This window comes from Hyperoodon ampullatus, assembly GCF_949752795.1.
Source record: "Hyperoodon ampullatus genome assembly, chromosome: 19".
Classification (NCBI taxonomy): Eukaryota; Metazoa; Chordata; class Mammalia; order Artiodactyla; family Ziphiidae; genus Hyperoodon; species Hyperoodon ampullatus.
Window position 1 is genome coordinate 5,834,525 of NC_136932.1, and position 141,237 is coordinate 5,975,761.

The 141,237-nt window shown below is 48.9% G+C and overlaps 3 protein-coding genes, 1 long non-coding RNA gene and 1 pseudogene across 7 annotated transcripts; 2 read left to right on the forward strand and 3 right to left on the reverse strand.

Moving 5' to 3' along the window:
• Nucleotides 1-12,645: 12,645 nt before the first annotated feature.
• Nucleotides 12,646-38,552, reverse strand: TOP2A (DNA topoisomerase II alpha; the record flags this gene model as incomplete). 3 transcript variants are annotated; one of them, XM_079724492.1, is made up of 35 exons in its annotated part: nucleotides 12,646-12,774; nucleotides 13,443-13,642; nucleotides 14,082-14,222; nucleotides 14,624-14,667; nucleotides 14,787-14,910; nucleotides 15,152-15,304; nucleotides 18,765-18,855; nucleotides 19,177-19,359; nucleotides 20,111-20,194; nucleotides 20,319-20,483; nucleotides 20,587-20,678; nucleotides 22,580-22,775; nucleotides 22,954-23,154; nucleotides 23,279-23,413; nucleotides 23,606-23,837; nucleotides 25,590-25,738; nucleotides 26,962-27,083; nucleotides 27,174-27,288; nucleotides 27,697-27,789; nucleotides 28,043-28,152; nucleotides 28,244-28,349; nucleotides 28,494-28,604; nucleotides 29,250-29,375; nucleotides 29,677-29,834; nucleotides 31,073-31,211; nucleotides 32,570-32,707; nucleotides 32,817-32,918; nucleotides 33,108-33,281; nucleotides 33,625-33,837; nucleotides 34,103-34,200; nucleotides 34,393-34,538; nucleotides 35,921-35,984; nucleotides 36,397-36,487; nucleotides 36,704-36,859; nucleotides 38,532-38,552. In XM_079724492.1, 35 exons carry the CDS (start codon nucleotides 38,550-38,552, stop codon nucleotides 12,646-12,648), a joined length of 4,602 nt encoding a protein of 1,533 aa, XP_079580618.1. The 3 variants fall into 3 exon arrangements, with proteins under 3 accessions (XP_079580618.1, XP_079580619.1, XP_079580620.1); XM_079724493.1 differs by having other exon boundaries at nucleotides 14,615-14,667; XM_079724494.1 differs by lacking the exon at nucleotides 14,082-14,222.
• Nucleotides 38,553-52,780: 14,228 nt separating this feature from the next.
• IGFBP4 (insulin like growth factor binding protein 4) lies at nucleotides 52,781-65,038 on the forward strand. Its single transcript, XM_079724557.1, has 4 exons — nucleotides 52,781-53,325; nucleotides 60,548-60,705; nucleotides 61,471-61,605; nucleotides 63,860-65,038. The coding sequence occupies exons 1-4, from the start codon at nucleotides 52,977-52,979 to the stop codon at nucleotides 63,992-63,994; spliced, it is 777 nt and encodes a 258-aa protein (XP_079580683.1). The 5' UTR covers nucleotides 52,781-52,976; the 3' UTR covers nucleotides 63,995-65,038.
• Nucleotides 65,039-76,485: 11,447 nt separating this feature from the next.
• TNS4 (tensin 4) lies at nucleotides 76,486-97,884 on the reverse strand. Its single transcript, XM_079724515.1, has 13 exons — nucleotides 97,846-97,884; nucleotides 93,515-94,043; nucleotides 87,295-87,697; nucleotides 85,731-86,152; nucleotides 84,120-84,218; nucleotides 83,669-83,794; nucleotides 82,488-82,580; nucleotides 82,318-82,395; nucleotides 80,902-80,973; nucleotides 79,873-80,041; nucleotides 79,005-79,073; nucleotides 78,738-78,764; nucleotides 76,486-78,262 (listed from the first exon to the last, which is right to left on the reverse strand). The coding sequence occupies exons 2-13, from the start codon at nucleotides 93,951-93,953 to the stop codon at nucleotides 78,121-78,123; spliced, it is 2,139 nt and encodes a 712-aa protein (XP_079580641.1). The 5' UTR covers nucleotides 93,954-94,043; nucleotides 97,846-97,884; the 3' UTR covers nucleotides 76,486-78,120.
• Nucleotides 97,885-106,001: 8,117 nt separating this feature from the next.
• Nucleotides 106,002-106,878, reverse strand: LOC307067176 (methylsterol monooxygenase 1-like; annotated as a pseudogene). Its single transcript has one exon. The product of its transcript is annotated as a methylsterol monooxygenase 1-like (transcript).
• Nucleotides 106,879-118,947: 12,069 nt separating this feature from the next.
• Nucleotides 118,948-120,102, forward strand: LOC307067190. Its single transcript, XR_013811411.1, has 3 exons — nucleotides 118,948-119,089; nucleotides 119,775-119,946; nucleotides 120,053-120,102. It is a non-coding gene; the product is annotated as an uncharacterized lncRNA (long non-coding RNA).
• Nucleotides 120,103-141,237: the final 21,135 nt, after the last annotated feature.

Consider the following 141,237-nt stretch of genomic DNA (forward strand, 5'->3'; position numbering starts at 1 on the left):
TCCAGGTCGGTGGGAAAGGGCCTTGGAGATCAGCCCGCCCTCCGCACCCCCACGGCCTCTGACTGCATTTGTAGAAGCGGAAACCCAGCAGCGCCCTCATGTGCTCAAGGATGCTTTCTGTGGGCAAGAGTGGTGCCCCAAACCCAGCTCTCCGTCGGACCCAATTCGGTACCCCTGGGAGAAGTGGAGCCAGCAGACCCAGAAGAACCCACCTCCTTCCTTCTCCGCCCATTTTCCTGCCCTTTTTACTGCAGTGAACTACTCTCAGAATTGGGGAGCAGACGCAAAGGTAACCCCCACTTCCATAACTCTACCCAATGTCCTAGGCGTCCCCTGCCATCTGAGCCCAGTGTGGCAGGAATGCTGGCCCACCTTCTCCCATCTCCTCCCTGGTGTCCCTCTGTTTCCAGCCTCCCATATCTCCCGAGGCCCCTCCAACTCCCCCCACCCCTCACAGGTCCCACAGGCCCCTGATGCCCCCAGACTCTCACCCGTACGTAACCACTCGCCCTGTAGCTGACGCTGGGATGTTACAGCCGAGTAAAGGACCTTCTTGGGAGGTGGCTGGGACCTGTTCCTCCTGGTCCCTCTTTCATTTTCCCTTTCGGATTTTGCCGGGATGGATGACAAGACAGGATGGCTGAGAGGGGCTAGCTCTCCCCTTCTCTTAAAGGGACAGGGTGACCCTGTTGGCTGGCTCCACCCCTGAGAACAGACCCAGGGCCACACCCCTTGCTGGGCTCTGCCAACCTCCCTTTCCATCCCTTCACCCGCCCCCACCCCACGACTGCGTCCCCAACTGGAAATGAGGGAAGGGGTTAACCAGAGCTGCCTCTCTCTCCCTTTTTTTAAAATAAATGTATTTATTTTTGGCTGCATTGGGCCTTCGTTGCTGCGCGCAGGCTTTCTGTAGTTGCGGTGAGCTGGGGCTACTCTTGGTTGTGGTGCGCGGGCTTCTCATTGCGGTGGCTTCTCTTGTTGCCGAGCACGGGCTCTAGGCGGGCGGGCTTCAGTAGTTGTGGCTCACGGGCTCTAGAGCGCAGGCTCAGTAGTTGTGGCACATGGGTTTAGTTGTTCCGTGGCATGTGGGATCTTCCCGGACCAGGGCTCAAACCTGTGTCCCCTGTATTGGCAGGTGGATTCTTAACCACTGTGCCAGCAGGGAAGCCCCAGAGCTCCCTCTTTTATTGAGGGAAGCCTATCGCCAATAAATTCCCCCAAACTGGAAGGCCTAGGTCCACTATCAAGTGACTGTCCCCTCTGAAGGCCGTCTTCAGGGCTGGAGCGAGGTTTGCCGCTGGTGTTGGAGGCACTGGTATTTTATTTATTTATTTATTTATGGCTGTGTTGGGTCTTCGTTTCTGTGCGAGGGCTTTCTCTAGCTGTGGCAAGTGGGGGCCACTCTTCATTGCGGTGCGCGGGCCTCTCACTATCGCGGCCTCTGTTGTTGCGGAGCACAGGCTCCAGACACGCAGGCTCAGTGGTAGTGGCTCACGGGCCCAGTTGCTCCACGGCATGTGGGATCCTCCCAGACCAGGGCCCGAACCCGTGTCCCCTGCATTGGCAGGCAGATTCTCAACCACTGAGCCACCAGGGAAGCCCGGAGGCGCTGGTATTTTAAGAGGCAGCAGACACCTGGTAACTCTCCTTCTAGCTCTGCCACTGCTAACCTCGGACCAGTCACTCAGCTTTTCTGGGCCAGAATCTCCTGGCTTGTCAGCTGGGGAGCCTGGGCCGGCTGACCTCCAAGTTCCCTTCCGGCTCTGCGTCTTAATGCTAAGGTCCCAGCCACGTTACAGAGAACAAAAAAGCCCGAGCCCGGAAGAAATTCCCTTTTGGAAGAACCTTGAAGTATCGAGAGTATCTGGCTTTAGGACTTAAATAAAAGCTTTTGCTTCCTTCCTGCTTTTCTGTAATTTCCAGATTTACTGTAATGAGCGTGTCATTTCATAATGCAAAAAATAAATAGAAAGCAAGACTTCTTTTCCCCCATAAGGCTCTGAACTGAGTCACCTACTGCTCTAGGTGGCAGGAGAAGCTGTCCCATAGGGGAGGAGAGTTAGGATGACCGATGGTGACCTGAGCGGCCGGGGAGGGGACACTCCCAGGTTGAGCACTTGTTTGTTCCCCCTGCCTTTTCAGGAGCCTGCCCAACCCACACCATTCCCCTCGTCGACCTGTGCAGCTGCTCCGGGCCAGGCCCTGCGCCCCACTCATCGCGCGAGTTAGCTCGCTTGAGCCCTCCTGGTAAGCCGGCAGCAGGGCTGAGACTCAGAGCGCTAAGCCACTTGGTACACTCACGCGGCAAGAAAGAGCAGCTCCTGGCCGCATGCCCAGCCTCACTGGTTCGGAGCCCGTGTTCTTAAGCACATCGTGGAACTGTCCCCTTTCCAGCCTGGCTGGGCTTCCCAGGTGGTGTCCCAGGGCCTGACAGTCCCCAGGGTTTTTGTGTGGGGCTGGTGGGGGCCATGCCAGGACTCCTCTTCGGTGATACCTTCTCTCCTCTCCAGCTATGGGGGCCGCTGGGGACCCCTGGCACGATTTCAAGAAGGGATGGGAAAGGTATCCTTCACCGACGCTGGCTCAGGGGCCTGGCCCAGCCTGGAAAAACCCTAGGTTAATGCTTGGGAGTGCTGGGGTTCCCTTGGGACTGGGCCTGGGTGGGGAGACACTGGCCTGGACCAAGTCCAGAGGAAAGCACATGCTGGGGCCCATTCCAAAAACAGGATGTGGTGTTGAGGGCACTGCTGACCTCCCCATTCCCAGCCTCCACCTGCTTCTGGCTAAAGCTGCTCCCTGCCCCCTGCCCCCCGGCCATGGGGGCTCAGGGACATACCTCATCTCCCCTGGAATGGTCCCTGCCCTGGACGCATGGCCACTGCTGGGTCAGGCCACCAGCCCAGCCTGGAAAAATCCTCATCAGACCAGACCCACCTGCCCGCGGAGAGTGGAAAGTGGCAGAGGTGGTGGGCTGGGCTGGGGGGGTGGGGGACATGGAGCCCATGGTCACCCTGTGCTGTCCCCAGTCCCTGATACCACAGGGCCAGACACAGGAGACTCTACAATCTCCGGGGCCCATCCTTCCCAGATAGCGCCGTCCAGCCTGGGAGGAGGTGTTGCTGATGTTGCCCAGAGCTGGCGGCACGTGGCCCTGTTCTTGGCCAAGTGTGAGGTCTGGGGCTGGGCTCAGAGCCTGTCCTGCCCTGGTCCACGTTTGGTCTCTGTCCCAGACACCTCACCCTGACCCGTCAGGCTGTGGAGCCACTTCCCGTGCATGTCCTTCCCACATGAACACACACATGCAGGCACACACATGTTGGCACCTGGTAAATTAATACTCGTGACGTCATCAACACAGGGCTGTACTTTCTCTCCCCTGTGTCCCTCTAACATTTAAAAAAGTCTTTCTATAAATGCTGCCTTTTAGTGAGGCCTTTCCTTGCTGCCCTAACTGGAATTTAACCCCTGACTTCCTATCCCCTTTCTCAGCTTTATTTCCTTTGCACTGACCACTTCATAACATACTTTATATTTTTCTTAGTTATCCTGTGTAGCATCCATCTCCTCCGTTAGCGTGTAAGCTCCATGAGGGCAGGGATTTTTGGTGCTTTATACACTATCCTGCCCCCAACACCTAGAACAGTTCCTGGCACTTAGTAGAAGATCAGTAAATATGTGTGGGGCGACAGAATGAATGAAATGGGGTGAGAGGATTGCGGGGGGTGCGGAGCTCCTCCGTCCCGAGAAGATGAGGACGCTGCCGGGCCGCTGGACACTCTGGTCTCTTCCAGCGCTTTGATCACTTAAATGGCCAAGGGTCTTTGGAAATCTTGCTGTGCATTGGACCAGTAAAAGTAATTGCAGATCTGAAGGCAGCTTGGAGTTGGCTTGTGTTTACTGATTCCTTTTTGTTTTTCAGAGCAACTTGACTGCCTGCTCTCGAGATGTCATTATCAGGAGTTGTATCTGCCCAGCCTTACACACATCAGCTGGCGGGCTGCAGAGCCTGTGAACTTTTTCTATCTGGGGGTTGTAAAGACAGAAAAGTAAAGACTACAAGGCTCTCCAGAAGATGATTTAATGGAAATCGTCATCTCCTCTTTAGTCATTCCAAGAGCATCCACTTTGATGTGGTTGAGAAATATCGTGAAGGTGATTCTGTGTTCAACTCTAACCACAGCTCAGCGGCTTGGCAAACTGCCTCCTCATTTTCCACAGGTAAATTGTGAAAATGAGAGTGCCTATCAGTAGGTCAGGTGGAGGCTGCATGGAGGCTTTCTTGTACCCAGAAGCGAACTTGTGCCCACCAATTTTTAGCATTTTAATTCCTTACAACTGAAGGGGTCAGCAAAACTCAACATTCTCCTCATTTATTATTTTTAAATTAAATATTCTTGACATTGTTGCAACACATATTCTACTTGTAGGAAGCACGTTGTTTCATAAAACTGTTCTACAGTGCTGTCATTTATTGCCGCGTGACCATGTGTGCACACGTTACCCTTAAGTATAAGGCAGTGTAGTGACACCAATGTTCCCTAGGTGTGAGTGTGTCTACTATCCCTAGTTCATTCATAAACATGGCCGGGAATAAGAAATACACACTGCAAGAATCAACTTATCCCAAGGGAGTTCAGTGCCTTCAATGGCAAATAATAGGCCAGTGAGGAGCTGCTCTTTGTTAGTTTTAACTGTTCCAGCAGACACAGCATATTCAAGATTGATCTCTTCTCGTTGTGATGCACATGACTGTATTCTATTACTATCTTTAGGGCCAGACTGGAAAAGTCAGTCTTTCTAATGAAAGAGGATCAGAGGATCTTCATGTGATTTTCTTTTTTCTTTTTTTTGCGGTACGCGGGCCTCTCACTGTTGCGGCCCCAGCCTCTCCGCGGCATGTGGGATCTTCCCGGACTGGGGCACGAACCTGTGTCCCCTGCATCGGCAGGCAGACTCTCAACCACTGCGCCACCAGGGAAGCCCTGATCTTTCTTTTTTTTTTTTGCTTTTGCTTTTATTTAAAAAAAGTTTTAATTGATGTATAGTTGATTTACAATATTGTGTAAGTTTCCGGTGTACAGCAAAGTGATTCACATATATATACATATATATATATATATATATATATTTCTTTCTAAAAATTCTCTTCCATCATGGGTTATTACAAGATATTGAATATAGTTCCTTGTGCTTACAGTAAATCCTTGTTGTTTGTCTAGTTTATATATGGTAGTGTGTATCTGTTAATTCTATACTCCTAATTTATCCCTCCCCCCTCCTCTTTGGTAACCCCTCCCCTTTGTTTTCTATGTGTGTGAGTCTGTTTCTGTTTTGTAAATAAGTTCATTTGTACTGTTTTTTAGATTATACGTATAAGTGATATCATATAATATTTGTCTTTCTCCATCTGACTTACTTCACTTAGTATGATAATCTCTAGGTCCATCCATGTTGCTGAAAATGGCATTATTTCATTCTTTTTTATGGCTAAGTAGTATTCCATTGTGTGTATATACCACATCTTCTTTATCCATTCATCTGTCGAAGGACACTTAGGTTGTTTCCACGTCTTGGCTATTGTAAATACTCCTGCAATGAACACTGTGGTGCTTGTATCTTTTCTGGATACACGCCCAGGAGTGGGATTGCTGGATCATATGGTAACTCCATTTTTAGTTTTTTAAGATACCTCCATACTGTTCTCCATAGTGGCTGTACCAATTTACATTCCCACCAACAGTGTAGGAGGATTTCCTTTTCTCCACACCCTCTCCAGCATTTATTATTTGTAGACTTTTTTTTTTAAGGTTCTTTTCCTATGTAGGTCATTACAGAGCATTGAGTAGAGTTCCCTGTGCTGCACAGCAGGTTATTATTTGTCATCTATTTTATATAGTCGTGTGTATATGTCAGGCCCAATCTCCCAGTCTATCCCTCCCCCACCTCCTCCTTATCCCCTGGTAACCATAAGTTTGTTTTCTACATCTGAAACTCTACTTCTGTTCTGTAAATAAGTTCATTTGTTCCCTTTTTTTAGATTCCACATATAAGTGATATCATATGATATTTGTCTTTCTGTGTTTGACTTAACCCAGTATGACAATCTCTAGGTCCATCCATGTTGCTGCAAATGGCATTATTTTGTTCTTTTTTATTGATGAGTAATATTCCATTGTATATATGTGCCACATCTTCTTTATCCATTCTTCTGTTGATGGACATTTAGGTTGCTTCCATGACCTGGCTATCGTAAATAGCGCTGCTATGAACATTGGGGTGCATGTATATTTTTGAATTATGGTTTTCTCCGGGTATATGCCCAGGAGTGGGATTGCTGGATCACATGGTAGTCCTAGTTTTAGTTTTTTAAGAAACCTCCATAATGTTCTCCATAGTGGCTGCACCAATTTATATTCCCACCAACAGTGTAGGAGGGTTCCCTTTTCTCCACACTCTCTCCAGCATTTATTATTTGTAGACTTTTTTTTTTTTAAGCAGTTGTTAACATTTACTGAATCTTCTACCAGGTGGCTTCAAGCTACTAGGACACATGCCCCACCCACACCCTTAATCTTCTCAACTCTTCTGCTGAAGAATTTGACCTTCACGATGCAGGCTGCTTTGGGAGCTTTCCCTTCCTCAGAGCCTTGTATTGATAGTAGCCTGATTGCACCACATCAATGATAGGAGCAGCTCGTCTTGTTCTTGACAACATTTACCTGTCTGCTCACTGACCAAGGTTCCACAGTTTATCACAGTTGAGATCTGGGCAGAAGCTCTGGCTCCTCTTTAAGTGGTAATGCCAGATAACAACTTTCCTAAAGTATCCTGGGTGATATTTGTGGAAGTTGATCCTGTGGTGATGCATGCCACCAGCATTACCGTGGCCTCCTGGGTGCTCCTGGTGTTTGCTGTTGCAGCTGTGGCTGTATCTCATGTGGCCCTAAGTTTCCAGGTCTCCCTCAGTCTGGATGGCCGTAGACTTTTGTTTTGTTTTGTTTTTTTTTGTTTTTGCGGTACGCGGGCCTCTCACTGCCGTGGCCTCTCCTGTTGCGGAGCACAGGCTCCGGACGCACAGGCTCAGCGGCCATGGCTCACGGGCCCAGCCGCTCTGCGGCATGTGGGATCTTCCCAGACTGGGGCACGAACCCGTGTTCCCTGCATCGGCAGGTGGACTCTCAACCACTGCACCACCAGGGAAGCTCGGCTGTAGACTTTTTGATGATGGCCATTCTGACCTGTGTGATACCTCATTGTAGTTTTTTTTTTTTTCTTGTGGTGCGCGGGCCTCTCACTGTTGTGGCTTCTCCCGTTGCGGAGCACAGGCTCCGGACGCGCAGGCTCAGCGGCCATGGCTCACGGGCCCAGCCGCTCTGCGGCATGTGGGATCTTCCCAGACCAGGGCACGAACCCATGTCCCCTGCATCGGCAGGCGGACTCTCAACCACTGCGCCACCAGGGAAGCCCTTTTGTTTGTTTTTTTAAAAATAAATTTTATTTATTTATTTTTGGTTGTGTTGGGTCTTCGTTGCTGCACACGGGCTTTCTCTAGTTGCGGCGAGCGGGGGCTACTCTTCGTTGTGGTGCGTGGGCTTCTTATTGCGGTGGCTTCTCTTGTTGCGGAGCACGGGCTCTAGGAGAGCAGGCTTCAGTAGTTGTGGCACGCGGGCTCAGTAGTTGTGGCTCATGGGCTCTAGAGCGCAGGCTCAGTAGTTGTGGTGCACGGGCTTAGTTGCTCCATAGCATGTGGGGTCTTCCCGGACCAGGGACTGAACCTGTGTCCCCTGCATTGACAGGTGGATTCTTAACTACTGTGCCACCAGGGAAGTCCCTCATTGTAGTTTTGACCTGGATTTCTTTACAGGTCCATGTGATCTTCTCTGCAGCATTCAGAACCAAGGCTGCCGCATCCACTATCCTAGGTCATCCTGGGTTCTTTAGGTACCAAAATGGACTTTGGAGTTTGTATAGTCAGGGTTCTCCAGAAAAACAGAACTAATAGGAGGTGTGTGTATATATATATATATATATATATATATATATATTTGTTATAGGAATTAGCTCACAGTTTTGGAGGCTGGAAAGTCCCACGATCTGCTATCTGTAAGCTGGAGAATTGGGAAAGCTGGGGGTGTAATTCAGTTTGAGTCTGAAGGCCTGAGAACCAGGAGCACCGATGTCCAAGGGCAGGAGAAGATAGATGCCTCAGCTTACAGTGAATTCACCCTCCCTCCCCCTTTTTGTTCTATTCAGGTCCTCAATGGATTGGATGATCCCACCCGCATTGGTGGGAATCATCTTAACTCAGTCTACTGAGTTACATGCTAATCTTTTCCAGAGACACCTTCACAGACACACTCAGAAGTAATATTTTACCAGCTATCTGGGCATGCCTTAACCCAGTCAAGTTGACACATACAATTAACCATCACAGAGTTTTTCAATACAGCCTGCAGACAGCTTGCTCATATTTGCAAGGATGCAGCCCATGAGTGAAAAACACCTGAGGGCAACTCCTGGAGTGGTACGAGTTCAGCATCATGTTAGAACTGGAACCCATATATTACTTTTATAACCAGAAAAAAAATTAAAAGTTATTTTCATTTTGAAAGAAAACATGTAACATCACTGTTTTTGAAAACTATAGGAAGATACAAAGAAAACAAAAATCACCCAAATCTCATTATCCAGAGAAAAGCAACTGACATTTTGCTGCAACTTGCAATAAGGCCTTTCAATGCATATTGCATTCTCGAACTTTAGTGTGCATCAGGATTAGCTGGAGTGCTTGTTAAAACAAGTGCTTTTAAGTCAGTAGTTCCAGGGTGGGCCCGATAATAAGAATTTCTAACCGCCTCTCTGGTCTTGCTGCCACAGTCAGTCCAGGGGCCACATGCAGAGAAGCACTGGTCCAGAGTTTACACCTCTGCTGTTCCAAGCAGGGTCTCCAATCAGTAGTATTTGTTTTTTTTAATTTATTTTATTAATTTATTTTTGGCTGCATTGGGTCCCCGTCACTGCACGCGGGCCCTCTCTAGTTGTGGCGAGCGGGAGCTTCTCTTCGCTGCGGTGCGCGGGCTTCTCATTGCCGTGGCTTCTCTTGTTGCGGAGCATGGGTGCTAGGCGCATGGGCTTCAGTACCTGTGGTGCGCAGGCTCAGTAGTTGTGGCGCACGGGCCCAGCCGCTCCGCGGCACGTGGGATCCTCCCGGGCCAGGGCTCGAACCCATGTCCCCGGCCTTAACAGGCGGACTCTCAACCACTGTGCCACCAGGGAAGCCCCAGTCAGTAGTATTGACATCACTTGGGAACTTGTTAGTAATACAATTTCAGGCCCCACCCCAGACCTACTGAATCAGAATCTGTGGTTTAACAAGATCCCTAAGGGATTTGAAACACAGGTTCGAGAAGCACTGGTTTATATTTGAGCCTCATACTGTCTGAAAGATGGCTTTTCCTCCCTACTTTATTGTGATCTAATTTACACAGTAAAAAGCACCATTTTATAATTGAGTTTTGACAAATTATATGAGTTTGGTATCTTTTCCCCCCTCTTCCTAACAGAATGAGAACTTTCCTGTGCTACCAAATATTTTGGGAAAACATGACTTTTAATTGACTCTATAATACATGGTAAGTAAGGATGTGCCAGTTTAATTAGTTCTTCTATTGTGGGACATCTATGCTGTTCCCGGTTTTTCACAAGTGTAAATGATGCTTCAATGAACTCTTTTGGACACAAATGTTTCATTTTTCAGACAATAATTTTCCAAACGTGTTATTACTGAGGCAGGCAAGAACAAACATCCATTACTGTAGGGAAAAAAAGTTAATGAATTAAAAAATTTGCTATGTGGGGATTCCCTGGTGGTCCAGTGGTTAGGACTCTGCACTCTCACTGCCGAGGGCCTGGGTTCAATCACTGGTTGGAGAACTAAGATCCCGTAAGCCGCGAGGCACAGCCAAAAAACAAACGCAGATTTGCTATGTGTTTGGGTTTCAGGAAAAATGGCCAGAAATCATTAAAAAAAATTCCACTGCAGGAGGAAGAGAGGGATGCAATGTATCCAAAACAAAAAGGCTTCTTAGAAAACTTATTGTATCACTTATCAACTAATTTTTGAATCCCTTATTTTCTCAATAGCCATTCTTTAGTAATTTATAGTTGATGTAATATGTATTTATCTAAGCAATGTTGCATATGTGTAAGGAATAACTACATTCTATAAAGGGTTTAAATGTGTATAACCACGAAGTTTATTAGCACTAAAATTTTTATCTCCTAGAATGTCAGTGGCTTAAGGAATGAAGAGGCAAGGACTGAATTCACTTGGAGTCTTTTCAGTTACCAAGTGCATTACTGCTCAGGAGAGAACTTCTAGTTTTGAGAGGGAAACATTTCTGATTTTTTCCTTTCCAAAGAAGGTTTATATGCTTTTGTCCCACCATTTATTTTGTAAACAAATGCATACATACCCGACAGAGATTTCACCTTTGACTTGTAACCTGCTTTCTTCACTCAGCAATGTCCTAAATACCTTTTCATGTCAATAAATAATATGCATGATCATTCTTAATGAGCATCTGGTATTCCTCATTGTACCATAATTTGTTTAAACTAATTGTTTTGCCAGATGTCTCTTGTTGGACATTTAGTTTACTTTCAATTTTATTATTACAGAAACTTTAATAGGCATATTTGTATGTGGCTTTTTTTTTGCAATAATTACAGATTTACATGTAGTTGTGAGAAATAATACGAGATCCCTTGTACACTTTGCCTACTTTCCCCCAATGGTAGCATTTTGTAAAATTATGTTGTAACCAGGATACTGATATCTTTTGTTACTTGAACTTGCATTTGTGTGTATTTACATAGCTTTTTGCACATGTCCAATTCTCCTGAACTAAATTTCTTAAAGTGAGAATTGCTGGGACAAAGAGTGACTTTTTCGTCCAGGTTCTAGTGAAAGGGCTCATTTTCCATATCTTTGTCAACACCACCCTTGGGGATATGTTTAGGATATCCCTCTGTAACTCAGGACTACTTTTCTTCTAGTACTTCTTTAGTTTCCTTTTTGATATTCAGTCTATTTGAGGGACTTCCCTGGCAGAGTGGTTAAGACTCCAATGCTCCCAATGCAGGGGGCACGGGTTCTATCCCTGGTTGGGGAACTAAGATCCCACGTGCCACATGGTGTCACCAAAATTAAAAAAAAAAGTCTATTTGAACTTAACTTTCTGGTAAGATGGGAGGAAGGGGTTAGATTTTTCTAAATTTTTTTCCCCTATATGATTAGCCAGTTGCCCCAATATAACTTATTGATATCATCAAGCAGTTGACTAGTTTATCAAAATATTGTTAAAGTAGGGAATCATTTAAAAAAAAAGTTTATATTTAAAGTTATTTATTGATGTAGGGCCAATGCCTTTTGAGTGTGGAAGAGATGAATTTAGCACCCACGTTTAAAAATCTCAGGAATAAACCTGGTTGGCCCCAGTTAGGTCATGGTGCCTCTCTCTCAGAACTATCACTATGGTCAGGAGCAGGCACATCAGAAAATGATCAGAATAGTTCTCAAAACTATTTTACAGTGAATAGTGAAGAAGGATATATTTTAGACTAAGGAATAGAGTGTAGTGCAGGGGGAAAAAATGGGCAAGAATCACGGGTTGTAATGTCTACAACATTTTATTAAAGCATAAAATTGTTGGAATTAAGCTAAATAGAAAAACATAGTAAATATTTACAAAAAACACTGATAACACCACTCAACTTACACACATATAACGAATGCAGGAAGGTCTTAAAAAGTTTACAAGTTGAAGATTATGGAGATTTCCTCAAACTGGATGTAACAGCTCGCTGCTGAGTATGGCATCAATACAATATATAAGATCTTTGAGAGAATGCTGTCCCTGACTCTTCTGCAATCTAGTGCCTCCTAGAAATTTGTTCCTTGGGAGATTCAGACTCACAGGCAGCCAGAGGGGACAAGTCAAGCGTTGAGATAATCTCAACTTAGGGTCTAATTTTCTTCATCCGATTGACTGTGTTGAGGTTATATAGACACAGCCACGGTGTTTTTCTTCAGCTTATTCAAAAAGATATGAAGAATATGAACAATTTTTCACTGCTTAAAAATTCAGCACATAAAAGGCTGAGCGAGGAGTATTTGGTACTGGAACTACATAAAGTTCTATCTGATGGAAAATTATCTATGAAACTAAGATAAAACAGAAATTAATCATGCTGTATCTCATATTCACAGAAAGTAGGCAGAGTAGAAACTTTTATGTCAAAGTGCTCCAATTTTAACTTAATGAGTGGTCAAACTACATTATGCTGAAGTGACCACGCAACTCTCTAGAGCCCAGAAGAACCTAAAATCAGATTTAAAAGGCAAAGGAAAACAGACTCAGTACATATATAAAGCAGAGAAAACAACAATCCCATGAGATGGTCACTACTTAGACAGTATTATATAAAGATAAGGGACACTTGGGCTCTACTTTATTTTGATGGTTCTGAATTAAAACTACCTTCCCCAAACTAAATTCAAAGGGGAGGAAACAGAGATTCACGTAACTTTAAAACCAGTCTTGGGCTCAATAAGACAATTACTTAAAATAATCACCTCACATTTTAAAACAGATCATCTTCATCTGATTCTTCGAGGTACTTTATAGGTTTCTTTGTCCGTCCAGATTTTGCCCGAGAAGCCACAGCTGAGTCTAAGTCCAGATGGAAGTCATCACTATCCCCCTTGGGTTTCTAAAAGAGAAGAGCCCAAGTAGTTTGTACAATGTCAACCTGACAGCAGAATTTCGATGCAAAAAATATATCAACAGACTACAACTCAAGGAGTTTTCCACCTTCTAATGAGTACTAAGAAACTGGGACTTCCCTGGTGGCACAGGGAATCCGCCTGCCAATGCAGCGGCCACAGGTTCGAGCCCTGGTCCGGGAAGATCCCACTTGCCGCAGAGCAACAAAGTCCGTGCACCGCAACTACTGAGCCTACGCTCTAGAGCCTGAAAGCCACGACTACTGAGCCCACGTGCCATAACTACTGAAGCCTGCATACCTAGAGCCCGTGCTCCAAAAGAGAACCACAATGAGAAGCCTGCATACTACAACGAAGAGTAGGCCCTGCTTGCGGCAACTAGAGAAAGCCCACGTGCAGCAATGAAGACCCAAAGCAGCCAAAAATAAATAAATAAATTTAAAAAAAAAAGAAAGAAATAGACCGAAGGCAACTCTCTCACTGACTAATTAGTGGCATATTTAACTTTTTTTTACAACTAAACTACATAGGGTAAAAGGCTAACGGACTATGGGATTTAAATTTATTTCCTTAGAAATGTGCCAAATTATTAGGAGCAAAGCTTGGTTATGTGCTTCAAACTACCTACAGCAAAAGGCCTGACTAGGGTAAATACCTTGCTTGCGACTGCCTTAGACATCATTTCCTCAAAATTAGAGTCGGAATCGTCAGAAGTGGACGGCTTCCTTTTGCGCTGACTCTTGGTTTTGGGGGGATTAGGCTTTTTAGAGACATCAGAATCCAAGTCTGGATCCTTTTTGGTTCCTTTTGGTGCAGCCCTTTTTTTGGCCCCTGTAGTAGAGGTGGAAGGCTGACCTGCAAGTGAACACAGGAATTTGTCAGGGCCACTCTTAGCTGAATTGTTCCCACAGTGAACCTTCTTTAGCAACCTGTTGACTGCTTATATTTAACATAGGAAAAGACAACCTAACAGAGATGAAATGCATTAGAGAATCAAAGTATTCTTAAGCATGATTTTTCTGTAGGTATATGCTTCATGTTAAACATTTGCAACTGTTTCTAACTCCCATCCCTGTCATAGAAATGAGCTAACACCTGGCATTTTGAGAAACATGCTATTTTTAAACCTTTTAACTAGCAATTTTGATTATGAAGATCTAAAGATTTGTTTTCATTTGGTAAAGGCTTAATTTCAATATCTACAGTAAATTTGGGGAATAAAACATTGAAGCTGACTTGTGGCAGCCAGTAGTTAATCCCAATATTAACCCACATCTCAAAGACGGAGGCTCACTTTTTGCTGCCGTCTTCTTCACTGTCACATTCTTTTTAGGAACAGGGTTTATGGTTTTAGTTGCAGCTGGGAAATCAGCAGCAGGAGAGGTTGGAGGAGGTGGTGCATCATCCTTGGCATCACCAGCGTTAAGGTCCGTCACTTCAAATGGAAAGGAAAATAGTACATATAAGCAATACCTGAAAGTCTGTTTACTGCTTTTGTCCCTGCTCTGAATGTCTATTTAAACACAAAGTCTGTGACTTTCCTGGAATATTTGAAACACACTTTTATAACTCTGTTCTAATTTCTGAGTTCTTCATGAGCAAACAGTATTTTTTTGTACCTCTAGCACCTGGCAAGCAAATGATTACTTTTAGTATATTAAATGTAGAACCTATGTATGTGCAAAACTAAACCTAATGAACAATATCAATGTAATGCTAACAAGAGCCCACATTTACTTTCAAAGACAGGACTTGGATAATGTAGGCCGGGTTAGAAGCCGGGTGGACCTGAGTGCTCTAGTAAAGCAGACATCTCACTATTTGTACTTAACATACCTGATGTGGCACTTTTCTCTGGCTTCAGTTCTTTGTTAGTATGTCTAGAATAATAATAATAAAAAAATCCTGATGACCAATTCTAAATGTGTCAAACCACAAAGAATATATCATCAACTATTAAAACAACCACGATAAAATCCCTATTAGAGAGGATACTTACTTTGGGGAAGTTTTGGTCCTAGGTGGACTAGCATTTGATGGGACAAAATCTTCATCTTGAGTGTTTTCATCAGAATCTGAGAAATCTTCATCTGAATCCAAATCCATTGTGAATTTGGTTTTTGCTGTTAAAAATATACATATACAAAGGATCAAAGAGGATAATAGGAGAAATATTTAATCCACAGATTAATATAACATTTCCTGAAGATATAAGCTTCAGTTTAATCTTCTAAAAGATGTTTTAGTTTCTCCAAAATGTAATTACTGCTCTAAGATATAACAATTTCTGGGATTATGTGCCTTGAAATAGATTGCCCATTCAAATCTTTCAGAACATGCAGCATGTTCTTCACTCTTCCTTACTTGCTGCTCTCCGTGGCTCTTTTTCTCGGGGAGGGATATCAAAATTACTTTCGTTACTGCTCATATCTGATTCCGAATCAGACCAGGGGTTTCTCTTTTTGGCTTTCTTGACTGGTTTAAATGGCAATGTAGTTTGTTTCTTTGTCTTGGTACCTGGAAGGGAGATAGGAATTAACCATGTTTACATATTCTTTGACTCACTTTTCTCCATCTATCATCCATCCATCCTTCAAATATTTATTGAACCTCTGTGCCAGTACTGGGAATAGAATGGTGAACAGAAAAGGACATAGTCCCCCTTTCTGTGGAGCTTATAGTTTGGTTATCTAATCCCATATATAATAATAATCCCACATGGTATATATGTTTACATAGGGCATGTAGTATGTATGCATATGTATATAAATAAGAGGCTTTTGCAAGAAAGAGATGCTTGAGTTAACTAGTTGAAGGGAGGTGGATGACAAAACATTCCAGTTTAGGAAATAACATGTACAAAGCCCTGTGAGAAAACATAGTGCACTTAGGAAACTGAAAGAAATCCATTATGGCTGGAAAACAGAAGTCAGAGGGAGAGTGGCTGGTCTTCTTAAAAAATCTTTGGCTGCACCCCGTGGCATGTGGGACCTTAGTTCTCCGACCGACCAGGGATCAAACCTGCGCCGCCTGCATCGGAGGGCGGAGTCTAACTACTGGACCACTGGGGAAGTCCCAAGAGAGTGGCTGGTCTTGTTAAGGATTTTGTTTTAAACAGGGAACCAATATGACCAGATTTGCATTTTAGAGAGTTCTCTCAGGGGCTTCCCTGGTGGCGCAGTGGTTGAGAGTCTGCCTGCCGATGCAGGGGATGCGGGTTCGTGCCCCGGTCCGGGAAGATCCCACATGCCGTGGAGCGGCTGGGCCCGTGAGCCATGGCTGCTGAGCCTGCGCGCCCGGAGCCTGTGCTCCGCAACGGGAGAGGCCACAACAGTGAGAGGCCCGCGTACCGCAAAAAAAAAAAAAAAATAATAATAATAAAGAGTTCTCTCAGACTGTAGTGTGGAGATGGGAAAGGCACAAGAAGAGATGCAAGATCAACAGAAGGTTACTGCTGAAGTCAAGGCAAGGGAAACAACTCAAAGGGAACAGAATGGCTAGGCCCAAACCTTGAAGAGCATTTAATGGCTGAGTTAAGGAGGTTTAAAGTCACTAAGTCTTGTTAATTCTTTTCCTCAAATGTCTCTCATACCAATCCTTTGCTATTTATTTCCCTCATCTAGGCCCAAAGATAAGGACAGACTCCTTACTGACCTGACTTAGTCCTTTCTTCATACACCTACCTATTTCATATCTCCTAGTTGAATCTAATCTTATCCACCCTCCTCCAACAACCTGGTTTTCTAACTCTCCATAATCTGGTTTAACTATTTTCTACTATTTTCCACTCTGTTAAGGGGCCTTCTCATTGTCCCATGCATATTATATGTCCATTTGCCTTCTCCCAGTCTAGAATACCTAAATCTTACCCAATCTTTAAGACTCTAACCCAAGTTTTACCTCTTTCACAAAGCCTCTACAATCTGCATGTACCCACACTGATCTCACCTTTCTCTAAATCCCTACAATGGCTAGTATGTACTGCTTTACCTTTCTTTCCTGATAAACCTCTTGAGGGTAAGTGCCATGCTTCCCCACTTCTTGTGACCTCACAAGATTTGAGATAGTGATGGGAAACGTGAATGCTCAAAATACTTATCTGATTCACTGGTTTATATGCTAATTGATTGTTAGGTAGGTTTAAAGTTAAATATGTGCTGCATTATAAGGCCAATATATAATTTTCCACAACACAGCACAGACAACATACTTTTATTACTTCTTTTTAATACTAAGATGTTTCCATTTGTTTTATTCATCTTTGTATTCCCCACAGAACTGAACGTTATCTATCAAAAGTAGATACTGAAGGATAGACATATACATCAATCAATGGAATAGAGTTAAGAATCCATAAATAAACCTTAATATTTACGGTCAATAGATTTTTGGCAAGGGTGAAGACAATTCAACAGGAAAGAAGGTTTTTCAATATATGGTGCTGGGTCAACTGGATATCCACATGCAAAAGAATGAAGTTGGACCCCTTTCTTATGCCATATACAAATTAATTCAAAATTACCTAAATGTAAGAGCTAAAACTAAAAACTCTTAGAAGAAAATAAGGGGTAAATCTTTTCTTTCCTTATGCCATATACAACTTAATTCAAAATTACCTAAATGTAAGAGCTAAAACTAAAAACTCTCAGAAGAAAACAAGGGGTAAATCTTTTCTTTTCTTCTTTTTCGCCATGCCTCACAGCTTGTGGGATCTTAGTTCCCCAACTAGGATTGAACGCGAGCCCATAGCAATGAAAGCATGGAGTCCTAACCACTAGACTGCCAGGGAATACCCTAGGGGTAAATCTTAATGACCTTGGATTTGGCAAAAGATTAGATATGACACCAAAAACGTGAGCAACAAAAGAAAAAAAAAAGATAAATTAGACTGAATCAAAATTAAAAACTTGTGCTTCAAAGGACACCATCAAGAAAATGAAAAGATAATCCACAGGCTGGCAAAAAGTATTTGAGAATCATATATCTGATAACGGTCTGGCATCTGGAATATAAAGAACTCTTACAAGTAACTCAACAATAAAAAGATAAATAACCCAATTAAAAAATGGGCAAAGGATCTGAATAGACATTTTGCCAAAGAAATATAAAAGCCCCAAAGTGGAAACAATCCAAATATCTAGCAGTTGATGAACAAATAAATATAATGTGGTATATTCATACAATGAAAAACTATTTGGCAACAAAATAGAATGAAGTATTGATACATGTTACTACATGGATGATCCTTGAAAACATTATGCTAAGTGAAGAAGCCAGCCACAGAAGAACATATTATATGATTCCATTCATATGAAATGTCCAGAATAGGCAAATCTAGATACAGAAAGTAAACTGGTGGTTGCTTAGAAGGAGGGGGAGTTGGGAGAAAATGGGGGGGCTGACCACTAATTGGGTACAGTGTTTCTTTCCAGGACAAGAAACTGTTCTAAAACTGAGTATACTAAAACCACTGAATGGTACACTTTAAATAAGTGAATTTGGTATGTGAATATCTCAATGAAGAAGTTAGAAAAAAGTAGATATTCAGTAAAGGCATAATCAAATGGTTAACAGAATTGTTACTTCTATTTAATTTACTGAGTGAGTGTTAAGTATATCCCAGGCATGGTGTTGAACTCTAGGGATAAAACAACATGACTAAGATATGGTGACTGTCCTCAAGAAGCTTTACATACGAATATATTACATATATTAAAACCTCATAACTGGCTAGAAAGTGAAATCTAATAAACTGAACATTTTCTTTAGATCCCAACAAAGTATTTCATTACAGAATGATCTCTTCTAAAATAAATCAGATCCCAAGGACAATGTTAAGGAAGTTCAAGTATACTTCAGACATAGCCCTTCTTCACGTACCTCAATAAGAACTCTTGAACGTCTATATGGAACGTACTAGGTAATGAACATAATTTAGTCTCAACTCTATATGATTTTCCTTAAAATGTTTTAATACCTGGTTCTCTTTTCTGCTTCTTTTCTAATCTCTGTTTTAGGCCTTCTATTTCCATCCCATTCTCCTGAGGGCTTCCTTCAGTATTTTCATTCTAAAAGATAGCAAGACAAAAATGGTTAAGTTCTGCTCATTTATTATTTGGAATAGTATAAGGTCAAATATACAAATATACGTCTGGTCAAAGAGTGATTTTCTTTTTCTTTGTATTTTGGCTAAGAGCTCTGAATAAAGAAGGGTATGGGTATGACTTTTTCAAGATACTTAAACATTAAAAAAATCAGGCTCATAAGAAAGGAAAGTTATGATTAGTTGACAAATTCCTGACTACGGGACTAGAAGTTTTATGACTAGTTCAATTTTAAGTGGAAAAATATTTAAAGTGTTTTATGTATAATGCTTTCAAGAGTATTACCTTAATTTTTTTTTTAATTTTCTTTTCTGCCTCTGCTTTCATCTCTATGGTCACTTGGGGGATGACTCTTCGTCCACATGGAGAAGGCAAAACTTCTGCCTTTTGTGTTTTTTTCCCCTTTGCTTTCCCACCTTTCCCAGGAAGTCCTATTTGTTCATCTTGTTTCTCCTTTGCTTCAACAGCCTACAAAAGGTTGATATAAGAAAGCAAGTTTATAAGCTAACAAAGACATTACAGCCTCGATGCCACTTTATAGGGACAGAATAAAAGGCAACGGTTAAACTGATTTCAATTTGTTACATCTTAACATAAATTTGTGATAAGCTGTTCTATCAAGTATACCACCAACATTAAGGCACACTTTATAAACTCAATTAAGAAATAAGAAAGGATGTGATTCCAGTAATGTACATTTATCCAATCAACTGATTACAAGTTGGACATCCAAACTGAAGTACAATATTATAAATCTACATGTTAGGCCTTTTATCTTAATTTATGAAATACTTTTTCTTATGTTAATACTGGAGAACAAACCACACTAGCAATTTTGGTAACAGGATCTCCTGAAACTACTGATTAGCTAGCCCTGAAGGAAACTGTTTTTGTCCTTTCAGGCTTACTTGAGGGACTGGGCTGGTTTTCTTCCACGTTTGAATTCTCTTTATCTTCTCAGTTCCAATAGGTCAAAAATCAACTCCTGCCCTTTCCCCTCTTTGTCCAAAAACTTTTAGGTATTATGTTTCTTGGCACCATTTACTTTATTCTAACTAGTTTCTAACAATCTGTTATTTTGTGTTATCTTGTAATGTATCTCCATGCCTCCTATGTGCTTTCTATTGCCAATTGTGAAATTTCTTGACAAAGAGGTACATTGCTAGAATACATTATTTCATTAATAAAAATTCTAACACAGGCATTATAAACTACACACCTCCAGCTCTTCAATAAAAGCAGCCAAGTCTTCTTTCCACAAATCTGATGGACTCTTTCTCTTTAATGTTTCTAGCTCTTGCTCCTTCATAAGATAGTCAGAAAATTAAGTTAATTTATGTGCATACACAGCATTTTCCCAAAGCACACAATTTACTTTCACCATTAGAATACAACCAAGCAACAGGTACTATCCATCCACAACTCACTTTTTCATTTCTTAGTCTGCACAGTTCATCTTTCTTTTCCTTGGTTAGATACCAAAGAGGCATATCAAGAAGGTAGTTGAAGGTTGGTCCAGAATCTGTTACAGAGTCACTCTTTTCAGTTTCCTTTTCATTGTCACTCTCTTCATTTTCTTCTTCATCTGGAACCTAAAGGAGAAATTAAAATGTAGCTTTAATAGGAAATGTGAAACATAGACGTTAGACTACACATAGACTTTAATAATACGGAAAATGCTAACCAAGAAATTACCTTTTGCTGGGCTTCTTTCCAAGCCTTCACAGGATCCGAATCATAACCTCTTTGAATCAGAACTTTAATTAATTCTTTCTTAGGCTTGTTTTCTGTTTAAACAAATGTGAACAGATAGTAGTTTTGAGCAATATTTTAGGTAAGGGATAAGGTTTTACCATATTAAGTGAAAAGATTAAAACTGGAGATTAAACTGTCTTCTTGCATAAATTTGTACATCCTGGTGGATGGTCAAGTCTGCTCCCTAAACCACTGACAAATGTAAATTACCACAAGGGGGCAGTCAAATCATATATGAGGTAGTGACTTAATCATAACTTGAATAACAGAAGACAATCAAAACCTTTATTTCTGATAAATATTGACCTCAATTATCTTCCCTGGTCTTTTATTTTTAAAATTTATGTATGTATGTATTTATTTATTTATTTTTGGCTGTGTTGGGTCTTCACTGCTGCTCACGGGCTTTCTCTAGTTGTGGTGAGCCGGGGCTACTCTTTTTTTTTTTGCGGTACGCGGGCCTCTCACTGTTGTGGCCTCTCCCGTTGTGGAGCACAGGCTCTGGACGCGCAGGCTCAGCGGCCATGGCTCACAGGCCCAGCCGCTCCACGAACCCGTGTCCCCTGCATCTCCAGGCGGACTCTCAACCACTGCGCCACCAGGGAAGCCCCGGGGCTACTCTTCGTTGCGGTGCGCGGGCTTCCCATTGCGGTGGCTTCTCTTGTTGCGGAGCACGGGCTCTAGGCACGTGGGCTTCAGTAGTTGTGGCACTCAGGCTCAGTAGTTGTGGCTTGCGAGCTCTAGAGCGCAGGCTCAGTAGTTGTGGTGCATGGGCTTAGTTGCTCCGTGGCATGTGGGATCTTCCTGGACCAGGGCTTGAAACCATGTCCCCTGCATTGGCAGGAGGATTCTTAACCACTGTGCCACCAGGGGAGTCTCCTCCCTGGCCTTTTAATTTCAACACCCGAGTGGGCAAGTTTTTAGTGCCACCCATTCAGACATTGATTTCTCTTGATTATAGTCCCCTATAATGCATTTGTTCCCTTTTTTCTATAACACCCCTCTCCCAATGTTTACTGCAGTCAATTAGTTAGACTTTGAGGGACACTGAGAGTTACTAGCTATAATAGAGTGAGGTTTCGAGTACCACCTTTCATCAATTAACTTGATATAGGTCACACTTTTAGGCCCTCTATATTTACTCCTCAAGAAGACTGGATATAGCCTCTAGTATTTCCTAAATTCCAGTCAACTAAATACTATCTTTACTTTTTATTTTTCTTTGAGTCATATCCAATATTACTTATTTTAGCTTTGTCTTAAGCAATAATATCCGTGAAATTAGGGGACTGATATGCCATTGTTATTGTATTTTAAAATATCCATGAAAATGAACATGTAACTACTAAGTTAAACATTTTCATGTACCATCGGAAAATGATCCTGTGATCACTGGTAACTTGTATTGTCATGTTTTGGGACTTGCTACTACAACCCATAGTTACCTGGCTTTTCTAGTTTACTCTGGCCAGAGCTGAGCCATTTCTTTTAACCTTCCAGCTTTAGTCAAAACTGTTTTCTTCCTGGTTACTTAAACTCTGATTTAGTTGCTTCTAGAATGTCTTAAAAAAATTCCCTTAGACATGACTTTCAGTCTTGAGTATACCATTTACTTATAATATAAGCCACTTAAAATCCTCCTTCCTTTTTTTGTTTTTCTATCAGACTTATCTCTGCTCTTTATCAGTTTACACAGGGACCTCTTCTAGCTCTCTGTTCTCTTCCTGTCTCACGATGCTCAATCTAGGAAAAGCTATCTCTTTTAAACTATAAATGCTTATTTAGGTATTTGAAAGAAATACTTGTACGTGTAACCAGTAGAAATAAACGGATTTTGCCCGCCCTCCCCATCATCCCTCTCACCAAAAATGTTTAAAGGAAGTGAGGCACGATAGTAATTTTAGTACAGGAAGTTATTGTTCCAAAAACATACCAATGATTATTTTGCCATCTATTTTCTCTAAGATAAAGCGAGCCTGATTATTCAGTTTAGCAGATTCAGCGCCAAGCATTCCTAGAAGCCATTCTTTTCTTAATCCATAATATTTAAGCCTGAGTTCAAAGAAGTCTCTTAGAATATCCAACACTGTGTCATATTTCTTTAAACAGCCTACGTGGTCAAAAAGCACCTAGAAAAGAAAAACAAGATTGGAGTCAACAACAGATAAATTGGCTAAACTTTAATGGTTTTAGAGAAATGACTTTATTCTTTGAAACTGTAAAAGTAGCCTAAGATATCCTTTTAAAATTGATATTAATCTTTGATATAAATGGATACATACAAATTTCTTATGAAACAAGACATACCATAGAGTTGCATGTGAGACTAGTTTGGAGTTTGAAGACTTTGTGTAGCCCAACTCTCTCTGTCTCTGCCAGTTTTTCTTCAGTCATCTTCACAACAAACTTCACAGTGGTGTCTGTGTGGTATTCCCTATAATCTGTTATCAGAGGGGGTGTCTTCTCAGTGCCATTCAACATGGGTTCTAGAACCTGTTCTTTATATGTCTAAAGAAAGAAATAATCCTTTTGTAAGTTTCTCAAACATAGGCTCCTGAATATTCAACAAACATCAGTATAAAAAATGTTTCCCTGATCACAAAAATCAAAAAAGAAATCCATAATTACTTACCTGGGTCCATGTTCTGATGGGAAGCTCTGAGATTTCAATGGTTGTAGAATTAAGAATAGCCACTTCACCACTAATCACATATTGATTTGAAGCCAGCTCTTCAATAGTACCCCTGAAGTTCTTGTAACTTGGAAGCTAAATTAGTATTTTAAAAAAGAATATTTTCTAAATGTGATACTAAAACAAATCCCAACAGTATTAAACAATAAATCTAACTAACATTAAACATGAAATAAAATTTCTATTTGTGTCCTCTTTAACCACATCATCTGCTGAATTGAAACCAGAGGAAAACTAATAAGGTTCCTAGTACCACAGAATAGTTACCATTGGCAAAGGTTCTTCTCCATCCATCAAACGTCTGATGTTATTCACAACTTCACGAACATCAAAGTTGGGGATTTTGCAGGACCACCCAGTACCAATTCCTTCAGCGCCATTTACCAGCACCATGGGTATAATAGGAATGTACCATTCAGGCTCAACACGTTGGTTGTCATCATATAAAAACTTTAACGTGTGATCATCTTTTGGTGGAAATAACAACCGAGCCAAAGGGCTAAAGAAAACAAAGAACGTTATTTTAGAAAAATATTGGCTTTGACACAACTTTCATGGAAAGAACATATGTTATCTCAGATATATACATGAAAATTACTTTGGCTTTACTTGCTGACTAATATTCATTTACCAATATTATTTATTGAGTACTTTCTACATGCCAGGCACTGCAGATACAAAGTCTCAGTCTTCAAGGAACTCAGTACAGGGAGATATTCTAGTACAGGCGTTTTGTCAGGCGGTACGGTAAATGCTAAATAGAAAAATAAAGTAGCTAAGATTGAGGGGATGCTAAGGAATGGTAAGCACTTTCTGATAGGATAACATTTGAGCAGAGAAGAAACTGAGAGAAAGAGTACTGCAAGCAGAGGGACCAGTAAGTCAGAGGCCCTGAAGGCATGTTTGACTATAGGCAAAGAGGCCAGGTGTGTTTGAAGCAGAGATAGTAGGAGATGGAATCAAAAGACATGGGGAGTGGGAGCACATATCATATAGGGTCTGGTTTGCTAAAACAGGGCTTTAGTTTTTCTCTGAATGAAGAAGTTGGAAGGTTCTGAACCAGAGTAACCTATTTAAAAAAATCAATTGGCTGCCAAAAGAAAGAAGAATGGTAAACTATAATAGTCTGTATGAATATAATGAATGGGGTGGCTTAGTATTTTTCCAATGTGGAGCCCACAGGGATCAAGTGTGGAGAAAAGGAGTCAAAGGTAACTCCAAATTTTGAGCCTGAGAATTAGAAGGATGGCTTTCCATTTACTGAGACAGAGACTAAGGATATGGTTTTGAACTTACGTTTGAGATACTTATTAGACATCCAGGTGGTAAATGTTGAGAGGGGACATGAAATTTAGAGGATAGGGCTAGAGCTATGAGACTGGATGTACGAGGTACCATCCATGGATGGGAAGGCAGTATAGTTAGTGGAAAGAGGTCTGATGAAGGAGCCCTAGGGCAGGCCAGTATTTGGAGGTTGGGAAGATGAGAAGGACCCAGTGAAGACTAATAGGGAGGAGAACCAACAGTCTGGTGTCTTGGAGGACAAATAATGAAAGAAGACTTTCAAGGATGGAGTGATTACCGTACCCTATGCTGTTGAAAAGTTGAATAAGATGACAGGTGAAAACTGACCACTCATAATGTACTTTCCATAGACTTGTAAAGGAAGTAAAATTTCAACTTGTGGTATTTAAGAAGAATCAAGTTCTTCTTTACTCCGGCTCAAACTCTACAGGGTTTCCCAACCTCGGCACTACTGCCATCTTTGTTCTTTGCCGTGGGGGTGCCACCCTGTGCATTACAGAGTGTTTAGCAATATCCCTGGCCTCTGCTCACTAGATGCCAGTGGCATGGCTCCCTAGTCATGACAATCAAAAATGTCTCCAGACATTGCCACATGTCCCCTGAAGGGTAAAATCTACCCTGGTTGAGAACCACAGCTCTATATGGAGAAAGAGAAGAAAATAAAAGAAATGGGAGTAAAAACATTTATAGTTTGAAAAGGAAACAGTACTTCTAAGGGATACAAAGGCTAAGCTATCAAGCTGAAATAGAATTTTGACTTTCTACTCATTGCAAAGAGTAGCATAGTTAAACTTTAAAGACCTAGTTTTAAACAATTAATAATCCAAGCATCTGCATCAAAAATCTATTTTCCGATTAACTGGATTTTTCTATTTTTGGTCAACTAAATCTCACAATACTTCAAAATTGGAAAAGGCAATTCACAAAAAATCGGAAGCATACCCACCTGAGCATTGTGAAGATGTATCGAGGACTAGCAGAATCCTTGCCACCATGCAGCCTGGTACCAAACTGACCAATGGGCTGCAAGAGGTTCAGATTATTGCTACCCACAAAGTTCTGAGCCAAATTGATAATGGTCATCATTAGTGACATCTGTGGGTGGGGGGAAAAGATTCATTAGTCTAATCTGTAGTCTCTCAATAATAACATGTTTGTTATGAGTGTGTTTCACTATAATCCTGTAAGGTTTTATGAAGTGTAGATATTTATTGGCTTTTCCCAGATAAATACATGGCAGAAGTAGTACCTTAAACCTAAGAATTCTGGCTCCAAGTTCAGGGATCTTGCCTTCCAGTAATTTCTATCAAGTCCTACTCAACCTTGAAGGTATAGCTCCTCTATTCACCCTCAGCAGAATGAAATATTTCCTCTTTTGTGTTAAACACTTTGCTCATTTCTATTCTAGCATGTATCACTCTATTCTAAAGGTGTGTGTGTGTGTGTGTGTGTGTGTGAGAGAGAGAGAGAGAGAGAGAGAGAGAGAGGGAGAGAATCCTCTGGTTAAACTGTGATTATACCTTAAAGGTAGAGAACATGTATGATTTATCTTTGTATACTTGGTACATGCTAAGCATTCAACAAATGTTTATTATGTGAACACTTATTGAGTACCTGCTATATTTTGATTGAAGCAACAAGCAAGACAATCATTACCTTTAAAGTTCTAGAAACTTATAGGCAATCTAATTCTTTAAAACTGTTTTACATAATAAATGCAAAAAAAGCAATTTTAATTACAAAATAAAAAATGAACAGGTGTATGTTTGTATTGATATAAAGTCAAACAATTTAGACATAGATGAAAAATTGGAATGTTGCCCTTTCCAATTCCCAGCGATAACCAAAGTTAACAATTTGGAGTATATCCTTCCTTTAAGTATTATTCTGCCTCTTTTTTCTTTTCCTTCACCTGACAATAGAACATGGACATTCTTCAATGTTAGTACATATAGATTTACTTGTTATATCACTGATTCCATGCATAGATGTGTCATAATTTATAATACTTTTCCAATTGATGGACACTTTCCAAGTCTAAATTTTGGCACAACAAAGTTATAGCGAACATCACTAAATCTCTTTGAACATAGATCCTTGCATATCTTTTGATCTATTATAGTATCCTTACAGGAACATTATTTTTATAAATAGCTTTGTTAGGTCAAAAAATAAGCAATTTTATAGTTTGATATATTTCACCACATTGTTCTCTACTATGGATGTATAGCTTATACTTTCATCAACTGTTTGGAGAATGGCTTTGCAGATATTTCTGCTACAATGGTTTCTGGAAACATTATAGATTATGTGTTTACCTCACCATGATGATAAGAGGACATCTCAGCTACTGACCCAGCTAACTGGGCAACCTTCACCTCTCGCTTGTCATTCCTTTTGAAACATGTAAACAAAACCTTTCTCTGACCTGGTTTCAAACCTTTAAAATGAAAGAAGTGCAAATATTAATATCCTCAAATTAACCATTTCTGGGCATTGATTTCCATCTTATGATAAAAATAGAACTCACCATCCACCATAGATGGGATAGACCTCTCATTATCAGAATTTGAGAACAGGATAAGTTCCTTGTTTATGAAGTCATTGTATGTCAGATATGTGGTAGTTTGCCCATATAAGTAATCCTGAGGAACCAAAGAGAGTATTACATGATCTAGTTTAAAATAAAAAATATCACTGGTCTTAACAATGCTTAATACAAAAATAAAACAAAGACACATGTTAGCATTATCACTTCTATGATAATTGTTAAGTCCCTCAAAAGCAAAGAATTATGAAGTATTTTATATGTTTTAAAGACAAAACGAATTTAATTGCTGCACAATCAGGAAAAAAGTGTATTGACTCTGTAGTTTCTTTCAGGTCCAATACATTTATGCAGCAGTCTAAATAAGAATAAGGATATTTATAAATAGTTATCCGTTAACTTTTTAACCGAGGTACTTATTATTCAGTAACTTTAATTTGCTATAATGTCAATTCTAAAGGTAATAAGTAGTACATTTTATGGGATATATTTAACATTTTTTTACCTCAGGAAGGCCAAGTAACTTTCGTTGCCTTCTATCTTCCATGAAATGAGTTAACCATTCCTTTCGATCATCTATCTGTTTTTTGCTAAAGGCCTACAAATTAGAAGATGAAAAAGATGTCACTGGCACTAATAGGTTCCAAAATATTTCTTCTATAAAAAATTAACAAATAAACAACAAAAACTCAGTTTCTAAAATACCTGGCTCCTTTCTTTGGGATATGCTTACTAAAAACAATCTATTTTATAAAACATTTTATTATATGAAAATTTAAATGTTTGAATTGACTAGTTGAAGCATTGATTTCTAAAACTAGAAGGTATGTATGAAATACACTCAAACTCACCAGGCTGATTGCAGCATCATCTTCAGGACCCGAATATTTGAATTGGATACGATGTCTTTTCATATCTGCAAAGTACTCTTTAGCTTCTTTTGAGGTGCTGGTGCCCAAACCTACAAAACCAAGAACACCAAGTTACTCCATATAATATTGTACAATGGTATATAACAAAATGAGAAGTTCTATGTGAGTTTCATTACAAACCTTTGTAATACTTGACTTTCCATTTTTTATGATTTGGCGTAGAACTCTTCCATTCTTCAAACTCAGGAAGGCTATAGAATGCCATTTCTTGCTTGTTTTTAGACACCTGAGGTAAAAAACACATTGCTGTGGCTTTCCACACTTCTGAGTCCCCTGCATATCATCATGCATCACTGGAGTTATATGTGTATCCAGGGTTGAGGAGTAGGCCTTTAAAATATCCATTATGGCATCTTAGAAATTAGTATACCTTTACAATGGGAGTGATAAATTCCTCCAGAAAACGATGTCGCAGAAGAGAGGGCCAGTTATGATGGATAAAATTAATCAGCAAGCCTTTGATATGGGAACCATCTTGGTCCTAGAAATATTTGAAAAGCCAAAACACAAAAGAATTGTTTAGAAACTAAAAAGATTATGATTGACTTACTGGTAATTTCTCAAATTTTTTTCTATGGGGATTAAAAAAAAGGCTATTCAAATTCAGACTCACTTAACTTATATATGTAATATACATAAAATACAAACATAATATATCTTATTAGATGTGGATTAAAAATAATGAACAAAGCTCCAAGTTAAGTAATTTCCTTTCATGGCAGAAAAGCAATGCAACTATAAGATGTGTTTAATTTAGGTTAACAATCTATAATATTTGCTATCGGGCTTCCCTGGTGGTACAGTGGTTAAGAATCTGCCTGCCAATGCGGGGGACACGGGTTTGAGCCCTGGTTCCGGAAGATCCCACATGCCGCGGAGCAACTAAGCCCGTGCGCCACAACTACTGAGCCCGTGTGCCGCAACTACTGAAGCCCACGTGCCTAGAGCCCGTGCTCCACAACAAGAGAAGCCAACGCAATGAGAAGCCTGTGCACTGCAATGAAGAATAGCCCCTGCTTGCTGCAACTAAGAGAAAGCCAGCGCACAGCAACGAAGACTCAACACAGCCAAAAATAAATAAATAAATAAAATTTAAAAATTTAAAATATTTGGTAACAAATCTGACCTGATCTGTCATAATCATTATCTTCCCATAACGCAGAGTCTTCAATGAATCTTCATCTTCATAGTTTTTCTTGTACTGAAGACCCACAATCTTGATTATACTGTTAATTTCAGCATTTTCCATTATCTGAAATGGATGTATAGCCAAAAAAGTACTATTTTGTTTATAAACTTTAAAAGAACAAAGAATTACAACAGTATATGTTGCTTGGGTTTTCTTGAACTCCAGTATTTTGAGTTATTAGCCTATACTTCAGTAAGTCAGAAAGATCTGTTAAGATATGCTACAGTGTACCCAATTTCCTAAAGTAACAAAAAAATATCCAAGATATATTTCAAAATGCCCAATAAAGGAATGAAATACAAGCATGAAGTCCTGCATTATAAAACTAGATTTAGATTCTGAAGATAGTTTTTATATATTCTACCTGTTTATGAGAAGCTTCTCGAACATTAAGCATTTTTCCTCTAAGAGGGAAAACCCCGTACTTGTCTCTCCCAACCACACCAAGGCCTGAAACAGCCAAAGTTTTAGCTGAGTCTCCCTCTGTCAGGATAAGTGTACACTCAGTGGAGTTTCGGCCTCCTAAAATAAACAAATTAATATTAGCATATTTAGTTCAACCTCAAATATACTTAACTCAGACATGTGATAAAACACAATTTACAATTCATAACAAGTTGGCTGAGGAGTCAAATGGAGCTAAGTAATTGGATACATAGTTTAGCTTAAGTTTGTAAGTTAATAGTCTTAGTTTCTTAGACTAATTTCTCATGACAATTATACTGTTGCTAAACATTCATTTAATCATATTACATTTAGTATATTTGTTGCTGATGAGGTTTAAGACATGCTACCCCCAAACATGGCACCTTGGCATACTGAATATCTTAAGCTGAGGGAGTTTTGAGAAAATGGTAGAAGCAGAAATATCTCTCTGACCTCCCTGCTAAACTTCGCCCCTGAAGCATGTCGTAAGACCCTCATGAGGAGATGCCCTCTTTATACCTGGAGGAAAGGAATATTCTAATCCAAGATTGAGGGTCACCAAGAAGAATCTGAATGAAAAGGCCTTGCTAAGTTTCCCCAAGTTTACTATACTTAGCTCATAACCATTGTCCTATCATATCTTTCCACAACTTTCCATTCTTCATCAAAGCTAGCATAAAGGGCTTCCCTGGTGGCGCAGTGGTTGAGAGTCCGCCTGCCAATGCAGGGGACACGGGTTCGTGCCCCGGTCCGGGAGGATCCCGCATGCCGCGGAGCGGCTGGGCCCGTGAGCCATGGCCGTTGAGCCTGCGCGTCCGGAGCCTGTGCTCCGCAACGGGAGAGGCCACAACAGTGAGAGGCCCGCGTACCGCAAAAAAAAAAAAAAAAAAAAGCTAGCATAAAACCACTTAGGTTTAACCATTTCTTTGGGTCTGCATTTCCTTACAATTTTCTGGTGTCACAAAAAACCATATTAAATAAATTCACATGCTTTTTTCCTATTAATCTGTCTTTGTCAGTTTAATTTTCAGAGATAGCCAGGGACCTAAGAAGGTTGAGAAGACTTTTTTCTCCTCTACATTAGGTAATAGATTACTGTATAAATATTCTTGTTTTATACTCCCAAATAATCATCTCAACACTAATTTTAACAGCTAAAAATGGAAATGACCCAAGTGTTCAATAACAGGGAACTGGTTGATTTTTTAACAAAGTATAAATATTCCATTGAATATTAAGTGTCAAGGGAAAAATATCTACAGTATGCTGTTAATGAATAAAACAAATAACTGAACTACAAGATTTAAAGTTTGGAAACATTATTAAATGTGTACCTGCATCATTGGCATCATCAAGTTTGGGAATTCCTTTGATTCTATTATGTTTTACAGCTGAACACTTCTTGTTTAACTGGACTTGGGCCTTAAATTTCACCCAGTTTAGTACGCTTTCTACAATACCACAGCCAGTTGCCTGAAAATGAGAGGATTCATGTTAGGGAAGAAGAGTTCTGTCAGAAGTCTAGAGTACAAATGAGCTCACACAAAAATAAAAAGAATTCAGAAATGAAAAGAGGTAGAAAAGTAATGTCTGGATAGAGGGTGGCACATCTTCCTGCCTCAGGTTACCACTACTGAGGGAGCTGGTTCCTTTGGGTTCATTCATTCAATAAATATTTACTGACTACATACTTATATTGTGCCAGGCACTGAGCTGCATGTGGAGATCTATTGGTTAAAACAAATTAGACATGGTCCTTGCCCTCAAGGAGTTTAGTTTACAACAAGGAAGACAGAAATAAAATGAGAAATTACAAGTGTGGCGGGTGTTACAGATAAGTGAAAAGCATGTTACATATAGTAATGTATGTCCAGTGTTATATGGGAACAAACTTAGGGAAAGAAGTAGAAAGTAAAGGCTTTCCTGAGGAAATGACATTTAAGACCTAAAGTAGTTGGGGACTTCCCTTTGGTCCAGTGGCTAAGACTCTGCGCTCCCAATGCAGGGGCCTTGGGTTCGATCTCTGGTCAGGGAACTAGATCCTGCATACATGCTGCATCTAGAGTCTGCATGCCGCACCTAAGAAGTCCGCATGCTGCAACTAAAGATTCTGCATGCTGCAACTAAAGATCCCACATACCACAATGAAGATCCCACGTGCCACAACTAAGACCCAGTACAGCCTAAATAAATTAAAAAAAAAAAAAAAAAAAAAGACTTAAAATAGCCAAGTGTAAAGCATTTCAGGCAGAGTAATCCTCTGCCAGAAATGTGAAAAAGCTCTAAGGAGGGGAAGAGTACTCTGCTTTGGAGTAATTTAAAGCCAGTAGAAGTGAAGCTTAGATAATGTAGGAAAAGTGGTACTGAGATGAGGTTGGAAATGGCAGGGTCTTGCAGGCCAAATTAAGGAATTTGAATTTAGATTTATGCAACCTAGTGGTTAGTTGGGGCCTTTGACTAAAACAGGAAATAGTTTTGTTTTCTGGGGGTGGGGGAGTTCCTCGTATGGCGATCAGTTAGTACGGAGAGAACTAATTCAGTTTTGGATGTGTCCACTGAGAGCAACTTTAGGCATTCAATGCTTGGTAAGTAGTTAGATGGGTTAAATTCAGAAGTGATCTAAATTGGTGACATGTAATGGGTAAATATAGATGGTGTATAGATGGTAATTAAGGGCTTGGTAAGACCTGGTAAGAGGTAAGAGTTGTTCTTTTATTTCCTTTTCAGAGTGAGAAGACATGTGGGAGGAAGCTTTATTTCTGCAGGGCTGAGAAGGGCAATGGAAAATAAAGGAAGGTGCTTCTATTTTTTATTTCCCTCCAAGTACTCACAGCTTTGATGAATTTTTCAGTCAATTGGCATGTTGATCCAAAGCTCTTGACTTGTAAAGTCATGTTCTCTTTTGTCTGGGAGTCGAAGGTTGGGTTTTCAATTAAGGCATTCACAAAAATCCACATGTGATTTTTTACCTGCAGTAAAAGTTGATAATAAATCACTAAAAACTTACTCATGCTTTATTTATAGCCTTTCTCTTCTTTCTTGACTTTAGAAAAAGAACACTGTGTTAAAGTATCATACCTGATGTGCTTTCACTGCAACACCACCCTTGTTCTTTTTCTTCACAACATCAACAAGTTTAGTCACAATCTGATCAGCTACATAATCAACATGTCTGCCACCCTAATGAGGAAAAATACCAAACTGTAAATTCATTACCCTCAAAATTATAATAATAAAACATTTAAAAAAATCTAATTTAGCTTCCTTTATGCCAAGGTAGCCAAATATTCAAGTTCATTTTATACATTTAAAACAATAATACTTATATATAAAGGTAAATCATGATTAATAATTCAAAAATAAAATTACCTTGGAAGTAGCAATGCTGTTGACAAAGCTGATTTGCTGAAAGCCTTTTTCACTCATTGTTAAACACACTTCCCACCTGGGGTTTACTTGTTCATGGATAATTTTCAGTGGATTGCCAGTTTCATCTACCTTATCCTTCAGATACATATCTACATAGCTACGGAATCCTTTTATCTAAACAGGAATTAAAAATAATAGTATTAAAAATTTATTTAAAGTAAATTAAATAGTAGATCGTAAAGATTTTTCAAAACGAATGAAATGGTGTTCACTGATGGGCATAAGAAGATGGTCATTAAAAGACACAAAAGGATTTATTTAGGAGATTCTTTGAGAAAGACTTTAGTGAACTTAAAATGGGTTAACTGATTTTAAAAAATGTAGCATAACATTTTCTTTACAGGAACGTATTTGAGAAGTGGTTAAGAAAAATATATGGGATGGAAAAAAAAATCAGCATTGCCTTTGACAATGATCACAATAGTCCCGCCTTGCCCACACCCAGGAAAGTACTTACTGGAAGCTTATTTCCATTGAGAAAGACCTTGACATCTTTAGTGGATCCAGCAATATCATATGCTCTTCTAACCATCAGTGCAACAATATCTTTGTCTAGGCTTTGCATTTTAAACTTAGACAAATCAGGGTGGAAGGTAATACATGTATAATCTTCTGCACTAAAGGGCTTGAGTTCCATCTCACCAGCTCTCCCCATGTTATCCATCCATGTCTATGGAAATAAAGAATAGAGGAGAGAGAAAAAATTCAAGTAATCTCACAAACTAGAGATTGTTTAGTTAGTTGTTTAGACTTGCAAACTTACAAGTCCTAAAAAACCCTCCCAAACAAACAAAAGCCAAAAAACCCCCCAACCCCCCAATATGTTTATAACTTCCCATGATGTAATAGCTTATAAATTATGTTAAACCATTAATACCAATATAAATTGCTATAGTACAATTTATAATCAAGGCACAAGATACCTATTTACTTGCCTGTTTGAACATTTTCTTGTATTCTCTACTGGCTGTTTCCACAGTAAATTTGGTACTGAATATGTTACACAATTTGGCTCCATAGCCATTTCGACCACCTGGGCAAATAAATGTGAAACACTATTTAATTGTTCTTATCTCATTAACAGCTTTACTTCTTAATCACTGGCCATGTTATTCAATTACAGAGATTTATTTCCATGCTTTTAACCTTTATGCCACAGACAGTCATTTAAAAGATGTATTTTTTTTTCAGCAACAAATGTTTTTTATTTTCCTCAATACTCTACCCGTTACTTTCTTTTCTTCATCATCATAGTTACTGGAGGTTAGGAGCTGTCCAAAGATGAGAGCTGGGACATACATCTTCTCAACTTTGTGTTCAACAACAGGAATACCTTTTCCATTATTCCATATACTAATTAAATTATTCTCCCTAAGAAAAGAAGAGTGAAAATTTTTTTTATAAAACAGATGTTAAACTAGTGCTTAATATTTTTTAATATTTAAATATTATCTCTAAAATACATGAGTTCACAAGTCTCAATGTCTTTGACTCTTTTTCATATATACCTTTTGAACTTCAGCATGCTTAGTTCCTAACACTCCTGAAATAGGAGCCAAAAGAAAAAAAAAATCAGTCCTTTTCCAACACCTGGGCAGACACTGATAATATTGAAAAAATAGGAAATTTTAAAATGTTAGGATAAACAAAGGGAAATGATTTATGCCCAATGGAAAGAAAAGGACAAAATTTGGAAACAATATTATTATATCACTTTTAAGGGGATCATCTGTACTGTCCCAGCACCCTTAACTTCCCCACCCAACAAAGTACATTGCAAAACAAATATGAAAGGGCATTATTAATTGTAAACTTCCCTGCTCGCCAATGAAATGCTAAAAATTTATTTGGACTTACTTATCTCTTAGTTATTTTAATTCTCAGAAGATAATATATTTTAGTTATAACCGGAAACAAACTGTGGTTCTTATTGCAAATAGTACTGAGTATTATCTACACAGAAGACTAATTAAATCTAGCTTAACTTTTTTTTTTTTTTTTTTTTTGGCTGTTCGCAGGCCTCTCGCTGTTGTGGTCTCTCCCGTTGCGGAGCACAGGCTCCCGACGCGCAGGCTCAGCGGCCATGGCTCACAGGCCCAGCCGCTCCGCGGCATGTGGAATCTTCCCAGACCGGGGCACGAACCCGTGTCCCCTGCATCAGCAGGCGGACTCTCAACCACTGCGCCACCAGGGTAGCTTAACATTTTTTAAAAGACTATGATATCAAGTGCTTAGGAGCATTTGAGTACATCATTAACACATTTCCCAAAAAGAGCCTAAAGTATAGTTTATGTTATAACTCATCAGGCTAATAACAAGGGGAAGCAACACCCTGACTACCCACAAAGGGGGACATTTATATGCAGAAATGTTAGATCAAATTATGCTCTATCACCACCTGCTGGTTTACTATTTGAATAGCATCATGAGAAAAAGTTACAGCTATAGACTCCAGAATACTTAGAGTAGTTAGTGGAGATGCTTACTAAAATATTTAGGGATGAAGTGTCATAATGTCTGTAATTTATTTTGAAATGATTCAGAAAAAATACAGATGGAGCAAATATGGCAAAGTGTTGATAACTGTTGGATCTAGGTTGTAGGTATCATAGATTGTTCATTTTAGTCTTCTACCTTTCTGCACTTTTGCAAACTCCCATTTAAGAAAAAGCCAACTTTGCTATAAATCAAAGTAAATGCAACTAACAGTAACAATGAGCTATAAAAAACAAAAGACTAAACAAGAGACTTACGGGTCAATTGTGACTCTAATACAAGACATTTTTGGGTCCCTTTGTTTGTTGTCTGCAGCATTGACTGAAAGAAGATAAAATACATATTGGTAAAAAATTATTTTAAAAAACATCCTTTAACTCTAAGACATAAAAAGAAAAAAATCTCAAGCAGCACAGGAATAACAGTAATGAGGTATTCATTTAGCAATTTTTATTCATAGGCCTGTTTCTAGGAAAGAAGTCAACTTCCTAGATTCCAGTAGACTGCTTCACCTTTGCCAACTGTTGTTTGAAAGGATAGGATTTCTGGCTACAGAGGGTTTGCCAGGAATGATACTTCTTAGGAAGGATCTGACCAGTGGATCTTTGTATTAAAGAATATACTCACCTGCATATAGCTGATTCACTTTGTTATACAGCAGAAACTAACACAACATTGTTAAGCAATTATATTCCAATAAAGATGTTTAAAAAAAAAAAAAGAATACACTCACCTAGAATCTCATCAAAGATTTTGTACAAACCAGGAACAAAAGTGACTTCCCTATAGTTAATGCCAATACCTTCGTCGTAAACCCACATTTGCTGGAAATAAGGCAAAGAAATATGGTTACTTTGACCATATATTTATTCTATTTTACCATCATGATGACTGTAAAGTCTTCTGGATTAGTAGGACAATATACATGATAGATTAGGCCAGTTCCAGTGACACTCCAAGTACATGAAGTACAGAAAATTAACCTGGAAAAGTACACATTTTAACTACTTAGTCGCTGCATTTAATGAGCTTGGTTTTACCTGGGTCACTGATTCCACAGAGCCGATGTAGGTGTCTGGGCGGAGCAGAATATGTTCCAGTTGTGTCTTCTTTTGATAGATTCTTTCAATAGACAGTCTTTTCTTAGCATCTTCATTTTTCTTTGTTTTGTTGACTTGCATATTGTCATTTACAGGCTGGCAATTTTTAAAAAATTGAAGAGAAGGTATTTTGAGTCACAGGTTTATCAGAAACCATGAACAAAACACCTATCATAGTGATCTGCTTACACACACTATAACAAATCACAACCTTTTAGTAGTTATCAGTGGAGTCGACATCGTTTTGTACAAACACGGCAGTTTAAGTTACTGCAGCCAGGTTCCCAGGTGTCCTTTATTTTTATTTTTTTTATTAGTTTCTGCTTTATAACAAAGTGAATCAGTCATACATATACATCTGTTCCCACATCCCCTCCCTCATGCATCTCCCTCCCTCCCACCCTCCCCATCCCACCCCTCCAGGCGGTCACAAAGCACCGAGCTGATCTCCCTGTGCTCTGCGGCTGCTTCCCACTATCTATCTACCTTACGTTTGGTAGTGTATATATGTCCATGCCTCTCTTTCCCTTTGTCACAGCTTACCCTTCCCCTTCCCCATATCCTCAAGTCCATTCTCAAGTAGGTCTGTGTCTTTATTCCCGTTTTACCCCTAGGTTCTTCATGACATTTTTTTTTTTTTTAAATTCCATATATATGTGTTAGCATACGGTATTTGTCTTTCTCTTTCTGACTTACTTCACTCTGTATGACAGACTCTAGGTCTATCCACCTCATTACAAATAGCTCAGTTTCGTTTCTTTTTATGGCTGAGTAATATTCCATTGTATATATGTGCCACATCTTCTTTATCCATTCATCCGATGATGGACACTTAGGTTGTTTCCAGCTCCGGGCTATTGTGAATAGAGCTGCAATGAACATTTTGGTACATGTCTCTTTTTGAATTATGGTTTTCTCAGGGTATATGCCTAGTAGTGGGATTGCTGGGTCATATGGTAGTTCTATTTGTAGTTTTTTAAGGAACCTCCATACTGTTCTCCATAGTGGCTGTACCAATTCACATTCCCACCAGCCCCAGGTGTCCTTTAAATTGACATATTATTTTGCCAAGTGTATCTGACATGGAAATATTTTTACGTGTTAGACGCATGGAAGTATTTTTACGTGTTAGACGCATGGAAATATTTTTACGTGTTAGACGCCATCAATAGCATACACCCCCTTCTTTCGCCTACTCCACACATAGTTACTGAGTGCCTACTAGGTCCCAGGCAAATAATAGATTCTAATTCAGCAGCAGCAGCAGCAGTCTGGGAGGCTATGGATCCCATCCTTTGGGCACGTTAAGGTTTTGAACACAGGAGGGATGTATTTTGAGCACCTCGGGGCTGCCGGCTGCACAGTGGGAACCCTGTGCCTTGCTCTGCACTTTCCAAGCTCAGGGGCGTTCAATCCCATTTTCAGCCCAGGTAGAAGAGGAGAGCATCTGTCTGTGCCGCTTAAAGCCCCACGCGGACCATGATCCCACCGATCTACTCCAGGACTAAGTGAATTCCTAGACACAGTAAAACACAACGGCACACCTTAGAAGCCAGGTTAGCCGATAATACTTCACTATTAGCACGAGAAAGGGGTTTCAGCATCTTCGCGATCACGCCGAGCCCAGGGGACCCGGATCGACGCGGAACACCGGCGCCCGGTCAGCCTCTGCCGGACCACAGCCCAGGCGCCTCCCTCTCTCACAGGCAGCCGAAGGGATGCCGGGCCACGTTGAGGCCCCGCGACGCGACCCTTCCGCGAGCCGTACCTGCAGTGGAGACATCTCCATGGTGACGGTCGTGAAGGTGCTCGAGAACCCAGCAAGCGACTAAGCCGGCGCAACCTTTGAGACAACCACGGAGCGAGCCGCTTCTCCACAGACGTTCGGCGGTTAGGAGAGCGCTTCCACTCCGGTTTGAACGTTCCGCTAGCCCGCCCAAACCAGGTAAGCCAATCCCTGAGGCGCTCTCACTGGCACCGATTCGAAAAACCAATCAGAGCTGGCGTTTTATATTCACCAATGAATGACTGAGCTGGCCGGGAGCCCGTTCGAATGAACCAATTAGACAAGGGAAGCGGGACTAGAGGACATTCGAAAGGCACCACTCGGAATCGTAGCGGGGCGACGGACAGGGAATCTAGCCAATGATGGGGGCTAGCTTGTTCTCCGGGTGTAACTCTGAGGAGATGCGCTGTGGAAGTGGGAGGGGGTTTTCTGAGGTCCGAGCTGGGGTAAAAAGAGGAAAGGAGAGGGTATGTATATACCTCAGGAGCTGCTAACGTCTTTCAGACCACTGAAATCTAAAAACCGTTTTCCATCCTGAGGTGTTTTTTTTTTTTTTTTTTTTTTTAAGCGAGAAGAACGGGAGTCCTAGCTCCGTTTCCTGAGGAAACTGAGAGCCGGCTTTCTGGACAGACACCCCGTGATTTGGTTCAGTTCAGCGAACAGGCTCTGGCGTCTGCCTCAAACTCCGTCCCCCCACCCCCCAAATTTATTTATTTATTTATTTATTTATTTGGCTGCGTTGGGTCTTCATTGCTACGCGTGGGCTTTCTCTGGTTGCAGCGAGCGGGGGCCACTCTTCGTTGCAGTGCGCAGGCTACTCACTGCGGTGGCTTCTCTTGTTGCAGAGCACGAGCTCTAGGCGCGCGGGCTTCAGTAGTTGTGGCACCCGGGCTCAGTAGTTGTGGCGCACGGGCTTAGTTGCTCCGCGGCATGCGGGATCGTCCCGGACCAGGGCTCGAACCCATGTTCCCTGCATTGGCAGGCAGATTCTTAACCACTGCGCCACTAGGAAAGTCCCCCAAATTTATTTTTAAAGAAACAAAAGCCGTATAGTTGGTGGGTTTTCGTATAATAGAAGGGCATAGAGAGGCCACACAGAAGAGAGAGCAGCATTCCAGGCCCCCGGGGAAGAGCGGCGACGGGCTGCGACTGGTCAATCAAAGGGTATAATTTAGAGTCACCACCTCAGGAGTTGAGGATGGTTTAGGGGCCATTCTAAGACCATAACTTTTCCCTCAGACGGCCAGCAGGATGCCCTCGTACTTGTTACTTTTGCTCTCCTCGGTTTTAAATTCCCTGAGCCCTGCAGTCCAGATTTGACGAGGAAATGCCAAAGACCGAAGTGTTTACTCTGACGTCTAAATGTTTGAATGGGTTTCTTCTGTGCTCCTCAATCCACAAGGTTAAAATGACCAAAAAAAAAAAAAGTCGTTGCCCTTACAAGATGCTAGAAAAAATAACTGCACAATCAGAGTGACTACGAATCCCATCAGGACCACCTCCTTCCAAGCATTATTCCCCGAGTTTCAGTCCCGACTCGGCAATTTGCCAGTCGTGTGGTCTTGATGGAGGCAGGCTTCTCGGTGTTTTCTTTTCCTCCTCTCAAAAAAGAGAAGAAAAATAACTGTTACCTCAGAGTGGTATGAGGATTACAGGACATAAACATAAGGTGTTTAGAATAGTAAACTAACGGTATCAGAATCAGGAAGCAGGGATTTTCATTAGGTTGGCGTGACAATTTGTGGATTTAATCCTTCTTTTTTTTCCTTCGAAGAGAAATCAGGTCAACCAATTGTTAAATCACTGCAGAGTATCCAATGCCCACTCTGCTGGCAAAGCCCCAGGGAGGGCCAGTGAGGAGGGGGTGTGTTGTGACAGGAAGTCAAGGATGCTGGAAGTGGCCCACGGACTAGGGTAATCGGAAAAGCCAAAGGAATGGAGCTTTGGCATTGCTCTGGTCCCTGTCCTCTTGGTCTCCGGGCCTCCAGTAGTTTCTGAGTGTTTTCAGCTCCACCCTGCTGAACACCTGCTCTGTACTGATACAGAAAGGCAGCCTCAAGGCACAGGACCACCAGGGTCTCAGAGCAGTTGTAGGGAAGCCCATCCACATCCAGTAGCTTCTGCCTATCTGGAAGGCTGAGCAGGTCCTGGGCTCCGGGGCCAGCCTGTCACTCTCTGCAGCTTCCCCAAGACAGAGGGTGACCCTGACAGAGACCAGCCATGCCTTCTACCTCTTGGAACACAGAGGCCCCAGGTAGTAAGGGTAGGTGGGCATCCTCCCCCAAGGATGGCAATCCAGCCTCTGCCTCTTGGCCTCCACCTTGTAGCTCATCCCAGCCTGCAATTCCCTGCAAGACCCATCTGGGGATGAGGCGATGGGAATTTAATAAGCAGCTCCAGCCCTGTTTTCTGGTACCCAGCTTTAAATATCCCTGCAGTTTAGCCTGATCCTGACTGTGTGGGTGTTTGTTCCAAAGGCCCTGAAGCAGACCTGGGGAGTCAAAAGGAATTTGGAGTCATACATGCCTGAGTCAGAAATCTCCCTGAGCCTCAATTTCCCCATGTCATTATCCTTTAATCAGAGGTACAGAGGGCTACATGAGAGATGGAAGCACCTAAGACAACCTTCCAGTCCTCCAGCCCAGGATGGTCTTGTGGTGGGGTGGGGCAGCGGGGGGTGGGCTTCTCTTCGGGACACAAGCTATTTCTCTTTCAGCCCCCTCCTCCTTTCCAGAGCCTATCACAGAGGGTCCTGCAGGACTTGAGGCGGGAGAGGGTAAAGAAGGGAGTCTGGGACAGGTGGCCTGGGAGGCATCGTCCACACAGAGAGAGTTCTAGGTGCCTGCTGGCCTCTAGTCCTGGGAGGCAAGAAGGGATTGGGGGTCAGTTCCAGGGAGAGAGGGGGCTGCCATCACCCTCATCCTCCCCCGACCCCTCCTTCCCCCAATTCCGCAGGGGCCCAAACTAGATACTCTGGACCTTGCCCCCATCTTTACACCCACCTGTAGGGGCGAAGCTGAGTAGCTGAGTCAGATTCCTGATTTGCTGGGTGTATGACCTTGGGCGAGTCACTCAGGCTCACTGTACCTCCACCTCTTCATCTAAAATGGGGATGATGAGAGTACCTCCTCACAGGGTGGGGTAACACATGCAAAGCCCTTAGTGCATTGCTTGGCAAATTAGTAAGTGCTCAAAACATGTTAGCAGTTATTAGCTCTACTTTTCAAGAACTTCCTCCCAAATCCTGGTCTGTTTCAACAAGTCCATTCTTCCAAACCAGTTCAAAATTTCCCTCTTCCAAGGAGTCTCCAGAGAATCTTCTCAGGCCATCTTTTTTTTACTGAGGCTCCCTTAAGACCTTTGGAGTACATTTGCATATGCGGATGAGTTCCTTTCATAAGTATTTCCTCTGGGTGTTGTGCGTTTCCTGTCTCTCCACTCAGTGGGGGAGGGGTCTCCATCCTCCCGCTGGGAACTCCCCTTGGAAGGGCAGTGTTTCTTTCCTCTAGAATGAAGTTGATCTAGGTGTACTGATATGGAAATATCACTAAGATATATTGTTAAGTTTTAGAAAGTGAGGTATAGAATAGTGTGTAAGGCATAATCCCATTTGGGTAAATGTTTATGTATGCACTGAAAGACATCTGGAAGGAATTGTAAACATATGGAGGCAAAGGAAAACTTTTCATGTTTTCCCTTCTATCCTATGTGAAAAATTTAAAATTATAGACATAGTATTTTTATAATGTGACAAGTTAGCTTAAATAAACAAAATTTAAAAGATTTCCCTCAGTAATCATGGGTCTGGGTAATTCTCTGTTTCATTACCTTTTGCCATGTGGCTTTCTAAGTGTTTGTTTTCCTCCATGCCCTACACCCTTCTCACTGCTGTCCCTTTTCCCCACCTCAGTGAAGGCATGGCATACCTGACTATACAAGTTTGTGTGAGAATGTGAGCTTCGTAGATAGAGAGGTTTTCAATATACGGGGGGAACTTGCAGTTGATTGAACACAGTGGTGAAGACTCTGCAGAAAAACTCAATCTTTGGACCAAATTGAGGGACAGTGTGTGGTGGTGGGAAGTCCTAGCTCAGCTGTGTCGTCACTAGTTGCGTGACCTTGGGCACATCTCCTCTCTCTAGGTCTCAGTTTCCCCACCTGTCAACTGAAGCCTATGCCTTCCTCAGTCTTAGAGAGGTGATGGTGAGGATGGGGAGGTTGGTTAGAGGAGGTGAGGCCCAGGTTCTCCAACCCAGAGAAGCTCCATTTTCGTCTTTTTTTTTTTTTTAATTTTATTGAAGTATAGTTGATTTCCATTTTCATCTTCTGTGTCCTGTGTAAGATTCTGTGCAAGATTTCATTTGAAAATGATGATCCACTCCTTACATTAAAAAACCAAACGAACAAAAATGAACAAACAAAAACCCTGGGCAAATGATGTTTAAGGGGGGGAGCCCTTCTTGTTTTAACACTGTGTGATTGCAAATATAACTTTTTGTGCATTGAGTTGGTTTAAATCAGGGTATGTCTGCATCTTTGTCTTCCCTTCCCCCGCCAGTGCCCAGCCTGGGGCTGCACCAGAGCTCAAGCCCACTGGAGTTTACATTTCTATAAATTGTGCTATAAATTATTTATCAGATTCAAGCCTAGTATTATTTAAACACTTACGTTTTACTCGTTTAACAGAGTGATTTTTCAAAAAGCCTAATCAAGTGGGAAAATGTAATATAGTCCCTGTCTGGAGTAGCCTCTGCTTGGAATGATGTCTGTGATGGTTAATTTTCTGTGTCACTTGGCTAGGCTAGGGTATCCGGGTGTTTGGTCAAACTCTAGTCTAGATATTGCGGTGAAGGTATTTTGTAGATGTAATTAGCATCATCTACAATCAGTTGACCTTAAATAAAAGGATTAACCCTTTATAATTCCAGTGGGCCTCATCTGATCAGTTGAAGGCCTTAAGAGCAGAAAACTGAGGTTTCCCAGAAAGAATTCTGCCTCAAGACTGTAACATAGAAATCCTGCAAGAGTCTCCAGCCTGCCGGTCTGCCCTACAGATTGCAGACTTGTCAACCCCCATAATCGGAGCCAGTTCCTTAGAATAAATCAGATATATGTAAATTTCTGAGTGCCGGTTATGTACTAGATACTATAATAAGCACTTTACATAATTTCCCCCCCGATCTTTACAGAAACCTTTTAAACTGAGAAAACTGAGGCTTGGAGGGGTTAGGTGGTTTCCTCAAGATTGTGAATTTCTTACTTACCTTTCAAGACTTAGATCCAAAGTCTCCTCTCTTGAAGCTCTTCCTAACCACTCTGGCTCCTCTCTGTTTTCTTGGCATCCAGGGCATTTCTCTCTGTTACGCAGCACTGACCATGGTGTGTTTACCTGCAGGTCTCCGTGTTCAGACCACAGGCCCTTCTGAAGGCAGGGATTGCCTGCGTCTTTGGAATCCTCAGCACCTTGTACGATGCCCATTATTCCCCAGGAGGCTCTCCGCTAACGGTACTCTCAGTACTATCATTGTCCACCTGGGGGCAGCATACCAGCAGCAAAACCCCTGTTTCAGGAGCGCAGGTCTCTGGAGGGCTGGCCTGGCAAAGTCAAACACTAAAGGGAAGGGAAATGCCTCTGCTTGCGCCCCCTACTGGAAGCTAGGGCCCACTGTACCAACAGTTTGCTCCATCCTCCGGGGATTCCGTGGAAAGCTCAGTATCTATTACTGATGTTGGCTGGGCTGCCGTTGGGGACACTGGGACTGTCCTGGAGCGTCTGGGCCTGGACTCCCTCCCCAGTGAGGGAGTTGCAGGAAAGAAAACCCAGAAGAGGCAGAAGGGGTCACCTGCAAGTGTCCCAGGAGAGACTTTTCCTGAGTAAGTCTGCATCCCCATGAGGTGAAAAGGGGAGGAGGAAGAATTCTCCACTAGGGCGAATGAATCCTACTCCTAAGTGGAAAGTGGATAAAGAGTCAGCAGGCCCAGCAATCTCATTCCCAAGCCCTCCTCCTCCTACGGTTCTCTCAGATATTCTGTTCTTCCCAGATCCCTTTTTTTTTTTTTGGCCTCGCCACTCAGCTTGCAGGATCTTAGTTCCCTGACCAGGGATGGAACCTGGGCACCTCTAAGGATGGGGTGAGGTGGGGGTGTGCATAGGTGTGGTGCTCCTCTATCCACATGCCTCACGTGCGCTCAGCAGAGAGGTGGGACTCAGGTTAGGTCTCTCCTCTGGAAGCAGAGGCAGGGCAGTCCCACGGGGTCTCTGTAGACACCCTCCTACCTCTTTTTCTTGGGGCTACCCGAATGCAGAAGGTGTGTGTTGGGGGGTAGTGATGGGGGTACTGGCAGTAGGGAGGAGGGCGTCCACTGACGCCACTTGGAAAGAGGTGGAGCAGATGAAGGAATGAGGGGAACGGCAGGGTATTGCAAAGGACAAATTTTGAGCAAACAAATGAGAGGAGAGAGGATGAAGGGAGCATCTGGAATCATTTATTCTGAGGGGAAAAAAATACTTTCACAGGCTTCACTGACATATGAGAAGCGAGATGTCCAAGATCACACAATTCCCAGACTATTGGTGTTCTACTACATACACTGCCTCCTCAAAGCCAATCAATCTCTAACAGTGGATGGTGAGAGCTGAAAGGCAGATTTGAGAACATTGCTTCAGGGAGGAAGAGGGAATAAGAGAGAAAGAGGGGACAGCAGCCATGAAGGAGGGGTCCTCTGTCCTGTCCTCTCAGGGAGATCCATCTGAGCATAGATGACATTTCCAGATGGGCCTGGGGCTCCAGGAGGCCCCTCCAAGCCTATGGGACAAACCTAGTGCATCCATGGAGCCTCCCTCTGCTTTCTGGCCCTGTACTGGGAAGGCGGGTAGGACACAGGATGAGATGAGCTCTTCCGTCCTGGGGAAAGACCCCCAAAGGGAGAGAGATAGGTGGGAGAGAGGGGAGGTGGGGTAGAGGGTCAGGGAACCAGCAGTAGATATGCCTGAGCATCTATTATGTGCCAGTCTAAGCCCACACAGGGATGCGTCGGACACAGTGTCTTACATGTAAGCAGCATTTGTTATGGGAAAGGCTGTAGGGAAGGATGGAGGTGAGGTGCTAAAGAAAAGGAGGGAGGGAGAAAGTAAAGAAACAGGGGAAAGAGGAGGAGAGAAAGGCCCAGTTGTCGACGTCCAGTAACTCCCATTCTACTTATGGCAATAGGGCAGCTAGAAAAATGATGGCTAAAACTCAGCGATAAGTGAGCAGTCCCCAGAAAGAAGTTAAAAAGAGTGTTGAGGGAGTTGCAGGCGGGCTCGGGATAGAGGAGACTGGGGGCCAAGGTGAGTGGACCTGGCTGACTTGTCTGGCCTGGAGGAAACTCTTGCCCAAAGGGTCCCTACCGGTCCCTGACCTCCATGGGAGCCCATGTGGGCCTGGCAGCCTTGGACAGCCAGGGCTGCCCTGCGGTTCCTGGGAGCCCACCAGTCCCAGTCCCTAGGTATCCAGGGTGGTCCTGGGGGTCTTCATGGCCAGGGTATCCCTGATGTCCTGGGGGTTCTGGAAACCACTGGCAGCCAGGGGGACCAGGAGACCTAATTCCATCCTATATGTGGAAGGAGAGGCAGGAGGGGTGGAGGTGAACCACAGAAGGGGAGTGTATGTATTTGGGGTGAGGGACTTTTGTAGGGGAAGGCAATGGGGCCAAGCCAGGAGCCCTGATGGGAGTAGAAGGTTATCAGAGGGTTAGAAATTTTGGTCCCAACCCTGACCTCGGAGGAGAGAAGGGCCAGAGACTGAGTTCAATCACCAATGGCCAATGATTTACTCAATCATGCTCATGTAATGAAGCCTCCATAAAAACCCAAAAGGTTGGGATTTGGAGAGCTCCTGCATCAGCGAACACTCAGAGTGCTAAGAGAGTGGCTGGGTAGGAGAAGCTCCACCCACCTTTCCCCATATCTTGCCCTATGTCTCTCTTCTATCTGGCTGTTCCTGAGTTATATCCTTTTACAATAAACCAGTAATCTAGTAAGTAAAATGTTTCTCTGAGTTCTGTGAGGTGCCCCAACAAATTAATCGAACCCAAGGCGGGGGGTCATTGGAACTTCTTATATATAGCTGGTCAGTCAGAAGCCCAGGTGACAACCTGAGCTTGCGATTGGCATCTGAAGGTGGTGGTGGTGGGGCGGTATTGTAGGACTGAGCCCTTAACCTGTGGGATCTGATGCCATCTCCAGGTAGACAGTGAGAATTGAGTTAAATTGTAGGACACCAAGCTAGTGTTGTAGAATGTCTTGATGGTGTTGGAAAACCCACACATCAGAATAGGTGTCAGAATTGCAGGGGGCATTAGGGTGGGACCCTGAAAGGGAGGAGTAGGATGGGGTGTGGTGCTGTGTACCTCTACCCGCAGCCATCTGTCTCTCTGGCCATCGCACCTCTTTGGGCTCCAGGCCCTTCCCTCCCTCTCCTAATGCATACTTGCTTATCTGTTTGCAGGTGGGGGGAGCCTGAGTAGAGGCTGAATGTCAGTGTGATTTGACAAAACATTGAGCTACTAATTTGTAACTTGTGTTCTGGGATATACGTCCTTTCACTTATATGGATAGCCTCATTTGATACTCCTGATAGCCCTACACAGTGAATTAGGGACTGGCATCCCCATTTTACAAATGAGGAAACTGAGGACCATCATGGTGAAGAGACAAGCCCACAGTGCACGGTTAATCAGGGCACAGCTGGGATCTGAACCCCTAGCTCTGACTGCAAGAGCTCTCTGACCTGTAGCTTGTGCACCCCAACCCGAGGGCAAAGCTCATCTCCATTACTGGCTGTCTGGTTTTCCCCTAGCTTTGGGCCCAGCTTCTGCTGCTCTTTAGATCATCATGACTGGGTGGGGGTGAGGAACAGACTGCACAGGTATTGAGGATTACTGGCTCCAAATATCAAGCCTCTGGGAACAGTGAGGGCTGAGGGGTGAGAGTGGGAGGAACACAGGCTTTAGGAGAGAAGAGGATGGGGGTCATGTGAAAGAGGGGATGTGGCGGGGGTGCCAGGTGGAGCTCTATCATCCCCCAAAAGGATTTAAATCACGTTTAGTTCCATGAGACCTTAATCCAGTCTTTTGACTACCTGGAGCCCCATCTATAAAGTGGGTTTATAGGGTTACCATGGTGATCAATCATCATCATGGCTAATACGTATCTGTGCCGGGCACTGCGCTGACTGCTTTACATAGATAGTCTCTGTAGGTTCTCGCACAGCTCTCTATCAGGCTGGGCTGGCGTTATTCCTCTTTTACAACAGAGAGCATTTAAGGATAAGAGGGAGGATGTCATTTGGCTAAAGTCACAGGGCTAGGAAATGGCAAATCCAGAATTCAGTGCAGGCGCTTTGGTTTCAGGCTCTTCACCTCACTAACCTGGCTGGTTAACACTCATTGGACACTTAATAAGGAGCAGGCATCATTGTAAGCATTTTACACAGATTCATTCATTTAATCATTATAGCCGCCCTATATAACATGATGGGTGATTAATATGAAAGATGAGGGCACCCAGGCACAGAGAGATGTGCTAACTTATTCTAAATCTACTGCCAGAAATCCAGTCCAGGCAGGATGACTTGAGAGCTAGGGCTCTTTAAAAAAATAAACAAAAAATTTTTTCTTGGGGCTTCCCTGGTGGCGCAGTGGTTGAGAGTCCGCCTGCCGATGCAGGGGACGCAGGTTCGTGCCCCGGACCGGGAGGATCCCGCATGCCGTGGAGCGGTTGGGCCCGTGAGCCATGGCCGCTGAGCCTGCGCGTCCGGAGCCTGTGCTCCGCAACGGGAGAGGCCACAACAGTGAGAGGCCCGCGTACCGCAAACAAAACAAAACAAAACAAAACAAAACAAAAAACCCCCCAAAAAACCCCATAAGGGTTAATCATACAGACCCTGGAGCCAGACCGCCTGGGTTCACATCCCTGATCTTCCACTTACTTGTTGTGTGACCTTGAGTAAGTTACATACCTCTCTGTGCCTCACTTTCCCGCTTAAAAAGGGGATAATGATAGTGACTACTTCATGAGGTTGTTGTGAAGGGGACATAGTGAAGCACTTAGAACGTGTCCAGTGTATGGTCCATGCTCATTAAATGTTACCCTTCATTATTATGTACATTTTGCCTGCTCCATCCTATGAGATGCTCCCTGGGGCAAGCCCATCAGATCGGGGGTTCCCTGAGGACAGGACAGTGTCTTTCCCTTGGGAATAGAGCTCTTTTTCTTATTGATTATCTAAGAAGCCCAGCTGGAGCCCAGTAGACATTTGATACTGAGCTAACAAGGGAGCTAGTGAGACTCTTTCTAAGCAACAAGCCAGTGAGGCTGTGGGGTGGAAGAGGCTGAAGGGAGCGAGGCTTTTCACCCCTCCATTAGGAGCATCTTCCTGGCCCCCCTAGGTGTCCAGGAGGTGAGGGACAGACAGGGATGCTGAGGGGGAGGAAGAGTTTCTTTTACCTGTACAGCCCTGGGCTGGGGAAGACCACAGAGAAGGAGAACCAGGTTTCTGCCTCTGGGGGGCTCCCTGTCGTCAAATAGGCAGCAGTCAGGTGGAGAAAACCAACACGCAGCATCTGCTTCTCATTCCTCGGGTTCCAAAGCCCTTTCTCTTCCATTATCTCACTTTTTCTTGCAATCGTCCTGTGGGGCAAGCCCAGTTATTAGCTCTCTCTCTCTCTCTCTCTCTCTCTCTCTCTCTCATTTATTTATTTATTTATTTATTTATTTATTTATTTAGCGGTACGCGGGCCTCTCACTGTTGTGGCCTCTCCCGTTGCGGAGCACAGGCTCCGGACGCGCAGGCTCAGCAGCCATGGCTCACGGGCCTAGCTGCTCCGCGGCATGTGGGATCCTCCCGGACCGGGGCATGAACCCGTGTCCCCTGCATCGGCAGGTGGACTCTCAACCACTGTGCCATCAGGGAAGCCCTCTCTCTCTCTTTTAACAGAGGATGGAAATGACCCTTCAAGACATTAAGTGTGTGTCCAAAGTCACAAAACTCTTTTTTTTTTAAATTGAAGTATAGTTAATTTACAATGTTATGTTAGTTTCTAGTGTAACAAAGCTCTTAAGTGGCTGTGCTGCAACTCGAACCCAGGTCCAGTGACTCCAAATCCCATGCCCTTTATATATAGCCTCTCCCAGACACCAGCAGGCCAGAGGAGGAGGAGATACTAAACCCAGTCCACTGGGAACTTCTGGTCTGGTGGGGGACACACAGATCCTGCCACCGGGGGATCTCCAGCCACGTGGAGAAGTTAGTTTCCACCAGGGAGGGACAGGAGGGAGCAAACATTTGGTGCCTACTGTTTGCTGGGTACTGCACGGGCCACTCTTTCTTTCTCTCTCTTCCCTCCCCACCCGTCTTTCTTTCTTACCATTTTCCAGGTAAGGACAGGAATAAAGACACAGACGTAGAGAATGGACTTGAGGACACAGGGAGCGGGAAGGGTAAGCTGGGACGAAGTGAGACAGTGACATGGACTTATATATACTACCAAATGTAAGATAGATAGCTAGTGGGAAGCAGCCGTGTAGCACAGGGAGATCAGCTCAGTGCTTTGTGACCACCTACAGGGGTGGGATAGGGAGGGTGGGAGGGAGATGCCAGAGGGAGGAGACATAGGGATATATGTATATGTAAAGCTGATTCACTTTGTTATAAAGCAGAAACTAACACACCATTGTAAAGCAATTATACTCCAATAAAGATGTTAAAAAAAAGAAGAAAAAAAAAGTGAAGCTCAGTGAAGCTCAGAGAGTAACTTGTTTCAGGTTCCCCGGTGACCTTGGTGGCAAAACTGGGATAGAATCCAGGTTAGCCTGATGCTACCTGTGTTTGCTCCTCTAGCATGGAAGACCGTTGGCTCAAGGGTCACCTCCTCCATGAAGTCTTTCCACGCCCTGGATGTCGAACTGACCATTTGTGCCTCTGGCCCACCCTGCCCCCTATAAACACCTCCAGGGCACCTGCACTTATTTTATTCATATGTCTGTCTAGGCAGTAAGCTCCCTGAGGGCGGACAGTTGTCTCGGCCGTGTCTGGATCCCCTGGATGTAGCACAAAGCCTGCACACAACAGGTGCTCAGTAAAGGTGGGTTGCATGAATGGTGGGGAGGCCTCCTCGTGTTCATTTTCCTGCCTCCCAGGAATTATCCTAGATGGTGATGGGGGTGAGCCCGAGGATGGATTGGGGGGGCTGCTGGGGTAGGAGTTTGGGCGTCTGTCTCACCTGGAAACCTGTCCAGATTTCCTGCACTCACCCGCATTCATGCTTCATCGCCAGCTCTGCCCTCCTTCCTCCATGTCCCAGTACCTTTATCCCTCCCAGGTCTGCGGTCTAGAAGACAAGTCTGGCATTGGGATCAGAACTATTCTTCCTGGTCCCATTTTATTCTCACAAGAGCTTCAAGAGCTAGGCTAGGTGGAGATGACCTACCTCCATTGCAGTTAGGGACATTCGAGCTCCAAGGGCTGGTGTCCAAGTTCACACCGTAAGTTTGTGGCAGAACTGGGTCCAGTGATGGCGAAGGATGGGGAGAGGGCTGGGGGCAGTTTTCTGAATCAGGGACAGGCCAGGCTTCCCCCAGGGACTTGAGGATCCTGGTTCTCTTTACCCTTCTCCAAGGCAGATGGGGGCAGAAGAGACCCCAGTAGTCCGTGAGATGGCGCGGAGAGAATCCCAGAATCTTGTCCTCGGCCGTGACTCTCCAGCCCGTCTGCAGTCCTTATGGCTGCCAGTAGGTGCCGTCAGTTTGCAACTTTTGGTTCTGCCCCCGCAGGTCCAGCTTCTAGCCCCTCTTTCTCCTCTCAACCTGGACAGTCTGTACTTGCAGAAAGTAGGAGAGGGCCCAATCCCTGTGAGATTGAAAAACCCCTGCCCTGGGAGAGGAAGCGGGAAGAGGGTCTCTGATCTGCACGTCAGCTTGGCTGCCCTGCAGCTTTCTAGGCCAAGCCAAAAAAATCCACAGTAGGTCACCAGGTATGCCTGGACAGGCGCCCTTACCCTGAAATCAGCTCCAGGATAGCAGAAAGTTTTGTGGGGGAGGATGGGTAAACCCTGGGGGGACCTGAGAGACCACCTAGGAGAGGAGTCCCTTCTCCACATGCTACTCTAGAACCCCTCCCAATCCCAGCAAGGCTGAGGCAAAGGGTAGGGGATATAGGCACCAACAGGATCTCACAGAGGGCCTAGCCACCCCTGACACTAGCCCAAATAGCACTGCTGGGTGAATTAGAAAAAGGCACCCCTTTCTCAAAACCCTTGAGTGCCATCTGCTGGAAAACAGTCACAACAGCTATACAAGTCTACAATGACTACCAGAGAAATGGCGCCCCCTGGAGTTGTGCAATGCGCAATTTGCACTTGAGAGTGGCAGTCTCCTCAGCTTATATCCCTCTGGGAGTGGGTCTGGGCAGTAGAAGCAAACACCCAGGAAGGAGCAAGCGTCTTGGCACCTCCCTCTCCGGGTGCGAGTTCTGTGGATGCCATCCTGTGTAAGGCAGAGGGGACAGGGGCCCAAATGAACCCTGGGGAGATTGGGGGCAGGGGCAGGTTGGAAGGGGCAAGTGGGGAGAGAGCCTATCAACCTCTTCGGGCCATTAGGCCCTTCTGGGCCGCCTTTCCCCTCCTCACCAGACTTGGGCTCCAGCGGCTGAGACTGGAAGCACTGGAGTGGGGTGGGAAGGACTCTGGCCAGGGAGACTGAATCCCCGGAGCTGGGAGTCCGGGCTAGGAGGTCGCCGCGCTCTCAGTGCGGGGGGACTGCGGGGCCATCTCAGTGGGGTCCGGGGAGAATCGTCCAAGGTCGGGGGAGGGGGCCACGGAGCCGCCCCTTCGCTTTCGTTCGCCCTTCGCTGCCCTCCCGGGCTCCGGTTCAGAAGCGCTCTCGGCGCCTGCCGTGGCTTCCAAACTGCGCCGCTTTCTCCTGCGGCAGAAAAGGACTTTCAGATGTAGTAGCGGCGGCGGCGGCAGCAGCGACAGCAGCGACGACTTAGGACAGCGCCCCCTCCCCCTAACCGCCGCCTCTCCTTCTCCCTCTCCCTGGGCCCCCCCGTCCCCTCCCCCCCATTCCTCCCCTCCCCCCCATTTCCCCCCCCCCCCGGGAAGGCGCTGGGGGTGTGGCCAGGGGCCGGTATAAAGTCCGGGGGAGCCGGTCCCGGGCAGCAGCTCAGCCCCCTGCCCCCTACAGCCAGCCGCCTGGGCCGGGCCGAGGATGCGGCGCAGCGCCAGGCTCGCTCCCCTCCGGCCCGCTTGCTAACTTCCTCGGCTTCGTCCTTGTCCGCCAGCGGAGCCGCCCCGTGTCGCCGCGCCCTCTGGGTCGGGTCCTCCAGGCGCGCCGGGCGCTGCCTCTGTGTCCCCCGCTGTCCGCCCGTGCCCCGTCCTCGCCCGGTCATGCTGCCCCTGTGCCTCGTGGCCGCGCTGCTGCTGGCCGCCGGGCCCGGGCCGAGCCTGGGCGACGAAGCCATCCACTGCCCGCCCTGCTCCGAGGAGAAGCTGGCGCGCTGCCGCCCCCCCGTGGGCTGCGAGGAGCTGGTGCGAGAGCCGGGCTGCGGCTGTTGCGCCACTTGCGCCCTGGGCAAGGGGATGCCCTGCGGGGTGTATACCCCCCGCTGCGGCTCCGGCCTGCGCTGCTACCCGCCCCGGGGCGTGGAGAAGCCCCTGCACACGCTGGTGCACGGGCAAGGCGTGTGTATGGAACTGGCAGAGATCGAGGCTATCCAGGAAAGCCTGCAGCCCTCTGGTAAGGTGCCCCATCCCTTGCACGCCCTCCCTGGGGTCCTCCCCTCCCAGAAGCCCCTTCCCCATTCGGGCTGACCCGAAAGACTCTTGAAAATCCCCTGTGAGCTGAGCAGAAGGCAGGTATGTGGCCGGGCCCGAATGGCACGGGACAGGGTCAGCCAAGGAAACTGCTCTCAAGTCCCTAGCAGCCTGTTGCCACCATCAAAGAGGACTCTGTCCCACCCCTCCATCTCAAGGGTGCCTATTTGGGAAGAGACGTCTCAATGGTGGTCCTGGCTGCTGGAGCAAGAGTGGAAAATTAAGTGACCTGGTCCAGCCCACAGCCTGCAAGTGAGCAGTCTAGGGCCAGATACCTGGAGGATGGGGTTGGTGGCAGTGGAGGCTTTCTGTTCCTGATCCAGGGACCTCCCCTCACCCTGGACACAAGTGGAGGCCCCAGGGGTCTGAGAAGCCAGGGCTCGGGCTTTTGACATTGAGGTGGGGTGGAGTGGGACATGTAAATTAGAGTGGCTTTGGTGGTGAGGGGCATCAGAGTGGCCCTTCCTCAAAGCCCCAGGCCGGCTCACCTAGCTTTTTGAGAGGTATTGGGAAGACAGGGGTCTCTCTGGCAGGCCTGGGCACCTCCTCCTGCCCTGGTACACAGGCACCCTGCTCCTTTCTCCTGGCAGGTGCCATTTGAGGTGGCAGAAGAGAAGCAAGTCTTGGCTCCCAGCCCAGAGCTGCAGAAACCTAACGGGACAGGCAGTAGAGAGGGGAGGGGTGGGGTGGGGGGAGAGAGAGAGAGAGAAAGGGAGAGAGAGGTTTAGAAGGTCTCTTGCCCTAAACTCATTCTTACACTTCCTTTCTATTTCTCAGTGAGACTTTCAGTTTCTCCCTTGTAGTCTTTCTGTCTCTCTCCTTCTTTCTCTTATTCTTTTGTTCTTCCCTGCTGTGTCTCTCAACCTCTAGTTTCACTAACAACATTCTCAGATTCTCCTTTCCGCAATATCTCCTGCCCGTTATCAGTTTCTTTCTCTTTATCCTATTCCTTTTCCTGTTTTTGTTGCCCTGCTTTGCTCACTTTCATCTCAGGCTCTTTCCGTTGCTCATTCCCTTGACTCTGTCACCGTTTCTCTTTCTGTCTTTGTTCCTGTCTTTCTCTGTTGCTTTCAGAATCTCTCTGTCTGCCTTTCTCTACCTCTGCCTCTGTTTCTTGTTCCCTCTCCGACTCTGTTTTGCTCTCCCTGTGCCTCTGTCTGTTTCTGTCTCTTTTCCTGGTGCTTGAAGCTTCCATTGTTGCAGTCCGGATGCTGGGACTCCGGCCCCAAGCTTCCTGCCCTGGGTCCCAGACCGCTCCACTTCCTCAATCCTCTGCAGCTTGTTAGCCAGAGGAGAGCAGGATGCAGGGAAAACAGGAAGGAGGTGGACCCCAGGGGTCTGGGCCTCGGGCCTCTCTGCCCCTCCTGCCCCTGGGCAGCGAGAGATAGGTCAGCAGAAAACATTCTAGGAAAATGCCACCCTGGCACCCGGCACATCTGGGAAGCGGGGGTGGGGGGGGTTCTGGGGGTGTCAGTCGCTGATCCTGGGGCAGAGATGCCAGTGCTAGTGGGAGAGGAGGGGTACTGGTACAGGACCAGACTGGGAGTGAGGGCTGAGCCCTTGGGCTCCCCGGGTATAACGGGTTCCTTTTGCTTCGTATCTCCACCCTCTGCCGGCCAGCGGGTATCTGGCACCAGATTAGGATGGCTGGTGAGCTCCTCCTCTGTCACCAGCTTGAACGTGGGACAGAAGAGCCCTCAGTGGGTCTCGGGAGCCCCTTCTTCCCTGGCTGGGTAGGAACACCCCATCCTGAAGTGGAAGAAACTGTTCCCCTAGGAGCTTTGGGGAGGCATGCCGTGAGCAGTTTGTGAGTGTCCTGTGAACATCGTGTACACCAGCCTCGAAAGGCAGCTTTAGGCCCCTTTTGGATTACAGGGCCCAAGGTCTCCTTGCCTTGGCTTCCACCCTTGCAGTGCAGGCAGATATCGGGAGAGGGAAAGGGGAGGTCTGGGGGGGCCCTGGGGAAACTAGGTACCTACTCAGCAAGCTGTGTCCATGCCCTCTTACCTCCCAGTCATCCCAGAAGTACCCCTGCCACGGCCCGGCCACACTGCACTGCGTGAAAGGCGCCCCCTAGAGTTGTGCCGTAGCCCTGCAGGGTGTCTGGTGAGACCAGGCGGCCAGGGCTCGGCCCCTCTCCCTGCTGTCCTCCTGAGCCTTCCACTGTCGATAGGCTACTGTCCCTCCTGCGTCCCAAAGCTTGGGTCTTCTTTTTTTTTTTGCTGTACGCGGGCCTCTCACTGTTGTGGCCTCTCCTGTTGCGGAGCACAGGCTCCGGATGCGCAGGCTCAGCGGCCATGGCTCACGGGCCCAGCCGCTCCGCAGCATGTGGGATCTTCCCAGACCGGGGCACGAACCCGCGTCCTCTGCATCGGCAGGCGGACTCTCAACCACTGCGCCACCAGGGAAGCCCAAGGGCCTTCTTGCCTGGGGAATAGTTTGGCAGAGAGGTCAATCAGGCTCTTCTTCCTGCCTTTTCCTCTTGGGGCTGAGCTTCAGCAGGTGACTGGGGAGGGCAGTCACTCAGCGTGCCCCCTCCCTTGGCCTGCTATGGTCCAGAGGCCCACTCTTTGCTCCTGGGGCAGGTCTCCCCCATCCCTCTCCCGGCTACCCCCCTCCCCCGTGCCCTCTGCTGTGACCCCCTGTCCCAGCTTTCCAAGCCAGAAAAAGTTGTGGATTAACACAGCTCAGGCCACCAGAGGGTGGGGGCGGGGTGGGACACGTGTGTCAGAAGTCCACAATCCTGATTCAGTGTACTGACCCTCGACTTGTGGAATCTGGGGGAGTGGACAGTGGGAAGATTAGCGTTTGGACTGGGGAGATCCTAAACTGTGCTCTGGGTCCCTCTGGGACAGGGTTAGGGAACATGCAGGCTGGGTTAATTTTTAGTCAACACAGCAAATATTGTCCCCCCTACTTCAGTACTGGGAATCCAGTCATGTCCTGGGAACAGGGCCTTCCCAGAAATTCTGTGCCTTGGGGGAGGGGGGGAGGGGGGAAGGGGGAGCCTGGCTGCTTAACATTTTTTCTTTAGTTTTGGCAAAGCCAGAATTATCAGTGCCTCGGGTATCAGGAGTCTTTCCATTTAAAGACATAGGAGCTGCAGAGATAAGTTCTTCTCCTTTCCTCTAGCCAGACTGCTTCATTTCCTCATCTGTAAAAAGGGGGACAGTGGGACCTATCTTGCAGGGTTGGGGCATCTGGCATGGAGTAAGGGAGCAGTGATGAGGATGGTGATGAAGAGGAAACCGAATGGATTTAAGTTGAAGCTTAACTTCTCCTCTGATGCTGGGGCTTTGGGGGACAGTAGGGCAAGTGAGCAAAGCTGGGGGGACATGCAGAGGAGTGGAGGGGGTAGGGTGGAAGGGCCAGCTGTACTTCTCTGACTCTTTAGTCCGAGGCCCGCAGCGTGGCACAAGGGTGAGGGAGACACCCCTTGAGCCAGACCTCAAAGAAAGGCCTGGTACCCAGCATGGGTGGTCTTGGCTTCTCCAGCCAGAATGCAGGCGAAGAAGGAAAAGGCCTTTGTCGTAGGGCGGGTGGGTGACCCTCCAGACTGTGTCTGGTTGGCTGGGCCCACCTACCTCACAGCCTCACCCTGGGCGTCTTGAGGGGAGTGGGGGCTGGAGTTGAAGGGAAATCATGAGGATGAAATCAGGCAGCAGGAAAGAGGAAATCTTCTAGCTTTGACCATGAACTTTGCAGCCATCGGTGCCAAAGCTGTGAAACCTCTTCTTTCTCTGGGTGCCCGCCCTTCCTCTGTGGCTGGAGCAAAGACCAAGGTTTCCCCTGTGGCTGGATGTCGTTGGCTTAGCTCCAGCGGGGCAAGAGGAGGTGACCTGGCCTACCTCGGAAGCCCCGCCTCCCAAACAAGCCTTTCGGATGTCGGGAGGTGCGACCTTTGGTGGGGGGCGGGCAGGTTTGACTCGGCTCCCGCCCAGAGGGGAACCCACCAAGATTGCGGTTTTTCCAGAGGGCACCACCTGGGTGTGGAGCACGAGAAAGATGGACATCCTGCATGAGCAGGGAAGTAGCAAGAATTTAGCCACTTTTAGACATGGGAAGGTGAACGTTTCTTTAGAGACTCAAGGCTATGACCCTCACCCTCTCAAGCCTAGTGCCCAGGGTGGATCCTGGGGTGGGGTCTCAGTCTGCCAGTTAGACAAGCCTGGGCAAGAAGAAGTTACAGATTAAGTGGAAAGTCAACAACCGGGGTACAGTCAGTGTGCTCTGGCCAGGGCAGGGTCAGGGCGCCTGGGTGCATGTGGGTGTGCACGCGTGGACCCGTGTGTGTCTGGACACGTGATTGTTTGTGTATGTTTGTGATCCTTGAGTCCCAGCCTGTCTGTGTCTGAGCTGGCAGATAGGGACATAGTCTTTGTACCCCTGCCCCTGAGAGAGGCAGCACGGAGCCACTCTCCCTGCCTGCCGTGTTCTACTCTTAAGCTGAGACACAAGCTGCGGCTAAGTGTGCTGGGTGGTGGAGAAACCAAGGTGGGGGAGGCCAGGCAGGCTGCCTGCCGATAATGCCCCATGTGACGGGAGCCCTGCGGATACAAGAACATGAGCTATGTTTCCAAGCTCGCCCTATGCCCTGCGCGTCCCCGGGGTTCAGTGAGGGGACCCAGTTGTCCTCCTTCATGGCACTTCCTAAATTAAGGGATAATCATTCCAAATATCCTTTAATAATCCCCCGTGTAGCACAGGGAGATCAGCTCGGTGCTTTGTGTCCACCTAGAGGGGTGGGATAGGGAGGGTGGGAGGGAGACGCAATAGGGAGGAGATATGGCGATATATGTTTATGTACAACTGATTCACTTTGTTATAGAGCAGAAACTAACACACCATTGTAAAGCAATTATACTCCAATAAAGATGTTAAAAAGAAAAAATCACTCCCCCGAGTGTTTTTGTGAACTTGACTCATAGAAACACAATGTTGGAAAGTAGTCGAATTTCTACGGCAGATCTCTCCAGGTCCTTGAGACCTCTGCCACCCTGACGTGCCACGCCTCCAGGGCAGAACTCTACCTCCTGAGGCAGCCCCGTGCATTAGAAAACTCTTCCTAGGGAACCTAAGAACATCTGGCCACTTACCAAGAGGGACAAGTGTCACTGTGCACAGCCGTGCTTTCCTTTATGGTCATGAAAAGAAAGCAAACTCGAAGAACGACAAAACCTTTCCGGTTGAAGGGGGCCCTCAAGGTAGTGTCATGGGTTGTGTCAAATGAGCCCCTGGGACCCTTCCAGCCTTTCCAGGTAGAATGGTGGCCCCTTTGTTCCAAGCTCGCTCCGCTTCTGTGGTTCCAAGACAAATCTCTCAATTCTCTTAGGTCTTCTATTTCCTTTCTCTCCAATCCCCAGCTCCAGCCTACACACCTGCAGTGCTGTGACCCCATCCACTAGTCCTGGGGCTTTGGGCAAGGCGGACGTGGTGATGGCGGGGGGTGGTCACTGGCCAGCCTGGGCCTTCTTAACCAGAAGTTTCCTTGGGAAGGTCTTCAGGGAAGAGCTTCGATCTCAGGTCTTCTCTCTGGTTCCTGCCTGGGGGCTTGGGGTCTATCTTCCTACGGCCCCCTTTGCACAATCCTGGTCTTCTGAACTTAATCTGCTCCTTCTTTTGCTGCCCACACCAGCTGGGAAATCTTTGCTGTAGTGGCTTCTCCTTGGTTGACCTTCGGGAACTTGATCTTTTGGGACGGAAGTCCCCTCCAGACTGTTCTTCTTGGGATGTTAAATATGCAGAAGGAGAGGTTATATCTATCTGCTCCATTTATTCCTTCCCTCTGTTGCTTTTTTCTAAGCCAGCCCTGCATCAGTGACAAAACCTCTTCCCATCCTCGGTGACTGAATTTTATAAATAACCTTTGGTGTGGAATCTTGACAAAGACTTTCTGGGGGTCTAGATTCCTCCTTGCCTGGTTTCCCTTTATCCACGTGCTTCCCCCTGGACCCCCCAGAACTAGGAGAATAAAAAGAGAACTAACCCCCCAACTAACTTTGGCTCGGCAGAAAAATACCATTTAACCCAGAGGCAGCTCTGGGACTGCTGCCATGCATGGAGGAACCTGCTAACTCCTCAGGAAAAAAAATCCTGACGCAAACCAGATGTAACCTTCTGTCCTGCTGCCAACATCTGGAATGCTGGCAGGGGCTCTGCACTCAGGCCGGCAGCAAGTTGCCAAACCCGAGCATTTCAGAGGTGGCTCTGATTTGCAGAGGGATCTTGCGACCTCTTTCTCCAGCTCAGCCCTGTGTTCTGGTTTTGGCTGCCTGGATGGAGGAGCAGTGGTTACAATTCTGGGACTTCTGGATGGGGTTTTTCTTGAGTTCGGGTAGAGCCTTTAGGAGAGCCCAGGGAAAGCGTGGCGGTTCAGCCTCACCACCCCCATCTCCACGTCCCCAGTGCCCTGGCTCTGGGCAACAGATGTGCACTTTGGATGGGGTCTGAAATGTAAGGATGGGAGACTTTGGGGTGGGGGGGCTGAAGGGATGTGTGAGGGTGTTCTCTTGGTCCTGGGGCCACACAGTGTCTCAGACACACGCACACACACACTCTTTCACATGCAGGCATACACACCCACTCCCACTTCTCCAATGGAGAGAGTTTTTGGGCCAGATTTCTCATCACTCATGGAAACTTTGATTCTGGCCATTTGGAAGAGGGTCAGCAGAGCCGACAGCCCTGGGGATCCCCTGGCTGGCTCAGCCAGATGCTGAAAAGAGCAGGAAAGGAGAGAGGAAGAAAGAGCAGACTGAGAGGGGGATGGTAGGAAGAGATGAATGGCAGGGGGATGAGATTCGGTGTGGGGCCCCCTGCCTGCTTGAGACCTCCCTGCAGGGCCCAGGGGACCCTCCTGCTGTCTGGGCAGCTGCAGCTGGTGACTCATCTGAGGGTTGGACTGGGTGGAGTGAGGGACAAATCAAGGACTTCAAGAGGAATATTTTCCTGAGGAGATCCTGGGGAGTGGGGAAGAAACCGGCGTGCTGCTTTCATTTCTTCGCACCCCCCGCCCAGACCCCCTGCTCTTCCCCAGTGCCAGGCTGGAGAATCCCTAAGAAGGAGAAAGCAGGTGGGAGGCTGGGTTGCTGTGCTGCCTTGTCCTTTCCCATCGCTGACCTTTCCCCATCTTGGCCTGATTGCAGACAAGGACGAGGGTGATCACCCCAATAACAGCTTCAGCCCCTGCAGCGCCCATGACCGCAGGTGCCTGCAGAAGCACTTCGCCAAAATTCGAGACCGGAGCACCAGTGGGGGCAAGATGAAGGTCATCGGGGTCCCTCGGGAGGAAGCCCGGCCTGTGGTGAGGACCTCTGACCAAATGCGCATGTGCATAGGCACACACACCACCACCATCACCAGATCTGGACAGTGACCATTCAGCAAACATTTTTTAGATGTCTGCTGTGTGCAAGATGCACCTAGTGTGCATCATCAGGACCCAGAAAGTCCTCACTCCTCTTCTTGAAATTCCTTTCCTGCTCACCAGTTCTAGACATTGGGATAACTGAAGTTATTGTTAAATACTGAGACACTTCAGTACTGGTGGGTGAACAGCAGTGGCCCCAAGCCTCCTGATGTTTCTTGGCCCTTCCCAGGGATTCCCCACCCCAGAGCTTCTCAGTAGCTAAAGGGTTCATGCTGGCCATAGCAGGGAGCCTTGGGACCCTGCTCCAGGGTCTGGCTAATGTCCTTTCTGATGGGTGTTTCTGATGGATCCATGCCTGGGTCTTACAAGTTGTTAATTACATGATTTCATCCATCACTCCTGTTTAGAAATCATCCCCTTCCTGTCCTTCACCATAGATTTCCTTTCCCCACAATTTCCCTTCACATCATACCCCTCCTTTTTAGAAGCCCTTTGGCTCAAGATCCTCTCTTCAATGTCCCTCTGTTCTGCCCGCCAGTGTCCCCTGAGCCCGAGCTCCTCCTTTTACCTCGTTGGGCCCCGCTCAGCTTCCAGGCCTTAACCCTCCTTTCAGAGCCTGCAGTCCTGATTTGACCCCCAGCCCCGGTCCTCCTGCCTCTCTCCCTTCTGCTGAGCAGTTTCCTTCTCCCCCTCCTCCAGCCCCAGGGCTCCTGCCAGAGTGAGCTGCACCGGGCCCTGGAGCGGCTGGCCGCCTCACAGAGCCGCACCCACGAGGACCTCTACGTCATCCCCATCCCCAACTGCGACCGCAACGGCAACTTCCACCCCAAGCAGGTGGGTCTCCATCTCCGCCGACTTGGCCCGGCCTCAGTTCCAGGATGTCCAGGATGGAGGTCTCGGGAAGGGGGGAGCTCCTCAACCCAAACCTAACCCCTTGGACCCTCCCCAAACCCTTCCCCCAGCCTCAGGACCTCAGCTCATTTTGCCCACTCACTCATTTTGCAGATGAGGAGACTGAGGCCCAGGGAGGGGTAGAGGCCGGCCCGAAGTCACAGAGCAAGTTAAAGGCAGACCAGTGACCCTGCCTCCCCGTCCAGGCTTATTTCTATGACCTCTGTGGTCACCATCTGTGATGCAGACCTGGCACTCCTGCCAACCTCTGCCTCCCAACCCTCTCTCACTCCCCTTCCTCCATTCCTGTGAGTTCTCCTTTGTCCCTGGATGTCTGAGGTTTCCACGTGTGGCTTGTGGGATCTTAGTTTCCTGGCCAGGGATTGAGCCCACGCCCTCGCAGTGAAAGTGTGAAGTCCTAACCACTGGACTGCCAGGGAACTCCTGATGTCTGAGGTTTCATCTGGGAATGGAGGGGCTAGGTCTTGAAGAGTTGAGGAGGAAACTCAGCCTTCCCCTTCCCCCAGGCTGAGCCGCCAAACCACCTGGGGTTCAGCCAGGCTGGAGGTGAAGTCAGACCTGACAGCTGGAGATGGGAACTTTGGGTGCAGCAGAGGAAGGAGAGGGCAGGAGACAAGACAGGAATGCAGAAACCTCTGTACCTCCTTACGCCCTTGGAACATGGGCTCCTCTGACAAGCCCCCAGGACGCTTGGGATTGGCCTGCTCCAGCCCCATCTCTGGCCTGTCTCAGTCGGGCTCATTCGGAAGGGTGGCATATCTGGGCAGGACACTGGGTGGGGTCCCTCGTGCTGGGTGTGGCCTGGATCTCCTCCAGCCCTTGTGGGTGTAGGCACACATGTCCTCCCATTCCGTGCTCTACAGATGAATCCACAAGGTGGACCACCACTCAGCCAGAAGAGGCCTAGCTAGGAGGAGAAAGGCTGCCCCCGAGTCTGCACACCCCAGGATGGCATGAGGAGGTTATGAAGAGGTGTGCAATGGAGGAGGACCACAAAGGTCTCCCTGCCAAACCTACGCCAAACCTCTCTCCAGCCTTTATCCCAATACCAATTTTATCCTTGTCCCAATTATTCTTTTTCCTTTTTTTTGACCGCGCCATGTGGCTTGTGGGATCTCAGTTCCCCAACCTGGGCCCTCCGGCAGTGAAAGCAGAGTCCTAATCACTGGACCGCCAGGGAATTCCCCCTTGTCCCAATTTTTAAAAACTGCCCCCCCCCGACCCCGTTAAAAAAAATTCAATAGACTTTATTTTTTAGAGCAGTTTTAAGTTTACAGAAAAACTGAGCAGGAAGTACAGAGTTCCCATCTACTTTCCCACCCCCAGTCTCTCCTATTAACATGAGTGTGGTACATTTGTTACAATTGAGGAACTAAAATTGATTATTAGTTATTAACTAAAGTCCATAGTTTACGTTAGGGTTTACTCTTTGTGTTATACACGTTTATGTTTCCTTCCCCCCAGTTTTTATCCCACTGAAAATTCTGACACTTGACCCTTTATCTTCAGGCCAGTTCTGACCCTTGAGACAACCTTCACTCCAACTCTAATCCTGACTCTGAAATACACCTTTACCCCCTACTCTTCCTCCTCCCCCCCCCCCCCCCCCCGTCTAATCCCGACCCAAACTTTAGCCCAACTGCTTTAATTGTTCTGACCTTGACCTCTATCTCTATCCCAATTCCATTTCTGACCTGGGCTCTAAGCCTCACCCCATTCAAGTTTTAGTCATAATCCCCAGTTCAACTGCAACTCTTATGCTGATCCTACCCTAACTTCAATGTGGATAATCACAATCTTAACCATAATCCTATTCTTAAAGTCCCAACACAATCAGAACCCAAACTAAAACACAATCAGAACACAAATTAAAAACTTCTCCAACCTGAACCCTAGCCTTTTAAGTCCACCTGCACCTTTCAACTCCATGGATCCAGTCTCCCCTCCAGGTAGGCTGCAGAACTTCCTCAGGACCCTGCCTTCTGGACCTTCTGGACCAAAACTGTCTGGACCTTTCCTTCTTGGCCAACTTTACTCCATTGAGCTCAGAGGACTCATGTTCAAGAAAGCCTCTGCCCTCAAGAGTCCATCTTGGAGCCACTGTCTGACTTGGGGGCTGGGCTGGGATCGGGGCCGGCTGCCTGAGATCTGACCTCTCACACCCTTGTCTTGGCAGTGCCACCCGGCCCTGGATGGGCAGCGCGGCAAGTGCTGGTGTGTGGACCGGAAGACGGGAGTGAAGCTTCCGGGGGGCCTGGAGCCGAAGGGGGAGCTGGACTGCCACCAGCTGGCTGACAGCTTCCGCGAGTGAGCCCTGTCAGCAGGCGGGGGGCTCACTGCCCCCTGCTGCCCCCCCGTCCCCCCGGAGGCTGCAGAGCTGACCTGGAGCCTGGGTCTGAGTCCTGGCCCTGCTTCTGGCCCAGGAGTTTCCCTTGGGGTGTGTTTGTGTGTATGCGTGTGTGTGTGTGTGTGTGTGTGTGTTTATGAGCGTGGGTGTGCCCTTGGGGTGAGCCAAAGCCTAGGGATGTCCTTCTTTGGGCTTAGATAGCCTGAGAGAGCCCTGGTATGTTTCCAAATTGATCCTGGATTCATTCAGCCCTTCAGCCGTCTATAAACACTTCTTGACCACATACTACATGTCAGCTCTAGTTTTCAGCCCTGCGGGCTCTTATTTTGACTCCCTCTGATTTAGACATGTGAGGCCACCTCCTATAAGGTGAGCACAAGTCTGTAGGAGAAGAAAAGTCCCAGTCCCATAATGAGGGGAGGAAAATAGACATGTACCTTGACCGTTGTCCCTCCCCTCAAACTAGTCAGAGGGTGGAGGCCATAGGGAAAGTGTGGGGTAGCAGATGACTCAGTGGTTAGGAGACCGACTGAGACCCAATTCCAAAGCTAAAGTCTGCCAGGCTCCCCTTTACTTCCTCCCCAGGTCCCTCCAGGGGGAAGGACCTGCAGGGACAAGCGCGCCTTAGCTTGGTTGCCTGGCAACTGAGACCCTGCTTTGGGGGAGGGAAGAGGTCAGCGGAAGGCCTGCAGGACAGGGGGCTGGGGAGGTGGGGCCCATCTCTGAGCAGTCAGGCGAGGAGGAAAGAATGCACAGCTGGACTGCATGTGCCTGATGGAGAAAGGAAATCACATGCCGGGAGGTGAGGGACTTACCTGGGGTCCTGCTTCCTCCCCCACTTGTGGTCACAGCCAGGAAGTCACCAGGATGACTCCATCCTTCAGTGGCTCACTGTCTGTGGCCCTGCCTCCCTCCCCACACCTCCTTCCCTGGACCTTCCTCCCCGATATTTCCCTACCCACTGGGCATTTTCTGGCTTGACTGGATGGAAAGAGACTTAGGAACCTACCAGTTGGCCATGATGTCTTTTTTTTTTTTTTTTTTTTTTTTTTAACAAAACAGAACAAAACCAAAAAAACCGTAGACAATGGTGTTTGGTTGATTTATTTACAATTAAGAGACAGGGATGCACCAGGGGTGGGGAGAACTGTCTTACATGGTAAAAAGGACTGCAAAGGGTCAGCCACTTCACCCTCCTCTTCCTTGCAGCTTCTTCCTGGGGAGCCTCTCTGTCCCCAAAGTCTGTGCTGTCTGTGTTCAGACTCCTGGTGGGCCAGTAATGGCTTCTGAAGGGAGGCAGCAAGCTGGGCCAGCCCTGCTGGGCCAGAGCTATTTCTGGGATCAGCTGGTGTGTGAAGCGGGGGCATTTCCTAGGGCATCAGGCAGGCTGGGTTTGCGTCTGGGTTTGATTTATCGATTTAGTGAGGGGAGGTACTGCCCTGAAGCTAGGGAAAGGGGGTAAGCTCTCCAACACATTCCACAGCTCTGACTGCCTAGATTCCTGACTGGGGGTTGGGGCTGAGATTTGATTCTGAGGGGTTGGGAGTGGGGGTATCTTTGATCTTGCTGTCCTGGACTCACCAGGCTGTGGGCTCTCAGTGCCAGCCCCAGAATGTGTGCCCACGTGGTACCACTGGATTCCTGGTCATCTCCCAATGCTCCTTACCTCTCACCTTTGTGCTGTGTGTGCGTGTGTGTGTGTGTGTGTGTGTGTGTGATTGATCTCTTCAGGCACTCCCAGGCTTCTCGATTGCACTGGCCCCTGATGCACTGGCACCTGTGCCGTCTGAATCTTGAGCCTGGCGCTGCAATCCTCATCTCTCTAACTCTGCCTCTGTGGCGGCATCCCACAGCCATCTAGTCTTCCTGAGGCACCACAGGCTGCTGCCAGCAGCAGGAGATAAAGAACAAAGTGACGCTCCTTCAGCTAGGGGGCCTGCTCTACATAGAGCCCCCTCCTTCTGGGGCTGAAGCCAAGGCATGCTGGGAGAGGAGGTTGAGTGTAGGCTGAAGATGAAGTTTTAGGTCCCTAAGCCAAATGTAGGGAGAGTATCTCTTTCCCTAAGCCATCTCTTTAAATTCCCCTTTGTCTCCAGCCTCCCTTCCTAATGCTCTATTCTTGTATCCTCGGAATGGGTGGTAAGAGGTCCTTTTCTTTTCATGTGCCTCCAAAAAAAACCTGGGTCTGCTTGGGAAGTAGCTGCCCGTGTGGCCTGGGATGTGCCTTTGTGATAGGTGTGTATTTATAATGTGTGTGTGTGCCTGTGTGTGCATATAGTGAAGTGACACCTGAAATGTGAGTGAGAGTGTGGGCTTTTACAGGGCGTGTGTACCTGGGCTGGGTGTGTGTAGATGTGATGCACATTCGTGTGGTGTGTCTGGGTGGGCTGTACGAATCTGAGTATGAATGGGTGTGATGTGAAGAGAGAGGGAGTGAAATTCACAGTGTATGTATGTACTTCCCTCCTCCACTCATTAGGTACCCTCAGTGCAGGGCTTGTAGGGAGATGTCTCGCACAAGAGAACAGAGGATGTGCACTTTGGGAGTGGGAATCCCACATCCCACAGAACGCCCCCCACCCCTGGTGCTTGTCCGCACCATCTGGGAGCCAGGTCCTAGTTGTCAAAAAAGAAGGAAATAAAAGCAAATCTGGGGACTCCCCTGGCGGTCCAGTGGTGAAGGCTCTGCGCTTCCATGGCAGTGGGTGCGGGTTCGATCCCTGGTCGGGGAACTAAGATGCCACATTTTAATTTTGGCCATGTGACGGGGACAAAATAAAAGCAACTCCCTGTCTGTGTGGACACCCTCTACCACTGCCAGGCCAGAGGAAGTGAACTGCCCTGGGTAGTGTCACAGTGGGGAGAACCGGGCTCCAGAGAGGAATGGCTGGTCTAGTTTGTACCTAAGCCCTCCCGTGGCCTCCAAATACCCTTGAATGGTCACTCTAGTTGCCACAGGGGCATCAGCATCCTGGCAGAGGTGGAAGGGAGGAGGAGGCAAGGACCAAACTCTTGTGTCCTGGTGGGGCCACCATACCTAGAATAACTTTAATTTTTAATTTATTATTTTTTTAAAGTTTTTTTTGACGTGGACCATTTTTTAAAGTCTTTATTGAGTTTGTTACAATATTGCTTCTGTTTTATGCTTTGGTTTTTTGGCCCTGAGGCATGCGGGATCCTAGCTCCCCAACCAGGGATTAAACCCGCACCCCCTGCATTGGAAGGCGAAGTCTTAATCACTGGACCACCAAGGAAGTCCCCTAGAATAACTTTAAACCAAAGTCCTTGAGTGGTCTGTCCTGCCTCCCTAAGAAATGTCATTCCTCCCACTGTGGTTTGGAGCAGGGGGATGGGGGACCCCCTAGCCCATTGGTGCTGACTGGCACCAGGCATTCATTCCGTTTCCATCTCCCAGCTCCCCAGTGGAGATCAAGACCTGATGTCTGGCTGGGGGGTGGAGGCTGGGTTTTCCATTGTCAAGAAGACCAGGTGGGAGTAGAGAGAAACAAAATGGAGACTTGGATTGATTCCAGTACTGGATTCAGGTGGGGGAGTCTCTGGAGAGCTGGCCAAGCCTCCTCCTGGCCCTTCTCCTATTGGGGACCTGAGGGTCCAGACACAGCCATTCCTTCAACCCCTCAGGAAAGGGCTGCTTGTTCTAACCCCTCTGCCCTCTGGGCCAGATTCCACCACTAAGTTACTCCAGGAATGTTATGAGGCATGCAGGACTTGGGGCTCCTGCTCAGGGGTCCCCCTTCCTGGGGGGATCTGGCTGTGTGGTAAATGACCCTGAAATATTCCCAGCCAGAGAAACTCCCCCTGCATTCCAGACCCCTATGGCAATGTCACCTCTGACCTCGAAAGAGAAAGTCAAGATGCTGTGGTTGGATGGAGCGGGGAGGCACTGGCAGCTGGGATGCTGGGTTGTCCTAGGGAAGAGGGGAGGAAAGGGGCGCTTTGTGAGTCTGGGGAGAGGGTCAAGGAGGAGGAAGCATATTCAAGGGGGAGGAGGGAGTTAACGGGGAGCAGTGAGTGGAGGAGGGGCAATGGAACGGACCTCGGGGCACACACATGCGCATGCGCGGGGGAGCAGACACCACGCCAGCCAGCGTGGTGCCTAATTAGATCCTAACTGTAGAGTAACCTGTCCCCTCTATGTCTGAGGCTCCAGAGGTTGGGGAGGCTTGGGGTCAGAGAGTAGAAGTGGGGGTGCTGTAGATAATTAGAAACATACCCTAATGAGTGAGCAGGCGCCACCAGGACCACCTCTCCCCTCACTGTCCCCCTCCCTTCCCCAGGTCCCCAACCCCCTTCTCCGCGACCTGGACAATTCCAGCCAGGCAAGGGGAGGGGCTGGTGGAGCCTGGGAGTGGAAACCCGGTGGGATTGGCTTCCTGGACCCTTACACAGTCTCTAAAGTGCAAACAACATATTTTTGCCATGCAGTGGTATTTAATTACACATAAAAACAGAGCCATTAAACTGAAATTAAACCCTTGTTGGAATCACTTAATTCAGGGCATGACAAATTGCTTTCAGTGGAGGCAGCAGTGAAGTCCCCTCAGGGAGAGATGGAGATTAGCGGCTTCCATAGCTGGCTGGGTCCCCTCTTTGTCTTGGCCCCCTTGCTGGCTCTAAATTCTGAAATTGGGGTCAGAACCTTCTAAAGACCACCCAAGCCAAGGGGAAGCCTCTAGGTTTGTTCAGGATGACAGGAATGGAGGGTTGGAGAATCACAGAATCATTGTTCAACCCAGTTTCAGACAACTCGGTCCATTTTATCCATGGGTAAGTTGAGGCCCAGGGGCCAGTGTCATCCAGAGCCAGGAGAGAAACCTGGCACCAAGCCATGACCGGGGAGGCTGTTTTATCCTTTCACCCTGGGCCTGGAGACAGAGGTTGGGGCTGGGTGGGTGAGGGAAACCAGAGCAGGCCCTGGTCCAAGTCTGGAGGCAGCAGGGAAAACAAAATGGGTTCCTGGGGCTTGGGCTGCTGCGGCAACCTTGACTTTATGGAGGGCAGCCTAGTGCCCAGACTCTGGCTCAGACAGACCTGGTCACTTAACTACTTGGGTGAGGTTGGGCAGGTATGACCTTTCAATCCTGCGAGCCTCAGTTTTCCTATCTGTCAAATGGGGATGGTGATTCCTATCTATAGAGTTCCTGTGAGGGCCAGTGGGCAGAATGCCTGAATAGGGCTTGGGGCCAAGTCCAGTAAGTGGTTCTACTGGACTCCCTTCTCAGGACCTGTGGTCCCCATTTGTAATAAAATCCAGCTGGGACCTGGTGGTTTCTAGGGCTCCCTTGCTCTGTTTGCAGTCCTTTCTCCTCCCTCCAGGCCCCATCTTTCCTGCAGTTTCCCTTCTCTCCTCTGTGGTCTAGTTGTCTAACTAAGGGCAGAGGTCTGGGGTGTATGGTTAGACCACTGGGTAGGAAAAGGCAGGCCCAGGCCCCCTAAAGTTTCCCTGCCTCACCTAGTCTTCCAGTGGCTGTGTGTGAGGCCCCTCTGGGAGGCAAAAGGGGGCCACACTGTGGGGAGAGGTGCTGGGGGTGCACAGTGAGGTAGTGAGTTTGTGAGGTTGTGGTCTCCCTCCCCCGTGTGCCCTCCACAATCTGGGAACCTGCTCTCCTGATTGGCACCAGATGGGTCCGCTGTGGCCAGAGGCCTGTCTCGGCAGTCCACTTACTCAATGCCCTTCCCTGGGAGGGGAGAGGGGGCATGGGCTAAGGGCAAGTGGAGGTGAGGAGGGTCCTTTTCATCAGGGCTGGGAGAGAGAGTACTTTCCTTCTCTCTCCTCTCCAGGCTAGTGGCCTGGGAACTTTTCTATTACCCACAGAGGATTATGGTGGGACCGTGGCCAGCTGAGGACAAATCTCTCACTGAGGCTTAGGGGGGCAGTCTTAGAATTTATGACGCCTCCTCTGGGAGCCTGATCCCTCTCCCTGAAGCTCAGCTCAGCTGCAGGTTGCCAAATAGGGGCTAACTATGCCTGTCCCCCGACTGCAGGAGCGCCCCGAGGTCATTCCCCTCACCCTTGGACTCCTTGGCCTTGGTAGACTGCCAAGTTCCTGCCCTGGGGGTTGGGGTGGAAGGGCTGGGGCTGGGCTGAGGCCCAGGGTTCCCGTCATTGCAGGCCTGGCAGCTACCCGGCTGCAGATGGCCCTCCCGCCAGCCTGGCGGCCAGCACAAATGCTTTACAGCTGTACCTCTATCGGCTTGCCCCGAGAGCCTAGAGACAGAGGTAGGGAGCTGGGGGGCACAGAGCTACCGTGGGTGGGGGACAGGCTAAGATGGAGGCCCAGCAAACCCAGGTTGCTAAGATAGGACAAGGAAACTTGAGGATCCAGAAAAAGCTTCCCGAGAGCAAGGACCACGGGGAGGATCCTGGGTGCTACGGCCTGGCAGGTCCAGGGATCAGGGTCCCTGACTCCCTTCTGGGTCCTGCTCTCTGAGTAGAGCCAGAAGCTTCCAAATTGAAGCAGCAGGAAGCGGAGCCCAGGCTCGTCCCCACCCAGGGGAAATTGGACCAGACTGCTCAGGAAACAAATTCAATTTTCCAGCATCATGGAAGGTTAGTCAGACAATAGAGGGCTTTTTTCCCCCAGAAAACGTAAGAAAAAAAACATCATAAGAAACAAAAGTCCAGTTGCCTTTGGCTGAGCTGTTTCCCAACTTCATTTCTCAGCTTCAGGTCAAGGTTTCTCATTCAAAGTGACATGTGACTGCTCAGTGACCCTGGCCTGATGGCAGGCCTTGTGAAGAGCCATGCTCCCAGGGTCTGTGACCACCCCGACTTCCAAAAGCCCTGGGTGGGCCCAGCCCCATGCACCAAGGGAGGGGCAGTGGTAAAAACAAAAACCTTCCCCCAAAGAGATTTTGGATTTAGGGGCTGGTGAGTTCTAAATCCCAGGCAACAGGCCCAGATGGGTTTATATTAAAATGTAAATGAACCTGAAAAGTTTCGAAAAGTTTTCTTTTTGGGGGGTGGGGTGGACCACAGGAAGTTGCCTTTAAAATGCAAACAGACCTTGTAAACCCCTGCTTGGGGAATTTCCTGGGGCTGGAATGAGGGGAGCTGGCCTTGCAGGCTAGGGAAGGGCCAGCCTCCAGTTGGGTCCTCTGCAGATGGTGGCCTTGTAGGGGACTCAGGGCCCTGGCAGGGGAAGAGAAGGTCAGCACAATCTAAAGTAGAGGACAGGCTGGGGAGAGCAGAGGCTGCCAGGAGACAGATCCTAAAGTTCTAGGGTGGGAGGTGGGCGGTGGGGAAGACCACACAGGAAGCTTCGGGGGAGAGGTGGGCAGCATCTCCTGGGCTGGAGAGGGGGATGTGGGGCGGGGGCGGGTGGTCGTCGTCAGGGAGAGGGGATGGCTCCAGCCTAATGGCTGAGAAAGGTCCTTCCTAAGAAGACTGGGGCTGGGAGCAGCTTTCAAGTTCTTCTCCAGTTCACCCATTACACAGATGGGAAACAAAGGCCTAGATGGGGTCTGTGATTTGCTTGCCTGAAGGCATAAATGAGCTGGTGGCATACAGATTTAGAACTCAGGGCAGTGGTCTTTTGGCACCATCTCCCAGTGGGGGCAGGGGAGACTCTTCAGGCTCCAGAAAGGGGAAGCTAGGAAGGGCTATTATTTGGGAGGAAGGAAGGAGGTCCTGATGGAGGATTCTGGGTGGAAGATGACAGGGAAAGATGCCACCTTTCAGGCAGACAGAGGGACAGGTGACTTTTGCAACAGCCTGAGCAGCCTGGCGTAGCGGCTGGAGTGGGATGGGGACCTAATCGCTGGTGGGAGAAGAGGGGCTTGGCAGAGACACCAGAAGGAGGGGCAGACAACTCTATCCTGGTGTAGATGGAGGCAGGGGATTGGACCTGACACTTGGTTCAATAAGTTCCAGATGTCATCATTAGCATCATCACTATGGGTTTGGGTCCAAATCACTTGGGTTCAAATCACACTTTACCATTATTATGGTTGGACCCTGGGAGGTGGACTTAATCTCCTAATCCACAGTTCCATATCCATCAAATGAGGGTAAATAATGATACCTACCTAGTGTTGCTATCGAGATTAAGTGAGATAACACACGGCAAAGCTTCTAACAAATACCGTAGGCCTGATGTGCGCCAGGCACTGTTTTAGGTGCTGGGGATCCAGCAGTGAACATGCGAGTCTCTTTCTTCATGGAGCTCCTGTTCCAGCAGCCTGGTACGTGGCATATATTAGGTGCTCAATGAAAGGTCGATAGGAGTGCTAGCCTTCTCAGAATGAACACTGGTACTCCACAGGCTACAAAGTGTGTTCACGCCCAGTGTGTCTCTAATTTTTTGAGGCGGAGATTACAATCGAGGAAACTGAGGCTTAATGCCCAGGGAAGTGGCTTGCCCTAAATCATGCAACTAATCAATGCAGAGGGAACCTGCCACCCAGATCTGTCTGACCACCAGGCTTCTAATTCTTGATGCAGAAGAGAGAAGTTGCGTGTGTGCGTGCGCATGGGAGTGGGGTGAACTAAGGAAAGGATACATCCCATCTCGGTATTCACGGGGTGTCCAATCCGAATGCTGTGGAGGAGAGAAGCTCTCTCCTGGGTCACGTGCAGGCCTCTCCCGACCTCCTAGCCAACCGGGGTTCACCTTGCTCGCGTGGGCGCTCAGCATGGTATTTGGTGACCCAAGTGAATGAGTGAGTGGGAGTCATTGTCCCTTTTCCTCCCCCTCCTTATTCTCTCTTTCTGGTTCCCTCTTCCTGGCTTGTCTTCCTGCCCCCTAGGCCTGCTCCAAGCCAAGCTTCACTTGCTCCCTGGCAAGATTTGACTGGGAAGGGGTGAAGGCTGAGACACCTTCCAGGAAGCAGAGAGTTACAAAACGAGTCCCTGGCTGGCTCCAAGGGCACAGACTCAAGAAGAAGAGGGTCTGCTTTGCTGGGGCTGCGAACCCCAGCCTGGCCGGGACTGGAGGGATTATGGGGGTGGGGAACATGGCTGGGGCAGGGCCCTGTATGGAGGGGCGCTATGGATTGAACTGTGTCCCCATAAATTCACAGGTTGAAGGCCTGACCCCAGTGTGACTGTATTTGGAGATAGGACTCTTAGGAGATAATTTAGGAGATTAACTGAGGCCATAAGGGTGGGGTCCTAATTTGATAGGATTGGTACCCTTATAAGAAGAGGAAAATGCACCGAGGAAAGGCCATATGTGCACACAGCAAGAAGGTGGCCGTCTGCAAGCCAAGAAGAGAATCCTTACCAGAACCCAACCATGCTGGCACCCTGATCTTACACCTCCAGGCTCCAGAACTGTGAGAGAATAAGTGTCTGTTTTTTTTTTTTTTTTTTTTTTTTTTTTTGCGGTATGCGGGCCTCTCACTGTTGTGGCCTCTCCCGTTGCGGAGCACAGGCTCCGGACACGCAGGCTCAGTGGTCATGGCTCACGGGCCCAGCCGCTCCGCGGCACGTGGGATCTTCCCAGACCGGGGCACGAACCCGTGTCCCCTGCATCGGCAGGCGGACTCTCAACCACTGCGCCACCAGGGAAGCCCATGTCTGTTGTTTAAACCACCCAGTCTGTGATACTTTGTTATGGCAGTCTGAGCAGACTAATACAAGGGGGAAGGGGGAGCCCCAGTCCAGTTCTTTCCCACATAGTCCTTTCAAGCTCGGAGAGAACCCAGGCCCCAGGCCCAGATCAAGTAGGCTTCTGTCCCAGCCTGCCTCAGGAGGAGAGCCCCTGTCTCTTTCCTGGCCTGAACGCCAAGCCTTCACAGCTTCCTCTTCCCATCACACTCCTTCCCAGCCCAGGCCTCAGATCCTTTCTCCTGTCCCCACAAATCTGGTTACTTACTCCCTGTCTGAAAAGCCTCTGTTGTCTCCCCATTACCTACAGGATAAAGTCCAAGCATGTTGCCGTGTACAATGGTGCATCATGCAACTTGCACAACTGTACACAGTGGTCCTGAGTCCCACCTCATTCATGCATTCATTCATTCATTCATTCACCAAGTATTCATCCCTTGGACATTCTCAGCTTAGCACCCAAGGCTCTTAATGATCCAGCTCCTACCTCTTTCCTTTGATTCCTCTCTTACCTACTCCCTTGGGCACGATATGCTTCAGCCACACTGAACAGGGGATCTTTTCATACCTATGTGCTTCATGCATAAATTCATCCATCTGCTTGTCTGAGAGTGCTGAGCCAGTGGAATGGGCACAAGTTCGGAATTCTTTTTCTCTGCCATTTACTAGCTGGGTGAATGTGGGAAAGTTAACCTTCTGAGCCTCAGTTTTCTAATCTGTAAAATGGGATTAAACATATATAATGTGCTTCACATTGCACTTAGCATATAGGAGCCCCCTAGCAAAAGTTGGGTTTCGGGCTTCCCTGGTGGTGCAGTGGTTGAGAGTCCGCCTGCCGATGCAAGGGACACAGGTTCGTGCCCCGGTCCGGGAGGATCCCACATGCCGCGGAGCGGCTGGACCCGTGAGCCATGGCTGCTGGGCCTGTGCATCCGGAGCCTGTGCTCCGCAACGGGAGAGGCCACAGCAGTGAGAAGCCCACGTACCGCAAAAAAAAAAAAAAAAAAAAAAAAGTTGGGTTTCTCCCCCCTCTTTACTGTTAGACTCCCTATTTATCCTTGAAGACCCGACTCAGATGTTACTGCCTTGGTAACGTTGCCCTCCTTCTCCCCAACTGGGGGAAGTTCATCTTCTCTGTACCCTTCCTGACAGCTCTGTATGACACTCACAAACCTCCATTATAACACTGTTACATTTATCCATTTTCCTGGATCACATGAACAAAGCATGCAGCCAGAAAACACGGCTGCATGAATCAAGGTACTGACTTCTGGGTTGGGGGCCTTTAGCCCCCCAGCCCTGCCCTCTTGTTCCAAGTTCTCAGCCTGTTGGATAGCATGAGAGTTAGGACAGGGGTAGGGGGTGGGGGTAGGGTGTTAGGGGCTGAGGATGAAAGCAGAGGTGAGCCACCTGCGGGAGATGAATCTGGGGGGTGGCTGGTCAGATGGGGTAGGGGAGAGGGTGCCTCAGCCCTCTGGGGAGTCCACTCTGTAGCCAGAGAGGAGGCAGGGGTTAGAGGACATGGGAATCTGGGTTTTGAGAAATGGTTGGTGGCGCAGCGGGCTGCTGTCCTGCCTTCCGGTCAACTCCAGCAGCAGCTGGGCTTTGCTGTGGGTCCAGCCACCGGGGGCAGAGGGGCGAGGGGATTACATGGGAGAAGGTTTTTGTGGAAAAGGGGGAGAGGCTGGGTGTGGGGGTGGGTGGAGAAGGTATGGTGAGAAGGGTGAGGAAGGAGAGAGCCCCTGGGAGGGGGAGGGGAGGGAGGGAGGGCGCTCTCACGTGTAGAGAGAAGGATGGGAAAGGGATGGGGCAGACGTGTTGGGAGACGTGACATTGTGGGTACGGGGGAGAGAGGCTTAAGACCCAGGACCGCAAGGCCTGGAGAGGAAACCCCTGGGTGTCCCTGCATGGGTGCAAAGACCCCTCCCTTCCCAGCTCCTGCCTCGGTGGAGGTCCTTCTTCCCTTCTGCCCTTGCTGGGCTGGCGGCTCTGCCCATCAGCAAAAGTGAAGTCGAGTTCTCTATGAAATCTTCCTAGAGGAAAGATGAGCTCTGTAAATGCAGTAGAGATCATTACCTCCCGTGGACTCTGTCCATGGCCAGGGAGGGGGCTGGGCGGGGGGCTGAGAGGGGCCCCCTCTGGAACTGCAGTTGGGCAGTGGGAGGGGTGGCAGGGGCTTCTCAGCGGTGGTTCAAGGTCTCTTGGGAAGGTCTCTTCACTTCCTCCAGAGCAGCCCTTGCCACTGGGTCACACAGCTCAGCCTGCACAGAAGCAGCACCTCTCCCCTTCCCAAGGCTCTGTAGGAAAGGGACATCGCTGCAGCCCCTTCTGAACCACTTGGCGAGGCTTTCCATGGCCTGTCCACCTTGAATCCCTAACTGCAACGGGTCTGGAGAGGTCTGGGGGGACATTACCCCAAGACTGGAGGCAGAAGCAGGATGAATGATGGGGCCATTGCCCAGGTCTCCAGGGCTGGGCTGGTAGCTCGGGGTTCATCTGGGTTCAAGGATTCTTCTGGACTTTTCTTGAGCTGCCTATGTTTCACCAGCCTCTCCTCTCCCTCAGGGAGCCCGAGTGAGACTCTGGAAGCTGGCAGGGCTGTCACACGTGCTCACCTCAGCCCTGGCACGCATGGGAGGGCCCGGACCTCCTGTCTTCCTGGCACGGTGGCAGGAAACGGGTCGTGAAGAAGGAAAACGGGTGTGTCGGACACGTGGGGGACCCAGAATGATTTAAGCGACGGCTATGAAGTGGAAGTCAGTGGAGACTGTCCTGCCGTGCCAGGGGTGAGGCAGACACAGCTGCTACCTGCCCAGCCAGGTCCCCTTTTCTGTTCAGGTTTCCATCTCTGAGGGGAGAGCCCTGAATACCGTAGGACCAACTCTTGTGCAAAGACAGACACTTTATTTTCCATGACGGGAGCTACAAGGCCCCCATAGATATATGGGGGGTGCTCTCTGCCAGCTCCCAGGCTGTGACCTTGAGAACTTGGGCACGGTGACCTTGAGAACCTTGTCTGGATTCCGTAGTCTCCGGGGTGGGGCAGTGCCTGACCACAGGCCGGGGGGGCGCTGGTCTCAGCCAGTCCCGCCAGCCCAGGGCCGCTTCAGTCCGGTTTGGTTTTCTGGGTTGAAATAATAACCCTTCAGGCCCAACTTTGGCCAAAGATAATGATTCTCTGGCAGGGCCCCCAGCTGGGCGGGGGCAGGCACTGGTCCCTCACGGAACAAAAATGGACTTCTTTTCTGAGTCTTATCTTCTACCCTCATAGTTTGGTTTCCTTAGGACCCCAGGTCTGCTAGACAAAAAAATTCCAGATTCTTGGGGGTCTTAATGGGTTAGGGTTAGGGTTGAGGGGGGTGTGGGTGGGGCGGGAAAGACCACCCAGCTTCTCCAAGCCTCTTGGGGTGGCTGCCTGTTTGCATTCTTGACTCTCTGCTGCCCCCATGTGGTTACGAGGTCAGTTGCCGCCACAGTACTGTAGAGGGCTGTGTGTGTGTGTGTGTGTGTGTGTGTGTGTGTGTGAGTGAGTGTGTGTGTGTGTGTGTGTGTGTGTGTGTGTGTGTGTGTGTGTGTGTGTGCTGTTGGAGCACAGAGGACTCAGCAAGACTGGGGCTGAGGCAGAACCAGAGAGAGCCAGCTCCTGTGTCTGCTTGAGTGAGCAGAGGTCTCGCTGCCGCTACCCCCAGGTGTGAGTGACACAAGTAACACCAGGGCAGTCGTGGGACAGTCGCTTATGAGAAATTGAAAGAAAAGATGGAGCTGACGCTCATTTGCAATGGAAGGGATTAGACATCAAGATCGTGAGGACAGCTGGGTCATCTCTGACCATGGGGGCAAGTTTACACTTGTTCACCTGCCTAACAACCAGGGCCATGTTGGCTGAAGAATCCAGGGCAGGCGGATCTAGCTTTGCCCTGGGAATAGCAGCTCAATCAGCTGTCAGGGAAATGGGGAAAGGAACAGATATGGAGGCAAAGAGAGTCAGTCCATCCCTGCTTTGGTCCTCAATGCTGGCAACCCATCTGCTCTCAGGCCAGCCTCGGGCCAGGGCCCAGGAGTCCCGACCCCGTACCTGCGTTTGCCATGAAGCAGGGGTCACGGGTCTCTAGCTCAGGCTACTGTGTCGGGAGTGTCCAGGCGGATGGAGTCTCCAGAGGTTATTTTCGTGTGGGGGTCCTCAGATGTGGGTGTGCTTCAGAATCACAGGGAGCTTGTTAAGATGCTTCAGAATCACAGGGAGTTTGTTAAGATGCCCACAGACGTCTGAGAAGAACAGCTGATCCTGTCTGTTGGCCCCCTTTAAGGTTAAAGAAACTGAGGCCCGGGTTGGGGGGGTCTGGATGAAGGCCACCGCTGAAGGTCATACTGAGTTCAAGGGTTTCAACTTGGTCCCGTTCTCCTCCAGTCCAGGGGATTGGTCCATCAGGGTGGTAAGAGGCCTCTTGCTCAGGGTGGAGGGGGCATCCTGAGCAAGCCCACTGGGATGCCTAGGAAGACACACAGGAAGCTCCCTCCCCTACATCCTTTCTGGGTCCTGCAGCAGGGCACCCACCAGGCTGATGACCTGCGAGGCTGGCTGGACAGTGTCATACTCCGCGAAGAGGTGGCACACATTCTCCTGTGACTCGGTCTGGCTCTTGGCCACAAACCCAAAGATCCTGATGGGAGAGGAGAGCCTGAGTGAGGGGTGGGACCCAGGGAGGTACCAGGCTGGGAGCAGCTTTCCTCCCTGCCCTTCCCCAGCCCAGCACCTCATTATGACGGGAGCCTCCCCTGTCAGACCGAGAGATCCCTGAGTTTAAGGTCTGGGTTTCCCTCCTTTGGAATGGGGGCACCTGAGGACGCGACCTGTGTGTTCCCCATCAGAGTCGAAGCTTCCTGAGGGCGAAGGTGTGTCTTGACCATCAGCCTGAGGCGTCCTTACAGGCTAAAGCCTGCGCCTCCCACCTAAGACATCAAACTGGTGGCTCCCTGAGGGCCAGGGCCTGTGCCGTCCCCCAACAAACCCATGGCCTCTTAAGATCAGGGCGGGGCCTCCTTCCTTCCCTCCCTCCCTCCCTCCCTCCCCATGTTGGGTCCAGGCCTCCCCGAGGGAGACCTCTCATGGCGACTGAGTGGACAGGAAGGCCTTACCGGGAGGGCTTGCAGTATTTCTGCCACCTGTGGGAAAGGAACACGACAGTCCTGAGTACCAATTCTTTGCTCCATTTCACAGGAGTCTGGCTGAGCTTCGGGAGATAATGGCCAGTTGTGTCCCCACTCCCACCATGTCCCCCTCCCCTCATTCTGTTGCTCCTGACCCCTTGAGGTTCACAGGCTCTGACTGGGATCCGAATCCCAGAGTCAGTGGGCAGCTAGGACCTGGATGGTCTTTTTCGTTTGGCCCAGACTTGAACTTACTTCCGTTGCTCGGGGTCCATGCCACAGAAGCGGAGGGTGGTGAAGGGGTAATGGCGCCGGAAAAACACCCTGGGAAGAGGCGGGGAGAGAAGGGGGGCTGGTGAGGGCCCGTCCCAGTGTCCTGCCCGCCTCCACCATCTCCAGCTCCCTGTCTTCCAAAAGCTCTCAGTTTGACGACCCCTGACAGGCTGCCGTGACCTTTCCCACTGCTGGGCCCGGGGCACGTGTTTGCACTTCTCTCCTTTCGTGAAATGCGTCTGCCCTCTGTCCTATGTGTTGGGGTTTTCTACCACCTGCTCCACCCCCACTGCCTGTCATGTCATTTAATGAAGATAGGAATTACATCTGGTCATCTCTCTTCTTTTTTTTTTAGCTGTGCCGCGCGGGTTGTGGGATCTTATTTCCCCCACCAGGGATTGAACCGGGGCCCTCGGCAGTGTAAGTGTGGAGTCCCAACCATTGGACCACCAGGGAATTCCCAGCATCTGGTCATCTCTTATTCCTCCAGCCCAGGACCAGGATCATGCTAGATTGAATCCCTGAGCCTGGGAAGGAGTGATCTCATTGGTCAGCCAGAGTCTGGCCTACAGGAGATGTTCCATCAGTGGCTACAGATTTCATCAGTGCCCAATGACTTTTGGTTAATTCCAAATCCATTGGTCATGATGAAGTGGGACTTTGGCAGGAGGTCATTGGACTGAGGCTCAGAGAAGGCAGAGAACTTGCCTGGAGTCACTCCGCACGTCACTGACCCTGCTGGGTCCAGGAGCCTGAACTCCATCTCCATTACTGCTCCACAGCAGTCTCAGCCATTCCCTCCAGCTTACCCTGCCCAGCCCTCAGCCCCAGGGCAAGGGAAGCCCCTTACTTCCTCTGGATGTCAGTCAGGGTGATGCCCTGCTCAGCGACTTTGAAGTGGACCACGGTGGGTGTGGGGAGGACATCCCTCTCCAATGTGGTTGAGATGGCCTTTTGCACAGCCAGGGCTCCGCTCAGGGTCTCCACGCTCACAGAGCTCAGGTACAGGGCATGGCAATCTGGGGGGTGCAGATACTGCATTGGAGCCCTGCCAGAATCCACTGGGGGCTGGAGGTCACCCAGGCTCTGGTTGGCCCCCTGCCCAGAGCCAGGGGATAGGAGTACCTTCCTTTTTTGGAAATCTAGCAGGGCTCCTCTTTGAGCCACCGGACAGGTGGGCAGGGAGTGTATGGGCCACGGAAATTTGGGGCCAACCCCAGGGGACTTTGGGGTCATCTGTTGTTTGCATTGCTCTGGCCCCTGGCCCTCCAGCAGGGGGCAAGGGAGGGGATGTTGCCCTTTATGTAGGGGCGACCAGGCAAGCCTTCCTCTGTCCCATGGCTGGTGCCACCTCCACCCCTCCCAACCCTCCCCCTGGGGCCCTGGTTCCTTGCTGAGAGAAGGAAGAGGAGACAGGAATGGGGAGGGGCCATCGTGCTCAGGGCACAGAGTAGGAGCTGTCACTCAGACAAGTGCTGACCCGTGCCTGGCCCTTGGGCGCGAGGAGGAGCGACCCTTCCCCCTGTAGAAGACCCCAGGACCCGGACCTGACACTCCACAGAGGATCCCACCCCAGGGCGGGTCCTTCAGACCCAGCGAGAGCCCAGCACATCTGTGTGCCCCACCCCCAACCCGCGCGTGCAGGAGGGGGCGTAAGCCTCACTGTGCTCCCCCCCTCCTGGCCCACCGCCTGCAGCCTCTCATCTCCTGGCTCACAGGGAGGGGGAGGAATGTGGCACCTTGTTAAAGCTGAAGAAATAAAGCTGCAATGGGAAACACGTGTGGACCTGCATGTGCGTGTGTGCACAGGGCTGGGAGGTGCCCTGCGGGGGGTGGGCACAGCCAAGCCTGGAGCCTCCCCCTGTCCCATACCACTCACCCGCAGATTTCTTCAGGCAGGAAGCCCGGCCGTCCGCAGAGAGGTCTGAGGCCCCGTCTCCGCCTCCCAATTCTGAGCCAAAGCAATGGAACAGGCCCCCAGGGGGCGGGGGTGCAGTCAGTGGACCCCCCTCCTAGGAACAGGCCTTGTTCAGCCCTTTGAACCTCTTCCACCTCCGCCCACATCTTCGGGAAGTGACTTGGCTGAGAAACCAGGTGTGATTCCTGTAATGAGGCAAACAGCCTGCCGCGGGCTCCCCAAACACCTCGCTGGCAAGCCTTTTGATCCCTCCCTCCTCCAGCTCCTGGACTGGGGCAGTGACCTGGCCTCAGAGGCCCCTGACTTCCTCATTCTTTGGGACCCCACCGGAAACCCAAGCCATTTTTGCAGAAAGCAGGGAGGCTCTCACCATCACCGCACCAGGGGCTCCCCTGGCCCTGACTCCTCTCTCAGAGCCCCCCTAGTGGCCCTCCTGTACACCCTGAGGTGTGGGTACGTCTGGGGGTGCGTTGGGCTGTAAGCTTTGGATGGGGCTTCCTGATCTGGGTTGGAGGTCTGACTCTGTGCCTTTGGGCAAGTTCCTTCATGCCTTGAACCTTCCTTTCCTCCCTTCCCTCCTTCCCTCCCTCCCTCCCTCTCTCTTTCTTTCTTTCCAAATTTCACCCATTGAACATTTATTTGTTCTCATAATTCTCTTCCTTGATTTTCATGATACAGCCGTGTCCTGTTAGTTCTCTGTTAGTTCCCTGAACACTTTGGAACAAGACAGCAAGAGAGGCTTCGGTTCAAATTCGAACCTTCCTTTTCTTAGCAGTGAAATGGGGATAACAGCAATGCCTACTTCACAGGGTTGGAGTGAGCTGTGAATGAAGGAGAGGGTACCCAGGAAATGTTGGACCCGGAAGTAAAAACCAAACCTCGCCGAACGGGCAGATTTACGCTCCTTTCATCCTCTTGAGGAAGGAGCTACTATTTCTCAAAATCTACTCTGCGCCAGGCACTGTGCCAAGAGCCTTGCTGAGCTTTCTCACTGCATCCCCACACCAGTCCTAGAAGGAGGTGTGATGGTGACTGTGCTCATTTCCTAGAGGAGGAAACGGAGGCTCAGAGAGGTTGACCGTCTCAAATTCTCACAGCCAGGAAGTGGAGCTGTGGACGGACTCCAGAGCACGCACTTTTTTTCTTTGTTCTTTTTTTGGTTGCGTGGGCCAGCTTGCAGGATCTTCGTTCCCTGACCAGGGATTGAACCCGAGCCATCGGCAGTGAAAGCGCCGAGTCCTAACCACTGGACCGCCAGGGAATTCCCCCAGAGTGTGCACTTTTAACTAGGACACTAAAATGATCCTTAAATAAGGTGAGAAGTGACCAGCAGGAGCCTTTCTACTGAGAACAAACAGGTCTGGGGACCCAGCCCACCTTTCTTCGGGATGATGAGCTTGCAGGGCAGGGCCAGGGCCATGATGGAATGCTGGCACACGAAGGCAGAGAGGCTCCCTGCAAGGAAACAGGAACCCCGCATAAGGAGGCCTTCCCCAGGCCACCCGCCCAGACCCCAGGGGCCTGGGGGCTGCAGATGCTCAGCTCACCGAAGTAGGGCTCCTCATCGGCTCCTTTGAGATGCACCCCTTTGGCAGAAGACTCGATGAGGAAGTGGCGGATGGGGTCGCTGCTATCCTCGCCTGGACAGAGAAAGCATGTGGATGGGAGTGCAACTCATTTCCTGACCCACCTCCTCGGGGCCCATCCAGAGGTTAACTTGTCCATCCCTCTGCCTCTGGGTGGGACAGCAGGTAGGAATCCTATCCTCAAGGCCTCCCACGAAGGAGGTGCCCACACCTTTGCTCAAAGGCTTTTGTGTCCAGTAATTCTCTTTTCAGGAGACCTTTCTTTTGGTTTCAACAGCCATCAGGGATGGCTGCCAGCGCTGTTTAGATCAAATCACAACTCTTTGGCCTGGTTTCCCTCTCTCCCTACCCAGCCCCTCCCAGGTGCTATTATTCTCCACCAGATGGTCCCTGCTGGCGCCAGGCTGGCCCTGGGAGGGGGGACCACGCCCCTGCCTCTTCACCAGCCTGCAGCTTCCTGCTTTCTTTGGGCTCACTGGCAAGGCTTCCTTGATAACTAACACTGCCCAGAGGTCACTTTCTTATTTAAACAGAGAGGCGTGGTGTAGAGAATGTGGATACGGGGTTTTTATCCTCTCGCTCTATCACTTGCTTGCTCTGGGGGGGTCATTAACTCCCTCTGGGAGCGTCTGTTACCTCACCCATTTGTTGTGTGAGAGCTACAGTCCTGGGCCTTAGGTGAGGGGCTGTGACCCAGGTACCTTGTAATGTAATGATCTGTTTCTATCTCTCTCCCCAGTGAGGTCTCCCTGGTGCCTTGCACAGTGCCTGGGGCAGGGTGGATGCCCCATCGATGTGTGTTGTATGTGGGGTTAAGCTAGCACACATGTTATTACTACATTAGGTTCCCTCATAAGAAATCCGGTCTGGACAGAGGTGGGCACCCAGAAGAGAGCAGCCTGGAGCGGGGCTGGGACCATCCTCCTCTTCCCACCACGAGGGTAGAGCAGGGAATCTGGGGACTCGGGGAGCCTCAGTGCTGGGGGGCAGTGGGGAGGGGGCTGAGGTAGGCCCTCCTCCCAGGAGTCACTATGGGACTGGCCCAAGGTCACCCCACAAGCCAGGGGCAGAGCCGGGACTGGAACCCACCACACCCTGTTGCCTCCTAGAAGTCTTGAGTGAGGACAGAGACACGTGCCTACCTGCTCGGTTCTGGGCAGGTGCAGGGGCCTCCTGCACCTTCAGGGCAAGACCGAAGGAGCCTCGGTATGAAGAACTGTCCCTCACGATGAAAGCCCCCGGCTCTTCCTTCCTCAGCAGCTCGATGGCTGAAACAATCCTTGGGTCAGAGACAGTCACCACCGAGCCCGGACACGCTCTGTGCCTCAGCCCCATTGGGTCTTCATAGAGCAGACGGTACAGAATCACCTTTGGTTCCCAGGAAGTCCTTTCTATTGTCTAATCTCCACCGTTCCTGCTGCAGTCATTATTTCCTCAGGTCGTGGGGTTCACGGGACACCCCCCTTCCCTGGACCTGCCATTTGCCGTTCCCTCCTCTACCTGGACCCAGGGCCCCATCTGCCCCATGTGGGGTGCCAGGACCTGGACCTGATTCCTGGGTCACTCATCCCCTAAAACAGGGCTTCCCTTTACCTTGCTCTCGGGTGATGCTTGGCTTAAACCAGTATTTAGATGTGTCCATCACAAACTCCATCACAAACTTCATGGTGGGCTGCATGTCCCTGGCAGGACCTGGAGACAGACAGAGGAGGGGGACCCTGTAGGCTGGAGAGAGGGGAGCTGAGAGACCCGCCCCCACCCTCCGCCCAGCAGTCCCATTCAACCCACCCTCCCCTGTCCCTACTCTGTTGTATCTCCAGATGCCTAAAGGGGCAAAATCCCTTTAGGCTAAGTAAATGTGCTCTTTGAGATGCTAAAATGCCCATTTTCCTGGGTCCCTAAGGCAGAGGGCTGTGGTTCTCAGTTTCGGCATCTTGAAAAGGTGTGTCGTGGCCAGCTGGGAGTAACTCATTATAAAAAATGTACTGAAATCTGCAAATGATTTGTCCTAGGAACAGATCAGAGCAGCTTCAAAGGCATACTCGTCACCTCATTTTCTCTTGCTTGCACTGACATGGCTTCCTGGGTGGGAGCGAGCAGCGGGGTACAGTGAACATTTCACACCCCCCAGGAGTACCTTGATGTCTGTGGCCCAGTGAGGACGGAGAGCTCCGGAGCCTCGTGGCTGAGCCACGAGGGAGCCGTGGGCTCTGCTCTTGGGAGAGAAACATCCTGGGGGTTCTGAGGCTTAGCCTCTGTGTTTACTGCTTTGGGCTCTGGTTGGCTTTGTTCTTTTTGGACGCCTGTAGTCACAGACTACGGGAAGGAGGGTGTTTGCTGTTTTGTGGTTTTTAGCTGTCTGAACTGGAATGCATTGTCTCCGTTACCCTGTCCACCCCCTTGGCTGTGTTCGTCATCCACCAATGTCGGAGTTAGGACTGACTCTCCCTCTCCCTCTCTTGGGTTAGTCATAGAGCCTGCTGCTTCCATATCCTGAGGGTCTCCTGGCTCTGTCTTCTCTCCTCCACCCTCTGCCCTGCCCTGGACCACTTTGTGATGAAAACCCAAACAGAACCAAAGAAAAACTGCTCTCCCTGCCAAGCCAGGCCCTGCAATCCATCTGCCACGCAGCTGCCAGAGTGATCCATTGAACGTGTCTCTGACCCCATCGCTCTCCTGTGTGAGAGTCTCTGATGGTCCCCTATTGCCTAAAGGGTAAAGTGCACTCTTTTGCTTGGCATTCAAGGTCTTTCCCAATCTGGCCCCAGATTACTCCCGATGTCCTCATCCCGCACCCAACATTCCAGTCATTTCCTAAACATGCCATGTGCCTCCACACCTTCGTGACTGTGGCCTGGCTGTTCCCTCTGCCCTTCCTCTCCTGCTCTGGCCATGGACTTCTGATCCACTTTCCAGGCTTTTCAGTTCCCAGATGAAAAGTCTCACTCCTTCCTCTGTAGCCCCATAAGACTTAGAACCTCTTTACCTCTGTGTTTATCCTACTCTACAGTGATCCTTTGGTTTTCTTCTCTCTTTCTGCACTGTGTCCCTACTATGTGGCACAGTGCTAGGCACACAGTAGATAGATACTTAATCAATGTGTTGGTTGACCTGCTGTTGCAGAAGCAAATGCATTGGTGCTTTATCTATTCCCCATTAGCCAGACCTTATAAAGTGTGAGGTACTGATTGGTTTACAACTTACCCTCTGGGGATGTGGTGAGAGGAGCATCTGGCAGGGTCTGGCTGTGGCTCCTGGTGGCTGGACAGGGGTTGCTGGAAGAAGTAGCCCCAGGGCAGACAAAGTCCTGGTGTCCTGGGGTCCTCTGGGATGGGGGAGATCCTGGTTCTGGGCAGCCGTTGATCAGCACGATCGGTATGTCCACCATGGAGTTGGTGATGGATGGGGGACAGCTGCTGGCATGTTCCTTGGCCAGTGGTGAGGAATGGGTTGCTCTGGGCTGGCCCATGCTTGGGGTGGGGTTGCTGGGGACCCGGAGGTCACTGGCTCTCGTATACAAGGACACTGGGCCAAGGCTGTGGAGGCTGGAGGAAGAGCTGGCTGGGCTTTCCAAGGATCTCGAAGATGACTGATGGCTGGAGATGCTGGAGCGGAGGAGGGACTGGCTGTGGCATGGGGAGAGCACCAGACAGGCGGAGTTTTAGCAGGTGAGGGTGGACACTTAGGGGCTAGAGCTAGGCTCTGGAATTTAGTGATCTAGGTACCCATGGCTTTGGTCAGAGTAGTGCATACTCCACTCCCCCCACCATAGCCCTGAGCAAAGGGTATGCCCACTTGATCCCCAAGGGATGCTGAAGGATACAAGAGTGTACCTGCATTGCAGGGTCTGTGGTCAATTAAAGTAGCCAATGGGCTGGCCCCCTGCAGGTCACATGGGCTTAGGCTGGACTCTATTCCCTCTGCCTTCCCAGCTAGGCAGGTCCAACTGAGTTGTCACACCAGCCCCCCAGCACTCCCAGGAGTCCTGCACACAGGCTGGACCTGAGCTGGACCATGTCCATGGCCCATGCAGACGGAATCCCCCAGCTGGAGGAAGAGAAGGAGGCCAGCTCTGCATCCAGCCAGGCTTATCCCTGAGCTCAGAGGCCTGTGCCAGCGGGCATGGCTGTGGAATCCCAGTCTCCTTGCCAGAGACTGCCTTGGCACAGTGGCTTTGGAGTTGGTATGGGGGACAGAGGTCCTGGGGTTTGCTTTTCCTGGGCAGGATGGGTATGCATGTGGCTCTGCTCTGAGGCCTGCAGAGAATTGGGCTGGGGCGATTGTAAATAATGCCCAGGCAGTTTTGGCTCCTTCCTGCTAGATTTTGCCAGGAACAAAGACGAAGGAGGTTTTTCTTTTCTGGATGGTTCATCCCAGACCCCCTGATTCTGTTTACATCCTGTGTTTATTTGTTTGTTTGTTTTTAAAACCTTCCTACAGATGGGCAGTAGGAAGGCTGGAAAGGATACAGGTGAGCCTCATTAATGCAGTGTAGTTCTTTTCCCGAGAGGTAGGTAGAAGTCAAGACTTTTGTATATTGAATCATATTCTAAATGCTTGAGGAAAGCTTGAGAGCCAAATGGCTGTGATGGCATAAAAGAGAACATTCACTTTTATTTTTGGTACCTGCCCAGATTTTGCTCAGAAAGAGTAGGGTGTCCCTCTGTGATTTTAGGATGCGTGTGTGTGTGTGTGTGTGTGTGTGTGTGTGTGTGTGTGTGAGTGAGTTGTGGAGGCAACGTCAGAAGCTGCAGTGGGAGTGACCTACCTTCCAAACACATAACTGACATCAGATGCTGGGCTGGCTGACAGCATGGAGACCCTGCCCCCCAGCCCCTTCTCTAAGGCTGGGGAAGCCACCAGTGGGGAGCCCAAGCCATGGCGGCCTGAGGCCTTGTTTCCCGTTCCAGGGATGGAGATGCTGGGAGAGGGTGGGGGATGAGAGGAGGGGGCCCTCGACGGGGGAGAGGAGCGCTGGTGCCCCCTGCCTTGGCTCCCGGAGAAGATGAGGCTCTCATTGTTGCTCCGAGTCTCTCGGGAGATGTCTCTGGAAAGGAGAAGGCCGCCACGGCCAGGGGAGCCGAAGGGTGGGGTGACAGACGGGCTGGAGCAGCTCTGGGGGCCGTCGTGGCACCTTGGTCTGGTCGAGGTCACCTCGATGTACTTTATATCTTTGGGAAGAGAAACAGAGCATTGGTGAAACCAGAGAGACTGGACTCGCAGAACAAGGATGCTGGAAGGGTTCGCAAGACCATCTGGTCTCCCCTTTCTTTATATATATACACACACACACACACACACACACACACACACACACACACACACATGTATATATATATGTATATATATACAACATATATATACTATGTGTGTGTATATATATATATATATATATATATTTTTTTTTTTTTTTTTTTTTGCGGTACGCGGGCCTCTCACCGCTGTGGCCTCCCCCGTCGCGGAGCACAGGCTCCGGACGCGCAGGCCCAGCGGCCACGGCCCATGGGCCCAGCCGCTCCGCAACACGTGGGACTCTCCCCGACCGGGGCACGAACCCGTGTCCCCTCCATCGGCAGGCGGACTCCCAACCACTGCGCCACCAGGTAAGCCCTATATATATTAAAAAAAAAAAATTTTTGGCCAAGCTGCACGGCATGCGGGATCTTAGTTCCCCGACCAGGGATAGAACCCGTGCCCCCTGTAGTGGAGGTATGGAGTTTTAACTACTGGACTGCCAGGGAAGTCCCTCCCCTTTCTTATACAGATGAGGAAGTTGAAGCCCAGAGAGAAGTTTGTTGGAATCAGGATCAGCATTCAGCTCCACCTTCAGGGCCCAGTTTCAAAGTCACCCTCTCTGTGACATCATCCCTTGGGTGGGGACAGGCAGTGCCATGAACACGGGTCCTGGAGGTAGACAGACCTGGGTTTCAGATCTGGCTCTGCCACTTACTCTCTGAGAGAGCTTGGCCAAATGACTTCACCACCTAGCGCCTCAGTTTCCACGCCCGTAGAATGGGGCAGCTATACGCAGCCTCTTAGTGTTACAGTAAGGATGAACTGAGATGCATGTAGGCAGCACAGCACTGCATCTGGCACATAGTAAGTCCTTTAAAACTGGGAGATCCTCTCGTTCATGTGGGTTCCACTCCCCAGGCTGAAATGACTGCACCAGTCACATCTTCGGATGCCTCTATCACTCAGGCCTGTGAAAGCTGTTTCTATGTCTGTGCGTGCAATGCAGGCAGGGGTTCTCAAGCTTGGTTGCGTGCTAGAATCACCCCATGAGCTTTTAAAGGTCCTAAAGCCCAGGCTCTATCCGGTGCCAATTAGGCCAGTACCTCTGGGGGTGGTCCCAGGCCTCAGGGTGGCTTAGCTCCTCAGCTGATTCCAGTGTGCATTGGGCCGCACCGCTGTGGTCCCCAGCCCAGCAGCACCACTTCACCCAGGAGCTGAGAAGTTGTGCAGAATCTCTGGCTTCACCCCAGGCCTGCTGAATCAGCATCTGAATTTTAGCGAGATTCCTGCCGATCTGGGTGCACCTTGGAGGTTGAGGAGTTCGCTTTAGGGTTAGCTTTAGAGAGAGAACTCTCTGGGGACAGGGCATGCCGCCTTACTGAGCTGTGGGCCTCTTAGCACCCCAGGCTGCTGACTCACTCGGATGCTCTTTCCATTCTCCAGTGGGGGCATCTAGGACTCTTGTTCTGAGACCTTGTTTCTTCCTAGAGTGGGGTACCCTGTGGTTCTCCCATGGTGAGGATGGGCACCTCTCCTCCTGACTTGGGGGAGGGGAGCTGTCCTCGGTGCTGTTCTAGGGAAGGTGGTGGAAGATGGGGGTTACCCAGCTTCTCCCTCTGGAGGGCTGTGAGTCCTGCCTCTGGCTTCCCCAGATGGAATCTGGGGCAGAGTCGGTGGGAAATTGCACCCTTGGCTCCTGTCTACCAGCCTCTCACCCCCTTGGGCTCTGGCACACGCACCATCCCCCCACCCAGCGTGACTGTGGAGTCCCTGCCTGCCCCAGCCCGCTCCTGGGGAGGACCTTCTGGCCCTGCTCATGGCTACTGCCTATGTCTGAGCCTGCATGGGCCAGGTGGGGATGGAGGATTGCATCAGATGAGGGGCGATGGCATGCTGTCCCAGCAGGTGGAGGAACAGGCCTGGCTTTGTCGACAAACCTGGGTGTGAGTCTTGGCTTTGCCACTTTCCCGCCAAGAAGCATCAGGTAATTTTCCTAACTGCTCTGAGCCTCAGTTTCCTCATCTGTAAAGTGGGGATCTAAAACCACCCTTCCAAGATTGCGGTGAGGATGAAATACACTGATGAATGGAGCCTGGAGCCTGGTCCATGGTGGGCTTCAAGGAACATCTCCTGCCTGCCTGCTTCTGGGGAGCAGTATTGGCCAGATGGCTAATACTCTCTGGCTAAGATGGGGGTCCCACTGCTGAGGGCAAGAGTAGAATATCTGGCACAATGTATTGTGGGCTCTGAAAGAGAAGAAGTCTTGGAATGGGGTGGATTCTTCTGCGAGGTTGACAAGCACAACTTTTTTTTTTTAATAGGATTTTATAGTGTTTATACCCATAATCCTCTCAAGCCTCACAAGAGCCTTTATGCCCAGTGCCAGCAGGCATTGCTTTTACAGAGGAGGAAACTGAGGCTTGGAGAAATGTGGCGGTGAAGCTCACATTTATTGCACCGTTTTTAATAAAGGCTGGTATTTACCGAGTGCGGTGCACCAGCGCTGCTACAGACACGTTACCCGTGTTAGTTCTTTTAAAGCTCATGACTCGATCGAAGTAGGAAACGTTCTTAATTCCATGTAACAGACGAGAAAGCAAGGCTCAGAAAGGTTGAAGACACTGAGCACTGCTCCTGTGCTCTGTTTGGGGGCGGGGTGGGCTCTTCCACGGGGAGGGACTCCTCAGGACCCTTTCCCAAGACCTTGACCGTGAGAAGGTGCCTGGCTGCTTTGGAGGGGGGGCGTCTCTCGGCCTGGTGAAGCTGTGGGTCCTACTCACAGGGTCATCCAAACACCTACCAAAGAAAGGTCTTGCTTGGGGGCCAGGCAAGTGGAGGCTGGCCGGAAGGGAGGGAGGAGTCCTAGAGCTGTGAGTCACTCCCGCTGCTGCCCCGGGGTGTATGTGGCTGGGCAGGTGGAGGGCCGCCACCCTATCACCTGGGAGCAGCGGCTGTTTACAGGCCCGTGGGGCAAGTCTGAGCAGTGCTGGGTGGATGCAGGCGCCTGGCACCAGGCCAGGTGGGTGGAGGGTTGGAAAGACGGTTGTTAAACACCCTTCACTTGGGATTGGCAAACCGCCTTGCCTGGCAGAAATTCTGGAAAATAAAACGCGGGGGCCTGTTCCAAAGATGGGGAGGGGTGGCCGAGAGGATAAAGGAAGGGATATGGTATTTGCTTCCGGAAGCCATGTTCCCTGTGGGACTGGTACCCCCCTCCCCCTCCCCCCCAGGGTAAATCTGAAGGAAGGTAAGCAAGAGGCAGAGGCAGGGACCTGGATGAAGGTTTGAGAGCACTAGGGCGGTGGAGCCTCACTGAAGCCCTGGAGGGCAGGAAACTAGCTCCAAGGAAGAGAGAAAGGCAAGAACGTGGACTTTGGAGCCCAGAGGCCCGGGCTTTGAGCTGACCTACCACTCACTAGCTGTGTGACTGTGGCCATCGCTTCCTCTCCTTGAGCCTCAGTCTTCTCATCTGTAAATGAGGTTTCCAGTATTTCCTTCACAGGGTGGAATTATGTGTTACAAAAATCTATCTGGACCTTTTTAGGGGAGGGATCGACACAAGATCGCCGATGTTTAATTTTTGCTTTTGCTAAGTTAGGACAAAGAGAAGCAGTGAACGTCTGCTAGCATCACAATTATAGAACGTCTTCCACTCAACACCCCAAAAGTAGGATGGATGAGAGTGCCAACAGAGGAGTTCTACACACTGGATACGTCTGGCTGGATGAAAACTCACTGTGGTGCCACGGGCTGGGAGAGCTTTGTCACCAGTAGCAGTGGTCTGAGGGGAGGGTTTGGGGAGCAAGGTGCAGCCACCACAGTGACCTGCAGCCTCTCGCTCTTCTTAGTGATGGCAGAGAACTTTCTAACGGGGAGCTGACCTGCTGGTTGTCTGAGGACGTAGTGAGCTCCCAGGCATCACAGGTGTCCAGGCAGAGGTTGGAGGAGAGGATTTTTAAAAATTCCATCAGAAGGAACGAGGGCAGAGCTAGGTGGCTTCATCAGGACCCTCTGACCACTGCTGCTCTCTGGCACCCCCTGCTGCCCAGAGTCTGGTGGACACATCCTCACAATGGCAGGTTGTGCCCAGGGCATCTGAGAACGCAGACAACTGCCCATCGGTCCCTTGGAGGAAGGACCCTCTTATCAACACCCCTACCCTGTACAAGTGCACGCCTCACAAAGGTTGGTCTTGCCCCAGCTGGCCTTGAGTGTATGGAAGCCCTACCCTGGGGCATGAGCATTAAAGTCCTAGGCTGGCTCCTGCCAGCGATAATTAGGCCCAAGTCACCTTTCCTGCAGAGACATGCCCACGACTGGCCTTAAGAAGCAGGAAGACTCTTGAGGGATGGAGGTGGTTCTTTTACTAGGCTTGTCAGGCAATGCTCCATGGGAGGAGCAGAAGGCCGGCTGGAGACCAGGAGCCCGGGTGCCAGAGGGACCTGTGTGCCGGGCTGACCTCCACCCCAGAGCCTGAACCTGTCCTGGGGCTGGTCTTAGTCACAACCCCAATGTTGACTACAAACAGCCACCATTTATCATGACCTACGGTGCCCCAGGATTTGTGATAAACACCCATCAAATGTTATTTTTTCAATCCCTGCAACACCTTTGAAGTGCAAACTCATCTCTATTTTACAGATGAAGAATCTGAGACGCAAAGAAGTGAAGTAAACAGCTTGTGTAAGGTTTGCCTGATTCCAGTGATTAGGCTAGACTGGCTCCTTCCTCAAGTCCATCAACCTCAGTCTTTTTGTTTGTAAAATGGGGATAAAATATTCGTCTCATGGAGGTGGATTGGGAAGATCAAAGGTTCAATTATTAAGTGCTCAGCACAGTGCCTGGATAGAATGATAAATGCTCAATAAGTAGAAATTCTCCTGGATCCCATCTGTAATCCTCACCACACCCTCTAACCCACGCTCATTAAACCCCTGGAGGCCTCAGTCTTCCAGCCTGTCTAATGGGCCTGCTGCTCGGTGACCCTCATCCTCAAAGTGTACTTGAAACTCTTTGGGAAACTGAAGCCAGATGCAGAGATTTCTGGATACGCTTGGACGTGGTGGTATCCTGGAGTTGGCTTGAACCAGTTCATGAAAGCTGACTGTTAAATTTTCAAGATTTTTTCCAGCTGGTTGCTAAATAAACATTGTAAGTTTGTGTAGTTTAATCTTTAGTAATGGCTAAACCATTACTAAAGAATAAACTACACAAACTTACAATGAAATAACATATTAAAAACAAAAGTAATAAACACTCAAAAATTCAACACATCCCAATTACTTACTATATTTACTATTACCTATACTCGAAGTTATTTACATTTATTGTTATTGGTAAGGTGAAAATACTATTCCTATAAAAATTTCAGGGTGCCAGGCTAGGACCTAAGAGAGACACCAAAGAACAGTGAGATTCAGGGACACCACATTTATCAAGCTCTTATTTATATGCATGGCATTGTATAATATGCTTATCTATATTCGCTTATTTAAATTCTCTGAAAAATTACATAAAACAGGTATCCATCACTTTCCAAACTCAAGAACCAAATAGAATTGGACAGTGAGGGCTACTTAGATTTATCTCTGTTATAGAGCAGAGAAAACAGGGAGGTTAAATAACTTGTTTAGAGCTGCACAGCACTCCTCAGTAGGACACTGTTCCCTGCTCCTCTGATCTGATAGAAAACTCCTTCCTCATGAGGTCTGGTCCCCAAACCCTCCTCCTGGCACTGTGCCCCAGTTCCTTACCCAAAGCTTCAGGCTCTTCTTTCTTTCTCCTCGAGGTAGTGCTTTGGGTGGGCTCAGCCCAAGGGCCACCAGGCCCTGGAGGGAGCAGCTGGAAGGTGGGGTCCAGTTCCAGAATCATCTGGTTGAGGCTCTCCAGCGAGAAGTCAATGTAGGAGTCAAGGTCCTCCAAGGCTCCCGAGGCCTGCTCCCCAGGGGACTGCAGGAGGCAGCTGGCTTTGGCTCCAGCCTGTGGGGCCTGCTGGAGCCTGCTGGGGGGCTCCTTGCAGGGCATGGGGGCCATCAGGGCCTGAGCTCCCCAGCCTTCTGTGGTGTAGTAAGGACACTGGGGTGGCAGGCCGGGGCTGGGTGCTGGGTGCAGGGCCCTCCTGGGTTCCTCACAGGAAGCCAAGCCGACTGCGGGGCCTCCTGCCAGCAGGGGGCTGGACATCACCTGTGACATAGTGGGGATAGTGACCTGGCAGTTTACCTCTGGCTTCAAACCAGCCTCACATCACACAGATGTCACTTGCCAATCAGGAGCTCTTGGGACCTGAAAGAAGCGGGCGTGGGAGCGAGGGTGGGAACTGAGTAAATTCTGTAGATGAAGCCCCGGGCTCCCTTCCCCCCAAACAAAGGCATATTTCTTCACTCATTTAAATTCACTCATTTGAAAGCATGGCTGCTGGAGCCAGTCTGCCCCAGGTTTGCATCCTGGCTCCACCACTTACTAGCTGTGCAATGTTGGGCAAGTTAATTAACTTCTCTGTGCCTCGGTTTCCTTATCTATAAAATGAGCTGATATTTGTCATATGTTTAGAATATGCCTAGCACATAATAAACATTATGCAAGTGATGATTAAATAAAATAACTTCAATAGATGTTTGTTGGCTACTTACTATGCCCCAGCCTTATTTATTAAATACATACTAGCTAATATTTACCGAGTAATTACTATGCACCTATGCCCTAGTAGTTACACCTAAAAATCCTCACAACAACTCTGTTAGTAGATGCTATTATTATTCCATTTTATAATGGGAGAACTGAGATACAGAGAGGTAAGTAACTTGCCCAAGGGTCATCAGGCCAATAGGTGTCAGAGCAGGACTGGACCCCAGACTGCGTGATGTCAGGGCCCCTGCACTCAGCTGCTACTCCATGTGGGCCAGTTGGTGAAACAGACAGGTAAGCAGGTGAGCACTCATAAACAGTGCCATCGGGGAGGAAGGGAGGCGGGGAGGCAGAAGGGAGTCTGTAGGCCCTAGTTGGGGAGGTCAGGGAGGACTTCCTGGAGGAAGGGATACATAAAGGGAGACAAGAAGGAAAAGCAGGAGCTGGCTGGGCCAGCCAGATAGGGGTGAGGAGGCAAGTGTATTCAGAGGCCTGATGGACAGGGGAGATATTGAGCATCTGGGAAACAGAGAGAAACTAGGGTGGATGAAGGGGAAGTTGGGGTGGGGAAGGCAGGCTGGCCAGACCCTGCAGAGCCTTGCAGGCTGGGCTCAGTAGTGCTGACTCAACCCTGAGGGCAATGGTGAGCCACAGAACAGTTTTTTTTTGTTTTGTTTTTTCCCGGTACGCGGGCCTCTCACTGTTGTGGCCTCTCCCGTTGCGGAGGCTCAGCGGCCATGGCTTACGGGCCTAGCTGCTCCGCAGCATGTGGGATCTTCCAGACTGGGGCACGAACCCGTGTCCCCTGCATCGGCAGGCGGACTCTCAACCACTGCGCCACCAGGGAAGCCCCCACAGAACAGTTTTGATCTGAGGAGTGACATCATCAGATGATATTCACTCACTGGGGGCTCATCTGGGAAAAAGATGTCCCAACTTCCTCCTTTCCCTTATGTGGGAAGTTCTTCCCCTTGTCTAGCCTTAATGCCACATGTTAGTGGTTTCTTACAGGAAGTAAGAGGTTCTGGAACAGAGGCTGCCAAGAAACCTGTAAGGAGCTGGGATATGCTGGTTGTGCTACCACTGCCTGCTCTGAGCCTCACTGGCCCCAGCCCCCGACCCCGACCAAGGTACCCTCCAACTCCTCTCGTCTTCTAAGATGCCTCCACCACATCCTGCTTTAGAGTCAGACCCTAGTGTTGGAAAAGGCATTGCGACCAGCCTGGGGCAAATGAAATAAATGCGAACTCTCGAGTCTGAAGATTCAGATTCAAATCCCAGCTCAAACAGTTCCTTAAGGTGTAACTCTGACCCTCAGTTTCCTCATTTGTGAGATGGGGATAAGAATTCCTGCCTTGTGCCCTTCTGGAGGGTGGTGTGGAACCAGCGAGGTGTTGCTTGTGAAACCAGTTAGACAATTCTAAATAGTACTTGGAAATAAGGGCTTATATATCAATAGAATATAATACCTTCATAATAATAAATAATAATAGCTCCCATTTTTTTTTGAGCACTCACCATGTGCCAGGCACTGATTTTCCCTATGGTAACTCTTTTTAATCCTCTCATAACCCTAGGAAGTACTGCATCCCTATTACCAACCCATTTTACAGATGAAGATACTGAGATTCAGAGAGGTTAAGAAATCTGTATCGGCCACACGTCCAGAAAAGTGGTAGAGCTGGGATTCAAACGCGAGCTGTGGACTTCAGACTCTTAGCTCCTTATACCACACAGAGTTCAAATGCCGAGGAACACGTGAGGTCCAGAGAGCGGCTGTGAGTTGCCCCAAGTTCGCACAGTAAGTTAATGAGAAAAGCCAGAACCCTCCTCTCTCCTACAGCTCCTGCCAGCCCTGCTGCCAGACTTCTCCTTGGCCAGGTCCTGGAGGGGGCGGGCACATCCCAAGCTCGGGAAGCGTGTCTATAAATGGCAGTGGAAGGGAACGGGCCTCCGAGCTCCTTTCTGGGGGCAGCTGAGGACATGGAGCTTTGGCTCCAAGCGGCCTGGGTTTGTCAGGGCAGGATCTCAGCACACCCTGCAGGGTTTTTGGCTGGGCCTCAAAGAGGAGCCTGGGGTTACGGTCCTTGGGGAGCACACTGGGGACCTGGGTCCTCCCCCAGGACCAGGACCCGGACCCAGGATGTCTGCCTGCTGATTGGAAAGTGCTTTTGTGCCATGCTGGGCAAGTGTCCGTTCCTCTCTGGACCTCAGTTGTCCCATCTGTATAATGGGAAAGTGATCATAACAGACACTTAAAACATATTCATTTCATTTTCTCAATGGTTCTTTGAAAAAGGTACTCTTCCTGTGGGGCTGGAGAGGTTAAAGGATTTGCCTGGGGTCATACAACCCACAGAACCCAGTAGTGGAACTGGGATTTGAACTCAGGTGGTCTTGGCTCCAAGTCCCACACTCTATGCCACTGCTTCATAGATTTAAGATCCCTTTCACCTCTCTCTGCCCATTCTGGGGTTCCGGGACCCAGTGGGACAGGTCTGGGATTGAGCAAAGGGCAGGCAGCCCCTTGGGATCTTCTTCAAACTCGTCTCACTTTTAACACTCCCTGAAGCACCACTGGACCTCCCAGGGCTGGTCTCACTCCTTTATTCCTGGACACCTTCCCTCTCCTGTCCCCACCAGCACACTTCTCTAGCTCTTTCCTTCCTGCTCTAAAGGTGAAGGGAAGGTCCCTGGGCTCAGTGCTGTGTGTATGTATGGAGGCGGGCTGTAGTGGGTAGGGAGGGCCCCTTTTTATAGGACCCACCCACTCACTGGAGGGGAATCTCTTTCTTTGTTCCCAAGGGCTCTGGAGGCAGGGGGGTCCTGATTCCTGGGCAAATCCCCTCATCCGTTTCATTGCCAGCTTCTTCTCCTGACTTACTCTTTCCCTTCTACAAGCCCAGGTCAGTGGAGGGAGCGGGTGGCAGAGGGGGAGGCTGAATCCCCCCCAAAGCACCTTGTCCCAATAGCCCAATTCCCCACTCCACCCCCTTGCTTGAAGAGTGGCTTTGATTGCCCCATGCTCTCCACCCAGACCCAGTGAAGCAGACCCTGGGACAGCAGGCAGGGACCCGCAGGACCAGCGCAGGCCATGCCGCCACCCCCTGGATTCCTGGTGGCCTCTGAAGGGCCCAGCACGGGGGCTCAGCTCACGACCAGGCCCCAGGGACTCCGGGCTGGGAGGCAGGAGGCTGGGTTCTGGGTCCATTCCCTTCCCAAGCCTCGGAGGCCCCCCGGGCAAGCCTCTTCCCCTCCCTGGACCACGGTTGTCTCATCTGTACACCGAGGGCTACAGATTAAGTTCTCCCAAAGTGCAGAACTCGGGTCTGTGGTCCCGAGACCATCTTCCGCTCATGCCCAGCCTCTCCCCCACTTCTCTCCACCTTCACTCCGAGCCCCAGGAGAGGTGAAGAAGCTGAGCCTCCCTCTCTCCTCCTTAAAGAATAAAGGCACCTACCTGGTGTCCCCGGCAGGCAAAACACTCCTGCGTTCCCTCCTGGCTCCTGGGACGGAGAGAGGCTGTCAGAGCCCAGGTGAGGAGTAAGGGGAGGTGCGGTTCACCTCCAGCTCCGCCTTAAGAGCAGCCGGCCAGCCCCGCCCTCTCTCCTCCCTCCCAGGCCCTGCATGTGGCCTGACAGCCGGCAGGCCCCACCTGCAGGTCTAGACCGCTCAGGTGGGGCTGGCATGGGCGGGGAAGGGAAGCACTGGGGGGCGGCCTGGCCCTGGTGGGCACTGGGGCAGGGTGTGTGCGTGTGTGTGGGGGTCCCAAGCTTCCTGCTGCTCATCCCCTCCGTGGGAACCACGTGCTCAGGGGAACCCCTGCTTGGACAGGGCTTGTTAGGACCAAGGTGTACTGTAGGCATTCCCTTCACCCAGTGCCAACCAGGGGAGGAACCGGGGGGTTGGCAGGGCTAGCAGAGAGTGAAGCCTTGACCTTGGGGGAGCAGGATGCCAAGGGACAGGAGACTCTTCCCAAAGGCCCCTCCTGTGCTCTCTGGGCTGGGTCACTGTGGCAGGCACCGTTGGAATTCAGGCGGGGCACAGATATTGTCTTTTCTTCTTAGCCTGGGAATAGGCTTCTAACTCAAGGGGAGGAGGCTCTGAGGGCTTTGAGAAGGGACTCAAAGCCTTGCTGGACTTCATTCATTCACTCATGGACTATCCCTCTGCACGGTATTGTGGAAGTTCCATGTGGTAGTGATGGCAGGAAGTCCAAAAGTCCAGGCATTCCCCCTCCCTGGCTCCAATCCCTCCCTGTTCTGTGCCAGGGGTCCCAGAGTATTCTGAGGGGGCATCCAGCCGTTGTGGGGGAGGGCCGCTGCTGGTAGAGCTGAGCCGCATCTGGGCAGGTTGGTCTGAAGCTAGGAAGCCAGCAAAGTCTCCAGCCCAGGGACTCATGGTGACTTCCGAAGTGACTAATCTCAGGGGTGGGTGGGCTGCCCAGTGCCCCCATAATGCTCAGTGGTAAGGCTTCTGACCTTAAAGTTTTTGATGTTCTGTGGCTTCATGGAGGCCACATGAGCTTGCGTCACGGGAGGCGAGGGGACACAACTGTGCAAAGTTGTGAAAAGGCGTCTCTGGGCGTTCACGCAGCCCAGCCGGCCCATAGCCTGGTGAGCAGTTGTGTCTTTGAATGAAGAAAATGGTGCCCTTTCCTTGGGGTGGATGCAGCTGCAAAACAGGGTGCACTGCCCACAGCAGCCTTATTCATGGGCAGCCAGCTGCTGAGATTCTAAGGTGGAAGCGGCAGGTTACAGGGGGTGAAAGTGTCGGGCCAGGATTGGAGTGGTCCTGGTGTTGGCCCTGGCTGCCTTCCTGGGGGCTGACACTGAGGCCAGTTTTTGCAGTTCTTCAGGTCTGGGAGCCCCAGGCTTATCACCCTGTGCCTGAGCGTTACAGTCTTTCTTGGCAGGTTTGACTCTTTTGGTTCACATTCGGCTGCTTCCTTCACCTTAAGCCAGTCCCGGGAACACTGATTCCAGCCTCAGTCACCTCACAGACCCCGCCCACTCACCCCCCCTGCCTCTGCCTCAACCCCCACCTCCCTCTGCTCCCCCTACCTTCCCCCCACCTCCTCTCGACATGATCAGCCTCCCAAGGGGTGGGACAGAATTTCTTTCTGCATCTATGGATATGAGTGTGTGATTTTTTCCCCTCTTTTGCTTGTTGATGTGATGGAGTACATTAATTGATTTTTGAATATTGAACCAAGCTTGCATACCTGGAATACATCCCACTTGGTTGTGTTGTATAATTTTTTATACATTGTTGGGCTCAATTTGCTAATATTTTGTTGAGGATGTTTGCATCGATGCTTATGAGAGAGATTGATCTGTGGTTTTCTTGTAATGTCTTTGTCTGGTTGTGGTATTCGAGTGATGTTGGCCTCATAGAATGAGTTAGAGTATTCTCTCTGTTTCTAGCTTCTGAAGGAGGTTGTACAGAATTGGGATAATTTCTTCCTTAAATGTTTGGTAGAATTCACCAGTAAACCCATTGGGGCCTTATGCTTTCAGTTTTGGAAGATTATTAATTATAGATTCAACTTCTTTAATAGACACAGGCCTATTCACAGCATTTCTTTCCAACTTCAACATATAGCATTTTCCTGGCTGCTGGGGGCAACTTGGTCTACATCTACCCTTCCAAGAGAAGAGATTCCAAGCCTATATTTGAGGGATCCTGAACTCCTCTCACTCCTAAGGAAGAGGGAAAATCAAACAAACAAACAAAAAATGTAGTTTCTGACAGGCTTTTTTTCTTGTAGAGAATCTGTTACACATTCATTCAAAATACATTCATTGAATGTTCTTATGTTTAGGCACTGGGATACCAAGATGAATGGGACAAGGTTCCTGCTCCCAAGGAGCATGCTGTCTATGGGAGAGGATGACTCATAGGCAAATAAGTCCCCAAATCCCAGGCTGGTGCTCCCCAAATCCTACAAAGGAGGGGAAATGCTTGGTCCTCTCTGGTAGCCATTAGTCACATGTGGCTATTCAGCCCTTTTGATGTGGCTGGTCCAAACTGAAACGTGTCCTAGGCGTGAAACACGATTCAGATTTCAAAGACTTAGTATGAAAAAAAGAATGTAAATATCTCATTGATGCTTTTTATATTGATAACACGTTGATAATATTTTATAGATATTGGGTTAAATAAAATATACTATTAAAATTAATTTCACCTGCTTCTTTTCACTATTTGAGATGTGTTTTATTAGTTTCCTGAGGCTGCTATAACAAATTGCCACAAACCTGGTGGTTTAAAACATCAAAAATATATTCATTTGCAGGCTGGAGCCTAGAAACCTGAAATTGGGTTGTTGGGAAGAATCTGTCCCTTGCCTCTTCCACCTTCTGGTGTCTGCCCTGGAATTCCTGGGCTTGTGGCCATGTTGCTCCAATCTCTGCCTTGTCTTTACTTTGCTTTCTCCCCTGTCTGTGTTATCTTTTACCTCCGTCTTATGAAGACCATATGATGACATTTAGGGCTCCCTTAGATAATCCAGGGTAATCTTACCATGAAATCCTTAACTTAATTACATCTGCAAAGATCCTTTTTCCAAATAAGGTAACATTAGAAACTTTCAGGAGTTAAGACTTGATACTTTGTGGGTGGCCATTATTCAACATGTGGCTACTAGAAAGTTTAAAATTACATGTTGATTATATTTCTGTTGCACAGCTTTGGGCTATAGTAACCCCTGTCTCCTGGCACCAGAGAAAGCATCTCAGACTCAGAGCACATTCAAAGTGGAGGGGTATGGTGACCCGCCTGGGCAAAGTCAGAGAGGTGAGAAGGAGCCTGGGGTGCTCCCAGGACCATTGGAGTGTTCTCTGTAGCTGGAAGTCAGGGTGAGGGTGGGAAGAATGCTGGGAGAAGAATCTGGAGAGACAGTGTGTATATAGCATCGGCCTCCACCCACTCTTCTCCTAGCGAGCCTTCCTTAGCTGGAGAAGCTGGACCCTGACCACTGCGTTCCTCAGACTCTGTTGCTGCTAGAGTTTTGATTAGGCAACAGGTTCTGTCACTCGAACGGACTTGGGAACATGGCTTGTTGCTCAGCCTGGTTGTGGAGACACTGATTTTGGGGGGCGGCTGCCTTCTAGCATCCAGTGTCCAGTTTTGTGGGTATGGAGAAGCTGTTGCTGAAATGGCCTCCTGACCCCTGAATCAGTTAGGTGATGCTTCTTGAAGCCAACAGACCCTGGGCGGCTCCTGATTTTTTACCTTCCTGATGGTGTCAGAGGAGGTGTTTCGCAAGGTGCGTCCCATGTTTTTCTGGGAGCCATTCCTGCAGCCTGTTCCTTTAGCCCTTCTGGTGATTTTGTCAGCATAGAATTACATGCATGAAATTCCTTTCTGCTTAAATTAGCGAGTGTGGCTTCTGTTTCTTGCTGGTGAGTGATGCAGGTGGGCTGACCTAGGGGGTCAAGGGCATGGAGGTCAGCCTAAGCAGCCTGGCTTTTCTGCTGTGGGCGATGGAGACACAGGGATGCTTTTAAGCAGAGCAGGAGTGGGGAGGGAGCGATGTGAACATCTTTGAGCCAGAGAAAGATCGTCTTGCTTCAGGGAGCTGCTGAGCCCCTTGAGAGGGTAGCAGAGGTGCAGACCTTACTTTTCTCTGGGACTCCCTTCTCTGGGGTTAAGACAGATGCCAAAGATTGGAGAGGGATATTCTTTGCTACAATGGGGCAGAAGACTGAACTGGTTAACCTCCTGAACATTCTAGGCTTTATTTGCAGCATGCAAGACTGAAATGAAGAGCAGGAAGGGCTTCCCAACAGAGACAAGAGTGAGAACTTTGGTAACTAAACACCAGGCTCTGCATCAAGGCCCAGAGAGAGCAGAGAAGGTAAAAGGCCATACCTAGCACTCTGGATGGTTGCCTTTACACTTAGTCTCCATTGCCAATTTGCTGTGATGCTCCAGGAAAGACAGTTACCCTCTCAGAGCCCCTGAGCAGAAGGAAAGTCTTGTTTTCCTTCTGCTGCAGTGGGAGGGATGAGAAGGGGAAGACTGTGGTCTTTCTTATCCCTGGGGAGGGGATTTTGGTCTTTATGATGGGGCTGTCCTTGCGAGGTGAAGCCTTCCTCATGTCTTACCCTTTTGTACTTGTGACTCCTTAGCTATAAAATGTGCATGCCTGAACCTCCACCTGTATGCCAGGTGAGGCCCAATCTAGGGCCATCTCTGTTATGAATGTCCCCACTCAGAGCAGAGTGTTCTCCACGTGGCCTCCAATGCCAGAGCTGGAGGGGCTCCTTGGGCATTTCCATCACCCTGAACTCAAACTTTATTGTTCATATATCATCAGTAAAAAATGTTGAGCAGGCATCCCTGATACCTATTTGTTTATAAATTATATACATAGAACCTAATAAATCATAACCATGAACTATATACGTAAATATACAACAGCATGTACATTATAAAAGTATATATATTATAAAATATTAGGTACACTATAATATATGAGTAAACTAGACATTATGTATATTATTATTTTGCACACATTATAAAACTATATAACTAGAAATGAAAGAGGTAATAAAAAACTGTTTTAAAGAAATTTTTATGGCATTTCATTTCATAATGGCCTAAAATCCCTTTTTGCTCTCATAACGAGAGCGACACCATCGAATATCCTTCTTTACTTTTGAAGATCCTGGTTTCACACAGTGACTTGAATGTCTGGTACTGTGCGGTTTATTTCAATATTCAGTTTTAAAGGCTGTCACAGCTGAAAAGTAGGCCTTGTGAAAATATCTAGATCCAGACGGATGAGGTGCATTGTGGGCTCTGCTCATTAAACCATGACATTCATTTTTCAGTTTTCAATGCCATCCACCAATTATGCAAAGGTTCTGTTCAAAATTGACTTTCAAATTTCCATCTTCTCTCATGTCAATCAGTTCCTCCTGCAAAGAAATTGGAATATGTTGCATTTTAATACTTTCACCAAATGGATTTTAACACTCACTCAAACTCTTCATTTGGAAGGTTTTTAAGCCAGTTAAAAATTCCTTTCTGTTTTCTTTGAAGGGTGGATATGAAAGATCTTGGGAACACACAAGGTTTTCAGCAATAACATCATATAAACAATAGGAACACTTTTCAACGTTATCTCTAAATTCTCTCTCATACTATAGTCCTTCCAAAAAAATTACTTCCTTAACGACTGTTTAAACTTCACCCTTATCCTCATGAAAAGAGATTTCACTTTTGGAAATCTCTGCTGGAGCATTCAACACACAACGCTTGCTTCCCCTTCCTGAAATGTCAGATGAAATCGTGGCCTAGGATCAGGGGAAGTGTGTCTATTTTCTTGCCGTTTCTTGGCAGAAATCTTTTTAGGCCACTTGTCCTTTTCTAAGGCAGGTTAATTTAGTTTGAATCAGACATTGCAATCTGTGAATTCCACTGAACTGGGCATATGTAAATGGCAACATGTTCCCATAGGTTGGAAGTTGAGTGATAGAGAGAGGGTGCCATCCTCAAGTTCTCTGCCTGATGGAGCGGCTGCACCTCCTTCCAGACATTGAGTAATGTGGAGGACATGACTGACCAAAACAGACTGCGTTGGGGTGCCTGGGTCGATTTTTTGCTTTTTTTTTTTTTTTTTTTTTTTGCGATACGCGGGCCTCTCACTGTTGTGGCCTCTCCTGTCTCCCGTTGCGGAGCACAGGCTCCGGACGCACAGGCTCAGCGGCCATGGCTCACGGGCCCAGCCGCTCCGCGGCATGTGGGATCTTCCCGGACCGGGGCACGAACCCGTGTCCCATGCATCGGCAGGCGGACTCTCAACCACTGCGCCACCAGGGAAGCCCCTGGGTCAATCTTTATGTTAAATATTAGTAGAGCTAAATTCCTTTCTTACTTTTAGATAGAAAAACATGTGGACACATACATGTTAAATTCTAAAATTTTCTTCCCCCTGGAAGAAAATGGATCATTCTGTGTTACCTGTGGGGTATGTGGTCAGACCTCCCTGGACTGATGGGTCAGCTGAGGTTCGGGCCGGGAGGGGTGGGGTGTTGCTTAAGGACCCTTTGCAAGTGGTGAGAGAATCAGACTGAGACTCAGGTCCTTGCCTTCCGGGGCCCTCCCCCAACCCGCACAGAGACATGTGGAGGCAATGCGGGGTGGTTACTGCAGCCCCATTCCCACCGCACCGGGTCCTGTGGCCTCAGGGATACCTGTTCTCCTGGGACCCAGGGCTGGGACCTTGGCATCTCCTCTCCTCTGCTCTCTGGGGAGTACACTGGGTGGGCCCCAGTGCAGGTGTGCACATGCTTCCTATTAGAACACGCTTTTCCTTTCCCATCCCTTCTTCCCTCATGACAGACAGAGTCTGCATCACTCGGACCAGGGCTAAGTCATGTGACTCCTCTGGACCAAATAATTTGTCCTTGGCTTTGGGACATAATCTGGTGATTTTTAATACCTCAGGGTTAAATCTGAAAAGAAAATCAGCCACCTGCATCCAGTCACAGGCTGGCGGCTCAGCACTGCGACCCTTGGGCCTGCCCAGCTTGGGGGAGGGGAGGAGTGTGGCTACTGCTAGGGACATCAGCGCCTGTGCCTTATCCCTGGCCAGAGCAGCTATGGCCAAAGCTGCTGGATCATCTGTTCAGGGCCTGGCCTGGAGAAGGGGGCCCTGGCCAGCTCAGGGGAGGACGGGGGTGCTGCTGGTGATCCTGCATAGCCCTAGGCCCAAGGTGAGCTCATCGGATGAGCAAGGCCTCCTGCTGAGCCTAGTGCATGACTAAGAGGACACTCTGTGCTCTCACAAATCCCCGGCCCCTGCCGGTGTGCCCGCCCTGTCTTCACTTCTTTTTTTTTTTTTTCTCAAACAAAATCACATTTATTTCAATAGCTCCAAGCGCAAATACAGCAAGTCAGTACACAGAGTTTCAAGATACAGCTTTAAGTATAATGCAAACTTGATAAACAAAAAAGAAAGGGTAAATAGTAGAAATAAAGCTCAGTGTTTAAAAAATTCAAGTAACCTGAAAACCTTTAGACTAAAATAGTCTTTCATCAATTCAGAAATGCCTTAATTTATAGATAAGAGTAGTACACTGCAATCAAAACAGACTTCTCCGAGAAAGAGAATCACCACAAACTGGTCAGCTCCAGATAAGAGTAGAAATTCCCGGTGCTGGCTATTTCAGAGTCAGCATTCACTCACACTATACAGATTGGTGTGGTTCAACCCATGGCATTTGATCTTTAAGCAAATTCCAAAAAAGTGTTTAAAGTTCACTACTACTAAGAGTTCTTGAAATGGCCGCTGTATATTTAAAAGGTTTGAAGACCAATTTCAGCTTCAGGCCTATGGTACAACTTGGGGAAAAGACATACATTAATATTCCTTCCATTACTAAAATCCTTTTTGTAAGGTTAGCAACATGGCCTTTAAAGCTTCCTCAGGGAAACTGTACTTCAACATATAAAAGTTCCTACTAGGGAGATAATTAAAAGTTGTTAATGTTCTTTTTATCACTTAGCAACCAAGACACATGTTTATTTTCACTCCCCAGAAGCAATGTTAGCTACTAGCTTCATCAGGAAATGTGTAACTTGAGGAAGCTTTATGTGAGATGTTTATTCAGTCTTTTTCTCAACCTTCTTCATCTCACTATAGGCAATAAATTGAGAGTCTGTTCCAAAAAGTCTATCCCACCATGTAAATGTTGAAGCATAAATTCCAATGAAGTTCACGTGGTGGAAATCGTGATGCTGAGAACCAGCATAGAAAGGAATGAGATTTAAAGGGTTGAGAGGAATGTCATAAGCACTATGGACATCAACTGTTTCTGTCAAAAGAACGGTCACCCAGGCCCAAAGAAGAATAACAGGATCACATAAAAGCATGATTCCAATGAAATATCTAGTTCCAAGAATTAGGGTTTCCAGAGGATGTGCATATTCAGCTTCCATTCCAAATGGCGCCTGAAGCTCATGAGAAATTTTGTGAATATGCTTATGTATTCTTTTGTGGTTTAAGAGCCTATGCAGGAAATAGCACCGGTAACCTCAATCACTGCAGAGCCAAAACATCTTGCCAAAAGCATGTACCATCTTGGCATTGTTTCCCAATCATAAGGAATATTGAAATTCTCTGTAAAATAATAGGTACCACAAATCAAAGAAGCTGGATACAAAAGTGATTAAAGAGAAGCACTTTAAAACATTTCCATTGATTTTCCCACGTTTCTGGTTTATCCTTTTGAATTTTGTACTTTTTCATGTAAGGTATAAATTGAAACAAAAATCCAGGTAAACAGAACAAGAAATAAAGGACCTCATGAACTATGAGGGATCCCCATGTTGCAATCTGGAACTTTGTATAATTATTCAACATAGAGTTCCAAGCATTTTAAAATGGTTCCTGTAGAGGATTCTCAGGTAAAAGTGAATCTACATATCCCCCAGCCAGGGATGCTGAACTAAAGATGCTGATACTCTCATTTGTTGCCATTTTTCAAATCTCAGCAGACAGCCTTATAATTCTGCACACCGCTGGGTCTGCGGCTGCCGCCTCCTGAGCTCCGCTAGGCACCCCTGTCTTCACTTCTTGAGCTTAGTTCTGTTGTCACTGACGGCACCAAGCAGCCCTTTGCATACAGCACCCCTGGAGCCACATGTGGCCAAAGCGTGTGGCATTCATGGCAACACCTATGTGTCTGTTCTTCAAATTCAATTCCTTTCCCTCCTGGGCACATAGTAAGACTACATTTCCCAGTCTCCCCTGCAGTCAGACAGAACCATGGGCTGAGTTCTGGCCAGTGGAATGTGGCTGAAGAAATGTAAACCATGCCACGTCCTGGTCTGACCTCTGAAAACTCCACTTTGGCTCACTCTCTTCCCCTGTCCGGTGGCTGGATGTGGAGGACCCAGGGGAGGATGGTAAGGCCCTTACTACAGTGGGCTGTAAGGGGCTTGAGTTCCTGAAGAACTATGAGTAACAGAGCCTATGCCCATTGCACCTGTGTGAGAAAGACATCTTTATATGCGAAGCCATGGAAACACTGGAGTGGGTACAGCAGGTGACAGCCCAAGTAACAGTGTCTGACCCCAGATGAGAAGTCAGGGGGTTTGAATTCTTTAAGATTTCTTTTGGCCATGCCATGTGGCTTGTGGGATCTTAGTTCCCCCACCAGGGATTGAACCCGGGCCCTCGGCATTGAAAGCACTGAGTCCTAACCACTGGACCGCCAGGGAATTCCCAAATTCTTTAAGATTTTTTAGTGTGGAAGTTACAGGTTTAGTCTCTGGAGCTGGACACCCAATTTCTCCCACAGATGGACCACGTGACTCTGGGAAAATTGATTAATGTTTCTGAGCCTCAGTTTCCTCACTTGTAAATGTATTCGCATCACAGAGTGTTTGGAAGGTATGTACAGTGATGGGCACACAGGTTCGTTGGCCCTGCTGGACTGTGAGGGATCCTCTAAGTCAGGGATGGCTTTTGATTCATCTCTCTGGGTCCCTGCTGGGCCTGGCAGAGTGTCCAATGTCCAGTGGCCCCTGCCCAGGTGGCTCCTTGTCTGGAGAGGACTCAGAGCTCTCAGCTGTACCCTAAGGCAGGCTGGGAAGTGCCATAGAGGAGAGGTACCAGCAAAGTGCTGTCCGGGGGAGATTAATTCGGCCTGGGTTTCAGGCTGAGGACTTCATGGAGGAGGTGGCATTTCCTCAAGTCCTTGAAGGAGAAAGGGTGGCATTTGTATCACAGATGTCGACCATGCTTGCTCTAGGTTAAGCAAAGTTCCCATGAGTTAAATCCTGAGGTAGAAAGAGCTGGACATGCTGGGCTGGAACAGGCTCCCACTAACAGTTTCAAGGCCTGGGGGGGAGATTTCAAAAGGAGGCAGTGGTAGGCAGAATTCTGAAGATGTCCCCATCCTAAGACCTCATCCCCTGGTTACTCAATCAAAAACAAATCTAGGGGGACTTCCCTGGTGGCACAGTGGTTAAGAATCCGCCTGCCAATGCAGGGGACCCGGGTTCTAGCCCTGGTCCGGGAAGATCCCACATGCCGTGGAGCAACTAAGCCCGTGTGCCACAACTACTGAGCCTGTGCTCTAGAGCCTGCTTGCCACAACTATTGCAGCCTGTGTGCCTAGAGCCTGTGCTCCACAACAAAGAGAAGCCACCGCAACGAGAAGCCTGAACACGGCAACAAAGAGTACCCCTGCTCGTCGCAGATAGAGAAAGCCCGCGCGCAGCAACAAAGACCCAATGCAGCCAAAAAATAAATAAATTTTAAAAACAAAAAACAAATCTAGGTACTCTATGAAGGAATTTTGCAGATATCGTTAAAATCCCAAGTCAGTTGGCCTTAAAATATGGAGATTAATTAGATGGGTCTGACCTAATCAGATGAGCCCTTTATAAGAAGAAGAGCATTTTCTCCTCTCTGGTAGCAGAATAGGACGTTAGAGAGATTGAAAGCACCAGAAGGATTTCAGTCAAGAGCAACTCTCAGCTGACAGTCAGCAGGGAAATGGGAACCTCAGTCCTACAACCACACGGAACTGGATTCTGCCAACCATCTGAACGAGTCTGGGAGTGGATTCTTCCCCAGAACCTCCCGATAAGAGCCCGCCTTGATTTTGGCCTTGTGGGAGCAGAGAACACAGTTGAACTCACCCAGACTTCTCACCACAGAGCTGTGAGTTAATAAAATAAATGGGTGTTTTTGCTACTCAGTTTGTGGTCATTTGTTATGCAGCAACAGAAGACAAATACAGACGAATACCACAAGTCTAAATATTCCAAAGCCAAAAGTCAAGCTTACGAACTGTTAATCAAATATGGTCTACCCATCTATCTTGACATATACACCTTCATAATGACCTTGGAGGCCAGGGCCAAATTCGTAATTCTGATGATTTAGAATTCTGTGCCAGCAGGTAGCTGCCCAGGGAGGGCTTGCCCTTGGGTCCCAGTCCCTGGCCTGTGGTCTGACCCCTCTTCTCTTGTCATTCCTGGTTCCATCCGGCACCAGGAGGGGTGGAGAGCCCAGGCCAGATGACCTAAATACCATTCACTCCCCCTGCAAACAGCTGTTCCTCGCCTGGCCCTGGGGCCCAGGGTGTGGTTTGCCTTTAGGAAAAGGAACCTGGAGAATCTGAGGACTGTTCAGGCTGGAACGTGATCGTCCTTGATGTGCCATGTATGGTCTAGAAGGGAGGCCACGGCTCTGGTGGGAACATCCACTAGGACTTTCTGACTCCTCCTTCCCCTGGGGTGGCCAGAGCAGGATTGCTCTACAGCTGGGGACACAGGGCAAGGGTCTTGCTTGTCTCCCTTTAGTGTGTTAAAATACATACAAAGTTTACCCTAAGTGACATTTGATACATTCACAATGTTGTGAAACCACCTCCTCTATCTAGTTTCAGAATATTTTCATCACCCCAAAAGGAAACTTCCAGACCCATTAAGCAGCCACTCCCTGTTCCTCCCTCCCCCAGGCCCTGACAGCCACTAATCTGTGCTCTGTCTCTATGGATTTACTTAGTCTGGATATTTGATATAAATGGGATCATACACTCTGTGGTCTTTTGTGACTGGTTTCTTTCACTTAGCACGTGATTTCAAGTTTCATCCGTGTTGTTGCATGAATCAGTACTTCATGCATGAAATAGTGGCAGAATAATATTCTTTCAGATGGACAGACCACATGTACAGTGGCCTTTCCGGCCAGGGTCTAAGATGGTATCAGGCTGGGGATTGGGGAGAGTCAGCTGGTGGTTCTGCTCCTTTATTCTTTTCTCCTCTGTGACTTTTGGGGTCTGTCCATCTAGAATACGCTGCTGGGGCCTGGGAACGCAGGGAGACAGCCAGTCTCACCTCCTCCCCTAGTCTTTGCAACCTGATCCCGAAATCCTGCCCAGTGGTGGTGGCGGCATCAGACACAGCTGGTGTGGACCTGTCCCAGGAAGATGCCCCTGTTTCGGGGTTTCCTGCTGTCTCTGGTCGGGGGGCCCCAGCTGAATCCATTAAAAACTGGAGCCCTTCTCTGGTGACAATTCTGAGGTCACACGGGGTGGAGAGGCTGCTGGTGGGGGAAGGGGTGCATGGCCTCCGGAGCTGGGATTGCTCAACCACTGGGGCTGGAAGGCAGTGGGAGTGCAGCCTGGCACCGGGCGAAGTCGGCTCCACGCCCAAAGAGATGCTTAGATCTTCACTTACGGGGCCTGTTTAATTCCACAGAGAAATTTAATTCCACATTGTTTGTTCTCTGCTCCGCAGACGCCTCAGCTGAGGAAACCACGGAAATCTCATTTGAAAAAGAATTTGGCCCCCGGAGACCCCTCCCCATTTGCCGGTGGGAGGGGACCAAGACTTCGGTTGCCCTCACACCAGCAAACTCCAAACCACAGGAATGCGGTGGGGTCACCTGGGGACAGAGGGAGGGTGGCTGGACAGTGGGTGGGCAGTGAGCCAGTGGGCTTGTGTCACACGGGGGTCTGCTGTTTTGTGACTCGGAGCCCCCAGACCTCAGTGTGGATCCAGGCCCTGCCACTCTGGTCTGGGATCTTGGGTGGTCACGTCTGTGGTTGACCACGCTCACCTGGCCACTTGGGGACTCTGCCAGCCTCCGGCGAGGAGCTGAGCTTAGCGGTGAGGGAAGCCACAGATGGGATTGGGGGTGAGGCAGGGAGGAGAGGAGGTGAGCTGGTCTCGGGCTCTGCACCCACAGGCATCTTCTAGTACCAGGGGACAGAAACCGCATCGATGATGGCATCAACCGGGGGTCAAGTAGTGCAGCAGGCACATTAACGTCGTTCAGGGCATTTCTCCTTACAGCAGCCTCACAGAGTGGCGGCCGTTATTCTCTTTTACAGACGAAGAAACTGAAGATAAAGGGAACGGGTACCGAGGGCAGAGGCTGGGCAGTGGGCAGGCGTCCCCGAACACTGTGTTCTTCCACATCATGTCACTAGTCCTTGGTTTGGCTCTCAGCCTTGTTTCTTGGGGGGATTACAGTCAAAATCATTGTGTATTTTTATTTGACTTTTTTTTTTTTTGGCCGCACCATGTGGCTCGGGGGATCCTGGTTTCCTGACCAGAGATTGAACCCACGCCCTCGGCAGTAAAAGCGCAGCGTCCTAACCACTGGACTGCCAGGGAATTCCCCAAATCATAGTATTTTTGAGCCGGAATGGACCCTGGTTCAAGTTGCCATTTTACAGGTGGGGAGATTGACGCCCACGAAGGGGAAGTGACTTGTCCAGAGTCACCCACCGGACAGCAGATCCCTGGCCCCGACGCTCACTGGCCATTTGGCCCGTGTGGGTAGAGCCCAGTGGCCCTGAAGTCAAGACTGTCTGTAGTGCCCAGTGAGATAGAAACTCCTTGCTCTGCCCAGGTTCAAAGCCTGTCTATTGGTCTGACCCTGCCTCTGGCCCTGAGAGAGTGTGGATGGCTCAGCGCAAACTGTCCCCACTGTCCTGACAACTCCGAGTCCTGCTGACAAGTTTCAGCGCCGTGCAGGGAGATGAAGGACCACTTTGTGCTTTCTCGTCTTAACAGGTCAGTGTCACCTGTGTTGACATGAGGGTGGGAAAGAGTCCAGCTTCCCATCTCAGCTCGGCCACTGTCCAGCAGTGTCACCTGAGCCTGGTCACTTCATTGGTTGGCCAATATTTATGGAGGGTTTTCTGGGAGCAGTCTGTGTGAGAGTTTCTGGGGAAAACAAAGATGAAATAATGCCTTACCCTCAAAGAGCTCTCACAGGGGAGGCAGATCTGCGGTTAAACAACAATTTCACAATTTCATGACGTCCTTGCTCTGAAGGTGGGCGGTTAAGATATGGTGGGAGCGTGGGGGGAATCAGGGTGGGCTTTCCAGAGGAGGCAGAGTTGAGCTGAGACTGCAAGGATTATGTGCCAGATGGACAAGGCAGAGGATGTTGAGTTTAGAGAGTGGATTTAGCAAAGGAATGGATTTGTGTCAGGGGAATTAGGAATAATTTAGAATAGTTGGAGCGTATGTGGTGGGATGGTGGTCATGATGGTGTGGGATGTTAGGTTGGCTAGGAGGGGATGGGAAAGCCTTTCTACCACACAGAAGTGTTTGACTTCATCCTCAGGGCGGCTGGGGAGGCATCAAGGATTTCGATCAGGGGACAAACCCAGCCAGATCTGTGTTTTGGAAGGTTCGACTGGGCTGCATCAGGGATGGCCTGATGCGGGGTGGGAAAGGTAACCAGGGTGCCAATGTGTGGATCTGGGTTAAAGCAGTGGGGAACCCTCAGGCTGGGAGTGATGGAGAAGACCAAGGGGTGATGGGATTGAGGGGCTGTGATCAGCTGGTTGTAGGCAGTGGGAAGAGGGAGTTGGTTTCTGGCTTGGGTGACTGGGTAATTGGGATTCCATTCATACCAATAGGGAAACTGGAGGTGGAGGTTTGCTGGTGGGGGTGGAGATTCACATGAATTAAGTTTAGGATCTGATGACTTGAGGTGCTCATGGGACATCCAAAGGGAGAGTTCTGGCTGATGGTTGGTTGATTTAAGGATTTGGAGGCCAGAGGAAAAGTGAAAACTGGAGTTAGAGATTTCGAGGTCATCACCCTAAATCAAATGCAGATGAGTTAAGGGACCACAGAATGCTCTGGACACGGTACAGGTTGATTTTGGCAGAAACGGTCAATGCCCTGTCCATATCCCCTTGGCATTGCAACCCTGCAGCTCTTCCAGATGGCTTTCTCTGCAGTGGAAGCAGGCCCGGCCTGTGCAAGAGACAGGCCAGGAGCGTCCCCAGGAGCAGGCTCAGCCAGTGAAAGATGGGACCTAGATGATGGAAACCAGAGCTCTTCTCCCCTAAGAAGTTCTGTTCCTTGCGGTCTCCTGGAGGTCCCTGGTGGGAGGCGCTCATCAACCCCCCTCTATTGGCTCCTACCCTTCTCTGTGTCACTTTTCCATTTTCCTACCAGTGTTTCCTGGGATCACCCCCCAAGTAAGGACTGGCACGCTCATTCTTTTTTTTTTTTAATTGGAGTACAGATGATTTACAATGTTGTGTTAGTTTCAGGTGTGCAGCAAAGTGATTCAGGTATACATATATACATATTCATTCTTTTTCAGATTCTTTTCCCATATAGGTTATTACAGAATATTGAGTAGAGTTCCCTGTGCTATACAGTAGGTCCTTTTTGGCTATCTATTTTATATTAGTAGTGTGTGTATGTTAATCCCAAGCTCCTAATTTATCCCCTCCCCACCCCATGTTTCCCCTTTGGTGACCATAAGTCTGTTTTCAAAATCTGTGAGTCTGTTTCTGTTTTATAAATAAGTCCATTTGTATCATTTAAAAAAAATTAGATTCCAAACAAGTGATATCATATTTGTCTTTCTCTGTCTGACTTACTTCACTTAGTATGATAATCTCTAAATCCATCCATGTTGCTGCAAATGGCATTATTTTGTTCTTTCTTATGGCTGAGTAATAGTTCATTGTATATATATGTACCACATCTTCTTTATCCATTCCTCTATCATTGGACATTTAAGTTGCTTCCATGTCTTGGCTATTGTAAATAGTGCTGCAGTGAACATTGGGGTGCATGGCATACACATTCTTTTCTATTTTTTTTGGCCGCACTGAGCGACATGTGGGATCTTAGTTCCCCAACCAGGGATCGAACCTGCGCCCCCTGCAGTGGAAGCGCTAAGTCTTAACCACTGGACCTCTGGGGAAGTCCCTGGCATGCACATTCTTGTTGTAGAGTCTGCCACGGGGAAACCCAACCCAAGATACCAGTTTGCTCAACTGGGATGAGAGTCTGCCTTGACCACTTCCTACCTGTCTTGACCCCCAGCTGGCCTGGAAGCGGCTTGCAGGTGCTTTTACCTTTGTGTCTCCAGAACCAGGACAGCCAGGTCAAGGGATGACCTGGTGAATACAGGAATGACTAAAGCTGCTGCTGAACACAGGAATGACTAAACCCATCAGCGGCTTCTTGTTGCCTTTCAGAGGCCAAGCTCTCCAACAAGCCCCACAAGACTCCTTCCTGCCTCCCCATCCTCCTCTCTGCTCTCCAAACTGCAGGCCCTTGCTCTCCTTCCCTTAAAGTTTCCATGCTCCTTCCTCCCAGATGGCCCCCATAGTTCTCTCTGCCTGTCTCTGCCCCATGCTGGGCCTCTCAAGATAGACCCATTTAACAGCTTCTCCCCCTCCCCCTCCTTCACCCCTTCCCTCTCCTCCTCCCTCAAGCATCTTCTCCCCAGGGAAGACTTCCCTGACCACCCTTCTCCAGCCCCGACCAGATGGGGGTTGTACCATTCCATTCTCCATAGCACTCTGTCCCTGTGTGCTCCCTATCACAGACTTTCGTTATGGGCTTATGGAATTAGTTAAATAATATTTATTTGAGATTGGTATTTCTCAAACCTTTTTTTTTTTTTGCGGTACGCGGGCCTCTCACTGTTGTGGCCTCTCCCGCTGCAGAGCACAGGCTCCGGACGCGCAGGCTCAGCGACCATGGCTCACGGGCCCAGCCGCTCCACGGCATGTGGGATCTCCCCGGACCGGGGCACGAACCCATGTCCCCTGCATCGTCAGGCGGACTCTCAACCACTGCGCTACCAGGGAAGCCCTCTCAAACCTTTTTGATCATGACCAACGGTAAGAAATACACTTTATGCTGGTATCCGGTTCACATAATACATATACAACTGAAACAGTGCTTTTCCTTTTTCTTCTACTTTGTGGGATACAGTGATATTTTCCATTGCATCCCATCCCTTTCCATTCCCTCCCATTGCATCCCATCCCATTCCATTCCATTCCATTCTGTATTTCATTTCTAAAACTATTGGCAATAGCTCACTAAATGGACTGCAACCTTGCCACTTAAAAACTGGTCTGGACACTAAGCAAGATGCTTGTCAATTCAGGAGAATAGGGGTCCAATCCACTTTTACTCATCACTGTAGCCTCAGGGCATAGCACGGGGCCTGGCACAGAGAAAGGTGCTCCATCAATATTTGTTGAATGACCTATGGTAATGTACCGGATGAATAAGTGAATGAATTGCCTACCCCACCCAGACAGGAAAGTGTGGCTTTGATCTGATTCTTCCGGTACTGAGAAAACAGCCCACTTCCTGTGGCTTTGATCTGCAACCTTCATTCTAAACTGCCCTGCCTCAAGCCAACAGCTCCCAGCAGCTCATTTCCTGCTTTTTGGCCACCTTATCTCCCTCTCTAAATATTCCTCAGCTTTCTCTTTCCCTTTTGGTGAGAATGCATGCCTCTCCCCACCCCTGTTCCTCCTCCCCACACCTTTGGCACAGGGTGGGGCTTACCTCTTGGGTCAGGTACTTCCCAAGTTTCAGCCCACTGGGGTGCAGAACATTTCTAGGTCAGGTGTGTCCCTCAGCTGCGGCTGGGCAGTGGTCTATATCCTGCTGACAGACTGTGGGGCAGGAGGGGAATAGACATTGATGAAAGAACCATGCATATGTATAATTACAAATGGTGAAAGATGCTATGAAGGAAAAGCTGTGGTTGCTTTGAGAATATGTAGTGGGGAACCTGCTTCTGGGAGATCAGGGAGGGCTTCTCCAAGAAGGAGACAATTAATCTGATGTCCAAAGACAATAGGAATTAGGCAGGCAAAGAGTGTGAAGGCAGAGAGAAAGAGCTGGCAGGTGGAGGAAACTGTAAGTGCAAAGGTCCTGAGGTAGAAGTGATAGTAGTCCACTTGAAGAGCCAGAGACAATCAGTACAGCTGGTACACAAAGAATGGGGTTTACAATGACAAGGCTGGAGAGGTAGCCAGGGCCCAGCCCTTGCAGACCGGGTTAGATATCTTAGATCTATCCCAAGAGCAGTGGGAACAACAGTATTTGAAGAAGCATGATGACACTGTTTTGAAAGGTCCTTTGGCTGTGGTATGCCTGAAGGATGGGACTGGTGGTCAAGAGAGGAAGCTGGAAGACTAGCTCCGAGGTCGTGGCAGGTCTGAGAGGGTGCGAGCTTTAGGGTGGTGGTGGTGGAGATGCGGGCATGTGACCGGCCTTAAGAAATACTGTACCTAGTAGGCTTTTCAACACTTGTAAACACCCATCGTGAGTCTGCTCTGAGCAAAGTGCCCTGGGGAGCTGGAGCCAGGCTGGGCTCTGCCTTCAGGCAGCTCATTGCCTGTCTTGGAGGACAGGCTGGAGGCAGACCAGCCAGGCTGAAGTGCCAAGTGCTCAGGAGAGTCAGCTGGCATGTGTCCAAGGCGCATGCCCAGGGGGAGACCAGGCACCTGCAGTGGATGCTTTCCTGAAAACGCTGTTTGAGCTCCGGGCAGAAAGAAGTCAGGGCTCTGGGAGAGGAGTTCATTAAGGTCTCCTCCTGACCCTACCAGCATTTACAGGCCTCTTGCCCCTGGGGATCTTCCCTGAGCCACACAGGGGCCTGTCTCCAAAGGTCCTTTTCTGGGAGTAGTGGCGCCTGAGGGTGTGCGAAGGCACAGGAGTCTCCCAGGTCCCCGGGCAGCTGAGCCCACTAGGCCAGGTGAGGGCTTCTCCTCTCTCCCTGCCTGAGTCACTTTCCTTGGAAGCGCAGCCCTTAGGAACCCTGCTTATTCACGGAGTCTCCACCCTCCACCCTCAGCCTCGCCCTGCCCTGGGGGATGGAGTCGTGGTGGAGCCCTGAGGTGTCCCAGTGAGCAAGCCTGACCCAACGCCTGCTACACCCCAAGTAAGGTCTGGGTCTCCCCCTTGGAGTGGAGCTCCCTAAGGGCAGGGCTGTTTCTTTGTCTTGAAACTGGGGCCTTGAGGAACGTTCCCTCCCAGAGTCCTGGTTGCCAGGTAACACCCTGCCACCCGCAGGCTCCCCAAGAGGCTCTGAGGAACCCTCCGAGGAACCCTCCGAGGAACCCTCCTGATGTACGGCGTGGTGAGTGGCGGGGGTGGGTTTGTGGGGCCGCCGCTCTGTCTCCCCATCCTTCCGCCCTCCCTGTGGTTCTGGCAGGGCTCAGGCCTCAGGCTGTGGGGCGCATTCGCTGGCTTCGAGGTGCTTCTCCACTCATTTCATTCATAAAGCCCCAGGGCCCACTCCCTGCCTTGGCTGGCGTGGGGGTCTGGATTTATGGGGATGCTGGGGACACATGGAGTTCAGGCCTTTGATCACGGGCTGGTTTTCCCACTGCCTTCCTTGCCTCTGGCTCCCTCCTTTGCCTCATGGGTTTGCTTCACAGACCAGTCAACAGACCTGCACAAGGAGGGGAAGAACATCTTCCTGGAAGGTCGGAGGGAAAAGAGACTCTGCTGACCAGCACCTGGGGCTCTGGGAGCAGCCCCACCACTGACCTTCAGCACTGAGGGCCTAAGGTCATCCAATCCAGCCCCCTGCCTTCGTTCCAGGGTAGGATTCTCCAATGTGAGCTGTGAACTGAACAGCCTCAAATCCTTGCTCTGGTCTCACTACCTTTGGGTGTCCACCCAAAGTGCTCAGGTCACAGGGCAGGGTGCATGGGGGACTAGAACACCTGCTTCCCCTAGTACTCTCGGTCTTTGGATGAAGTGTCCTGGTGGGGTAGGAGATAGATAGGCCCCAGGCTGAGCAGTTGCAACTGGTCTCCTGCTGACACAAGATACCAGCAGGAGCATGGGTCCTGATTAGGTGAAAGCCCAGCCTGACACCTGCGCAGAAGTGGTCCTCAGACTAGGGGAGGGACCAAAGGAGGAAGGAGTCACCAGCCCATAATATGTCCTGCCAACCTCCCAGAAACCTTTGTGCTGGAAGATGCACGTGGCTGAGAGATGCACGTGCACACCAGGAAGGGCTCTGAGTCAGAACAAATATGGGCACAAGCAAGATGATTAGCCAGAGACAACCCAGAAAACCCATAGGAGCAACTTAAGCCACCCCTATTGTGAGCAGCTCACTCCAAGTTCACCCGTGTGCTCTTCCTCATGTCCTTTCTACTAATAAGCACTGTCTCAATTTCACAATCTTGATCTCTTTGCTGAATTCTTTCTTCAAAGAAGACCAGGACCGAGGTCCTTCTTCCAGGCATTCCACTGCCAGAATCAGTGGAGCTAGAGGGCTTTAAAAGAGGCGGTGGAGTTTAACAGCTGTGCAGAGGTGACAAGAGAAGAGAAAGGGCAGTTAACTGCCAACAGGCATCACTCAGGGGCATCTTCTACATCCGACATGGAACCGACGTGCAGGTGAAGCAAAATCCCTCCTGGAACCCAGGGATGCTCAAGCTGCTGTGAGAAGGTCCGAGGGCACGGGGGCGGCTGATGTCTTTGAGGACCTCAGAGATATCCCACACAAACTCCCTTCTAGATGAACTGGGGAAATAACTCTTGGTAGTAGCATCTGAATCGGGCAGGGTCGAACCACGGTGGGTAAAAGACAGAGGAGGTTCAGAAAGTTCAGATACTGAGAAGGGAGAGGTGTCCAGGGGCGGAGGCCTCAAGGAGAAGCCAGATTTTCAATACTTCTTGGGTCAAGAGCAGCGGACCCCAGGAGCAGTGAAGGTGAGACAACTCCCCTGGCCCATCTTCATCCTCCACCTAGGAAACTCCTGAATGGAGAGGGAAATCCCGATTTAAACACACACAACAGAAAATGCTTGCAAACAAAGCCTGTGAAAAGATATTCCTAAGAAAGAAGGGAAGATGCTGGACCCTTTCTTCAAATGGAAGCTTGCCAGTCAGTGTAGACAGATAAGACAAAGGTAATCCAGATAAAGGGGGCTGGGCAGGGAGGAGAGGGATGAGTGTCCCAACTGTTCAGGGCCCTCTGCCCTCCTGTCCTGTCCCCTTCCCCCCACTGGGGTTCTATACCCTGTGATATGTTCCCACCTCCTCCTGGGCAGTGGAGGAAGACCGCCCTGGGTGTGGGCCTGTGGCAGAGCAGGAAGAGGTCCCCAGCGGTCCCCTGCCCAGCGTTCAAATCCCCACCCCACAGTGTGGTCATTGCCTGCAGCCCTCCATTCGCGGAGCCCAGGAAAGAGCCAGCTGGACAAGCTCCCTGGGTCTACCCCGAGGAGCCCATGTCCAGAGTCACTTGGGGGCTCCAGAAAGAAAAGCGGGAGGTGTCAAAGGCCATCTGAGGCACCATTTTGGGGTGGGTTGGGGGCGTGGGAGAAGGGTATAGGTGTGTCTACCCCTCCCCAGCAGCCGGGGTGGCTGCAGGTTGTGGAAGGAGTCAGAAGGTCTGGGTGTCAGCCTGGCGGTGAAACTCCTTTGGGTCTCAGTTTTCTCAATTGTAAAATTGGCAAAATTCTCTGCTACACCAGCCTGGTGTTGCTGAAGACAGAACCTTCACGTTCTGTAACAAGACGTCCGTGAGTGAATTATGCTTTCAGGCTGGCCCCCAGGAGCCCCCGGGCCCACTCTGACCCTGTGTATCTTCCTTAGCGTTGGAGGCAGCCTCACAGTGCTCCCTGAACCTCCCCGGGATGAGCAGCTCCGTGTGGAATGTCCTCCCACACTGGGAAGTGTGGGCAGTGGACCTTGGCGGAGGGGAACTCCCCGTGGTCACCTCACCGCCTCCCCAGATGCACAGACACAAACACATACGTATCCTGAGGTAGTGAAGAAAAATTTGCCTCACCCTGGAGATGCTTTCCACAGAGCCATGAGTCACCCGACTCCTTTACTCTGGGCACCCTGCTAATTGATATTTGTCCTTTCAGGGACCACATCTCCCCTTGCACAGAAGCCAGAAGGCGTGGGTTCAAGTCCCTCTTGCCCCATGGATCAATGGCCTGCCATTGGTCACGTGTTACTTGCTAAACTCAGTTTTTTCATCTATAAAATAAGGACAATTGTGTCAACCAATATATATATATATGACAGGATGGAAATTATTAGTGTATGAGTGTTCTTTCCCAGGCATTCCCTTCTCCCTGCCCGTTGGAGAAAATTCTGGCTTGGCTGACTCAGTTTCTTTGCCTCCGTTGGCCTCTAAGGAAGGGGCAGATTTGTCAGAAAGATCCTTGGGCAAATGTGGTATAGAGTTGGCAGGATAGAGAGAAGAAGAAAGAGCAGGGGGCTTTGGGAGCAGCTTCAGTGTATGAGGGAGAAGAGCGGATGGGAGCAAGAAGACTGAAGAAGCATCGCTGTGATCCATGAAGCCCTTTTGTTCGGGTTCAGGCATTTCAAGTCAACAAACCGAGTTACTTTGAAATTGTTGTTTTTTGGTTGCCACCTTTGATGATAGCACAGCTTTGAGACCGCACCCCCGGGATATGACCATGTACATGATACATATGTCAAATGCTTGGTACACAGTAGGTGCCATGACTGGGGCTGTATCTACTCAACTTTGGATGATGCTTGTGTGCACCTGCACAGTCCCCCACTCTGGACTGGGTATTCCCTAGTGTGGGTGTGACTGCATCAGCTGGGGAGCAGTTCGAGGGCTGGGACTATACTGTATCTCCCTACCCCACCGCTCATTAGACTAGGGGTTCCTGGAGGACAGGGACTTTGCATTCTTCATGACACCAGTGACCCCCAATATGGGTAGTCTGTGTGAGGCCCCAGAACAGGGTCCTGCTTACAGATAGTGTCATAAGAGATATGACACAAAACAGGTTTTGCTTGATTCATGGCCTGACCCTGCCTGTGTCAGAGGTGAAGGCAGAGGGCGGAAGAGGGGAGAGGCCAGAGCCCCCAATGTTTTCTTCTGTCATGGGCTTCCGAAGAAGGCAAAGGAGAATAACAGAGAAAGCATCCTGCCCCAGCCCAGCCCCAGAGCTAAACATGTCATTCTGGAGGATGAAAAATCCTATCCCCACCCAGTGGGTTCCCATAAATCCAGGTGAGCTCTGTCTGGTCCTCCTGACTCTGTCTCATGGGGTGGGGAAAGGGCCGAGGCAAACCAACGTTCTGTCTCCCGGAGTTGAACGTGTTGTGTTTGGCACATGGTCAGGACTGGGGGCGGAGGTCATGATGACAACAGCTCAGAAACTCCTACAGGAAAGGAACAAGGTGTCTGCGTCATGGACAAGTTAGAATCTGTCTTTCTGGGTCATGGCTTCGTTTTTGTATCTCAGCCTGGCAGTTGTTTCAGGCTGTCCCTAATTCAGGTTGGTTTGTTGCAATTCAATTTGATTCCAACATTTATTGAGTGCCTACTATGTGTCAGCTGCCACAGTGGGTGCTGGGGGGAAACTTAGGAACAGGATCAGGATGCTGCCTTTGGGGAATCCTTCTCCAGCACAGAGCTGCACACAGCTCTCTCTGTCACAGAGAGATTAGAACTATAACGGAGGTGTGAACAAGTGCTAGGGTTGGATGGGGGCACAGAAGAAAGAACTGTGAACCTTCTGGAGGGTGGGAGAAGACTTTGTAAATGTGGGAATGTGTGATCTGAACATTAAAGAGTGAGCAGGCACTCAAAGAGGTAGAGAAGGAGGGAGGTAGAAATAGTGTAGAACAAAGTGGAGCGTGGTGAGAAGCTCAGTATGAAGTGGGGAGAAAGAATAGTCATCAGCATTTACTGAGCACCTACTAATCACCGGGTTCTGTGCCAGGTACTTTGCAGGTATACTGTCTCATTCAATTCTCCCAGTAACGTAAGGAGGTAGGTACCGATGAGTGAAGTAACATTTGGAGAGAACAGATGGTTGAGCCAGGATCTGAATCAGGTTTATTTGACTCCCAATTCCATGCTCTTTTTACTAGGCCAGTGGTTTCTTGAGTATATTCTATGAAATGTTTAAGATTCTGAGGAGATGCTTTAGGGACATGTCTGATTTTAGTTTCATATTTAAAATATATTTTAATCAACACACTCAAATGTGTTATGTAATTAAAAAAAAGTTTTCCTTGCATCTCTGTGCATATTTTTGAATTTCTTGTAAATGTGTCATCTCTTAGAAAGACTTCGCACTCTGCTCAGTAAAATGGTAAAAATGTAAAATTGTAGAAGAGAACCCAGTCCCATGCCCACCACCCACCACCCCCCATTACAAGGCAGGTGGGACTTCCAGTTTGTGATGGCCAACCAAATGCACATGGGTTTATCTCCTCCTCCTCAGAAATGTCTCAGAAATAAATAATAAACATATAAGTCTTTCCAAAGAAAAGAGTTGGGGGGAGGGCTTTTGTGGACAAGAGAAGTCTCAACAAATTTCTGGATGAGTGGTTTGATGGAAGAGTCGTGACTGAGGAAGAAGGATGGAGATGCTGTAGGCTGGGTGCACATGGCAGGATCTGCAGCCAAGATGGGAGCTGACCCATCCATGGAAGCCTGAAGAAGTTTGAGATGTGGATATGCTGGGTGCAATGGAGGGTGGGAAGTGGGTACGTGGCTGAAAACGGGGATCTAATTGAAAGTCTATACATGGGACAAAAAATTTCTCTGCCCCTCGTACACAGAATACTCAGCCAGGTATGCAGGGTGCTCAGCTCTGCCACTCCCTTCCCCATATTCCTCCTCCCCACTAAAAGGGAGGGTCTTCTTAAAGAAATGAAACTGTCTGAGGAAGACTAGGAGAGCTGGTTTTAAGGTGGTATCCTAGAGTAAAGCACATTGCAGGTTGACATTTAGAAGTCCCCAAACACAAAGACCAGCTCACTCTGAAACAAGACCTGCCATTCAGTTCCTCTTATCTGTGTACACAAAGCTTTCAGGAAACTTTTCTACTTCTTCATTTTTAACTATGAATGGGCAACCATAAGCCAGAAGCTATTTGAGGAAACCTGAAATACGAAGTAGAAAGAACTAAGATAAACAAACTGAAAAAGAGACCTCCAAGAAAACAGAAACAATTTATAGGTAGAAGAGAACTTAAAAGGAGAATTCAAGAAGACACTATATCTATGAAACATGAGTAGTGTTATGAAAAAGGAACAATTAGAGAACAAAAAAAGTCCCTGGACATAAAAAATATAACTAAAATTCAGTGGAAAGATAGAAAGTTAAGGTCAAGGTAATCTGTCAGAAAATAAAGCAGAAAGGGAAAGAAACAGAATTTCATCAGAGAAAAGATAAGACACAAAAAAGTGCTGGAGGTCTAGGATTGATTAATAGGTATTTTAGGTAGAAGAGAGAAAGCAGGAGAGAATATTCACATAAATAATTGAATAGAATTTCCCAGACCAAAAAAACTCAAGTCTTCAGATTAATAGATCTCCTCTAGTCCCCAGCATAAAGAACAAACAAGATTTTGAAATTTCAGAATACCTAGGAACATGAGAAGATGTTCACTAAAAGTTCCCAGAGAGAGAAAAAAGTCACCTACAAAGGAATGAAAACCAGAAAGGCACCAGATTTCTCAACAGCAGTGCTGGATGCCAAAAGACAATGGAACAATATCTTCAAAATTCTGAGGGAAAATGACTTTCAGTTTAGAATTCAATACCCAGCTAAACTGTCCATTAGGTACCAGGGCAGATCAAAGACATTTCTAGACACAGAAGGACTAAGAGAGTTTACTTCCCACATACTCTTTCTTAGGAAGCCATTTGAAGATGTGCTTCAATAAAGCAAGGGAGAAACCAAGAGAGGGGGGAAACATGGGATTTTTGACAGTTTGCAAGTTAGCTTGGTATGTAGTTTTAATTAATTCATTAATTAATTTGTTTATTTAGTGTGTGTTTTCTCTTTGTTAGGTATCAGGGTTATGCCAGCTCTGTAAAATGAACTAAATTTTCTATCTTTTTATGCTCTGAAAGTATCTGCACAGGGAATAATCTCTTTCTTGAATGTTTGCCAAAAAATAAAAATGAAATATACACACACACACATATACACCACCCAACCCATTTAGATCTTTTTTTTTTTTTTTTTTTTTTTGCGGTACGCGGGCCTCTCACCGTTGTGGCCTCTCCCGTTGCGGAGCACAGGCTCCGGACGCGCAGGCTCAGCGGCCATGGCTCACGGGCCCAGCCGCTCCGCGGCATGTGGGATCCTCCCGGACCGGGGCACGAACCCGCGTCCCCTGCATTGGCAGGCGGACTCTCAACCACTGCGCCACCAGGGAAGCCCTAGATCTTTTAAAAAAAGCAATTCTTTGACAATATTTTCTATGTTTTCTTTCAACATTGTTTTGTGACCTTTCTGGCAGGTCATTCTGCTATCTAATATTCATTCTTATTCTTCCTTTATTTGAAAGAATGCAATTTTGTCAAGTTAGAAATTAAATCAAAGGCCCTTGCAGAGAAATGGGGCAAGTGACACAGTTCTAGCCAATGAGATGAAAACACATATGCTCTGAATGGAGTTTCCAGAAAAGCTATTATTTTCCTGATAAAAGGGACAGACTTAGCTGTCCCTTTGCCCTTAACCCTTCCTCCCACCTGGGATGTAGATAGAATGATTGGAGATGGAGAAGAAATCCAGTGAGCATGAGGGCAAAGGCCACTTGGTAAAGATGTTATGACAGAAAGACAGAAGGAGCCTTGGCCCTGGAGCTTCACACGGATCCAGGACTGCCTGCCTCTGCATTTCCTGTTGATTAAGAAAAACAGACCCCTTATTAGTTTGTTACCAATTGTTTAATTTCCTGTTTTGTTTGTTTATTTATTTATTTATTTCAGCAATTCACCTTCAATTGACACAACTTTAACCTTAAGTGTGCTTCCTGGAACACAGAGGTTTTTAGATTCTATGAAAAGGTATTGAGTGAATTGAAGGCTGTCATTAAGGGGGACAATTTTCTCCTCTCTGCGTTCTCCTATCAGCCCATAAAACAGGAACTGACATTCTCTTGGAAGTTCTGGGATGAAACTTGTTTGACTTTCTTGACATCCACTTCCTGTTCCTCACTGGGAGGGGAGGAGTGACCTCTTGGGTTGGCAGCGTTGGGAAAAGGTATCAAGGGTGCCTTGCTCAGCCCATTCCTGGCTCTCTGTCTAGAACTGATCGAACTACAAGCAGCGTGTGTTCTCTGCTCCTACCTCCTCCAGGCAATGAACACCAGGGCAGGCCCAGCCCCTTCTTGGGAGGACTTCAATGGTCCAGCTGCTCTGCTGTAGTGGGTGGGTAAGGTCAAATCAGGAGAGAACGAAAGGAAGACCATTTGGGCCTTGGGTCTAAGCCACCTCCTCCAACCCATCTGGACCAGCAATAAAGCTGACATTTTTTACCCCTACTTGTCTCCTGTGACTATTTCTTAATTGGATCAGAACTTGAAAAAGTGAGGGGTGTGATTAACTAGCACCCACAAACCCCAACATCTGTTGACTACTTAGCCCCAGTGGGAAAAGGCACAGTTGGATGAAAAGAATGGTTTACAATTTTGATTATTATTAGACAGTACTTCTCTGTGCTTAATTGCCTATATGTCTTTTCATCTCACTATAAAATGTGTATCATGTTATTATTGTTTTTTTTTAAGGTTAGAGTCTGGATTGGGAACGATAAGGCTCTTCTGAGGTTGGCTACCGCTAACTTGCTCTGTGGCTTGACTTTTCTGGGTTTCAATTTTATCAGTTATAAAATAAGTGGATTAGACTAGACAATGGTAGGAGCCAACCCAAGGCTTGACATTCTTTCATTCATTCAACACACTTTTACTGAGTAGCTAATATGTGTTGAATGCTGTGCTGGAGGCTGGTCATACACTGTTGGACAAAACCAACATGGCCCCACTATCTCAAAGTTCAGAATCTAGCAGAAGAGACAGACATCAAATAAACACATATGTAAATGTATAATTACAAGTTCAATAAAATTTTAATAAGTGAGCGATTGAATTGTGTACAACATTCCTACTAATTTGCACTTACCCACACTCAGGGAAAGCTAGGCTTGTTGGTCCAACAGCCTTTGGCACATGGTGGTCTCACTACTTACACAGCTGTGTCAGGGCCACTGTGCTCAGGAAGACATACAAAGAAGCTTCCAAAGGGCTGGCCTTCAGGATTAAAAAAAAGGTTAAACATTTTTAAAAAGTTACAAATTAATAACATGCTTTTTACAAAACTTCAAGCAATACAGAAAAAAAATAAATTTAAAAATATTTCCCTTTCTCCTTACAAGGTCAGTTGGAGATAGAAACAATGGGCATCCTTCCAGCGAGCTGCATACTTAATTGTAGGCTCTAGGAGGGCAGGGGTGGGACCTGCCCTAGTCCCTAGCAGGGATAGCTGCTATATCCCTGGTGAGAGCTTAGTAAATATTTGTTGACTGAATAAATGAAAAGTAAAAATCACTCATAAAGGCTCATATATAAATTCTATTTTTAAGATCAAAAAAGGGAGGAAATTGCCTGGCAGTCCAGTGGTTAGGACTCTGTGCTTCCACTGCAGGGGGCATGGGTTTGATCCCTGGTCAGGGAACTAAGATCCCACAAGCCATGCAGTGTGGCCAAAAAAAAAAAAAAAAAAAAAAAAAGATCAAAAAGGGGATCATGCTATGTATGTTTTTTTTCTTGCACCTTGCTTTTTCTTTTTTTTTTTTTAAATCAAAGATCCATAATGGACATTCTTCCATAATTTATTCCTAATTCATCCATTTCCCCAGTTATGGGTTGAATTGTGTCCCCCCAAAAGATATGTAGAAACACTGATTCCTGGTAACCATGGACGTGACCTTGTTTGGAAATAGGGGATCTTTGCAACTGATGAGTTCAGATGAGATCATACTTCATTAGGGCAGGTCCTCATCCAACAAGACTGGTGTTCTTACAAGAAGATGAGAGACAAAGACACAGGGAGAATGACGCATGATGAAAGAGACAGAGACTGGCGTGATGCAGCCACAAGCCAAGGAACACCAAGGACTGATGGATACCACTGGAAGCAAGGAAGAGGCAAGGAAGGATTCTACCCAGAGTCTCAGAGGAAGCCTGGCCTTGCTGACACCCTGACTTTGGATTTCTAGCTTCCAGAATTGTGAGACAATGAATTTCTGTTATTTTAAACCACCCAGTTGGTGGTATTTGTTACAGCAGCTCTACGAAACTAATACACTCCTCTTGAAGGATATTTAGGTTGATTCCAACGTGGAACTGTTATAGTAGTGATTGACTGCTGCCATTTTTCTGAGCCATATGGTTGGTGCCTGGCCTGTTTAGAGCCCTAGGATTTGTTCTATTCTCCAGAAATCCCTTGGAACAATCATGGACCCCAGCCTTGGTGCCTTAGACTCAATTCATACTTGGCAGCGTTGCCAGATGAAACACAAGATGCCCGTGTCCTATTTGGGACATACCTATTCTAACAAATTATTTGTTGCTTATCTGAAATTCAAATTTAATAGGCATTTACATGTTTATTTGCTAAATCTGGCAACTTTAAATCTCGGGCTCCCAGTTGTAATCCCAAAGAATGGGTCTGTGGGCAACCCACACTGTACCCGAAGGAGTTCAAAGATCCTGGTTTTCTGCAGGACCTCTGGAAGATCTCTCCTGGTCCTGGATCCTGCCTCTCCCCTAGCACCCTGATGTTCTTAGCGAAACCTAGATGTCCTGCAGTGCCTGCCTCTCTCAGAACCAGGCTGAGCCCCGCTCGTGCCCATATCAGAAGCAACGTACTCATTGACTCCACGCCCCCTTTACACTAGCAGTTCAAGTTCACCTCCTTCCAATCTGCCTCTCCCTTCACTACTCACCCCCGCTGAGCTCCAAGAAGACAGATGTGTACCTGGCCCTAAGGAACTAACTAACGCATTCCAGGTGTGCCGAGTGAGACTGGAAGAAGAGCCCAGCGAGAGCCTGTGACAGGGGTGGGCAGGGTCTCCCAAAGTGTGCTCTATTTTAAAAATTGCCTGGGGCTTGTAAATACTATCCCTGGTCTGAATCAGAAATCCCCAGGGAGGGGAAGTGGCCTAGTCTGGAGACTCAGGCAAGGCCTCTGAGAGGAGGTATGTCCAGCTGAGGCTGAAGGCTCAGTAGGAGTTAAGCAGGTGAGGTTTGGGGAGAGGAGGGGGAGAGTCTGGCCCGAGACCAGAGAAGAGGCTGGTGTGCTTGGAGTGTTGAGAGCTGGGAAGAAAGAGGTGAGTTGAGCCTGGAGAGAGTAGCTGAGGCCACTTCTGGCCAAGCCTTGTTGGGCTGGTTAAGAAAAAAAGCAGTGAGAATGAAAAAAAAAAAAAAAAGGAAGTAGTGAGAATGAAAAATAAAAGCACTGAGAATACGCTCGGGGGCAGGGACCATCTGAGCCTTTTTCGAAGGTGGAGCCCTGGGTTTCTGCCCTCCTCTGACTCCTCTGGCTTCTGAAAGTGCCTAGTTGCCCCTGTCCTCCCACAGCTGCCTCCTTCCCTCCAAGTTCACTCTGCGGGGGTGGCGGGGGCTTTCTGCTAAGTCTGATGCTGTGGATATTCCTTCCATGGAGGCAGGGGGCAGGGGGACTGTGGCTGGCGAGAAATGGGAGTTCACAGACAGATTTAGAAAATCTCCATATCAGACAAGTAATGTTTGAAAATACTCTTTTTGTTATTGAGAAAATGCTATAAATGTTGAAGTATGTGGTAGGCAGACCACATGTCCTGTATGGTCCCCTCCTTCGGAGGGTGGGCTGGACCCAGGGACTTGTTATTAATGAATAGAATACGGCAAAAGTGAGAGGATGACAGTCTTGAGATGGGGCCACTGAAGACTGTGCCTTCCATCTTGCTCACACTCACTCTCCATGACTCTCTCCTTTGCTCTGACGAAGCTGGCTGCCACGATGGTGCTGCTCAATGGAGAGGCCCGTGTGCCAAGGAACTGAGGGCGGCTTCCAGCCAACAGGCTGCAAGGAAATCGAGGCCTGCAGTCCAGCAACCCACCAGGAACTGGATCCTGCCAACAGCCACGTGGATGAGTTTGGAAGTGGACCCCTCCCCAGTGGAGCCTTGAGATGACTACAACCCCGGACAACACCTTGATTGTCACCTGCGAGGGACCCTGAAATAGAGGGCTCAGCTAAGCTGCACCTGGATTCCTGACCTTCAGCACTTAAGCTTTAGGATAGTTTGCAGCAATAGGTAAGGAATACTTAGTTTAATGTGGAAAAGGCCAGCCATACCTGTCAACATCCTAGTACATATATTCACGTAGTTTGAAATCATGGTGGGCACTCTAATTTTGAAGTTCTCTTTTTTCCTTATCAATGTGGGAGATATATCATCCTTCGGGGTCCATGGATTGTGTATGTGTCCATCAGGGTCCAGTCAGAAAACAAAAACCACATCAGTTATCTTTACAGAATTTAATATGAAGAATTGCATCACAGTACAGTGTGAAAGGTGAAAGTCACCAATAACCAATCATGAAAATTGCTCTCAGAAAATCCTGTAGATTGTCAGGAGCTGGGGCCTTGGAAACTCCAAAGCCAAGGATTGTTTAATTTGATGTTGGTGTTGTATTTCAGCTTCTCTTCCATTTCTTTGGGGGCAGTGGAGGCTAAGAATCTATTTTGAACAGGAACAGAGATTTCTCCCTCTCTCTCCCTCTCCGATAAGCATGATTTGTTGAATTAGCTAGTTTGGGGGTAGCACGATGGTGACGCATTGTATAGTAAAAGCCTTTTCCCTGTTCCCGTCACAGTCATACAGCTGCGGTTTTCCAGGCCTGATTGCCCATTGTGTGGACGTCCCAGTTTACTAAACCACTTCCCCAGTCTGGTTCCCAGTTTTTGACCTTTAAAGAAAGACTCCAGTGCATGTATTTATGCAGATAACACTTGGCTTCCGTTTGAATTATTTCCTTGGAATAAATTCCCAGGAATGAGATGATTGGGTCCAAGGGGGAGGAACGGCTTTATGAGTGTTGCTAGGAATTGCTTTATTGCTTTCAAAGGAGCTATGCCAACTCAACATGGACAGTTTAGAGCGTATGAGGGGGTAGCTTCAGGGCAACAAGGTTCTCATGCCTATGAAATCAGCTTCCAGGCCCTTTGAAAACTACCAGAAAGAGCTCAGAGAGAGGAGTCCAGTGAGGAGTACTGGGTTAGAAGTAGGAAGTCTGAAGTCCCGCCAGCGCCAAGGGAGCAGAGTGAGCAGTTATCGGAGTCCGTGAGGGCCAACAAGTCCTGAGTTCGAATTCTGACTTTGTTACCTAATCTTTCTGAGTCATTTGTTTTTATCATCTATAAAACAGGAACTAGAGTAATATTGCACCTTGTGAGGTGAGATGCAGATGAAATGAGTTATTACACCTTAAGTGATTACAGCACATGGGACAGGGCAAACATTGATCAGGCAAACCTTGAATAAATATTAAGAGCAACCATTATCAGCGTTTCTATTATTTAGTGACTGAGCCTCTGTTTCCATCTCTCTGTCCTGTTACTCCAGTAGTTGACCATCTCTTCTGGGCTCCTGCACGAGACCCCAGCCAGGCTCCTCAGTTTTTCCTGTGGATCTTCTCTTCTCTCTGAGGCCAAGTAAGTAGTACACGGAGTCGATGGTCTCTGGATGCCCCCTTGTGGACAGCTGGCTTTCTTTTGCTAACCCCCAGCTTAAAAGGAAAACTGGCCCTACACTGGTGAAAGACCAGGGGTGTGTGTGTGTGTGTGTGTGTGTGTGTGTGTGTGTGTGTGTGTGTTGGGGGGGGTTTGGGGTCGGGGAGGCCTCTGTCTCTGTAGATAAAACAGGAAATGGCATGTCATGGCATCCTCCTTGCTGGCTAGGAAGGGGATGAGTCTGTGAGTCTATACACTTACACACATACAAGGTTGGAGCTGCACGTGCTGGTTGGTGTGTGTGTTCGTGCACATGTGGGCGTATACTTGATGCTACTCTTCTTGTCATAGGGGTCTTATGGGGTTCCACTGAGACTATATGGCTTGATAAATGAAAGTACTGTGAGGGTGTGAGGCCATTATTGTGTATAATCATGCGGTTTATCCGTGCACTCATTTGGACATTGAGTTCCACAGATACTTATCGAGTGCCTACCATGTGCCAGGCCTCCTGAGGTCGGAGAAGGCGCCAGTGACAAAGGCAGAATCGTTTCTGCCCTCTCGCAGTCTAGTGGGTGGGTAAACCACTGAGGTGCCGGGGAGTTGTAGAGATGCCAAGGAATGCTGCCTGGAGGAGGTGACCCCTGGGCTGAGCCATGTAACAGTGGGTGCTCTGGCACCTTTGGGGCAGAGGGGTTGGTGCAAAGAGCACTTGTGGGGGCTTTAGAAGTGCAGGTTTTCACCCCAACTCACTGAGCAAGTTTGTTTCTTTGGGCCCCTTTCCTCCCGGGTGAAGCCAGTGGGTTGGCCATGACACGTCTAGTTCCTATGGACTATGATGTTTTCTGATCTTTTATTCCCTCAGCCTGAGGAGTTCTCCTTCCCGCCACTCTTCTGTCATACTCCACCCCCTTCCCTGAAGAAGTGAAAACCAGACTGAGAGACGGAAAGCGGAGGAACGTTGATACACGCAGGACATGTCGTGCACGCACTGCACACATGCGCTTCTCCACCCTCACGGCCGTCCTGCTGGAAGCTCCCAACCCCACGCTGCCGCTGCCTCTCCGGTCAGAAAGGACCCGGCAAGGCGGAGGCGTGGGATGGAGGACGGAGGTGAGGGCTCAACAGACCTCGCTCCTTCTTCCCTGGGCTACTTGGGTAGGTCCCTTAGCTTCCCAGAGTCTGTTTCCAGATCAGCAAAATACCCACCTGGCACGGCTTCTGGGATCATCCGAGTGACATCTGTGACATGCCCTCCACTCTCTGTAGGACCTAGCAGTTTCAGGAGATGGGAGCTAAAAAGCAATCACATTAAAAAATATCTGGTGTGGGTCAGACCCTTGTCTCTGCAGGGGGGAAAGGTGTGACCATAACACCACTTGGACCTTCCCAGTGACAGCAATCTAGGGCAGGATATTAGACGTGTACCAAACTCACCATCGGTGGCTCTGCACTCTGGTTCCAGTGACAATGCAGCTTATTGACTGGAGAACTTTGGCCAACTTCCTTAACCTTTCTAAGCCTCAGTTTTCTCATCTGTAAAATGGGGACTTAACAGTAGCTCCCTCCTAGAAGTGCTGTATTTACTGAGATAACGGATGTAAAAGCACTTCATATTTTTCCTGGCATATTGTAAGTGCTCAGTAAATTGGCAGCTGTAACAAATACCTCAGAATGTATAATGGGTTAGGGATGATAGAAATTTGTTTCTTGTTCTTGTAATGGTCTTAGGAAATGCCAGATTGGCAGTGGTGCTCATCCAGAGACCAGGTTGCTGACAGCTTTGACCTTTTTAATATGTGGCTTCCAGGATCGTTTTGGCCACTGGCATCCAAGCAGTGGATGGGGAAGAGAGGGTGGAGAAGGCGCACAAGCTTCTTAAGTGCCTCTTCTGCTCACATTCTATTGGTGAGAACTCATCGCATGGCCCCATCTTAGTGCCATGGGGGCTGGGAAAGAAATTCCCCCAGTGGGGAGCCACTTCCCAGGGTCAACCCTATACTATGGAAGGGGAAAAGGACTTGGTAAACAAAGACTTTTATTACTTTTATTGTAATTATACTGTTTCTATCCAGGGCAGGGTATAGTAAGTGCTGGCTGGGACATGAAAGCATGGTGGGAGCCTAGGAAAGGGAGGGATGTATTCTGACCAGGGGGTCGGGCAGTGCCTTGGAAGAGAGGCAGGACTTGTACAGGGTGAGATGGAGAGAGCAGGGCGGGAAGGTCACTGTGGGCTGAGGGAATCACAGGAACAGCGTCAAGAAGTGGGGAAGCTCAGGGAGGGGGAGAGTCGGTGGCAGGAAGGGGTGGAGAGGCACTGGCACCCACTGGGAAGGCCTGGAATGGCAAGATAAGGGGCAGAAATTCAGAGTCATGCGTGGTCTTTCTGCAGTGGAGTCCCGGGGAGTGGTGCTCATGGCGGTAAAGGAGTGAGAGATGGGGGAGGGGGAGGAGAGGAAGGAGAGAGAAAAGGGGTGGACGACAAAAGTCTGGGGCTCACAGAGGAGAGGCTGGAAGGAGCAGAGAAGGGGTCCCCCAGGGCCCCTGATTGTCACCAGGCAGCCTCCTTTCCCGCAGGTCTGCCCACCTTGGAGCCCAGCTTTCCACACCCTACCTGCAGGGGGAGGTTGGGTCTCCCCTTTCTCCTTTCTTCAACTTCCAGGAAGGAAGTGGCTCCACATGCCATGGGTGGGACATTCCTTGGCTTTGCTCACTGTTCCCAGATTTCTCCTGACTCCTGGTGACAGAGCTGGTACCTCTGAGCAGCTCGGGAGAGGCGTAGAGGCTTGCTTAAGGAAACCCCACACCCCAGGAAACCCGAGTCTCTTTTGAGCCACCCCAGCGCTCTAGGTGCAAGACCTGCCTCAGAGAGATGCTCTGGCGATTCCGTTCCACCAGGCCTGCTAGGCACCTGCCCTGAGCCAGCACCATGAGAGATACACGGAGGAACAAGACAGGAGTCTGCCCTCAGGAGCTCATAGTCGACTGGGGGAATGAGATGTTCTTTAGAGAACTATAAACCCTGTGAAGGGGTCAGGTTCCAATGAAAAGGGTACTTGGAGGAAGCGGCATCTGTCACAAAGGAGACATGGGATTCTAACAGGTGACAATGGCTGGCAGGGGGCTTCAGGGGGAAGAAAGGGCACGTGCAAAGGTGGAGAGAGAGGGAAACACAGGTCTCATCGGGGGAGCACAGAACTGTCCAGTTTAGTTGAAACAAGAGGAGTGGTAGGAAGCCGCGGGGGCGCTGAGACTGGGTAGGTAATTGGGGGGTCAGTGGATGGAGGAGGGCTTGTATGGGAAGTGTGCGTCATTGAGCAGGCGATGGGCAGCCTTGAGAGGTTTTGGAGCAGAGGAAGGGTGATAAGGTAGCTGGCAGCCTGCTTTTTATGTGGGACACAACTTCCCAGCTGCCCTCACCCTGCGATGAGATCCTCCAGCCTTCAGGGTGACACTGACCACAGTCAAGGGTCCGGAGGACTTGGGAGCACGGAGACTCTGCTTCTGATCTCTGGAGTCAAGTCAGGCTCACTTTTAAAGGACTGTGGTCCTGGTATCAGGCCAGAGGAAGGCGGGGAGCAGAGAGGCCTGGGCTTGCCCCTTAGCTTCAGTAAACGCCCCACAACCCCGCTGCGGGACTCTGAGTGCGTGGGTAAACCTCTCTGGGCCTCAGTTTCCTCGAAGTGATGTGGAGTAACAGCACCTACCACTCATGGTAAACTGTGATGACCACACATTCAGTAAATGTTAGTTTCTTAAATATTGGGATTGGCACAGGTCAGGGGAGCGGGAGAGGATCAGCTATTCGGTGGTGCTGACAGCTCAGTCTGGAGAGGCCGCCCCTGTTCCTTCTCGTCCTGTGCCCACCCTGGTTGGGGGGAGCCCTGGCCCCTTCCCAGGCCCAGCTGGCTCCTCCACCTGCCCCGGGGTCTGTGCCATGCTGGCCAGTGTCACATCAGGCCCGAGGGAGCGCCAGAGGCACGTGGGCCCCGGGGAGTGACCATCCTAGAGGGAGTGACAGGCCGAGAATGAGAATGCAGGGGGCTCAGGCATCCTTGGGCCCCAGGCCGATGCTGGCATAGCCACTGGGTCCAGAAAAGGGCAAGGAATCCAGGTCACCAGACCGCGCTGCACAGTCTGGCTTGCCATCTCCCTTTCCCTTTGTTAACTTTCTCCAGGAGGAGAGACGGTAGGAGGGAGCCTTCGGGATGAAGGCGCATTTTGCCAGTGTTCGTCCAGAGTCCACGAGGAAGGAGGCGTTCGAGCCCCCACCTCCTTCCTCTGGTCTCAGAGGAAGAGCAGACAGACTCACGGCCTCACCTCTCTGGACCTGGCAGCTGGTGGGAGAGATGGACAGATCTTGGTTCTAACTCTGGCTCAGCCGCTTATGAGCTGGGTGACCTTGGGCACATTATTAACCTCTTCTGGTCTCAGTTTCATTGACTGTAAAATGGGAATAATAACAGTACCAACTCACAGTGTTGTGAGTGGACCTAATGAACTGAATGACCTAATGGTTACACAGTTAGCATATGACTGACACATATTGAGCCCCTTAAATATAATTTTCCTCCTTCCTCCCTTCTCCCTTCCTCCCTCCTTCATGGGGAATATGATGGCCACCTTAAAAGCAGAGCTCTGAGAGGGGTGACCCATAGGTAGATGGAGGCAACCCCCCTTTCCACAGAACCCTCAGAATCCCAGGCCAGGACACTGGAGAAAACAGGAAACGGGTAATTTCACCCACAGGTGCAGACCTCTGGGGTGGAGACTCTTCCTGCATCATTGCCCTAGGACCGAGTGGGGCTGAGACAAGCCAAGGGGCCAGCTGGAGTAGGGTGGGAGGGGTGGAAACGAGCTGGACCTGTGCTTTCTCCTTCCTGAGGCCAGCTTCCTCTATCAAAACTTGACAGTCCAGATGTCCCATCCCACTCTCTGCCAGCCAATTGAAAAAGAGCCAGCAGTTAATTTGCACTAGGATGTTATAGCAATAAATGAATCAATGATATTCACACCCTAGGGGTGTTGATAGCTGTTAATGGCTTTCCGGTTCAGCCAAACTGCCTTCTTACCAGCACAGCTCTCCCCGCTGAAGCCGGCTAGGGCTCAGCTGGAGTGCTGATTGCCTGCCGGGAGCGGAGGCCCAAGTCTGGGCTCTAATCTGGGGTCTGGAATAGGGCTAGCCAAGGGACACAAGCCAAGGGGCAGGGGCAGGCAGAACTGGAACCTTTGTGACCATCAGCTGCTAGAAAGTGGGTGAGCCAGAAGGCCTTAAAAGTTTAGGTCAGACCAGGTGGGACCTTGCATGTGGCCCACTGCCCACCACTGCCCTTTGATTTAAGAAGGGCAAAGTCTAGAAGGTGGAAGGAGGTGGGGTGAGAGGCAGGAGAGGGCCTGCAGCTTCTCCACGCCCAGGAGGGGGCTGTTGTATCCTGCCCACCTTCCACACGGGCAGCTAGGACCCTCTGAGGTTATAACCACACCAACCTCATCTGACTGTCTTGGCTGGGAGAGGAAAGCAGTGGTGTCTCAGGGGAGCTGGCTGCAGCCTCTCTTGGCCACGGCCCTGCAGCTCTGGGCAGAACGTATCTCCTAGGAGGCCTAGGCCTGAGCTGAGGAATCAGCTAGGGATCTTGTCAAAAGGCAGATCCTGAGTCTGAAGGTCTGGGGCCTGAGCATCTGCATGTCTTATAAGCTCCCGCTGCTGCTGGCGCTGCTGGCGCTGCTGGATCAGGACCAGCAGCTTGAGTAGTGAGGGTGGGTAACTGGGAGTGGGGGCTAAGGACTCTCCAGGCCTTAGGCATGTCCCTAAGAAGCTGGCCTGTGACCTCTGGTGTCCCTTCTGCTCTGATGCTGTGCATCTCTAACACCACGTGTTGGTGGGTGGCCAGTGCTGAGTTCATCCCCTCAGCTGCTCCTCTGGGTGCTGTCCCAGGCCCAGAGGAAGGTGGTTGCCTGTGTGGGTGATTGCTAATAAGACAGTTACCCATCCGCAAGAACTTACTGTGAGGAGATCTCAACCCTTACAGATGGCAGAATCTGGCCCCAAGATATTTTTGAGGCCCGTGGGACCCCGGGGTTTAGAGAAAGTGCAGGAATGAGAGACATTTGTTTATTTAGCAAACATTTCCACCCAGGACCTCTCCGGTCCTTTGGGGAGGGGGCGGTTGAAGCTCTTATGAATCCCTCTGTGGGTGCCCAGCTCAGTGCCAGAGCTGGGGGGTCTGCAGAGGCCTGGTCCACAGCCCTACCCTGTGGGAGCTTATCACCCTTGTGTGAAAGCAGATGCCTCACAGAGACTCAGATCGCTTTAGAGGCACCGTCCCCTGGCAGGAGGGCTCCGGAAACTCAGGCCTCCTACATCAGGTAAACACCTAGCTTTGTACCCCAGGAAGCTCCCGGCACAGATGCCTCAGCCTCTCCTTCTCTCTCTCAGGGCTGGGTTCCTGTCAAGGAAACAGAGAAAGTTTCCATTGTGTGTGTGTGTGTGTGCCGCCCACGTGGAAGTGCCCTATTATCTTTTCCCTTTTGCAGAAAATCAGGTCAGTGGTTTGACTGCTGTTGCTAACCGCACGATGCAGTGCGGAGGTGGCCTGAGCTGGCGTGGCCTCAGCAAGCGCTGATGGCTGAGGGCAGGAGGGTGAAGGCTGGGGTCAGGGGTCACCAGGTCCCCACCCCTTGGCTCCCCAACCACGGGGGTCCCCCGAAAGCAGCTGTCAATCTGAGGACAGGACATCGCCAGCCGCATCCTGTTTCCCTTCCAGCATTCCTCTCCCGCGCCTGCTGGCCGGGTCTGAAGCCTCCCTGGTGGACCCTGTTGCGTAATTGGGGAACAGGGCCTGAGCGCCCTGGCTTGTGGCTGGGGGCTCCGCAGGAGGGGGTGGGCAGCGTGGAGCCTGGGGTTAAACCGGGTGGGGTGGAGCTCTCTTTACGGGTATAATAATAACAACAACAACAACAAGGGCTCCGGGCCTGAGCACTTTCACACCGGTTTCCTCACCTCGCCCACAACACAGCCTTGGAAGGGGAGAGAGTGAGCGTTATTGTCATGCCCCATCTGCTGGCGAGGGCGCTCTGAGTGACAGTGAGGTCAAGAGCCTAGTTCAAAGGCATCTAGACTCCAGCCCTGGCTCACACTCCCCTCCTGGGGCCCGCGAGGGCCTACGCCCTTCTACCCGGGGTGGGGGGCGGGGGCCCGAAGAGAGACCTTTCCCTGTTGCCCTTGCAGATGTAAGGAGACAGGGCCACGGCCGCCAGGGGAGTCCGAGCAGGCTCAGCTGGGTCCTTGGGCTCTGGGGCTCCCGCAGGCTGCGGCCAAGGCTGTGTTCTCAGGGCTCGACTGGGGAAGGACCTGCCTCCCCAGGCCCTGAGCCTGAATGGGATAAGGGACAGAGAGCAGAGGGTCTTCCGGGAAGGGCAGCCTCTTCCCCCTCTTCTCGTCCTGCCCTTTAAGTTCACCACTCCTTCGCCCACCAATCACTCCCACCCTCCCAGCGCCCCAACTCCCCCTCTCCTCCGCTCTGCTTTTGCTTCTGTGCTGTTTCCTCAGAGGCTCAGACAATAGAAGCTGATGATCCAGCCGCTGAGAGCACAACCTCCCCTCCCCCTGCAGCCAGAAATCATCTGTTACCCATTGCTGGGGCCCAGGCTGCCAGACTGAGACTTTTGCTTCCCTCCCACTTTTTACTGGAAATGAGCCCCCATCGGCGCTCCCCCCTCCCCCCGCCACGGCCAGGCCTCCCTCGGGAAGGTTCAAGGACTCATCTCTGGCTTTGCCTGCTCTGTGAGCCTCTTGGGGAGGTGAGCGGGGGCTGGGGACCACGGCCACTGAAGGCCCTTCTTGTGTGGTGGAGGGGGGAGCCTTGTCGTGACCTCTCCGGGTCCGCTCAGCTGCCCTGCTCGGGATACACGTTCGGAGGAGCAGCTCGCCACGAGGTTACGATACTGACTGTTACACAGACCAAGCTGGAAATTACAGAGTGTCTTAGAGGGAAAAAAACCCCAGGGGTTTCAGTTCCCATGGAAACGGCATCTATTTGCAAAGGAGCCCGCGTCAGAGCTGGACGGCTCTGACCGGGTGCTTGTGGTGGGCGGCGGGGGTGGACATTGGAGGTCAGGGTCGTCTATTTACTGCCCGGGACTCTCCCAGGACAGCAAGTCTGAAAGCACGCCCTTACCTTTGCCCTTGACCAGCACTTTTCCCATAACGGAACCCGTTGGCCCCAGGCATATCTCTGCAATGCAGGGGCTTTTGGGTAGATTGAAAACTTATGAGTCAAAGGTGTGGGAAGACCCCCAAATTCGCTATTCTTACATTGACTCCACAAACGTTTCTGATCTATTCTGTGCCAGGCACTGGGCTAGGCCAGCCAATCAGGAGCTGGTATGTACCTGCGAAGTTTGGTAGTTGAAACCTCCTTTCCTGGAAGGAACTGTGGTCGAAAAGGGGCACAGCGGGGACTTGTCGGAGACCACATGCTATTGGAGCACACAGGTGCAGCAGTGCCGCTCCCCGCACCCTGCAGCCAAAGCAAGGGACTTCTGTTCTCACGTGTCAGGGGAGCTAACTCCTACATCTCGGGGGAAAAAATTACCCTTAAGAGGTCAAAGCTGGCACCCACGCCTTGAGAGGGGATTATTCCAGTGATTGATTGTCATGGGAAGAGTGTCTATCTTTACCATCCCCAAAGATTGATGTCTAGGCTGGAGGCTTTCATGTCTGGTCACCACCAAGATGAGGCCCTTGTTGTGTGTTAATTTCCCAGTTAGAATCATTAAGCGAGCCAATACAAAAAAGAGGGTTTTTTTTTCTGTCACTTTGCGGTCACAGAGAGCGCCTCCATCCACGATCTCATTGAATGGAATTCTCCCAACAGCTTTAGGAAAGTTGTTAGGACCACATTGCGCCCGTTTTCAGATGGGGAAACTGAGGCTGGGGAGGAGAGCGTACTGTTGAGGTTACACAGAAGGTAAATGGTGAAGCTGGTATGGGAATCGGACACCAGAGGCTTTGCTTTGCTCCCTCCTCCCTGTCAAGGGGCCTCTGATGACCAGACCCCTGCCCTGGCTGGCCTGGGGCATAGGAGCTTGCTGTGCGCTGGAGAGGCTGGGTGGTGGGGAAGGGACTGCTCTGTGTCTGGTTTCCTAGGGGCTGCAGATCAGAAAGACCACAGACCCCCCAACTGTGCTGCTTGCCCACATCCTTTTACTCTTCAAGGCCTCCGTTTCCTTCTCACTAAATCGAGGGAGTATGTTGGCGGGGGGTGGGGGGGATGCAATCTGAGCGACCTACGGCCTTGTAAGAATTCCAGTGAAATCAAGGTTCTTTTTTTTTTTTTTTTTTTTTTGGCGGTACGCGGGCCTCTCACTGCTGTGGCCTCTCTCGTTGCGGAGCACAGGCTCCGGACGCGCAGGCTCAGCGGCCGTGGCTCACGGGCCCAGCCGCTGCGCGGCATGTGGGATCTTCCCGGACCGAGGCACGAACCCATGTCCCCTGCATCGGCAGGCGGACTCACAACCACTGCGCCACCAGGGAAGCCCAATCAAGGTTCTTATGGTGGCCACTTGGGTGGTTATTCTTCTCTCCACGTGGGTGACTGCAATGGGGACGGGGCACAATGGCATGGTAGACTCCCCTTAGAACTGATTCGTTTCCCGATTAACTCCTTGGTGTCTGGTGCCACCTAATAGATGATTGGGCTCTCAGGGAAGGGGAAGAGCCTGGAATAGTTCTAAGTAGGGAAGGTTAGGTTTGGGGGCGGAAAGTAGAAGAGGAAGGAAAACGTTCCAGGTCTTGGGGTCCTCTTGGCTCGGGGGTGGGGGAGGGGCAGTGGGCTCAAAAGGAACCTAGGGATGCTGACGGTACCCGAGAGGATGCTGGGCTAGGTCCACCTCTAACGTTTGTATCTGGCTGGGAAGGGACAGGCGGGTCTGGAGTTTCTGAACCCAGGATGAGATTGCAAGTCCTGACGAGGAGACCAGATGTCCAGCGCTGGGGAGAATCCAGGAGGCGAGGCCGTCGTATCCGTGCCTACCTGACAACCCTGCAGTGGGGACATGAGGAGAGGGCTGAGGCTGGGAAGTTAAGTGCCTTGCCCAAGGCCCTGTGGCTGGTAAGAAGCAGAGGTGGGGATCTTAGGACTGCCTCTCTTCTGGGGTGGGGTGAGGGGTGCTGTACTTTCGGGAAGGTCAGGGTCATTGTTCTTCTTTGGGTCCAAGACCTTCCAAACTCTTATGGGACCACTGCTCGGGCTCATTTGCAGGGAGACTCGGCTCCTGCCCTGCTGTTCTCTCTCCCTCTCCCCCCATGCCCTGCCCGCTCCCCATCCATCCCTCCACTTTCCAAGCTCTTCCTTTCTTTGGGTCCCAGGCTGATGAGAGCAGCCAGCTGTAGCTGTTGGGAATGTTGGGGCATAGAGGAAATAAATCTCTTTTCCCCCCGGGCCCCTTTCCTAGTGCTTTGTTCTATTGCCCCCAATGTTAAAGTCGATCAAACTGTGCCAATGGGGCTGCAGGTGTCTGAGCGTCACTTGTGAGTGTACGT

Bases quoted from the DNA above. Each gene is read 5' to 3' on its own strand.
- IGFBP4 (XM_079724557.1), top strand. From the start codon at position 52,977: ATGCTGCCCCTGTGCCTCGTGGCCGCGCTGCTGCTGGCCGCCGGGCCC. The intron at 53,326-60,547 runs GTAAGGTGCCCC...GCCTGATTGCAG, and splicing joins GGAAAGCCTGCAGCCCTCTG to ACAAGGACGAGGGTGATCAC. The intron at 61,606-63,859 runs GTGGGTCTCCAT...TTGTCTTGGCAG, and splicing joins GCAACTTCCACCCCAAGCAG to TGCCACCCGGCCCTGGATGG.
- TNS4 (XM_079724515.1), bottom strand. From the start codon at position 93,953: ATGTCACAGGTGATGTCCAGCCCCCTGCTGGCAGGAGGCCCCGCAGTC. The intron at 79,074-79,872 runs GTAAGGGGCTTC...GCCTCTTCCCAG, and splicing joins CTGACTGACATCCAGAGGAA to GGTGTTTTTCCGGCGCCATT. The intron at 78,263-78,737 runs GTAAGGCCTTCC...CTCTCCCATCAG, and splicing joins AAATACTGCAAGCCCTCCCG to GATCTTTGGGTTTGTGGCCA.